Genomic DNA, 142,447 nt, shown 5'->3' with positions numbered 1-142,447 from the left:
AAGAATAAATTTTAAACGTTACACTTAAACGTACATAGTTTAAAATATGTCCCAGACCTCTCACCTTCCATGCAGATTTCAGTACGTGACTATTTGGACCCAGAGTCAGGCAACACGGAGAATATTAACCATTAGGATAAGCCAGCAGAGGATAAACTCTTTCGTTTTGCATATTCCAGTTATGTAAGAAATCTAGTTGCTTAATCCTACAGGCTGTATCAGGCCGGTGGAAAGACGGGGACGTGGGAAAACGCCGCCCGCAGAGCTGACGCCAAGTAGCTCCTGAGGCACAAAATACCCTCTGAGCACGGACAGGTCATTTCAGTTACGGGGGTTTCGCTGCTGGCCAAGCGGCACACTCTTCCTCGGCATTTTCCACGACAGGCATCCATACCTCACCTCTACCTCATTCAGATAAAGCAGAAAAATACCCACAACTATTGGTGAAGACGGACGGCAAGGCTTTGATGGGATTCGTAACCACGGGGTCTCTGGATTTCACATAATGTTTGTGGTAAACAATCTGCCGAGACTCAGAATTAGACGTGAGTGTCCGTAGTTTCGGCTTTCTACTTCTCGTTTGCCAAAAGCTATTGCTTTATCTGTATTTTTTTCTTCAGTCCTTAGATAAACATCTCATTTCAAACTCACTCTACTTACATAATCCCTCTCTTTTGATTATCCTCAACGTACGTTAGAGAAACACTTTCCTCGCATCACCGGCTCCTAAAATGCACACGCATGTAACATTCTGAACAGGCTGTAAGGGGTTTATGTACCTCCTGAAGCCCATCCAGCATGACAATTAGCCAAGGCAGTAACAGCCGTGTCAGAAAGTCAGAGTCTGTTCCGGTTTAGGGTTATAAACAACCACCCGCCCCCCCCCCGCCACCCACACATACTCTCTTCCACCTGAAAGGGTGTCTCTCGCCCTCACCGAAGACCACCAGGCCCCCTTACCGCACAGCCGGTGAAGAGACTGCTCGGAGTAGGTGTCACGGTCACAGCCTTTCCCGATGTGGCCGGTCTCCAGCTCCACCGTCGCCTGCACTGAGGCCACGGGTTCGTCGCACGTCTCCAGGTGGACATTTGGGAAGAGGGCCAAAGAGCCCGTGCCAGGCTCATATTCTATCCTCTTGTTCCATCCTGTGTGGGTCCACAAACCCGGGAAGGAGGGAAGGAGGGAAGGAAGGAGGAAGACTCACACTTTAGGGCCCTCTGGTATGCGACGTGTCAGAACAGGTGTGAGAGCAGAAAGGAGAATGAAACTCACCTTGCCACCCGGGGGTGCAGGTGGGCTTGACGCTGACCTTCACCAAGACATCTTCCGCTGCCCTTCTCTTCCCGCAATCGTAGGCGGTGATGGTCAGCTTGTACTGGTGTTCTTTCCCATAGTTTAGCTTCTCTGTGTTTTTTATGTAACCTTCCAGAGGGGAAACAAACAACAGTGAGAAGGCAAAGTTGTGCTGAAACACAAAGCACACCTGCTCTGGGGCACCTGGGTGGCTCAGTCAGTTAAGCATCCGACTTTGGCTCAGGTCACGATCTCATGGTTCATGAGTTCGAGCCCCGCATCGGGCTCTGTGCTGAAAGCTCAGAGCCTGGAGCCTGCTTGCGATTCTGTGTCTCCCTCTCTCTCTGCCCCTTCCCCAGTCACAGTCTGTCTCTCTCTCTCTCTCAAAAATAAATAAACATTAAAATATTTTTTTTAAATAAAAGCACAAAAAACAAAGTACATGTGTTCTAAGTGTTATAAACACGGACACGGAAATCAACCTGATGCTCGAGATAATTAATGCTCGGTCTTGCTTTCCTGCGCTTGAACGCACACTAAATCCATCTTTAAGGGCTGTTAAAACAGAAGGAATGAATCTACACAATTCAACCTCCATTTATTCTTATAGTTTTTCTTCTTTGGTTTTATATGCGCTTTAAGATTAAGTATTTAACATATGAGAGAATAAAGAAAAGTAATTCCAGTACTTCAAATACTAAATACTAGATGAAGCTGCATTAAATATTTCTTGCTCAAAGATTTACTGTGTGTGTGTGTGTGTGTGTGTGTGTGTGTGTGTGTGTGTGTCACAGAGACAGGAAGAGAGAAAGATTCCCTACCCCCACCTGCTAGAACAGAAGCCTGCTTCTGAATATGGGTACAGACATCTGCAAAGTGTTTGCAATGTCCGTAATTTCATCAAAGATTCTGGACTGTGCATCAACAACAGAGACACTGCATCACCATCAAGAGGCCATAACCTAATAAAAAAAAAAGCTGAGCTCCAGCATGAGTTCATTCTGCTCAATTACAAAGGACTGGAGCACCTGGCAGCAAGGCAGAAACCTTCGTCTTCAAGATGAGACAGAAGATCCAAATCTGATGGAGAGCAGAAGACAGACCAACTAAAGGTCAGTCTTTTCAGATGCACTTCGATAGACAAGTGAGAAAGTACAGATTAAAAACACGTTAGGTGGGGGGTTTTTTATTAGACCTTGGCGGAAGAAGGAAAAATAGGGCGCCCAAAAAAAGAACCCGTGACTTCAGGTGCCAACAAAAAGGCTTTCAGGGGACAGAGTGAAAAAATATTTATCTGAAACTCACACACCATTCGGTCTTCTGCTATGGAATGAATACTTGTCCCCTCCAAATCTGAATGCTGACAACCCCCAATGTGATATTAGGAGGTGGTGCCTAGGGGAGGAACTTAGGGTTAGATGAAGTCGTGAGTGTGCGGCCCCCATACCGGGATCCCAGAGGGCTCTCTCCCCGCTCTGTGAGGACGCAGAAGGAAGATGGCCACCTGGGAACCGGGACTCGGGTCCTCAGCAGACACTCAATCTGCCAGCACCTTGATCCCGGTCTCCCGGCCTCCGGAACAGTGCGAACTGTTGACTGTTTGAGCCCCCAGCTCACGGTACTTTGCTACAGCATCCTGAAGGGATGGATGAAGCCGGTCTCCAATCTGAGTTTCGCCGACGTGCGGAACTGCCAATGGACCGTCACCTTGGCGAGGAAGGCCTGTTCCTCTGACTCACCATCTTTGTCGATAGCAAACGGCACGTCTGGAGTGACGACTTCATAGCTGCATATCTGGCTGAACTGGGGGGAGCAGTCGGCGTCCACGGCCTCCACCCTCAGGATGCTGTCATACTGCTTCCCCTCGATGACGGTCGCTTTGTAGGACTTCTCCTTGAACACAGGTGCATATTCGTTCACATCGTTCACCTGGATATGGACAGTTGCTCTGGAAGAAGAAGAAAAAAAGCTGTGCGTTCGGTTTGTTTTTTTAACCCAAAGTACACCAGTTCTGCCCCGTTTTTATGTTTCCTTTTGCTAATATCTTATTTCATGAAGTTTGTATGATGGAGAAAAAAATTACACTAGTCACTGTTGTTATTTTAGCATGGAGAGGACTTCAGAAAGTTAAAATAGGAATTTAAGTTGATTCTTCCAGGTCCTAGGAGTAAAATGGCTGGTGTAAAAAAAAAAAAAAAAAAAAAAAGGCAGTAAAATAAAAGACTTGGAGACTTGGGGTTTTCTTGACAATACGGGACAGGGCATGCAGAAGGGAGATAAACTAGATCAGACAAAATTAGACCCAAAGGAAGAAGGAGTAAGACATAGATAGAAGATGGGAAATGTGGATGGGGAGTCTGATCAGGAGCATGGAAACCAATCCCGTCCTGCTTCTAGGGAATGGAGACGGCTCGCAGCCCACTGTTGCCCATGACCCACTAACTGATCCAACAAACGAAGGTCCTCCAAGAGACCTCAGTGCTCCCTCCCTGGCCGACCCCGTGCTGCCCTTCCACCTCCCCGTCTTGGGCATGAGAAAACTAAGGCACCATAGACTTGGCTACAAAGAGAGGAAAGGGTCAGTCTCAGGGCTACTGATCCGGGCGTGTTTCTGACTCAGACAGGATCTCTGACCCACAGAAGGCTTTTTCAAGGACAACAGTAATATCGCACGGTGTGAAAAGGATGAGGAGTAGTTCTCTGGCACTCAGCACCCCCAGTGTGCACCAAAACCCTCCACACCCAACGCCGCGCATCCTCCTGACCCTCACGATGGGTCTCGTGGCAGCGTGCCCCTCTCTCCCTAGCCCAGGAGCCAAGTAGAAACCGAGACTCAACAAGACGAAAACTTGCCCCATGCCGAAGGGACAGAAAGTGGCGGAGAAAAGACTGGAATTCTAAATCCAGGTCTAGTTCAGAGTCCTGTCTGTTCCACGAGCAGTTCTCAAAGGATATGGATATGAACACGTCCAGGATGGGGCGCCAAAGTCAGCCCGCTCCCACCAGCATGAACGAATGCTCTGCCCTTTGAATTTGCAGGAAAAAGAAACCTAACAACAAAATATCCTCCTGGAGGAGAAAATGGGCTTTCCCGATTTTCAGTGCAGAGCTCTAGTTTCTGTCATTAGAGTGCTGGGTGGGATAAAACTGCCCATTCATTTGCTTATTCGACAACTAATGCTGCAGGGTAAACAGACAGGATTCCTATCCTCAAGGAGCTTACAATTTCGGCGGAGAGCCAGAAATACCTTCTGGCTCATCTCTAAGAACACAGAAAGTCTCGGGGACACAGAAAGAAAGCAAGGGTCAGTACTGCTTTCTTCGCACGCGCTCTCTCTGATCAGCTTACTTACTTATGAGACTTTTTCGCGTTGGCGCCATCCGGCCCCTGGCCGCAGTCATAGGCCTGGATGGTGAATGTGTAGTCTTTCTGTAGTTCACAGTCCAGTTTCTCTTTTGAGCGAATTATTCCCTCGCCAGTGGACTTATCCACTACCACTGCATCAAAGGGGACATTCTGCCCATGAATTTTAAATCCACAAATCTCACCTAGGGAGTCAAAGCAGCGCAGGTTAGAATTTCTGCCCCCGGGAGTCTGCGTGCTCCCCTCCCCCTTCCCATACCTCCCCCCCCCCCCCCCCCGAAAAGAAATGACAACAGTTCGGCAGCCAGGGGTTTAGAGGGTCTGTGGACAAAGCAAGGGCACTGTGCTTGGACAGGGATAAGTTCTGGGGCTTTAGTAAAAAGAAGCATGGTTCTCGCTTTCCAAGCAACTTGCTTAACTTTGCATCCATTCATGCAGGAATACAAAAGAGAGAAAGAGAAAATATAGACAGGCATTTCACAGGAGTACTTAAGATGGCTCCAGGGTAAAAGCAGTCTCATTAGCAAACGGCCACTGGTAACGCAGAGCAACTGTCCCCAGCTACTGGGGACAGCCGGCAGCGATTTTGATTTGGACCAGAGAGAAGGCTAAAATGCAGTCAAGTGTTGAGAGAGGAAGGAGGGTAACATAAAAGGTTCAGCACCGTAATTACAGAAATTCTGTCAAAAAAAAAAAAAAAAAAAGTCAAAAGAAACAAGTCTTCCTGTGCAATGAGCCTGGCTAAAATTAGGGAATCAAAACAAACTACTAAATGAGAAAGGTAGAAATACCAACTTTTCAGGCATCCATTTCAACAGCTATGGTTTACTATGAAGATCGGTTCCGCCACAGGGAGGGATTTGCTAGACTTGCCTTGGTTTCCAAAGCTAGCCTATCAGACCTGCGAAACAAGCCTGCCTGGGGACATCAGGACATCAGCACCTGGAAGTTGGCTCACAAGCTTAATGAGGGGTGAAATCTAGGCGTCCATTCTTGCCGGTGGGAGAACATTAAGTCTTTTGATGTATACGTATATGTTAAAAAAAAAAAAAATGTATTTCATGTAAAAATAAGGCTGCACTCTTCCAAAATTACAACTCCTAGAAAATGGTTACAAAGTGAATCTCTTAAGTTCAATTAAGAAACAAATGTACAGTATTATCCGTACAGTTCAAATGGATGTCTGATTTCTAGATATTTCTGACCAAGGGTTTGGTTACATACAATTTCCATCAATATATTTAAAAATAGAAACAAAGTAGGAGAATAAATCAGGGTAAAAGAGCATGACAGTTTCTTCTGTTTAAGGGCTGATTCCCAATTTTATAAACAAAGTTAGTGGGTTAATATTCATAGGAGGGATAGAAAGAACCCTTTATCACCTTCTTTGGTGACTGTCACCTCAAAACTCTCTAAAGGGAGAAAAGATAAACCCATGTCAGTAATGCAGGAAAGAATAAAGACGGAACAATAAGGAAAAAAGTCAAAGATGCACATATTACACAGAAAAGCTTGACATAAATTCAACCATCAGCTCCGGGCCACTCGTAGACTCCCAACAGCAAAACCGGACCCTCGGCAGCAGAATGTTTCTGAACGCAACTTACCACAAACCACTATGTAATTTTGAAATTACACCGACCTATAGATGAAATCTGCTATAAAGATTGATTCGTAACGCCCTCAGGTGTCGTTTGGGCTTTTCTTCTAACCAACACTTTCACGATAACGGTTCATAAGTAAACATATTTGTTATTTTACAATTTTCGGATTTTTCATTTTCAAACTAAGTTCTTGCGGCTCGATTCTGGTAACGCTCAACTCAGCATGAGACAAGGGGAAACAAAAAACAAATATTTGGAGCAAAGGGTTTGGCTAAATAACAAGGGCTTAAGGAACCCGACCAAGGCAACTAACGTAAGCCACCCCCTCTTGTAACCGAACACGTGCTTCACCGCGAACTGAAACCAGATTCATTGCTAGCTTTGGTGACGCCGCAATGATCACGGCTTCTAGTGAAAACGCTGTCCTAACAAGTCCACACAAGTGGTGCCTGCTCACCCCAGGGCGGCTGCAGACGAGTTGTGACAACGTGCAGAGGCCAGGAGGTCAGGAGGGGACAGAGCCGGCTCACTGGGGCACCTTCTCTCCACAAAAAGCATCGTAGCCTGAATTCTCTTGCCTTTTAATGGCTTTACCATGTATCTGTATACCCAGGAACAGTGTTTCATTTTGCTTGTTTTTAAGGTTTGAAAAATGCTATCACATGGTAGGCAACTTTTGGGACTTGCTTTTCCCCTCAGCCTTGTGCATCTAGGATTCATTCACCCCTGTTGGCGGAAGGCTATAGTGTGTATTTCTTTCCACTACTATGTTCAGCAAGAATCCAAGGAGTTCTGGCAGGTCAAGTGCTTGAGACACCGCCTGGCTTAAAGAAAGCAAAGAAAGCACCCAACAAATAAATGTTTGCTCTTACTGTAATTATTTTCCATCCTGTGACTATACCGTAATTCCAGTTTCCTGCTACTGAACTTTCTGTGGTAGAGATTTCTAACCACGCTTCCTGCTGTCGCTGTGGGTCTTGTGCTGCCCAGAACAGGAGCCACTAGGCACGTGGGTTAAAATTAAATTTAAATTCATATTAAAATTGAATAATATTAAAAAAAAATCAGTTTCTCGGGGCACGTGGGTGGCTCAGTCGGTTAGGCATCCGACTCCTGATTTCGTTCAGCTCACATCATGGCCTCATAGTTTGTGGGTTTGAGCCCCGCATCGGGCTCCATGCTAACAGCAAAGAGCCTGCTTGGGATTCTCTCTCTGTGTGCCCCTCTTCCACTCACTCTCACTTGTATGCATGCGCTCTTTCAAAATAAATAAACAAACAAACATTGAGAGAGAGAGAGAGAGAGCGAGAAACTGGTGATCCAGATCCGCATAATCTGAGTTGGCATAACTGACTGACTTGAGGGTGCCTTCCTGACAAAGCCCGCTGCACAGATTAGTGCAGATTTAAGACCCCAGGATGAGGTATCTGACTTGGATAAGGCTCCCTACATACTGCACTGCTTAATCAAAGTATAAAGACACTCATTCAAGCAATGTCCTTGGGACTGTTTCTGATCATGAGATTATCATGAGAAGTGGAACTGTTTGCCAAAAGATGTACACTCCCTAAATCTCTCCTTCGAGATACCAGGCTGGGAGGAGGGAGGAGAACTCAGAGAGTAGGAAGGCGATGGGGTGTTTTAATTTTTTTCTTAAAAAAAATTTTTTTTTTTACATTTATTTATTTTTGAGAGACAGAGAGAGACAGAGCACTACTTGGGGAGGGATAGAGAGAGAGGGAGACACAGAATCCGAAGCAGGCTCCAGGCCCCGAGCTGTCAGCACAGAGCTTGACATGGGGCTCAAACCCACGAACTGTGAGATCATGACCTGAGCTTAACCCACTGAGCCACCCAGGAGCCCCTGGGGTGTTTTAATTTTATACTTCAGTTGTCCGGGGGAGGTTTCGCTGATAATGTCTGAGTAGAAACCAGAGGGAGCTAAGGAAGCAAGCCACATGCTTATCTAGGGAAGAATTTCAAACAAAGGGACAGCAAGCGCAAAGGCCCTGAGGCAGCCCTGGGCCTGGCCTGGCTTAGGCACTACTGCAGTGGCTGAGCGAAGGGGAGAGAAGGTGAAGCCAGACGAAGATGAGTAATGTGAAGCCATAGCGGCTGCTACAAGAAGTGAAGTTTGTCCTCCAAGTGAGAAGGAATGACTGGAAAGTTTTATGCAGAGAAAAAAATCAATACGGTTTATATTTTAAAGAACCCAACTGGCTGCCATGGTGAAAATAAATCAAATGTAAGCAGGCAAAGGGGCTGTGCTGGCTGGCTCGGTTAGCAGAGCATGGGCTTTTGATCTCGGCATTGCAAGTTCAAGCCCCATGTTGGGTGTAGAGATTAGTTAAAAATAAAATCTTTAAGAAAAAGATATGTGTATCTATATGGCAAAAATGGTTACTGGAGTAACACAGGCACGAGAAGCTGAAGCCAGAACCAGGGGTGTGCAGGGTGGTGAGAAACAGTCAGATGCAGGGTGTGTTTTGAAAGTACGGACAATACTGTGGGATTATGAGCGAGAAACCCAAGGATTAATAAATTGCCTTCGGCCAACATGGAAGAGAAGGGCCGGATGGGGGGAGTGGGAATCCGAGCTTCGGCTGTGAACATGCATCGGTATTACAATTTGTTACAGAATCGCACCTCAAAGGTAGGAATATCCAGTAAAAGAATTGTTTCGAAACTCACGTGTGTCTGGGCTGCTCTCTGCAAGACTGGATCTATTTATAATGAGCACAACAAAAGTGTGCACTTGTCCTTTCTACAAATCCATGCCCGTCTGGAGTATTAACGAAGCTACCTGAACAACGGGCTATACCAAAAGTACGTGGCGCCTCAAGTCCACGGGTGCTTATTAAATTGCTGGCAGGCTGGGCCCTTCTGCCTAGAATGACTTGAAAAACCATCTGGCCAGAGGGCAGCATGGGCCTCACACTCGGGCGGACATGGGCTTTCTATACCCTGTGACGCTGCACGTTGTGAGCCTGCCACGCTGTCACCTGCAGACCTGGCGGTATACCCACTTGGCGGGCCCACCTCTTTCTTCCACCCACAACCTCGGTTTCAATGAGGGAGACAGGCCCGAGGGCAGCAAGGTGAGGGGCAAGTAAACAAAGGAAAATACTGCAGTCTTTCAGACGACATGTGGTAAGGGCCAAACGCAGGCAGTCTCAGGAGGAAACGTGGGGGATTTTCAGGACCGGCAGGGCCTGGAAACCAGCTGGACAGAGAGAGGGGGCTGGGGTAACTCCCTGGGTTTTGGCTGATGGTACCAGTTAAGGAACTAAGGCCCAGAGGTCTGCCCCACGTATTCTCACCAACTCCCTGCTTGTTTCTTTGCTTGAGTATTTAAAGACATTTTTTTAATGTTTATTTATTTTCGAGACACAGCACGAGCCGGGGAGGGGCAGAGAGAGAGGGGGAGACACAGCATCCGAAGCAGGCTCCAGGCTCCGAGCTGTCAGCACAGAGCCCGACACGGGGTTTGAACCCGTGAACCGTGAGATCATGACCTGAGCTGAAGTCAGATGCTTAACTGACTGAGCCACCCAGGCGCCCTTTGCTGGAATATTTTAAGGCCAGACTTCAATGCATACAATGTTCACTAGACAGACTTTCGTTAACAGAACTACAGCAATGTGGCTCAGCCAACAAAATTAACAATTCCTGAGGTATTTTCATAGTATCCAACTACACTCAGTTTAAGATCTTCCTCTCCCCAGCCAGGGACCAGGTTGTTACTTTCTGTCCCCATTCTTTTAGGAGCTGATGTTTCAAGTTGTCATAACCCATTCTTCCCTCTTTCCTCCGTCCTTGTACCTACAGCCCTATTAGTTACATACACATGACAGCTACCTACGTGTATTACACGTGTCCCATGGCATCACACCCCGGTGACTCTGCCCCTCTGTGTTCCCAGGGCTTCTCCCCTGGACTCAGCCTTCCCTCAGCCTTTGCGAGGAAGGACCTCTCAAAGTCACGTCTCCCACTCTCTTCTTCCTGCCCTGCCCCTTCCCACCCAATTCAGACCACCTACTACCACTGCTCTGCCAGGTAAGCCCGCAGAAACCCTGCTCTCTTCTTGTACGCAGGGCCCCACCAGCATTCCCGATGACGTCTTCAGGTGTGCTGGCCTCTGAATACACAGACCTCTCTTCCCTGTCATTCCCCAAGAGCATGCGAAATAGTCAAAAGAAGTTTACTGAAGCACTTTTTTTTTTTTTTAAAGCAAACCATAAAAACAGAATGACAGATAAACCCAAGAAAGTATACATTTGACTTCTCAATGTCCAAAGTCACGTCCAGGGTTCCTGGCTCACAGTGGTAGCCCTCCCTTTCCCTTTGAGAAACCTCGGTTTCAGGCTGGCCCTGCCTTCTCTCCACATCTTCTTCCAAACTGGAGTATGGCCCCGCGCTACGCATGACACTGGAAGGGTGTCTCTAGCCTATCCTACAGTCTCCCAGATCCCAGGGAACCCTGCCCTCACATACACTCCTTATGTAAGTCACTAGTGCCGGCTCGGACAGTTAGGGTTCCAAGAGAAAGGGGACTCCGGTGAAAAGCCATCAGCAGCAGCTCGTGGAATTGACTGCACACCAGGGAAAAGGACTTGGAAACAGCCAGAAGCCGAGGCGGGGACAGAGACAGGACTCCCAGAGCAAAATAGCCTGGGTGGCTGGGATACGACAGCAAACGGCGTTAGTGTCTTGGACCCTCTGCTCAGTGTTCTCGTCCAAGAGAGAAGCATCTGGTCGGCCCAGCCTGGGCTTGTATGCGCTTGGCTGGCAAAGTCGGGGTCATGGACTGTGGATCCACCAACCTGGACTCGGTGGGAAAGAGGTCAGGGGCCGTTAAGAAGCTGAAAATGGACATGTGCTGAGCAGCAAGCGTCCACCACGATGTCTCTGCTAATCCCACTCTTGTCCCTAACCCACTTCTCTCTATGCGGCCCTGGTGCCCATGCTCCCAGCTGCAGCCCAGCTCCCAGGCTGACCCTGATTTTCAGTGACTTCTGACTTCTTTGCTTACTGGTCCAGGCTACTTTCTGGCACAAGCTCACATGTTGCTCAGATCAGAGCAGTTTTCCAAGACGCCTTAAACGTGCCGCTGAGCAACAACCACCACACCCCCAAGGGTCACCCTGCACAACCCGAGGACACCGCCCTGGCGGCTCCTCACTGGCTACAGTAAGGCTCTCAAACGTCAGCGTGCCAAGAACAGCCTGAGGAGCTTGTTAAAAATGTGGTTTGTCAAGCTCCAGCCCCAGAAACTCTGACTCAGTAGCAGCTCTGGGGTGGAGCCCAATAATCTGCATTTTTAACGAGTGCCATCTGATGGTTCCAACGCAGGCAGGCCGTAGTCTACACTTGAGAGACGGGCCTGTCCATGGCTTCCGAACCTCGCTGTCTGGTTACAGATTTCTCAGGCTCTCCTGGAGGCACAGACTCAGCCACCAGGACACCCGCACTGGACGCACGGCCTGGGCGATCCGGACATGGTGTAAATCCACATGCACAGCACATCCCGTCTACTCAGCCTGGCAGCAGAGATCTCGTGGCCCCAAGCGGACTTCAATCCTCCGCTCCTGTGCCGGGCGCTCACCCCGCCCACTGACTATTCATCCCTCCCTTTGGAAGCCCCTCTGGTTCCCAGCCTTGCTCCTATTTTCCCCCTACCTGCCCCGTGTTCATAAGCTCTACCCACCCTGACGCCGCTTACTTCTGTACCCTCTTTAACCAACCTCCTGTTGCCTTTTTAGGACGCCAGTGCAGACTGGGTGCTGCCTCTCTCACTGGGTATCTCAGCGTTGACTTAACTCCTTAACTCCTAGATTACCGGCCGCTTTGGGAACAAGAACGCACTTTTATGCTTTTTTATATTCTCTAGGAGATCTGGCACGGCTACCTAACATCTACTGATTACTATTCCAAACCTCTCCTGGAGGCATCCAGAATGAATTCACTCTAGTCGGTAACTTAACATGGAGTTTCTGTCCTAATGTCCAGATGCTTAAAACCATTAACTCAACGGGGGCGGCCCGGGTGGCTCAGTCGGTTGAGCGTCCGACTTCGGCTCAGGTCACGATCTCACGGTTCGTGAGTTCAAGCCCCATGTCAAGCTAGCTGCTGTCAGCACAGAGCCTGCTTCGCACCCTCTGCCCCCCTCTCTCTGCTCCTCCCCCACTTGCACTCTTTCAAAAATAAATAAGACACTAAAGAAAAACCGCTAACTCCATGGAGTACTGCCTAATTTTGGGCTGAACCACATGAGATTTCTGGCACTCCATTTTTTCAAATATTTGCTATTTTCAATATACAAAAATGGTGATTTCATTTGGCTGAACTGAATACATCCAACTGACTGCAGCAAAAACGTCTGCCTAGTTGCACATGTTAAAAAAGCTAAAGTGGGTGGTCATGTGCCGCAGTCAACCCCACAGGCCTCATCAGGACACGTGAGTCACACGAACTGCACAGAATACAGAGAAAAGAATCACAGATCTGTGTTGGTTCTAATTAAATATCAACAAAGATAAAGTTCCCATTCTTGCCCTGAAACTTCTTTCGGATTCTCTTCGTATCATAATTGTTTCATCTTATAGGTTACCCGAACTCCGTCTGGGAAGGCAGGAAAAATGCTGACATGGAACCGGCTTGTACAGGGAAGAGCCTGAAAACAAGGGGCAGGGGCAGAGAGGGAAGCCTGGGCTTGTCATACAGGCAGTGAGGCGAGAGGACGGTCAAAACAGCAGCACCAGGGCCTACACGGTATGGGCTCTTAACTCAAATATATCAAATATACAATGTATGTATATTTGTGTGTATATATACAACAAATGTATCAACTACACAATACATTTTCATACCCACATCTACTCAGGATATTAGCAGATTAAGGAAAAGGGGTGAGTAAGGACCTGAGTCATCTTAATTTCCTAAAATAGCTGCCAAGTACCGAGACTTTAGCCTCTTGATTTCCCCCATGAAAACAATCTGGCTAGACAGACGCTGTCATCGTTCAACACGAATGCCTGATTGGTGACAGTTTACAACGCACTCTAGAGACTAAGCTTCCGATGTTACACATGTATTTATTTGGGGGCTTTGACGAGTTACCCCTGGTGGTTTTGTTACTCACACTCACATCCCGTGATGGGACACGACTGTGAACCGGGACGTCTCCAGAGTTTCCAAGGTAACGTCAGGGAAGTGCACACGGCGAATGTGTGAATCCACACTGGAGTCAGACCGTCTGGCTGGAAGGCAGCCCTGTCGCTTACGAGCTGTGCCACCGTGGGCAAAGCCGTTCGTGCCTCCTACGGATTCTGTGGGGCACAACCACCCCACCCCCCATGCTGGCCCGGGGGGTGGGGATTAAATGAAGAACAACGCTGCCATGCCGCTGACGGACATGCTCCGTCCTCCCCTGCCTCATCAGGGAAGCCGGGAGTAGCCAGAGTGCCTCCTGTAGGGGACTGTTGAGAAGAATCCGAAGAAGTAACCCACGTAGACCCCTTAAAACAGGCTCCGCCACACTGTTAAGAGCTCAGCAAGTGTTGGATGCCACCGCCACCCCCCCCCCCCCAGCACCCTCATGGGGGTAAATCAAATTCAATGTCATTACCAAAATCAATCTAAGATCGAAATAAGCCTCCAGATCTGGCCTCTGCCTTACCCAAAAGACTACCTAAGAAAGTTAGTGAGAAAATAGAACACTATGAAGACTATCACAGAAAAACGCAAACATATCTCTCACAGAATGTTAAACACAAATGTATTTTTTTAAGATCCTATTACTAATAACAATAGCAGCAAACACTGTACGTATGGAGCACTTACTATGTACCAGGCATTATTTCAAGCTTTTCACATTCATCAATAAATAAGCTAATAATCCCAGCATCCCATGAGGTACGTGACATTGCTATCCTTGTTTTACAAACGATCAAACTGAGACACAGAGACGGTGAGTAATTTGCCCAAGGCCATCCAGCCAGGAGTGGCAAAGGCAGGACTCAAGTCCGGGCCAGCCGGGTCTGTTCCTGATGCATCTGTCCGCTCCGGCCTCATGGGGGCAGTGTCGCGTGCTGCGGCTGGACAGGTACCAGGGCAACCGAGGAGGCACGGCTGCTCACCCTGGGGCAGAGGGACAAGGGCCACGCTTTAGTGGGAGTAGAGACTCCACGCCCAGGTGCACACCCAAGCGCAAGGAAGACCTACGTCCACGCAAAAACTGGCGCACTAATGCTCAGAGCAGCAAGATTCGTGATGTCCAGAAAGTGGGAACCGTCCTAATGTGCATCGGCTGATGAACGTGTAAGTGGGAAATGTGGTCTGTCCTTACGATGGAATATTATTTGGCAATAAAAGGGAACAAAGGCCGGAGGCGTGCTATTCCTGAAGCACGGGTGAAGCTTCAGACTACCATGCTAAGCTAAGTGAAAGACACTAGGCACAAAAAAATCCAGAATAGGCAAATCCACAGACACAAACTAGATTAGTGGTTGCCAAGAGGGTGGGGAGGTGGGGAGTAGCTGCCACTAGGTGCAAGGGTTTCTTTTCGGGGTGAGGAAAATGTTCTGGAATTAAATAGTGGTCGGGGTGCCTGGGTGACTTAGTTAATCATCCAACTTCGGCTCAGATCATGATCTCACGGTTCGTGGGTTCAAGCCCCATGTTGGGCTCTGTGCTGACAGCTCGGAGCCTGGAGCCTGCTTCAGATTCTGTGTCTCCCTCTCTCTCTGCCCCTCCCCTGCTCGAGCTCTGTCTCTCTCTCTCTTTCTCAAAAATAAATAAACATTAAAAAAATTATTTTAAATAGTGGTTGATGGCCACACACTCCTGTGAATATACTAAACCCCTGGGAACTGTATACTTTAAAAGGGCTGCTTTTTAATATGTGGACTATATTTTTTAAAAAAGAATATAAGAATAACTGCTTCCCCATGAAAACCTCCAGAAGGAAAGAACTGATTTACCTAACTATGGCAAATGCAATCCAATTAGCACTATGACTTGACTCTACCTTGCTTCTCTTTATAGTTTTTTAAAATCTCAATATGTAACTTTTGCACATAAATAAAAAACAGCTGGGAATCCCGTAAAAACATAAAACTTTATAAGTATTATTTCATTCATGATAATACATTAGGTTTTGATAAATGATACAACAGCATTAAATCAAATGAGAAAGTAAAAAATAAATGGCATTTTATTAACAGGACTTTTTCCTTCAAAGTTAGTCCTCAAGGTCTATTTCACTTGCTGCTTCCCTTGCAGCATCCTGCGGTGCCTCCCAGGGCCTCCTTGCAGCAAAGAGCCACTTGCCGGGCTCAGAATCCTGCCTCTCATACGCGCTGACAGATAAGGTCACCACTCGGGGCGCCTGGGTGGCGCAGTCGATTAAGCGTCCGACTTCAGCCAGGTCACGATCTCGTGGTCCGTGGGTTCGAGCCCCGCGTCGGGCTCTGGGCTGATGGCTCGGAGCCTGGAGCCTGTTTCCGATTCTGTGTCTCCCTCTCTCTCTGCTCCTCCCCTGTTCATGCTCTGTCTCTCTCTGTCTCTCTCTGTCTCAAAAATAGATAAGGCCACCGCTCTGTGTCCCAGCTTCCTCTCCTGAAAACGAGGATGGCAGTCAGCACCTGCGTTTGCTTTTGTTCTGTTTGTTGACGACGACTTGTGCAAGAGCACAAAGCAAGTCCTCTCTTGCAAGCCAGAACTCACTGTGCAGTTGCTACAGGGGAGAAGGAACAAGGTACCGAAACAGGTACAGTGATGGTGGGGGTGCCCAACGAACGCGAAGGGTGGCTCCGGGACTGCAGAATCACCGAAGGCAGGGGACATAAGGGAAATCTCAGCTACACTGAATTAGTATTCTAATTTTAATGCTGGCATGAAACAAAGATGCCTTCTTTTCTCAGGTTTTTCACCGGAGAATACAATGTCTGCACTTAAATGTACTGGAACATCCCCAAAATCTGTACAAGTCTAGGGGGTGAGAGTCCAGGGGTGAACATGGTCTGAACGTCTTCGTGTTAAGAGGGTGTCTGAAACTGAGAACAAGGCAAGATCCATCTACTCTGACCCAAAATGTGGGGGGATGTTTGAAGGATCCCCATCTTCAAGCGGAGATCAAAGGAGCCCGACCGGACAAACCGTGGGCAGACGGTGACAACTGTGGAGCGAGCAAAAGTTCTTTTTAAAAGGGCTATTTTGAAGATTATGATTCTGACTTCAGAGGAACTAAGCTGATCGGCAGTGGAAGGAATCACATGTAAAATTCCTTAAATATAAAAACGTATTGACTTTAAGAATAAATCAATAAACAAAACAGGGATGGCAGGAAGCATTCTTACCTCCTAAGCTTGTTGCAGATTAAACAGAAATTTGTAGAGCACTTAAAACAGTGCCTGGAACATCGCAAAGGCTTTATTTATTTATTATTATTATTTTTTATGTTTATTTTTGAGAGAGACACACACACACACACACACACACACACACACAGAGCACTAGCTGGGGAGGGGCAGAGAGAGAGGGAGACACAGAATCTGAAGCAGCTCCAGGCTCCGAGCTGTCAGCACAGAGCCCGACGCGGGGCTCGAACTCACGAACCGTGAGATCATGACCTGAGCCAAAGTCGGGCACTTAACCGACCGAGCCACCGGGGCGCCCCTGCAAAGGCTTTAGAAACGTTCCCTGTTATCAGTAACACGGCAGGAGGGTGCTCTGGACACAACGGGTGAACGGCTGGTACTTCACTGCGAGGCCTAAGGGGGTGAATCTAGCACTCCGGGCTGCAATCCTCTCAACATTTATGAAATGTCAGAAACAGGTAAGTCCACTCAAAAGCATAAGCTAGGGCATCCGATAAGGTTATTCACACAGCACTAAACGTCACACCCCCAAGGAGGCACCGTGCATACTAACTTCGTAGCACACATGGGTCGCCTGTGTATACGTGTTTACACACAGACACCCCCAAACCCAGGCAGTTCCGGGGAAAGCGATATGCGATGCTAACATGGTCTTAAATCTAGGAGCAAACAAAACCAACCACCTCCGTGGACAAACACTGCGTGTGCTCACAGCACAGAGCGCTTCCTCGGAGTCCTGTCCGTCTCACTGGGCTTCTCTGGAAAAACCAATAAACAAGTAAAACCAACTGGCCTCAGGTTACGTCTCTGAAAATGGGACACGGCACTCGAACCGAATGAAGAACAAATTCATTTTAAAAATAGCTCTTCAGAGGGCACCTGGATGGCTCAGTCGGTAGAGCATCCGACTCTTGATCCCAGGGTCGTGAGTTCAAGCCCCATGTTGGGTGTGGAGCCCGGGTAAAAAAAAAAAAAAAAAAAAAAGCTCTTCAGAAATGACCTCACATTCATTTCCCTCAATTTACCACAGAAAAATTAACGTATGAGAGAATGTGTACGAGTTAATTGAATTTTCCTTATCTGTCCGTAGGCAAAGAGAACAAACACCCTCTTTCATGTGAGAAACTGTGTTCTGCAGAAGTATCAGGCAAACACTAGTCTTTAAAAATTAACATCGCAACGTCAGTTTTGATCCTGAGGCAAAGAGAGGGTGAAGTAACACTTTCTTCCACCAGCTAAGGAAGCTACTAAGGTCACTGCGTAAAAGCAAGAGCATTCTGACTCGGAAAGTGCTATTTAATGCTACAAAGCAGACAACCTCCAAAGCAATCCTAGAGATCTCTTATGAACACCCAGGTTACAATCTTACGAGGCGACTCAAATTAAAAATTTACCGAAAGTAAAACCTGAGCCAAAAAGATTCTTCTATGAACACGGCTCCAACTTTTCAGCTTAGCCTCTTCCGGTACCCCAAATCCAAGCAATGCAAGGACAGTCCAGGGCGCAGTTTATCTAGGTCCTTGCCGCTCACGACCCAGAAGCACTAGCGGCCCCAGGTCGGAAAGGCAGATTCTCAGGTCCCCCCCAGACCCACTGTAGCCAAATCCGCATTTTTGTGTGTGTGATGCCAGGAATTACGGGGCTTTTAGGAAGTACAGATGACACTCAATGTTACAGAGATTCAGGCGGACCCGAATCCGCATTTTTAACACAATCCTCAGGTGCTCTGTGCGCACACTAGTGTGAGGTGCATTGGCCTAGGTGTTCCCGTTTCCGGTCACAGCCAGGAATTATACAAGGATGCAATGAACGTTTTGCTTTCCAAGAAGTACAGGCTTTTTTTCCAGCTGCCCCAACTATTAGAATTAAAAGGAGAAAATGCAGCACGCAGGAGCCACAAACACCTCTTAGCTATCAAGACATTTTCAGGGAGGCTCAGAAACGGTCCGAGTGGGGTGTGTGAAATGCTTCGCATCCAGTCGGGACTTTCGGGGAGAGAAAAGCCACGTTCGTACCTGCGAACCGCAGAGGTGCGTCTTTATCCAGGGCGATCAGCGGAGGGTCGAGGAGCACCGCGTTGTCGTTTTCTGTGACGATGCCGTGATAGGTGGGCTCGAGCCACGGCTTGTGCTTGTTAACTGGGTTTAGAAAGAGAAGAAGAAGAAAGGAAATAGACCAGGTCAGAATTATTACTTTAAACTCAACTGCTTTTAAAGACATACATCTACTACTAAAATAATTAAACCTCTCACTAGCCTGGAAGGCAACACTTGTATCTGTTGTTGCAAAGTTTCGTATCAAGACGCTGAAGGGGTCAAACTGTGAATCCAGAGTCAGTGAGGTAGAAACTGAAGCAACCAGAAGTAAGAAATAAATTGCTCTAGGGGCGCCTGGGTGGCTCGGTCGGTTGAGCGTCCGACTTCGGCTCAGGTCATGATCTCACCCTCCGTGAGTTCGAGCCCCGCGTCGGGCTCTGTGCTGACAGCTCAGAGCCTAGAGCCTGCTTCAGATTCTGTGTCTCCCTCTCTCTCTGCCCCTCCCCTGTTCATGCTGTCTCTCTCTGTCTCAAAAATAAATAAACGTTAAAAAAAAGAAAGAAAGAAATTGCTCTAGGGCGCCTGGGTGGCTCAGTCGGTTAGGCGTCCGACTTCAGCTATGGTCATGATCTCATGGTTCGTGGTTCGAGCCCCGCGTCGGGCTCTGTGCTGACAGCTCTGAGCCTGGAGCCTGTTTTGGATTCTGTGTCGCCCTCTCTCTCTGTCCCTCCCCCACTCATGCTCTGTGTGTGTGTGTCTCTCTCTCTCTGTCAAAATAAATAAACTTTAAAAAAACAAAATAAATTGCTCTAGAAATAAAAAGAAAAAAGACTGATAACTATTACACACAATCTACTTCTGTTATCAGCCTGTCACAGGAAAGTTACAAAGAAAGATATACTATCATTTCTTTATAGCAATAGTAATATAAGATTATTTATTTAAAATTAACATTACAGGGGCGCCTGGGTGGCTTGGTTGGTTAAGCGTCCGACTTCGGCTCAGGTCATGATCTCACGGTCCGTGAGTTCGAGCCCCGTGTCAGGCTCTGTGCTGACGGCTCAGAGCCTAGAGCCTGTTGCAGATTCTGTGTCTCCCTCTCTCTCTGCCCCTCCCCTGTTCATTCTCTGTCTCTCTCTGTCTCAAAAATAAATAACTATTAAAAAAAAATTTTTTTAATTAAAAAAATAAATAAATAAAATTAACATTACAAACAAAAACATAAAAGACAAGATTTATGAAAATAAAATTACAGAGCATAAATAAAACTAAATGCAAAACCTCTGAAAAACTTGACTGGAAACAGTGTTTACAAATATGTCACTTTTTTTTTTAATGTTTTAATTTTTGAGAGAGACAGAGTGTGAGTGGGGGAGGGGCATAGAGAGATGGAGACACAGAACTGGAAGCAGGTTCCAGGCTCTGAGCTGTCAGCACAGAGCCCAACGTGGGGTTCAAACTCAGGGACCGTGAGATCGTGACCTGAGCTGAAGTCGGATGCTTAACCGACTAAGCCACCCAGGCGCCCCCTACAAGTAAGCCACTTTGAGGTCAGGCTGACTTGGGCTCAGAGTCCAGCTCCCCTCTATTATTCGCTGCATGACCTTGAGCACCAAACTGACCTCTTACTTTCAATTTCCTCATCTGTGCACCAGGGACATCCTCACAATCCACAAAGCCGGGCAGATCACCGGAGAAGTGACGTCTTTGCTCCTTGGTTGGGCACTAGAGCGGCTACTTTCGTTCTAAGGGTAAGAACTGCCATCCTGGCCGTCAGCTCCCCGGACGAAATCGGAGTGGAATTCCCATCCATCTGTTCTGCCTGGGGCGGGGCTCCCAGGGGGCCTGTGTGAGACCTTCTCCCTGGGGGACCTGGTCCCTCTCTGAATCCCTGTTTCCCCCAGCACGTTCTGGGCATTTCTTTTTACTTCCCCCTCACGCGTGCCCACATTATACCCTCAGTGAATGGATTCACCATGGAGCGCCCCAACTCGGCCCATGTAAGTACAAGGAATGCTATGACACTTTATTCCCAAGTAGGCGGTGCCTGTGTGTTCAGTGAACCACCCCTACGGAGTTCTTTTCCTCCGTGTAAGTCCATCTTCAGAAGGACCTAAAACTAAAACTCGACGTTTAACCGTGATGTGATAGTACTTCTTGGCTGTCGTGTGATGGCCATTACGTGACGTCAGGAGACTGGGGCGATCGGAAGCACCTGGGCTTCCCCTGCCTTCACTCTGACGTGGAGTTTTCGGGGAGCGGTCACGTGTCCCATCCTGAACAAGCAGGCGGAGAAGGAGAAAGAAGCTACCTCCCATCGCGCTCATTAAGGATGCGTTTACCAGACGTTTACACACACCGTATCCAAACCAGGCGCAAACCCCGTGTCTTCGCTTTCAAAGGAATCCAGACCCATGGCAGTTGCCGTTTAATGGGTACAGAGTCTGTTTTGTGACCTGAAAACAGTTCGGGGAACTGGCCGCACAACAGGAGGAATGATACTTAACGCTACTAGGCAGACACTTAGAAATGGTTACGATGGGAGGTTTTACGTGTGTGGCTATCAGTCTTCAAAAATACACACCCAAGGGGCGCCTGCGGGGCTCAGTCGGTCAGGCATCCGGCTCTTGATTTCAGCTCACGTCAGGATCTCAACAGTTCGTGAGTTCAAGTCCCGCATCTGGCTCTACACTGACAGCACTGAGCCTGCTTGGGATTCTCGCTCGCGCTCTCTCTCTCGCTCTCTCTCTCTCCTCTCCCTGCCCCTCCCATGCTCATGTGTGGCCACTCTCTCTCTCTCAAAAATAAACTGAAAACACACACACACACACACACACACACACACACACAAAATCAGTGTAGACAGAGCCATTTCTCATCATCTCTGCTGCTCGCCTGGATATTTACAGAATCCAAGTGACCAGCCTCACCCTTACCCTCCTGCACCTGCTCTGCACACAGCAGCCAGAAGGACGCTTCTAAACCGGCGGCTGGTTCTCCACCTCTGCTCCCAGAGCCCACTGACACCAAATGTTACTGAGGACCCTAAGCAGCTTTTGTTTACGTGGGATCTATCCTCTCGATCCCTATCGGCATTTACTGCACTGGAAATTAAAATCAAGAAAAATTTGATTACTGGGGCATCTGGGTGGCTGAGTCAGTTAAGCGTCCGACTTCGGCTCAGGTCGCGATCCCAGAGCTTGTTGGTTCGAGCCCCATATCAGGCTCTGTGCTGACAGTGCAGGGCCTACTTGGGGTTCTTGCTCTCTCTGCCCCTCCCCCACTCGCACTTTCTCAAAATAAGCTTTCAAAAAGAGAAAAATTTTATCGATTCATTTTTAAAAACAAACCTATTATATGTTAACATAAATAACATTTTTATGAAAACAACTATTTTTGAAAACAGAGTTAAAAGAGTGGTAACATTTTATAGTTTTGCAAATCTTTCTACCATCTGGCTTCACAGAAGACGGCTGGGTTCTCACTTCTACCGCGACCAGTATGCCACGCTGTCACATGTCACCCAGCCCCTAGAGAGCACCCACCGTGCAAGTGGGAGAGAAGGAGGAGGAAGGGAGGTAACATCGTGATGTTATTAAAACCACTCTGACCTCCAGGGGCGCCTGGGTGGCTCACTCGGTTAAGCGTCCGACTTCAGTCATGATCTCACAGTCTGTGAGTTCAAGCCCCGCGTCGGGCTCAGTGCTGACAGCTCAGAGCCTGAAGCCTGTTTCGGATTCTGTGTGTGTCTCTCTCTCTCTCTGACCCTCCCCTGTTCATGCTCTGCCTCTGTCTCAAAAATAAATAAACGTCAGAAATAAATAAATAAATAAATAAATAAATAAATAAATAACCGCTCTGACCTCTGGAGTCCCCTGGCAGGGTCTCAGGGGACTCATCCCCTCAGGTCTCTGTTAAACATTCCCTCCTCCAGCACTCTGCCCCCCACTTGCTCTCCTCCTTTTCTACTGTTACTCATCGCCACACTGCTGGACAGAGGGCAGGGTGGGGGGTGCAGCCTGGGACGCTGGGGCAGGTTACCTGGCTTCCCCCACGGGTCTCAGTTTCCTCATCTGTACTAGTGGGTACAGCACTGGTACCCACCTGATAGGCTGCTGTGTGATCAAACCAGTCACATGTGAAATGCTCAGGACAGAGCCTGGCACCCAGTAAAATGCCATTGAGGTGTTGCTGTTACTTCTCCTAAACACGTATGTGAACAAAAACACAGATTCTGGGAGAGTGAGACCCCTTGTTCCCTGTTAACCCCCAGCACCCAGCACCGCGCCTTTACTTGGGAACTATTTGGTAAATGGATGCGTATATAAACAATTTCACGTACAGTACAAATAAACCCAGTGTTTGGTTTGTAAATTCTTAGAGAAGACGGTTTTGGTGCCGAGAACAGAAAACCAGGTATGGCTTGGCGTTTTAACGCTGGGAAGGTGCTTCTCGTGTTTTGTTTCTGGCAGGTGGGTGTTCCAATTCCAGGAGGCTAGAGAATCTGGAGCAACAGAACACGCTGAAATACTGCGGCATCTGTCTGGAGAGGTAGGCTGGGATTCGGTTACGGGGAGACGTGACGTGAGATCAAACCCAGATCATGAAGACCCAACATTTAAAGGGCCTTCGGAAAGGATCTCCTCCGCTCACAAAAGCTGCTGCCGGGACAGGAGATTTGGCAAAGAAGAGAATTAGACGGGTAGGCTGCACCTGCCCTTCTTCGGAAATGCCCTCTGGGACAGTGGCGAGTACCTGGGGGCGTGCCTGGCACGGGCCCCAGTTTGCTGCGGCCTCTGGTCTGAGAGGGTCCCACTGAGCACACGAAATAACCTTGCTCTGCCGTCAGGCTGAGTGTTTACCCTGTGGCTGAGACGCCCGTCCTCCCCAGGCGCCCTGTTAACCTGTCCCGGGACACAGGTGGACGGGTGCCTGGAGTCCCAGGTCTAATACCGAGAAACAGCGGCTCTTGAAGGGAGCGGAGCAAAGCCTCCACTGTTTGTCACTGATCTCATTTTAAAACACAGAAGGTGTGAGTTCAGCTTACTATTGACAACGGACCTTTCACAGCGGTATTTGACTCCCACCTGCTTTCATATTAAGGCGGTATTAATGAAGTTACAAGCGCAGCGAATAAAGCTGCAGACTATTCCCACGGGTGAGTCCATGGAAGTGCTGACACTTAAGCCGAGTGAGCGTGTTCAGTCCAGAGGGAATGTGGAAACGCCAGGCGGAGCAAACTGCATAAAACCGGCGACGGTCACAAGAACGACGCGTGTACTCCTGCCCTGGCGGAAAGGCCCGCGGCTGAAAATGGCTGACGGTTCGAGGCAAAAAGAATTGTACAGCTACGGTCCCAGGATCCTCATTTTGTAATCCGCAATTTATAAACTGCTCCTTTCAGCTGGCTGCAGAATGAAGAGATTCGGCCGGTTCCAAGGACTGAACTTTTAAATATTTAATAAATGGTATTTTTAATATTTCATCACATTCAATTGGCCTTATCAAATATTTATAGAAACAAGTGAGTGATATTTCTGCAATCTTCCCCCAAAAAAATCACAGATAAAGGAACACGTCACCCATGTTGACAGCCTTTACCTGATTCACTTTACCACATTCTAGATCATTAAAAAGCCCACTAAATTTTGAGTGGCACAGTCTTAACGGAAGTCCTGGAACAGTAAGGCTGGCAGCCGACCTTCCGTACGTAGGTCACATCTGGGGGACACGCCTATGGTTTGGGGACACGGCTGGTTTTTGAGGCTGTGGCAGATCTTAATCACCAGAACTTGCCACTGATTTAAAAAAGCAAGATGAAAACAATACAACGGCCAACTCCAGGGCTAAGTTTAAATACAAAACGTACGCCTCCCTAGGACAGCCCAGCTCTGTGGGCCAAGGAGGGCTGACCCCTTGTCCAGGGCACACCAGTCACCCACCCCGGTGAGGTGGTTCCCAAGCCTGCGTGCTGTGGCCCTGACACCCACCCAGCACCAAACAGCTCCCTTCTGATTGCTTTCTTCATCTAAAAAGAGAATTACACTGCTTTCAGAAAGATCACTTGATGTGTGTGCCCCTTCTCATTCTAGAAACCTGGGTTGGTCGTACTAGGCCAATAAGGACATAATAAATAACAGCTGAATGTCCTAAGAGATTGCCAGCACGTCATCAGCAAATCCTAGACGATGCTATGTTTTGTTTGCAGGTTCAATTTTTAAGCTTGGGCCATCAAAAGAACCTGCAATTAAGGAATGCTGCCACTAGGTGGCGTCTGGTCCTTGGGATTACAGGCTGCAAACCACCAGACCTGGATGAAAAAAATCCAGCCCTTTCCTCCCCGAAGGAGCGGAACGTGATCTGTTAGCGGGCCCTTTGTTAAAGATGGTCTGCACAGAAAAGTGGCCTAAACTATGTAAGTATAAAATCTCCAGCTGATTCTTCTTTTCCTGAAAGACATTCAGAATAAGCAAAATATTCATAGAGTTCCAAAATCAAAATACAAAAAGGCACAGGTTCTCGCAGACTCTCCGAAGCCCTGCCCTCAGTCATAAATTCTCATTTAAATCAGACTATCCCTGGTCTTTCGAACCAGCCTAGTGTCAGAGGTCCTTTCAGCTTCACAGCCCACTGACTTTGAATTTGTTCCAAGAAATCTTTCCTGAATGTCTACTATATGTAAGCACACACTGCTTACGCACGCTTGGGCGCTGGGCTCTGGGGAATCAAGTCCCAGTCTCTCGGAGAACACAAACATATCAATGACCATCTACATTCCAAAATGGTGTGGCTATAATTAAAGGGTTATACAATGTGGTAAAAACAAAAACAAAGCTATAAAAGGGGACTCACTCAGTCTTGGGAACTTTATGAGTCAGCAGAGACCAATGTGGCCAAGTAGCCACCATCTCAAATGTGGCCATGCCCTGTGCCAGAGGGCAAGGGTGGGCACGTGGGAGGGTCTTCTTGTGGGACCTAACCTTCCACGAAGAGGGGAGACATGGCTCCTAACTCACTGAAACAGAACTAGTCACCTGGCCTCACCCGAACCCTCCAGGGTGGAGGGTGGCCACCCCACCACGTGTCTGGAAAGGGGCTGGAAATGCTAGATGGGCTCTAGGATCCATCGGAGAACAAGCAGAGACCTCCCAAGGACATCTTTGAAGAGATCATCGAGGGCTCTTGGATGGGAGGGAGTATTGTGAGCAGTGTGCGTGTATCAGGTACAAAGGAAGCAGGCACAGGGCACATCCTGGAACTCACAAGACTGGTAAATGCACGGCTCTGAGACTGGAAGGAGGTGCAGCTGGAGAGGGGCCTGAGTTACCATTTACGGTGAGCATCTCCCTTCAGTGCTACACCGAGGAGCGCTCTCGATTCCCTAGGTGCCAAGATGCTGCTAGAAGTTGTAAACGGTGCAGTCTGGTTGAAAAGGCAGGGACCTTGGGACCGGACAGAACTTAGTAAATTAATGAACTCTGTTTCTGACCCACTCTGTAACTAGGTACAGATTAGTTCACCACCCCCTGCCTACTTCCGCATCGTCAAATCAGGAATGGGGACAACCTTCCACAACCTCGCTTTGAGCATTAGAAACAACATCAGCGAAGGGCCCACGCTGTGCCTCCCACACAGACGCTCAACAAATATTTATTGATAGATTAATTATAAGCAAGAGCTGTCAACGCAGAGCCCGACGCGAGGCTCGATCCCACCAACAGTGAGACCATGACCTGAGCCAAAATCGAGAGGTGGTCGCTTAAGCGACTGAGCCACCCGGGCGCCCTGAAGAGGAAACTTTTTACTTACCCAAAGGAACACTGCATGGAATTTATGAACGGTCGCTCCCCTTTTCGGCTGACGGTGTTCCTAGTGATGCTTTTGGCTAATACCGCATCAGTTTTTCTCTGACTTTGTAGAATACATTTTGTAATCACTCTTAACTTTTTTTTTCTAAAATGAGACACTTCTGCCGGAGCATCTCTAGACAAAACCCGTAAGTGCAGGTTTAAGGGCTTCCTCACAATTCCAAATAAATTTAACAATAAGGTGTTTGGAAAATCTCTGTATATTAGATACCGTTTGGCTCAGGGATTCCCAACCTCAGCGGGACTGCCGCTCTGCACCAGAAGATTCTTTGCTGTGGGGCCGTCCTGAGCGTTGCGACACGTTCAGCCGCGTCCCTGGCCTCCGTCCACTAGGTGCCAGTAGCACCCTCCCCAGTGGTGACAGCCCACAAAAGTCTCCAGACATCACCAGGTGTCCCCTGGGGGCAAACGTCCTCCCGGGAACCCTGGAGAACCACTGACATCTCCGTTTCCTTAAGGAAAACCATGGATTTCCACTTTAAAACCATTTGCAGACTTCAAAATAGCCAACTTTATAATTTATGTGCATTACATTACGGTGAAGCTCATTTTTTTTTTGTTTTTTTTTTTTTTTTTTTTTTTTATTTTTGGGACAGAGAGAGACAGAGCATGAACGGGGGAGGGGCAGAGAGAGAGGGAGACACAGAATCGGAAACAGGCTCCAGGCTCCGAGCCATCAGCCCAGAGCCTGACGCGGGGCTCGAACTCACGGACTGCGAGATCGTGACCTGGCTGAAGTCGGACGCTTAACCGACTGCGCCACCCAGGCGCCCCGGTGAAGCTCATTTTTAAAATAAAACCACGTTTCTGCGTGAAATGAAGCCTGAAATTAACCGAACAAGCCATGAATCTCGGGCGCGGTCTGTTCACCCGTCACGTGACAAGCATCCCGCACACTGTGCACTGACACCTGGAGCGCGCGCAGGGAGCACGATCATCTTACAGCAGGTGGGGATGGTGACCTGCCAGGAGACACCGGCCGGTCCCTCAAGTCTGCCCCGGGTGAGGGCGGGCACTGCGGGTCTGCGCTGGGCGCGGGCTCCCCATCAGCCACACTGGAAGACCAAAGGGCTCCCCGTGGTTCCACGTGGCCAGGAACACGGCCCGCGGGAGATGCCACGAGGTAAGACAGAGAGGAAGCGGGAGCGGAATGGGAGGAGCCTTGATGTGGTTTCCCAAGTTCAGATCTCACAGGATGCGCAAAGTGGGGAGGCACCGGAGGAGGCAGCGGGGAGAGACCTGACGCCGCCCCTGAGGAAGGCCGTCTGCCTCAGAGTGGAAGTGACAGGAGGGGCAAGCGTGGAATCACGGAGTCAGACGTCAGCTACAGGGGCAAGACGAGAAACGGTAAGGGGCCGAACCAAGGCTGTGGTTTAGTGTCTAGACATCTGCGACACATGATGATGGGGCGGCTGGTCCCATCTGGGGATGAAAGGTTAAGAGGGACAACAGGACTGGGGAGAATCCAGGGAAAGGGCTTCTTTTTCCTTTCTTTTATCCAGCGGTCCATCCGTCCTTCCTTCCTTCCTTCCTTCCTTCCTTCCTTCCTTCCTTCCTTCCTTCCTTCCATCCATCCATCCACCCATCCACCCACCCACCCACCTGCCCGCCCATCCATCCATCTGTCCACCCACTCATCCATCCCTTCACCCACCCATCTTTACCAAGCCCCAAGTTGTCTCCTAAGTGCTGAGGAGACGATGGTGAATTAATGGGTCCCTGCCCTTATAGCTTAGGTTATGGTTAATTAAAATGGTAATTTTAACCATATTCTGGAAAAGAATTCTTAGGGAGCAAAATCACACTTTCTATAAAACCAACTTTTCAAGGATTAAAGGGGACTTCTAATCATTCTTTCAAAATCCAAACAAAAATTTTTAAATTGTGGAGTAAAATACAACATAAAACTTACCATCTTAACAATTTTTATTTTTTTAATGTTTATTTATTTTTGAGAGAGAGAGAGAGAGAGAAAGAGGGAGGGAGCAAGGGGCAGAGAGAGAAGGGGCAGAGAGAGGGAGACAGAGAATCCCAAGCAGGCTCCCTACTGTCAGCACAGAGCCTGATGCGGGACTCAAACCCACGAATCATGAGATCACGATCTGAGCCAAAACCAAGAGTCAGACGCTTAACCAACTGAACCACCCAGGTGTCCCCATCACCTTTACCATTTTTAGGTGCGCCGTTCAATGGTACAAGGTACATTCACACCGTCGTGTAGCCATTACTACCTTCCATCTTCAGAACTCTTTTCCCGCAAAACTGAAACTCTGTCCCCATTAAACAATAATTCTCCATTCCCCTTTCCCACAGCCCCTGGCCATCATTCTCCTTTCTGTCTCCATGAATTTGACTCTGCTAGGTGTCTCAAATAAGTAGGTATTTGTTTTATGACTGATTTATTTCAGTTAGTGTAATATCCTCAAGGTTCATTCATATTAGAGCACGTGTCAGAATCTCCTTTGCAAGAGGCTGAATCATTCCACTGTGTGGAAAGGCCACACTTTGTCTATCCTCATCCATCAACGGACACTTGGCTTACTGCTCCCTTTGGCTACCATGAGAAATGCTGTCACAAATAGGACAGGTCTTCTTAAGACCCTCCTTTCAATACTTTTGGGTACGTACCCACAAGTGGAACTGCTGGACCATACAGTACTTCTATTCTTAATTTTTTGAAGAGCGGCCGTACTATTTTCCATAGCGGCCACACCATTTTACATTCCCACCGTCAGCACACAAGGGTTCCAATTTCTCTACATCCTCACCAACACCTATTATTTTCTGGTTTTTGATAGTAGCCATTATATGGGCATAAAACCAAACAAGTTTTATGTCAAGTAATTTTATCTTTGTATATTACCTAATATACAGAAGTAGACAGAACAGAGTAACGAACCCACTGCGCCCATGACTCACCCACTACAATTATCAACACAGGGCCAATCTCGTTTGATTTATACACCATGCCGACCACCAATTTCAAATAGTTTGAAACAAATCCCAAACTTCCTATCACTTCACCCCTCAATATTTCAACATACATTTCTAAAAGATAATGACTCTTTTTAAAACCATAATGGCATTATTATCTTAAAAGTTCACAAAATAACATCAAATTTTTTTTTTAATTTTTTTTCAACGTTTTTAATTTATTTTTGGGACAGAGAGAGACAGAGCATGAACGGGGGAGGGGCAGAGAGAGAGGGAGACACAGGATCGGAAACGGGCTCCAGGCTCCGAGCCATCAGCCCAGAGCCTGACGCGGGGCTCAAACTCACGGACCGCGAGATCGTGACCTGGCTGAAGTCGGACGCTTCACCGACTGTGCCACCCAGGCGCCCCTCAAATTTAATAGTATCAAATATCCAGTCAGGATTCATACTTATCTGATTATTTTGCTAGAGCAAGTGATTTAACTCAATACATTTCTCTGCAACATTTCATCGTAAAGTCTACTTGCTATGAAAGAAAAAACTTTAAATAATAATGCGTTCATGGTTTCCACAACTTTCCCAACTTTTTTCACCATTAAGTATGTCTACTAATTAGGTTTTTTTTTTTATCACGAACGCGTATTAGATTTTGTCAAATGTTATTTCTGCTTTAATCGACATGATCAGGTGATTTTTCTTCTTTAACCTGTTGATATGGCAAATTACTGATTTTTTAAACACCGGAACAGCCTTGTGTTCTTGCAACAGATCCCAGTGCAAGAACACCATTGTCTTGGTGTATAATTCTTTTCATACACTGTTGGACTTGCTCTGCTAATGTTTTACTGAGGATTTTTTTTTTTTTTTCTAACAGCTTTCTTGAGACTGTCATTTTTAAACGTCTTTCAGTAATATGTTTCAATTCATTTCTGTGTTGACCTGAAAATTCTACTAGCTTGAGGAGCCCTTGGCTGTCTTGGTCAGTGGGGCGTGTGACTCTTGATCTAAGGGGTTCTAAGTTCAATCCCCAGGTTGGGTGTAAAGATTTAATAAAATCTTAAAAAAAACAAAAACAAAAACCTACTGGCTTGAATATATCCAGTTTTGTATGTTCAACACCAAATACAACATGTATTCATGGATCATCAACTATGTTTCAGGCACTCTGTTTGCTCAATCTTGCTTACCATTAAGGCTAATTGTCTAAAAAAGATCCAGCTACACGATTAGGTACGAGACAGCAACAGTCACGATGCTATTTTTGAGAAATCAGAGTGTGATGACTTCAAATGTGCCTTTAAAAATCAGGATACAAAGAAAAGCCAAGCAGAATGAATGTTTCTGATATTAAGTCTGGCTTAAAGAGAGCACCCCCAAGCTCAAAGGCAAATAACTGGAGAACTGTTAGGGAAGTAGCCTGACCTCCTAAAGCCAAGTTCTAACTTTTTCAGACCACAGACTCTTCTGAGAACCTACCGAAAGCCACAAAACCCCTCCCAAGGAAAAAATGCAAACATACAAAACACTTGGCAGAAGGTTTTCGGGGCTTCAGACTCCTGCTGAAACCAGTCCAGGTTAAGAATCACTATCGTAGGGGAGCCTGGGTGGGTCAGTCAGTTGAGCATCTGACTTCGGCTCAGGTCATCATCATCTCGTGGTTTGTGCGTTTGAGCCCTGCATTGGGCTCTCTGCTCTCACCACGGAGCCAGCTTTGGATCCTGTGTTTCCGTCCCCACCCCCCCACCCCCACCAACCCCCCGGCCACCACCACCACTGCCCCTGCCCCTCCCCTGCTCAGGCATGCTCTTTCTCTCAAAAATAAATAAATAAACATTTTTTAAAGATCACTATTCTAAGACATAGTGAAATCTCTTAATGACCTTCAGAAATCGAGCGTCTTCATCTAGCGCCTCACTGTAACTAGAGATCAAATTGTAACACTATGTCTCTTATGCCCGTGGTTCTCAAGTTGCACTTGTCGTCAGCAGCATTATCTTAACAGTTCAAGGGCGAGGGCGACTTCCCCAAGTGCTACCCAGAGGAAACAGACCAGGGAGGAAATACAAATCAAGTGTTGACACTGGTGTCGTATTTCTAGAGGACTTAAAGGCTAGTGACACAGAAGGGTAGAAAGCAACAAAGAAGTTAATTTGCAGCTGAAATGACAGTATACCTTGAATAATGGTGAGAAGTAATAAAGACAGAAACATGGGGCACCTGGCTGGCTCAGTCAGTTAAGCATCCAACTCTTGATCTCAGCTCAGGGCTTGGGCTGGATATCGGGGTCGGGAGTTCAAGCCTCATGTTAGGCTCCACACTGGGCCTAAAGCCTACGTAAAAATAAATAAATAGGTGGGGTGCCTGGGTGGTTCAGTCGGTTAAGCGTCCGACTTCAGCTCAGATCATGATCTCACGGTCTGTGGGTACGAACCCCGCATTGGGCTCTGTGCTGACAGCTCGGGGCCTGGAGCCTGCTTCGGATTCTGTGTCTCCCTCTCTCTCTGCCCCTCCCCCGCTCATGCTCTGTCTCTCTCACTCTCAAAAATGAATAAAGGTTAAAAAAATTTTTTTAATAAATAAATAGGGACGCCGGGGTCGCTCAGTCAGTTGAGCATCGACTCTTTTGATATCGGCTGCAGTCACCTCATGGTTCCTGGGATTGAGCCCTGCATCGGGCTCTGCATTGACATCGCGGAGCCTGCTTGGGATTCTCTCCCTCTCCCTCCGCCCCTCCCCTGCTTGTGAGTGCACTCTCTCTCTCAAAGTAAATATACATTTTAAAAAATAAATAAAAATAAAGACAGAAACACTCTGTCTGCTTTTATTGAGAATAAAAAAACAAAACAAAACAATAACTTCCAAGAGGGTTGATTCCCTTCTTGTTCCCTAATTAATTGCAGAGATGCACATCTTTGGGACACTAGTCAGCAGGTTACCTAATCAAACACTCTCCCTCCACTGTGATGAGAAAGATGAAACATAAACTAGACAGAGGGGTGGGTAAATGGATGGGCGGAGAGATGGACAGACAGACGATACAAGGATTTCTTTCTTTAAAACAAGTTCTCTGGGTGATGGCTATTGAGGAGGGCACCTTTTGGGATGAGCACTGGGTGTTGTATGGAAACCATTTTGACGATAAATTTCATATTTAAAAAAAAAAGTTCTGTATGTTCCACAGAGGGGTCTGTGAAGCTCTACTCTGTGGACGCAGAGAATAAGTGGTCCTAAGGCATCAAGGATACTTGGTATATTTTACTCACTGTTATCAGCAAAACGCATAGACTTTAAAAAAGTCTTTAACAGATTTTTTTTGAAGACTTTATCTTTAAGTAATCTCTACACCCAACGTGGGGCTTGAACCTACAACCCCGAGATCGAGTCACATGTTTCACCGACTGAGCCAGCCAGGTGCCCCTTCAATAATTTTTTGTTAGTGTTTACATTTAAAGAGGCTACACCTCAGTTACTTATCGTCTCATTTTTCTACCACCCAGACTTTCATAAAAAGTTACATTTCATTTTCCAAAGTAGCTCAGTATCATATTCACAAACTTTTCTGGCAATCAAATCAAAACACTTCACTGGCACAAAGTGCAGAAGTCAATTACTTTTCTCATCAAGTGTTGTTTTACTCAACATGAAGATTTACCACATAAAGTTAACAGGCCAGGCACCAACCCAAAACAAAACCAGCAAGTCGAACAGTAATGTAACGTGTGTGTTCCACTCTTAGTGTCCCGAGCTTCAAGAACAACTATCTCGAGTAATGACTGAGAGCCTCCCTTTAATGTCATAAACGTCACGTGGCAGGCAGCCACTCCACTATGGGAACCTTGTGTCCAGCCACGGCAAGATTTCCAAAGGCAAAAACTCTTGCATAACCCTTCCAGAAGCTCCAAAGATGACGGGCAATGCGGACAGGGAAGATAATCCTTGGACTTTTAGGAAAGAAGGGGTCTCCCTCGGGCTGTGGCTGTGGCTATGACGGCAGGAGGGCACCGGTCACAGGATCCCGCTCAGGCCCCAGTAATTAACACCCTGCGGCCATCCTTGTTGCCCTGGAGCCAGAGGCCCTGCCCTTAGCTACAGTATCCCTGGCAACAGAGGAGGCACTTGGCCTGACTCCCACAATACCCCCGAAGTGACGCATAAAGCTGGGTGCCTGAAAGAAAAGCACCGCTCGGCTGGTCTACATCCCCAGGGAACTTGGGGATCTTCTTTGATCGACACGGGAGGGGGCTGGGTTAGGTCCAGAGGGTCCTGTGAGTGTTTCTCAAGCTCTGTTATCTCAGGTGGTGGATGTTCATGTGGGAATACTGAGTGGCTGAATTTTGGAACTAAGTTTTCCGAGCAGGAGTGAAAAGGGAGGAAGAGCCAGAGGTGGAGAATGTGTCTTCCTCCCCCAGATGTTTCTCTCTGCAGCAAGTAGAGGTAGGAAACTGGAGACACTATGCTGATTAACATGAGGACCCTAATGGAGGAAGGGAATCCAAACCAGAGAGTCAGGAATGTGCCTCAGTTTATCGGCCACAGCGGTGCTCCCTGGCCGGGTGTGAGGCCGAATCCCCTAGACTTCTTGCATCAACTATACCTCCTGGGCCCCCACCCCGGAGTCTGAGTCAGTCAGGCTGACCTGGGGCCAGGCAGGTTTGTAACAGAACATTCTCTAGGAGATCCTGACGCACTCCCCAACAAAGAACAAACGTATCACAGAAGGCTCATGAATAGAGGCATTCAGAGAGTTTCCTCGTTAGAGAAACCGGGTGATTTTCACTTTTGCTCTCTTAAATGCCTGCTCGCCCTGTGCACTCCCCCCCCCCCCACCTCCCCCACTTCCGAACTATTTCGGTACAGACCTGTCTTTGGCTTTGCTTTTCTAGGACACTTACTCATCACTGGTTCCAACTATGGCCACTGGCCCCTTGCTTATTTTAGTGCAAGAGCCCCCCCGCCTGAAGCAAAATCATCTCATGCCTGACTGTTAATTCTCACAAATGTAACGCAGAGCATTTCTCAAAGCAAAGCAACGCAAAATCGTGAAGTTTCTCTCCAGTATCAAGCCACTGCCTTCTTACATGTGCTACTAACAGGTTCCCAGAACCTCCCCTGGCAGGCCAGTTTCCAACGTGTACAGCCGCCCCACCCCCATCAGTATATGCCTCCAGATTTTCCTAACCGCTTTTTTTTTTTTTTTTTTTTTAATTTTTTAAAGTTGGGGCGCCTGGGTGGCTCAGTCAGTTAAGCGTCTGACTTTGGCTCAGATCATGATCTCACGGTTCGTGAGTTCGAGTCCTACATCAGGCTCTTTGCTGACAGCTCGGAGCCTGGAGCCTGCTTCCGATTCTGTGTCTCCCTCTCTCTTCCCCTCCCCTGCTCATGCTCTGTCTCTCTCAAAAAATAAAACATTAAAAAAAAAATTAAAAATAAATAAAGTAAGTGAATAAAATAAGGGGCACCAGGGTGACTCAGGTGGTTAAACGTCTGACTTCAGCTCAGGTCATGACCTCACAGTTCATGGGTTTGAGCTCTGCGTCGGGCTCTGTGCTGACAGCTCAGAGCCTAGAGCCTGGAGCTGCTTTGCATTCAATGTCTCTCTCTCTCTCTCTCTCTCTCTCTGCCCCTCCCCTCCCCTGCTTGCTCTCTCTCTTTCTCAAAAATAAACATTCTTTTAAAAAACCACTTGATTAAATAAAACTTTTAAAAGTTTATATATTTTGAGACAGCGTGAGTGGGGGAGGGGCAAAGAGAGAGGGAGAGAGAATCTCAAACAGGCTCTCTACGCTGTCAGCGTACAGCCTGACTCGGAGCTCGATCTCACGAACCGTGAGATCATGACCTGAACTGAAATCCACAGTTGGACGCTCAATCAACTGAGCCACCCAGGCGCCCCCAGATATTCCTGACCTCCTCATCTGCACCAAATCAAAACTTACCCGCTGCAACTTTCCATGTCTCACAGTCCTGCTAAGACTGGGTGGCCGGTCTGAGAACCGAATAGTCGGGTGCTAATCAATGACAATGACTTAAGGTGCCCACACTTGCGTTTTGCAAAGACCTTCAATGCCTCCATACAAAAGCGGAAATGGAGGCAAACTGCAAGCTGCTGGAGGACGGTATTTTTGGAACAGAGCCCTTTCACGCCTCTCAGTTCATAGCTTATGTGCGTGAAGATGATTCAGAGCACATATATTTTTATGCAGTTTTCGACACAATTAAATATATAACATGACGGCAACAAATTGACTGCCCAGACACGATCAGAACATTTCAAGTTGTTGGTTTGTACTCATCCATTTATCAATTAACCCTCAGACTGCCAGTCAATCAGAAATCTAGTTACACAACCCAGGGGAGGCCACGAGTTCCTTAAATTTCCTATTTTGCAACATTATCAGAACACACAGGCCAAGTGTGCCCTCTGCTTTCTTCTTTATCATTCTCGCATCTGTCTCGAATTCAAATAGGACAGGGCGCTGTCCCGAATCGGAACACAATAGTCTGGTGGTAATTTCCAAGTTCTGTGTGGTGTTTTTAGTCTCCTGACCTTCATCTACAATGGAAAACTTTATCATATATAGTTCAGAAAAGGCCACCTAGTATTAAAGACCTGCTGACATTTGTTATCAATGCAGAGTTAATGGGCAGTTACCCAGCCCCAAAATACCGTCAAGAGTTGGCTCGAATCGCCTAATAAATCCAGGACAACTGGTCAGAAAAGTGAAGATTCTGTCCTTGCTCCCTATTTTTTTTGCTCATTGCTTACGTTCTTACACTACTCACAGCAAGATAAATGTTTTTACACAAAGTTCTTACATTACATAAAAACCAATGTAACATTTTTATGATAAACACAGAAAATAAAACCGCTCGATCTTATCCTGCCACCATGTTTCTCAAGAAGCACGTTTAGAGTAGAAAGAGCAGAGTCGATACAACCATGAGAGAACTCAAGGCAAGACTGGGGAGGACACACAGACAAAGAACAGCACACGCTTCTCCTAAGTTACATGGGGGGTTAAGGGATGCTGAGAAAACTTATGAACAGAACCGCTAACCTACAGTACAGTTTAAGAAATGTGCAAAGCACATCATATCTGAATTTTCAGAATGGGACGAAGCTGGACAGTTTAAAACTCTTTCAGTGAGTTGGATAGTGATCATGAACAAAATTCTAGATTGGTCTGGTAATATTATTCACAAGTACGAGTGACCCACACCTTTTCTCTTGTGAGAAGGTTATTGGGAAAGCCATGGGGATGCCGGAAAGAGTAACATCAGGCACAATTTATGAAGTCCCAAGCACCTCCATACAAACTCTGCTTACCACCACTCAATGGAAACTCTAGAAGAAGTGAATTAAACTGGGACAAGGCATCTGGTGAAGACTTTCATTTCTTTGTGACTAAGAACAAGACAGCAAGATGGAAACTGGATGAAAATAAAGATGGGCGGACTTACAATGGGTTTAATCACACCCCAAAAGGACTGCGTGATGAACCTGAGAAAACCTGGAACGGTCTCTCATAACCTTTCAAAGGTTCATCCTTAGTTGGCTCTTTCCAGCCTTTACATCAAATTTGAGAATGAACAGATGGAATGTGGAGTCAAGATTAAAAAATCACTTGACAGAATGGGGTGGTGAGTCACACACAGCAAAAGGAAATGGAATGGAAAGGAATGGAAAGATGTGCACTAAAACAAAGCCTCAAGTTAGAAGATGAGAAGCATGGTTCAACACCAACATGGGGGAAGAACTCGGTTAAATAAAGTCGGTGTGACAAGGTACGTGAAAAGCACAGACAAGGGGAGCTAACCCCACGCCACCCCAACTCTGGTCCTATGCGCAGAACTCTATTAAACCCTCTGCCTCCTCTGAAAGGTGGTATCTATGCCATGGAGCACTCAAGGAGAAAGAAACCAGACAGACTGGCAGAGATTTTAGAAATAAAGTCACAGGTCCTACAAAGAACAGTTGAAGGACTAGAGGATGCTTCACTTTGAAATGTAAACAGTCGATGTGTGGCGGGGGGGGGGGTGGGGGGGGGGCGGTAACTCTCTGCAGACAAGAACGTAAAATAGTTCAGGCATGTTTGGTGATTCCTCAATAAATCAAAGAATTACCCTATGATCCAATAATTCCACTCCTCAGGATATGCCCCCAAAACTGTTCCAGGTACTCAAATACTCATACATTAATATTCAGGGGGCGCCTGGGTGGCTGGGTGGTTTAAATGTCTGACTTGAGCTCAGGTCATGATCTCGCCGTTCGTAAGTTCAAGCCCCACGTCGGGCTCTGTGCTAACAGCTCAGAGCCTGGTGCCTGCTTTGGATTCTGTGTCTCCCTCTCTCTCTCTGCCCCTCCCAAAAATAAACTTTAAAAAAATGTGGTGGAATATTATTTAGCCATTAAAAAGAGATGGGGTACTAACACACGCTACAATGTGGACGAAGCCTGATGTAATAAAAGGTCACATATGGTACCGTTCTATTTACATGAAATATTCAGAAAAGCTAAATCCAGAGATGGAAAGTAGCTTAGTGGTTACCAAGGACTCAGGGGAGAAGGGAATAGGAAGAAACTGTCTAATAGGTATAAATTTTCTTCTGGGGTAATGAAAACATTTTGGAAGTAGACCGAAGCGGTGGTTACACCACACTGCAAATGTACTAAATGCCACTGGACTGTATACTTTAAATTGTGACACTGAGAACTTCTGGCTTCTGGTCCAGCATGTAATGAGTTTACAAGTCACCATTTTGTCCTAACAAGTAAAAACCTGAGCAAACTGAAGTATCAGCAACTCTTCTTACACCATCAGAGATGTGATGTCCCAGGGCAGACCACTGCCCCCTGAACTGCAGTGACCAGATACAGAGAGAATTAACAACCCATCTGAGCAGAACCCTAGGCAGGAGCCAGCGCCCAGGGAGGAGAACCTGAACTGCTACCTGATGAAGAGCTGGGGGCTCAGCCTGGATGAGTCTAAAAGGTAAAAACTCCAGGAGGGCCCCATCACTGGGGGGCCCCCACGCTTGTGAGTTCTATCTCCAGGAGCCCTAGGAGATACTACACAGTGAATATCAGAGAAAAATCCCCCCATGCTCCCAATGGAGGACAAGGAGAATAACCATTATGAAATATACCAGGGCATTCTTTACAAGGTCTGCCCACAGGAGGAACTATTTTATCAGAGCCTGACCTACCTGGAGGAAAGGAGATACCCAACTCCAACCCACCCTCGCCATCCAGTCCCACTGAAGTGGGGAGAGGGATGACTGAGAGGCACTGGTGAGGCTCACGGTCCCAGGGCGCAGGTTACTAAAAGACTGAGACCTAACGGAGCACTGGGAGGCACCGTTATACACCTCACCACCACCTCACTGAAGGTCTGCTCACTGCAGTTTCTTTCACCCAGCACATCCTGTCCACTGTTCAACGAAAAACTACAAGACATAAACGACAACACAGGTTGAAGAGACTGCACAAACATCAGAAGCGCTCACATACGGCAGGAGTGTTGGGATTATGAGACCAGGAGTTTTTTTAAACTATGATTAATATGCTAAGAGCTTTAATGGAAAAAGTAGACAACATGCAAGAACAGATGGGAACATAAGGAGAGAGATGAAAATTCTATGCAAGAATAAAAAAGAAATGCCAGAGATCAAAACCTACAGTGTAATGGAAATGAAGAATATCCCTCAAGGTCTCAATCAGACCAGATTGGACACAGCCAACGAAATGCTCTTGAACTCGAGGATATAACAACAGAAACTTCCGAAACTGACAGGCAAAGAGAAAAAGACTGAAATAACAAAAGAACAGAATATCCAAGAACTGCAGGATAACTACAAAAGGTGCAGTATGTGCATAATGGAAACACTGAAGGAGACAGGATGGAAGAAATATTTGAAACAATGACAGAATCTTCCCCAAAGACAGCAAACCACAGCAGCTCAGAGAACACCAATCAGGATAAATGAAAACAAAACAAAACAAAACTATACCTAGGCATATCATAATCAAACTGCAGATAATCAAAGATAAAGAAAAAACCTTAAAAGAAGTCAGAGAAGAAAACATTTTTCCTATATGAAAGCTAAAAATAACCTTCAACTTTGCAGAATTCATGCAAACAAGAAGAGAGTAGAGTGAAATATTTACTGCTAAGAGAAAAAAGCCCACCAACCTAGAATCTGAATTATCCTTCAGAAATGAAGGGAAAATGAAGACTTTCTCAGACAAAAATTGAGAGGATTTGTTGCCAGCAGACCTGCCTTGTAAAAAAATGCTAAAAATTCTTCAGAGATAAGGAAAATTATGTAAATCAGAAACTCATATATAAAAGAAAGGAAGAGCAATGGAATATGAATAAATGGAGATAAAATAAAAACTTTTATTTTGGGGGGTGCCTGAGTGGCTCAGTCGGTTAAGCATCGACTTCGGCTCAGGTCATGATCTCGAGGTTTGTGAGTTCGAGCCCCGCGTCGGGCTCTGTGCTGACAGCTCAGAGCCTGGAGCCTGCTTCGGATTCTGTGTCTCCCTCACTCTGCCCCTTTCCTGTTTGTGTTCTCCTTCTCTCTCTCTCTCAAAAATGAATAAACATTTTTATTAAAAAAACAACTTATTTTTCTTACTCTTATTTGATCTAATAACAGTCTTTCAAATAATAGCAACAATGTATTTAATAGTGTGTGTGTGTGTGTGTGTGTGTGAGCTTTTATATGCTTACATGTAAAGTAAAGTGAACGACCATAATAATACAAGTGACAGGAGGGAAGAATCAGGAATACGTTTTTATAAGTACATGCACTATCCACGGAGTGGTATAGTGGTATCTGAAAGTGGACTTGGGTTTTACCTGTAAGAGTACAGTGGAAACTCTAGGACAATCACTTCAAAAAGTGAAAAAGGGAGGCACCTGGCTGGCTCAGTCAGTTAAGCGTCTGACTCTTCACATCGGCTCAGGTCATGACCTCACGGTTCAGGAGTCGGGCTCTGCATTCACACCACGGAGCCTGCTTGGGATTCTCTCTCTCCCTCTCTTTCTGCTCCTCCCCTGCTTGCGTGCACACATGCGCACGCTCTCTCTCTCTCTGTCTCAAAATAAACTTTAAAAAACCAAAAACCTGGTCTGTCATTTAAAAATAAATAAAATAAAAATTTAAAAGTTAAAAATAAAAAGTAAAAGAGGAAGTATAATTGGTGTGCTAACAAAAGGAAGAAAATGGAATCATATAAAATGTTCAATTAGAAGCACAAAGGCAGAAAAAGTATGGAAGACAAAAAGAGGAACAAAGAACAAGACAACAAAAAACAGTAATGAATACAATAGATATTAAACCAACTAAATCAGTCACTGTAAACATTATCGGTTTAAATCCACCAATTAAGAGACAGAGATCGTCAGAATGGATCAAAATTAAGACCTAACTATGTGTTACCTACGAGAAAGCCACTTTAAATGTAAAGAAAATACAGATTAAAAGGGCAGGGGTCGCCTGATGGCTCAGTTGGTTAAGAGTCTGACTTCAGGTCTGGTCATGATCTCACGATTCATGACTTTGAGTCCCGTGTTGGGCTCACTGCTGTCAGAGTGGAGCCGCTTCAGATCCTCTGCCCCCCTCTCTTTCTGCCCCTCCCTGACTCACACGGGCTTGTGCTCTCTCTCTCAAAAATAAACATTAAAAAATAATAGATTAAAAGGGAAGGGATGGAGAAAGATATACCATGCTAACACTATCAAAAGAAAGCAAGTGTAATTTGATTTAATTAATTTCAAGGCCAAGTTCAGAGCAAGGAAAATTATTGGGAATAAAGAGGAATTGATGACAAACAAGTCAATTCTGCAAGAAGACTAAACAATCCTTAAATATTCAATGTTAGGCCCCTCGGACCCACACCTGAGCCAACAGCACATGCCATTTCTCAGGTGCAGATGTTGGGTCGGGAGGGACATCTAGACTAATTCTGCCCAGAGTCATGTAACGTATCCTTTAGTACTGGGGTCTCTACGAAAGCTTCTCACTCTTCTGGAAGAGCCACCAAAAGGACACTCTCCCCTCTATGGGCAGGAAACCTGGGTTTGTGGATTCTTTTTGCCCCTGAGAGAAGTCAGGTTTGAAACAATGCTGACAAGGCTGAAGGCGGGAGCAGAGAAGCAGTAGGGGGTCTTCAACGAGGGAGCAGAGAAGCAGTAGGGGGTCTTCAACGACGAGGCAGAACCGCATCAAACCATCAAACCAACCGGAAGCCTATCTTACCCTGGACTTTCTAGTTCTAACAGCCAATAAGTCACTTGCATTGCTTTAAAAAAAAAAAAAAAAAAAAAAAAAAAAAAAGTCAGGCAGGGAGGGATGCCTGGTGGCTCAGCTTGTTAAGCATCTGACTTCAGCTCAGGTCATGGTCTCAGGGTTTGTGGGTTCAAGCCCCGCACTGGCTGTGCTGACATCTGGAGCCTGGAGCCTGCTTTGGATTCTGTCTCCCTCTCTGCCCCGCCCCCAGTCACGCTCTGTCTCTCTCTCAAAATTAACATTAAAAAGATTAAAAAAAAATAAAATTAACTGAATCAATAATGAATAACCTTTCAAAACAGAAAGTCCCAGGCCCATATGGGTTCACCAGTAAATTCTACCAAACATTTAAGAAAAAAATTCTCAATCCTCCATAATCCCTTCCAGACAACGGGCAAGCAGAAGGAATACTTCCTAATTTCATTCCATGAGGCCAGCATTACTCCAATACCAAAACCAAACAAAGTTATTACAAGAAAACTACAGACCAATATCTCTCATAGAAAAATCCTCAATAGGGGCACCTGGGTGGCTCAGTCGGTTAAGTGTCTGACTCTTGATTTCAGGTCAGGTCATGATCTCACAGTTTTCGTGAGTTCGAGCCCCACTTCGGGCTCTGTGCTGACAGTGATGAGCCTGCTTGAGATTCTGTGTCTCCCTCTCTCTCTGCCCCTTCCCCACGTGTGCTGTCTCTACCTCTCTCAAAATAAATACACTTAAAAAATTAAAAAAAAAAAAAAAAAGACAAATCCTCAACAAAAAACATTAGCAAATCAAAACCAATAAGGTACAAAAAGAATTACACAGCATGACTGATTCAGATTTATCCTAAGTGTGTAAGCCTGGCTCAACATTTAAAAATCAATTAATGTAAAGAAGCCATCACATCAACATGCAAAAGAAGAAAAACTGCATGATCCTATCAAAAACTGCAGAGAAAGCATCTGACAAAATACAATACTCCTTGATTAAAAAAAAACAAAAACAGAAACAAGCACCCGGGTGGCTCATTTGGTTAAGCAGTTAAGCATCCAACTCTTGGCTGCAGCTCAAGTCATGATTTCACGGTTTGTGGGATTGAGCGCTGCGTCCAGCTCTGTGCTGACAGCGCAGAGCTTGCTTGGGATTCTCTCTCACCCTCTCTCGGCCCCTCCTCCACTTATGTGCACGCCACACACTTTCCCTCTCAAAATAAGTAAATATTTAAAAAAAACAAACAAAACAAACAAAAAAACACCTCACAGCAAGCTAGGAACAGAAAGCAACTTCCTGGAGCACCCGGCCGGCTCGGTCAGCAGAGCATGTGATTCTTCACCTCAGGGTCATGAGTTCAAGCCCCATGTTGGGCACAGAGCTTACTTAAAAAATATCATTAAAAATTAAAATTTAAAAAAAAAAAAAAAAAGGAATTTCCTCAACTTGGTAAAGCACACCTACAAAAACCCTACAGCTAATGTCATACTGATATTAGAGAAACCTGAAACTTAAAATATATCCCTTATCACCACAGCTCAACATTGTGCTGGAAATCCTAGCTAATGAAGTGAGAAAAAAAAAACAAAAGGAAATACAAAGGTCTCCAGCTTGGGATGGGAGAAATAAAACTGTCTTCTGTTCTCAGATGATATATGACCATCTATGTGGAAAATCTGAAAGAATTAACCAAAGGAAAAAAAAACTTCTGGAAATAATAAGTGATTATAGCAAGGCTACAGGAATAAAAGGTTTATATGCAAAAATCAGAGCAACTTTCCTACATACTAGCAGTAAACAAACAGGACAACATTTTAAACACATTACCATTTACATTAGCACCCCAAAAAACGAAATGCTTGAGTATAAAGCTAACAAATTTATGCACAAGATCTATGTGAGGAAAACTCCGGTCAAAGATATTAAGAACAACCAAAACATGAAGACAGTCCATGTTCATGGATACGAAGACTCAATATTGTCAAGATGGCAGTTCTTCCCAACATAATTCCAATCTAAATCCCAGCGGGTTGTTTTGTAGATGTCAATAAACTGATTGTAGGGGCGCCTGGGTGGCGCAGTCGGTTAAGCGTCCGACTTCAGCCAGGTCACGATCTCGCGGTCCGTGAGTTCGAGCCCCGCGTCAGGCTCTGGGCTGATGGCTCGGAGCCTGGAGCCTGTTTCCGATTCTGTGTCTCCCTCTCTCTCTGCCCCTCCCCCGTTCATGCTCTGTCTCTCTCTGTCCCAAAAAATTAATAAAAAACGTTGAAAAAAAAAAAAAAATTAAAAAAAAAAAAAAAAAAAAAAACTGATTGTAAAATTCACAGAGAGAGGGAAAAGACCCAAAATAGCCAATTCAGTATTGAAGGAGAACGAAGCTCTATCTAAAGCTACAGTAATCAACACAGCGTGGTAATGGTGAAAAGAACAAATAGATCAATGAACAGAATGGAGAGCTTAGAAACAGACCCATACAAATATAGCAACTGATTTTTGACAAAGGGGCAAAAGCGATACAACGGAACCAAATCTCTTCAACAGATGGTGCAGAAGTAGCTGGACATCCACAAGCAAAAAGACGAATCTAAACACAGACCTTACACCCGTCATAAATGAAATCCAAATGGATGTAGACCCGAAGGTGAAATGCAAAACTATAAAACTCCTGGAAGATAACGTAAGAGAAAAGAGACAACCTCAGGCATGGTCATGACATAATCCATGAAATGACAAACTGGACTACATTAAAATTAAAAACCTCTGCTCTGTAAAAAGTAATGTCAAGAGAACGAGAAGACAAGCCACAAACTGGAGAAGATATCTGCAAATGACACGTCTGATACAGGACTACTGTCCAAAATATACAAAGAACTCAACAATAAGAAAACAATATGATTTTTTTAAATGGGCAAAAGACACGAACAGACACCAAACGGACAGACAACGTATCATCAAAGACACACAGATGGAAAGCAAGCATATAAAAAACATGTTTTTTTTTTTTTTAATTTTTTTTTTCAACGTTTTTTATTTATTTTTGGGACAGAGAGAGACAGAGCATGAACGGGGGAGGGGCAGAGAGAGAGGGAGACACAGAACCGGAAGCAGGCTCCAGGCTCCGAGCCATCAGCCCAGAGCCTGACGCGGGGCTCGAACTCACGGACCGCGAGATCGTGACCTGGCTGAAGTCGGACGCTTAACCGACTGCGCCACCCAGGCGCCCCAGGGGCGCCTGGGTGACTGACTCAGTTGAGCGTCTGACTCATGATTTCGGCTCAGGTCATGATCTCGGGTTCGTGGGATCGAGAACCAGCTGGGCTCTGTGCTGACAGGGCAGAGCCTGCCTGGAATTCTCTCTCTCCCTCTGCTGCTCCCCCACGTGCAGCATGCATGCACGTGCCCTCTCTTGCTCTCTCTCAAAATAAACATAAACAAAAAAATTAAGAACTAAAAATACGTTCAACATCAAATGTCATTAGGGAATTGCAAATGAAAACAACACACCTATTAGAATGGGTAAAGTACAAAATACTGAGAACACCAAATGCTGGGGAGAGTGTGGAGCATAAGGAACTCTCATTCACCGCTGCTGGAAATACAAAATGGTGCAGCCACTTTGAAAGACAGTTTGGCAAGTTTCTTACAAAACTAATCATACTCTTAACATATGATGCAGCAATCACACCCCTTGGTATTTATCCAAACAAGTAGAAAACGTATGTCCACACAAAAACCTGCACATGGATGTTGATAGCAGTTTTATTCGTAATTGGACGCAACCAAGCTGTCCTTCAGTAGGTGAATGGATAAACTGTAGTCCGTCCAGACAAGGGTTATTTAGCACTAAAAAGAAATGAGCTATCGGGGCGCCTGGGTGGCTCACTCGACTGAGCATCTGACTCTGGAGTCCGGCTCAGGTCATGATCTCACGGGTCGTGGATTCGAGCCCCATGTTGGACTCCATGCTGTGACAGTGTGGAGGCTGCTTGGGATTCTCCCTCTCTCTCTCTGCCCCACGTGTGCTCTCTCTCTCCCAAAATAAACAAACTTTTAAAAAAAAAAAAAAAAAAGAGGAGCGCTCGGGTGGCTCAGTCAGTTAGTCCGACTCCGGCTCAGGTCATGATCTCTTGGGCCCCGTGTCGGGCTCTGTGCTGACAGCTCGGAGCCTGCTTTGGATTCTGTGTCTCCCTCTCCCTCTGCCCCTTCCCCACTCATGATCTGTCTCTCAAAACTGAATAAACATTAAAAAAAAAAAAAAAAAAAAAAGGAAAGAAATGAGCTATCAAGCTATGAAAAAGCATGGAGGAACCTTAAATGCATCTAATTGAGAAAAGCCAATCTGAAAAGGCTACATGCTGTAGGATTTCAACTGTATGACATTCTAGAAAATGTAACACTATGGAGATAGTAAAAAAAATCAGTGGCTGGCAGGCTGGGGGGGGGGGGGATGAACAGGTGGGGCACAGAGGATTGGTTAGGGCAGTGAAACTATCCTCTATGATTCTAAGGCGGTAGAGATGTGTCATCGTATGTTTGCCAAAACCTACAGAACGTACAACACCAGGAGTGATCCTTAATGTAAACTATGGACTCTGGGTGACAATAACATGTCAACGTAGGTTCTTTGATTGTAACACATGTGACACTATGGTGCAGGGTGTCAATAGTGAGGGAAGCTGTACATGTGTGGGGAACGGGGTATATAAAAACTCCGTATTTTCCAGGGGCGCCTGGGTAGCTGAGTCGGTTGAACATCTGACTTTGGTTCAGGTTATGATCTCACAGTTCGTGAGTTCGAGTCCTGTTTCAGGCTCTGTGCTGACAGCTCACAGCCTGCAGCCTGCTTCGGATTCTGTGTCTCCCTCTTTCTCTGCCCCTCCCCTGCTCACACTCTGTCCCTGTCTCTCAAAAACGAATAAACGTTAAAAAAAAAACAGTTCACGGGGGCACGTGAGTGGCTGAGTTTATGAGATCAACCTTGCATCGGGCTCTGCACTGACAGCACAGAGCCTGCTTGGGATTCTCTCTTCCTCTCCCTCTCTCTGTGCCTCCGCTGCTCTAGTTCTCGCTCTCCCTCTGTTCTCTGTCATTTTTTGTTATGTGAATTTCACCTCAATTTTTTTAGGGAAGGAGAGTTCTCCGGAATTGAACTAATAAAACAGCAAACACATGCTTACTCAGTAGAATAAATAGTCCTGAAATTTATATAGTCATCCTAACAACTCTGTGATAGGTTATATCCCTTTTATAGATGAAGAAACTGAGGTACAGAGAGATTACATAGTCTGTTCAAGGGCACAAAGCAAGAAAGCTGGATTCGAACCCCAACAGTTGAGCTCCAGAGTCCATGTTCTTAACCATACCGCCACACTCCTGCAGTACCCACGTGTGCTCTGCCAGGATCCAGACGTGGAACTAAGACCAAGGACTTTCTGACAGTGAAGGTTGCCTCCCAACATGAGAGGAGCTCCCTGATAGATGAATTCGAGCAGAGATTAGCTAACTGATGCCAGTCCTTATTGTAGACAAGAATCCCACATAAACAATCGCTGTCAACTCTGACACCGATTTGGGCATAGCGTGCAAACTTCTGGGATGTATGCATCAGCCAAGTGCACAACGTTAACTTTATTAATGTAACTTTAACACAACGTACTCTTCCTCCAGAATTTTTATTTTTAATGTTTTTTAATGTTTATTTATTTTTGAGAGAGGGAGACAGAGCATGAGTTAGGAGGGGCAGAGAGAGAGAGACACAAAATCCAAAGCAGGCTCCAGGCTCCGAGCTGTCAGTACAGAGCCTGACGTGGGGCTCAAACTCACGGACCTTGAGATCATGACCTGAGCTGAAGTCACTCAACTGAGCCACCCAGGCACTCCCTGCCAGAATTTTTTTTTTTTTTTTACTTTTGATAGTTTATTTATTTTTATTTTTATTTTTTTTTAATTTACATCCAAGTTAGTCAGCATATAGTGTGCAACAATGATTTCAGTAGATTCCTTAGTGCCCCTTACCCATTTAGCCCGTCCCCCCCTCCCACACCCCCTCCAGTAACCCTGTTTGTTCTCCATATTTGAGACTTTTCTGTTTTGTCCCCCTCTCTGTTTTTATATTTTTCGCTTCCCTTCCCTTGTGTTCATCTGTTCTGTGTCTTAAAGTCCTTATACGAGTGAACTCATGATATCTGTCCATCTCTTAATTTCACTTAGCATAATACCCTCCAGTTCCATCCACATAGCTGCAAATGGCAAGATTTCATTCTTTTTGATTGCCGAGTAATACTCCATTATACACGCGCGCACACACACACACACACACACACACACACACCCCACATCTTCTTTATCCATTCATCCATCGATGGACATTTGGGCTCTTTCCATCCTTTGGCTATTGTCGACAACACTGCTATAAACATGGGGGTGCATGTGTCCCTTCGAAAGAGCACACCTGTATCCCTTGGATAAATACTTAGTAGTGCGATTGCTGGGTCGTAGGGTAGTTCTATTTTTAATTTTTTGAGGAACCTCCATAGTTTCCCAGAATGGCTGCACCAGTTTGCATTCCCACCAACAATGCAAAAGAGATCCTCTCTCTCTGCATCCTCGCCAACATCGTCGTTGCCTGAGTTGTTAACGTTAGCCCTTCTGACAGGGGTGAGGTGATATCTCACTGTGGCTTTGATTTGTCTTTCCCTGATGATGAGTGCTGTTGAGCATTTTTTCATGTGTCGGTTGGCCATCTGGATGTCTTCTTTGGAGAAGTGTCTATTCACGTCTGTTGCCCATTTCTTCACTGGATGATTTGGTTTTCGGGTGTTGGGTTTGATGAGTTCTGTATAGATTTTGGATACTAACCCTTTATCCGATATGTCATTTGCAAGTATCTTCTCCCGTTCCGTCGGCTGCCTTTTAGTTTTGCCGACTGCTTCCTTTGCTGTGCAGAAGGTTTTTATTTTGATGAGGTCCCAGTAGTTCATTTTTGCTTTTGTTTCCCTTGCCTCTGGAGACGTGTTGAGTAAGAAGTTGCTGCGGCCAAGAGGTTTTTGCCTGCTTTCTCCTCGAGGATTTTGATGGCCTCCTGTCTTACATTTAGGTGTTTCATCCATTTTGAGTTTATTTTGTGTCTGGTGTAAGAAAGCGGTCCAGGTTCATTCTTCTGCATGTCGCTGTCCAGTTTTCCCAGCACCACTTGCTGAAGAGACTGTCCTTATTCCATTGGATATTCTTTCCTGCTTTGTCAAAGATTAGACAGCTATACATTTGTGGGTCCATTTCTGGGTTCTCTATTCTGTTCCATTGATCTGAGTGTCTGTTTTTGTGCCAGTACCATACGTTTTTTTTTTTTAATGTTTTTTTATTTATTTTTGAGACAGAGACAGAGCATGAGCAGGAGAGGGACAGAGAGAGAGGGAGACACAGAATCCGAAGCAGGCTCCGGGCTCTGAGCTGTCAGCACAGAGCCCGACGTGGGGCCTGAACTCACAGACTGTGAGATCATGACCTGAGCTGAAGTTGGACGCTTAACTGACTGAGCCACCCAGGCGCCCCAGTACCATACTGTCTTGATGATTACAGCTTTGTAATACAGCTTGAAGTCCGTCCCCTCCAGAATTTTTAAAACGTACTTCAATTGGGGCACCTGGGTGGCTCAGTCGGTTGAACAGCTGACTTTGGCTCAGGTCATGACCTCACAGTCCAGGAGTTCTAGCCCAACATCAGGCTCTGCACTGTCAGCACAGGTCCTGCTTCAGATCCTCTGTCCTCTCTCTCTGCCCTTCCCCTGCTCATACTCTCTCAAAAATAAATAAACTTAAAAAAAAAAAAAACCCACTCCAGGGCACCTGGGTGGCTCAGTAGGCTTGGGCATCTGACTTCAGCTCAGGTCAAGATCTCACTGTTCACGAGTTCAAGTCCCCCCATCGGGCTCTGTGCTGACGGCTCAGAGGCTGGAGTCTGCTTCGGATTCTGCGCCTCCTTCGCTCTCTGCCCCTCCCCCACTCATGCTCTCTCTCTCTCTCTCTCTCTCTGTCAAAAATAAACATTAAAAAAATTTTTAAATCCACTCCAATTTCATAATCACTCCTGACTCAACTGCACATAAAAGGTTCCTACCAAGTCACTCAAGTTTATGCTTTCGGAATATTCTTTATTACAGAGAGAAAGGGGGTTAAAGACACTCTAGATGGGGCTCCACATATTCCTGCTTTTCATATTCTGAGCTATAAAAATATACTGACAACAATAACCACTTCAGTTGTTTCCTCTTTGGTAAAATGGGCTGAATGGGTCAAATTAATTCTAAAATCCTTTCCATTTAGGAATTCTAGCCATGTAATCCAGAACCTGTTTCCTTTTTTTCAAATCTGCATATTTTTAGGTTTCCAGGTTTAAAAAAGTACTTAATGTCCTAATGCAATAATATACAAGTAACCAGAGATTATTTAAGAGGGAAGAGAAGTTGTCAGGTTTTAAAAATAAGAGGACTGGGCCGCCTGGCTGGCTCTAGTCGGTGGAGCGTGCGAATCTTGATCTCGGGGTTGTGAGTTTGAGCCCTGAGTTGGGTGCAGAGATTACTTAAACATAGTATCTTTTAGAAAAACAAAAAGTAAACTAGAAGTAAAGGACTTACCGTAAAAGGGGAAAAGGAATTAGATGACCTTTCAAGAGGAAGGTGGATTTATGGAATGTAGTCCAACCAAGAACGAGATCAAAAGTATCGCCAACCCAACTGACCAGCCATTCCCACTAGCCATTCCTAACTAGCCATTCCCAACTAACCATGTCCCATTCCCAGACAGGCACTTATGCATAACTTACTCCAGATTCTGAGAGAACTCCAAAACGACTTCCTTTATTTATTGTGATAGTTATAAAAATCACTTTTACAATGAAATCAGCCATTTAAAGATCTCAAAAGGGCCATCTTATGAGGAAACACAAAGATGGTCATCTTTCCTTTTTTTAGTACTGAATTAAAAAAAAAAAAAAAAGTTGATTTTTTTTTTCCAGATCTCATTCTAGAAATACTAATCAAGTGAGTAAGTGCACACTCCCAAAGACACAGCCCAAAAAATCTGACTGTCACATCTTCTTCTACTTTTTCACGTATTCTGGCCTCTTCCCTCATTAAAAACACGTCCTCTGGTAAAATTTAAACAAAAGCCACAGTAATAAACCACAGGCACACAGATCCTGATTCCTCACGCGCAGGATACCGGCTGCCTACCTAGCCGTAAAGGCCCCTCACCGGGCGGCAGCAAAACGTGACGTTACAGGCGAGTCCAGCCGGGGGCCAGACTACACTCGGGTCTTCGACGCTCAAGAAAGCAAGTGACAATGTAACTAGAGAGAGACAGGATTATAGGAACCGGTCGAATCAACTCTAGTTTCTGTCTCTCTCTCTCTTTAAATAAATCCTTTGCAAGCTGTGCCTTCTACTTCGTCTATTATTTAGAAGCAAATTACAGGCAACGTATCCCTCAACTGTATTTTGACCATCAACCACTGTCCTAAAGCAGCAGTTATCAGGATGTGGTCCGAGAACTCCTGGGGGCCCCCAAGACCCTTTTAGGAAGTCCTTCGCAAAGCCCTCCCTTCAGCTACGTATTTGTGCGAGGCGAAATGTTCTTCATCTGCTTCAACCCAACGACAGACAGCAAGGGGTTGACTACAGGGTCCGGCGGACTTCTCTTACCCCCACATTAAAGAAATTGGCACTAATGGAAAACAATGCCAGTCTTCTTACTGAGAAGACCTACTTCTACCGGTTTTTGTTTTGGAAAATACAGTTACGTTTCATTAAAAATATGTTACCCAACTACATTTCAATTTCAATACATGTATATCATGTTATCATTTAACGGGTTTATTGTTGCTCTTTTAAATAAGTTCAGAAATATTTTAATAGGTTCTCAGTTTAATTTCTAAGAGTAAATATGGATAGATAAAATCCACATAAACACAACCTCTTCAAAGTCTTCAATAATTTCTGAGAGCACAGGGTTCCTGTGACCACACAGCCTGGGAGCCCTACAGGATTAGACAGATCCTACTACATCCTTCTAACGAACATACCCACCACGCCCAGGACAAACGTCTAACGAACGACACCGAGAGAGTTACAAAACAACTTGTATAAAATTTTATTTTGTTTCAAACTTTGACTATGATTATACATTTTTACAAGGCAAAAGCATCTGGAGATATACACAAAAGGATTAAGACTACCGATCCCACAGACGCAGTATTTTTAGGTCATGTTAACCTATTCTTTTTTGTACTCAATCGTATTTTTCTTTTTCTACCACGTGGAGGTAACAGCATTTCCCAAACTGCTCTATGGCACAGTGGGGTCATGAAAAGAGCCCACGGTAAAGTGAGTTGGATGAATGTGGGTTATTATCCCCCACCACACGCCCCCGGCAACTCTTCAACACAGTCTGCTAAAGGTTCTGGGAAGTCCAACAGCAAGGAAACCCGCCTGACAGCATTTCCCAAACGTAGGCAACTGATAGACCCCTCTAAGCAAGCAACACCTACCCATGTAACATCCTTAGGCAAACACCGCGTGAGAGATCATCCGATACAACAAAGTGAAGAGGGGCCTGCAGCCATCCTTTACCGTGACGGTTAGAAGTCACCACATCACTGGGGTGCCTGGGTGGCTCAGTTGGTTAAGCGTCCGACTTTGGCTCGGGTCGTGGTCTCGCGGTTCGCGGGTTCGAGCCCCACATCAGGTTCTGTGCTGACAGCTTGGAGCCTGCTTTGGATTATGTGTCTCCCTCTCTCGAGAGCATATGCTCTCTCTCTGCCCCTCCCCTGCTCACACTCTCTCTCTCAAAAATAAATGTAAAAAAAAAAAAAAGTCACATCACCATTATTTAGAATGGATGACCTCTAGGACACAAGACGTACAAATCCAATCAAGAATATTTGAAGGCCATTAAAAAAAAATTTTTTTTTTAAAAAGGGGCTCCCGGGTGCCTCAGTTGGTTGAGCGTCGGACCTCGGCTCAGGTCATGATCTCACGGCTCGCGAGTTCGAGCCCTGTGTCTGGCTCTGCGCCGACAGCTCAGAGCCTGGAGCCTGCTTCGGATTCTGTGTCTCTCTCTGACCCTCCCCCATTCATGTTCTGTCTCTGTCTCAAAAATAAATAAACGTTAAAAAAAATTTTTTTTTAAAAAGAATATTTGAGGGTCAGAGCACCTGGGTGGCTCAGTCCGTTAAGCGTCCAACTCTTGATCTTGGCTCAGGTAATGACCTCACAGTCTTGGGAGTTCGAGCCCTGAGTCAGGCTCTGCGCTGGCTGCTTAGGATTCTCTCCCCCTCTCTCTCTCCCCACCCCCACTCACACTCTGTCTCTGTCAAAATAAATATATAAACTTAAAAAAAAAAGAATATCTGGGGGCTATGGAAACCACCTTTTTTACATTTGCTTCAGCAAAATACCTCTGCAAGGAGTAAATTTAATTTGTATACATTTTAGAACCTGGACAATTCAAGGAACGATTTTATTTTATTTTTTTAAGTTTATTTATTTATTTTGAGAGAGAGAGAGCAAGCATGAGCGGCGGAGGGATAGAGGGAAGCCCAAGCAGGTTCTGCCCCATCCGCACGGAGCCCGACACAGGCTCAAAATCATGGACCGTGAGATCATAACCCGGGACAAAATCAAGAGTTAGACACTCAACCCACTGAGCCGCCCAGACGCCCCCCTAAATGGCAATTCTTAAGTACAATTTTCTTTGATGAAAAACATAAAGCATATTTGATCACAAGTCATTCCTTTAAATGATGCACGTTATCAGTTAGTTTCTCTGAACAGGGTGACTGGCACACACGGGCAGTTCTTGGTGTGGCGGACACACAGCTGCTGGCAGAAGGCTCACCGGGCGGGTCGTGCCTCTCCGCCCCCCCCCCCCCCCGCAACCCCCTCCACCCCCCCAACCCCCGCCCCCGCCCCCCCTGCAGTGCTGACACCCGGCCACCAGGGGGCCTTGCTGGCCCACGTCCCCCCTCTTCTGCTCCCTTCCTTTCCAAGATCACAACGAACAGGCCGCATTCCCTCTCGTCCCTCTCACAGGTCAGATCCCTTCCAAGTCAAGTCACCTCTTCGGTCCAGCTGCGAACCAGGAGTGACTGATCACGGCTGATGCTCCCCACAAAATTGTCTCAAGTTACTGTACTGCTTCAAGACCTACTCACCACGTCTTAAGTAGCACTTCATCAGCGGTTTATAAAATTATTAACACTGTAATGGTGTGTGTGCCGTGTTTTACTCTAAATTTGCCTGGTTTTCACTTGGGTTACGGGTTAGACAGGTTTCTGGCGATCACTTTAAGAGCTTAAACAGTTTAAAACAAAGTTTCTGGGGGAAATGCAATGTGAGTTCTAACTTCAATTCCTAACAGACGGATATGAATTGCCTTTTCAAGTCATCTGGGCATCAGAAACGGGTCCCAGGAAACAATGCGTCAAGTCAAAGCTAGGACAGGGCGCCTGGGCAGCTCGGTCGGTTAAGCATCTTGACTTCGGCTCAAGTCATGATCTCGCAGTTCGTGAGTTCGAGCCCCACGTCAGGCTCTGTGCTGACAGCTCCGAGCCTGGGGCCTGCTTCGGATTCTGTGTCTCCCTCTCTGCCCCTCCCCTGCTCATGCTTTCTCCCTCTCACTCTCAAAAATAAATAAACACTTAAAAAAAAATTTTTTTTTAAGTCAAAGCTAGGTTAATGCAGTTGACAAACGGTCACTAGAAGTCAGTACAGAGCTGAGGTGGTCAAGAAGCTTCAGCTCAGAGGGACTTCACTGTACCCAGGCAATTGAACATGAGAATAAAGAAATACAATGTGCCTGAACATTCAGGAGATAAGATCTCCATCTGACCGGATCTGAACATGGACTAACTTTTGTTAGCCACTGCTGAGGGCTTCTCTGTTGCTGGGGCTCCATCGCTGCCCAGTGCACCAGCCTGCCTCAATTTGCCTGCCTATACTTGGATTTCCAAGAGATAAGAAGGTACAGGCAGGACTGGGGCGCCTGGGTGGCTCCATCAGGTAAGCGTCCAACTTTGGCCCACAGTTCATGAGTTCGAGCCCTGCATCAGGCTCTGTGCTGACAGCTCAGAGCCTGGAGACTGCTTTGGATTCTATGTCTCCCTCTCTCTGCCCCTCCCCCACTCGCTCTCCGTCTCTCAAAAAAAAAAAAGGTACAGTCAGGACTGCTCTGTTCCAAGTCAAGGATTTTACCCCAAATCCCTATCTGCTCTCCTATACCAATGAGCTGAGTTACCAGATAAAAAAAAGAAATTTCAGGAAACCCTTCTAGCCTTCATCCTTCAGTCCTAAATCACCAAAGCCTGGCCAAAGTGGCCCATATTTGCTTTCTCACTGCCCCTGGCTTCATTCTGTCCATCAGCACTGAAAACCATGTAAACACATACTTAATAGGAAAAGAAAAAAATGCAACAAAGATATACTTGCCTTATGCATTACTTTTTCAAAGTAAATATATGCTAATAATCACCTATCTAAAACATGTCCTCAAACAAATATTAATGTTGTGGTTGTTACTAATTAAAGTCACCATCAAGGGGAAAGGGAAGAGGTTGTGATATTATCCACTGGTACATGTTCCTCCAGTGAGAAAAGGTTTAAAAATGACCAAGTTCATAAAAAAAAAAAAGCATCTGAATCACTTTCTATTCTGGGTTTTGTATGTTTAGATGCTTATTAGTCGCACCTCTTAATTAAACAAGAAAATGTTTCTTACGCTTGGGCATGGACTTTTTAAAACTCCTGTCAAATGCAAATGCTTCATTCAAGAACCTTGAGCAGGTATTAAAGGGTATCTTACAAACAACTCAGAAGCAAGATCAAAAACGTTGCCAATTCAGGGCTTTATAACACACACTGGGGATTATTGAGGTACCCTGCCATTATCACAGCGCTAGTGACTGAGGTGTTCCTGTACCGAGAATGGCTGCTGCCCACCTTTTAATCCCCGCCCCGTCCCTTTAATAACTGCAGCCCCAGTGAGTCCAGCCTAGGAAGAAAATTCAATTCAGGCTAGTGCATTTTGCTACTTATTAGCCACTCTGATAAACGTTTGGAAAGCGTAGCAAAAAAAAAAAAAAAAAAAAAGATTAGGGATTATCCAAGAATTTTAATTATTTCTGTAGTCCTCGTTACTGATTGCCTAAGTAATAGGAAACTGGCATGAATTAGTCAAGGCGTTTTAAAAGTAAACGTAGTCTGCCGACGCCAAGGCTTTAATCCCCCAAAACAACGTTGACCCTATTCTTCAATTAGCTTCTACCTGTGATCTGCGGACACTGTTGTAATTCAAGTATACTCGGCTTCTACCAGGCCATCAGGAGAGAAGAGGGTAACCCCCCACGCTGAGGCCACCGGAGAACACAGTCTTGCCTTGAGGAGGGGGGGAGGGCGGTGCTGGGAAGGACAGGGGTTGGGAGTGGGGGGGAGGGGGAGTGCTGCTGAGGAGAGCAGGGCATCAGCTGGTTTCTCTGAGAAAGTCCAGAGGACCAAGGCTCTGGTGAAAACCTCAGGGCCAGGCCCACGTTCTGAATATTAATACCCTGCCCTGTAAGTCTATCAATATTCAAGACAGTGTCCTGGGTTTGCTGGGCCCCATGTTGGTTCAATGCTCTTTGTCGTCTTGAAATTATTAGTAAGTTTTGAGCAAAGGGACCCACACTTTGATTTTGCACTTGGCCCCACGTATCACGCAGCTGGTCCTCTCCGTATTCATCACTAACTACATCCGAAAATACACAACATCAAATGTGACTGGATTCTGCATTTCAGAGGGAATAAATTATGTCCTTTAAAAGTCACTTAAGAGACAACTTCACACAAATCATTCTCGAGTTTTACAGATCTTCAATTTAAGTTTATGACACTTAATTTTTTTCTTGGCGATCCTTAACATCAAACTACTGTATAACCTGAGAAGAAAAACTTCCAGGATTATGAAGAGCTCAGAACAAATGTGTGTGTTACACTCTGGTCTTCAACAGAGATGCCAATCTTATTTACTAAGTTTAAAATTCACTTTGAATCTAAAGACAGATTTCTTTTTTTTTTTTTTCAACGTTTTTTATTTATTTTTGGGACAGAGAGAGACAGAGCATGAACGGGGGAGGGGCAGAGAGAGAGGGAGACACAGAAGCGGAAACAGGCTCCAGGCTCCGAGCCATCAGCCCAGAGCCTGACGCGGGGCTCGAACTCACGGACCGCGAGATCGTGACCTGGCTGAAGTCGGACGCTTAACCGACTGCGCCACCCAGGCGCCCCTAAAGACAGAGATTTCTAAGTGCTTCATACCATTAAAGACTGGATAAATAACAAATAGCTACTTAAATAAAACCAAAGGACCAGACAAAGTAATTTACTTCAACAAAGCCTATTTTTAAGCCAATGAGAAGAACAAAAATGTAATGAATGAAGAAACATCACATTCTTTTTAAGTTTTTTTTTTTTTTTTTTTTTGAGAGAGAGAGAGAGAGAGAGAGAGAGAGCGAGCAAGCGTGCACCAGTGGGGTAGGTAGGGGCAGAGAGGGACAGAGAGAGAGAATCCCAAGCAGGCTCCATGCTGTCAGCACACAGCCCGATGTGGGCTCGAACTCACAAACCGTGAGATCGGGACCTGAGCCAAAAAAACAAGAGTTGGACGCCTAACCGACTGAGCCACCGGGCGCCCCAAGAAGCATCATATCCTAAACTAGTTGGTTAAGAATTCTAGCGTTTCGTCTGGTTGCTTTCAGAGAGTGCAACCCTGCTCCTGGAACCTGGGGGCTCCCCCTGCTTGTCCCCCAGCCGTGGGGTCTGTACCGTAGGAGCTCATTCCTCAGATCACAGCCAGAAATCAGGGCCTGGGGTGGGATGCAGTCTGCAGAAGGGCTCAGCCTTTCTTAAAGTGAGCGGTGGTGAAAACGAAGTTGCGGGGCCAGACGCGACAGAAACCTGCAGGGTTGGTAAACTCCAGACCTAAGGAAAGCCGACTCAAGTCTTTACACCGTAAGGAAAGCATTGCTTTTGTGCTAGCAGGTGCCCACGCTGAGTGATCAAATGTCAGGGAAGTGCGGGAAACGTCTGTGTTTACAGGGAAGGCTGGTGCAGAGGGCACCTTTCAACGCTGGAAATGATATGGGAGACGATGGTGGAGGAAGAACTGGTTGGATGAAATGCCAGTTATCACTAGAGCAGAAAACATCAGCAACTTAAAACTCTGCTAAGAAAACTCAGACAACTGTGAAATATGTATCTGATTAGGAAAAAAAAAAGCTCCCAGGAGTGATTACCGAGGTCAAGAGTGAGTGTAAGACGGTGTGGCCACTTTGGGAACCGTTCCGCGGCTCCCCAAAACGTTAAACGGGGTCACCACACAACCCGGCAATTCCACTCTTCGGCGTACACCCAGGAGAACGGAAAACGTACGTCCACACAAAGCCTGTGCACAAAGGTTCACGGCAGCATTACTCACTGTAGCCACAAAATGGAAAAACCACCCAAATGTCCATCAACTGATGAACAGACAAACAAAACGTGGTATCCATACAAAGAAATATTGTCTTAGTCTGTTTCAGCTGCCAAAACAAAATGCCATAGACGGGGTGGCTTAGAAACCACAGAAATGTCGTTTCTCACAGATCTGGAGGCTGGTAAGTCCGAGGTCCAGGTGCCAGCATGTAAGTTCTGGTGAGATCCCTCTTCCGGTTTGCAGATGGCCATCTTCTCACGGTGTCTTCACTCGGTGGGAACCGCAAGGGGAGCCCTCTGGCTTCTCTGAGGAACTCATCCCACTCACGAGGGCCCTACCCTCATGCCCTAATCACCTCTCGAAAGCCCCATCTCCAAGTACCATGATACCGGGGATTAGGTTTCAACATATGGATCCCAGAGGGACACAAACCTAGGGCAAACGTGATTCAGCCATAAAAAGGAATGAAGTTCTGGTACCTGCTACGACATGGGTGAACCTTGAAAATATCAAGTGAAAGGAGCTCTTTACAAATAGGCCACGTCGTGTATGATTCCAGTGATACGACATGTCCAGAAGAGGCCGATCCACAGAGACAGAAAGTAGATTAGTGGTTACCAGGAGCTGGGGGGAAGGGGAACTCAGAGTGACGGCTGAGGACCATGGGGTTCCTCTTCGGGATGTCAAAAATGTCTGAAAATGGGGTGCCTGGCTGGCTCAGTCTGTAAACATGCAACTTCTGATCTCAGGGTCATGAGTTCGAGCTCCACGTTGGGTATAGAGATTACTTTAAAAAAAAAAAAAAAAAAAAGGTTCCAAAATTAGTGGTGATCTTTACACAGTTTTGTGAATATACCAAAATCACTGAAATGTGTGCTTTAAAAGGGTGAATCTTGGGGTGTCTGGGTGGCTTAGTCAGCTAAACACCAGACTCTTGATTTTGGCTCAGGTCACAATCTCATGGTTGGTGAGTTCGAGCCCCACGCTGGCTCCACACTGACAGCACAGAGCCTGCTTGGGATTCTCTGTCTCCCCCTCTCTCTCTCCTTCTCCCCAACTCGCACTCTCTCTCTCTCTCTCTCTCTCAAAATAAATATACTTTTTTTTTTTTTAAAAAGGGTGAACTTTATGGAATGTGAATTGCTTTTCAATAAAGCCGTTTAAAATTTTAAAAAAGAAGGATGCCCGGCTGGCTCAGTTGGTAGAGGGTCCAACTCCTGGTCTCAGCATTGTGAGTTTGAGCCCCACGTTGAGTGTAGAGATGACTTAAAAATAAAAATCTTAAGGGGCACCTGGGGTGGCTCAGTTGGTTAAGCGTCCAACTTTGGCCCAGGGCATCATCTCTCAGTTCATGAGTTCGAGCTGTGCATCGGGCTCTCTGCTGTCAGGGAGGAGCCTGCTTCGGATCCTCTGTCCCCCTTTCTCTCTGCTCCTCCCCTGCTTGTGTGCCCATGCTCACACACACACACACACACACACACACACACACACGCATGCTCTCTCTCTCTCTTTCTCGCTCTCAAAAATAAATATCTTTAAAAAAAAAAGATTCTTTAAAAAAAAATTTTTTTTAAGGGATGAAGGAAAGAAAAGAAAGTCTTCTTCTGTACTAAACAGTGATTCTAAGAAAATACAGATCTGGGGCGCCTGGGTGGCGCAGTCGGTTGAGCGTCCAACTTCAGCCAGGTCACGATCTCGCGGTCCGTGAGTTCGAGCCCCGCGTCAGGCTCTGGCCTGATGGCTCGGAGCCTGGAGCCTGTTTCCGATTCTGTGTCTCCCTCTCTCTCTGCCCCTCCCCCGTTCATGCTCTGTCTCTCTCTGTCCCAAAAATAAATAAAAAACGTTGAAAAAAAAATTAAAAAAAAAAAAAAGAAAATACAGATCAAGGCAGACTTGAAAAGTAGCAGACTCTGAAGCTGTTGTCACAAGAGACTCAGACGAGTCCAAAACAAACTAGAAGAGAATACTCACGTCTGACCTCAGGTAAAAGAGGCAAACACGATTCCTCCTTTACCAGCTATTTACTGGGGTTCTGGAACAGGAGGTGCGTTTCATAGGGTTTTGTTCTAACTTCAGTTATTGTGAAGTAAATGATTTTGCACCTAAAACTTTAAAAATGAAAAAGCCTTAGCAACACATCTTATGAGAAACTTGAATCTAAAATAATATCATTCTACAGCTAAACACGAGAATGAACAAAAATATGCCTAAAACACAGAGGAGAGAGAACCTACCAAATCAGGGACAAACAGGGGCACCTTGGATGACTCAGTCGGTTAAGTGTCCAACTTTGGCTCATCAGATCATGATCTAGGGGTTCAGGAGTTCAAGCCCCACGTCGGGCTCTATGCTGACAGCTCAGAGCCTGGAGCCTGCTTAAGATTCTGTCTCCCTCGCTCTCTGCCCCTCCCCCACTTGTGCTCTGCCTCAGCCTCTCTCTCTCACAAAAGTAAATAAACATTTTAAAAAATGTATTAAAAAACAAAAATTAGGGATAAACAAATGCAGTATCCCAATTCCTAGGTGGTGGTGGCTCCACGAAAAAACAGGCAAGGTACATCAGCCTGACAGCAAGCAGGTGAAGGTCACAGTCCAAGGGTTCCCATCTCCGGCCTTTGCAAAGTCTCTGCTGGTTATCAAAATACCACTTTTGCTTTGTTTTTCTTGGTCAGTCAGATTCCCCACCCATCCTGAACCCGTATTTCTGAAGCTCTACCACAATATGTATTTTGTAACGAAATCGATTACCTTGAATCCTACTTAGAGAAGACGTAACATATCTTCAAATATCTCTGATCTAACCAAATGAAGACCACAGAAAAAACAAGGTGTATTTTTTTAAAAAGCGTAATGAGGGGCGCCTGGGTGGCGCAGTCGGTTAAGCGTCCGACTTCAGCCAGGTCACGATCTCACGGCCTGTGAGTTCGAGCCCCGCGTCAGGCTCTGTGCTGACAGCTCAGAGCCTGGAGCCTGTTTCCGATTCCGTGTCTCCCTCTCTCTCTGCCCCTCCCCTGTTCATGCTCTGTCTCTCTCTGTCCCAAAGATAAATAAAAAGCGTTGGAAAAAAAAAAAAAAAAAAATTAAAAAAAAAAAAAAAAAAAAAAAAAAAAAAGCGTAATGATCCCAAACCTCAATTAACCGGAATATGGGAGAAATAGACTCTCGCTGATATTCAGACCTATTTCGTTTCAACTTTTAAACAAAAACTTTACCACCGCCCACCCCACCCTGCCGAAATGGTATTTTCCTGCCTCAGAAAGCAATAATAAAAATAATTCAATCTTTTTTAAAAAAATGTCTTAAAACTTTAACATCCTCACTTGAAACACTAAGAGTTGGTCTCAAAGCATTTTGCAGTCAGAAGAAGGACTGTAGTTAACTGAAGGTTCCAGTTAACTGAGTTAAAGCTCTTAAACTGGCATCCTTCCAGAATTATTAATTTTATCATTTCTTTAGCAATTATAGGTCTCCTGTGTGAAATAAATGACCTTTACTCCCGCAAATACAAACGTGAGATTAATAAGCATAATATTGAAGTCTATACTCAAATGACTTTTCCTCAAAGTTGGTTCTGAAAAACAAGGTAATAAAAGAAGAAACCATTTTCCAAAAAAAGCAGAGAATTACAGTATTTTTAAGAAGTAGGCTCAAAGTGGTAGCCACAAAGCTACAGCCTTCAAGAGCTGCTACAGATTTTTACGATCTAATATCTCCAACACTGCAATCAACAGGTCACTGAAAAAATCACCTATTAATCAATTTCTATGCCCACATTGCAGAATTTAAGTTTGTTTTATACTCTGTAATGCCTCTTTCAGCATGTAACATTTATCTGTCAGATGAAAAAAAAAACAGGACATAAAAGTCCTATGCTGTTGGGGCGCCTGGGTGGCTCAGTCGGTTAAGCCTCCGACTTCAGCTCAGGTCACGATCTCGCGGTCCGTGAGTTCGAGCCCCGCGTCGGGCTCTGGGCTGACAGCTCGGAGCCTGGAGCCTGCTTCCGATTCTGTGTCTCCCTCTCTCTCTGCCCCTCCCCCATTCATGCTCTGTCTCTCTCTATCTCAAAAATAAAAAAAAATAAACGTTAAAAAAAAAAAAAAGTCCTATGCTGTCAAAACGGATAGGTGTCCGTCCAATCACTCAACAAATACTGAGTACCTACAGGTACTATGTGGGGGTGACAGGATTCACACACACACAAAACACACCAAACACCTGTCCACCTTGGAAGGGCCAATGTCCTAGTGAGGGGAGCCAGACAATAAACAAAATAGAGGGGTAGAATGGGGTTAAGTGCTACGGAAAGAGAAAAAAAAAAAAAATGAGGCAGGGAAGGGAGGATTCGGGGGTTCACAGAGAGATGTCATTTCACACACGAAGGTGGGGAGAGGCCTCACTGAGAAGTCCGTGTACAAACCGGAAAATAACAATGAATATTATTTCTTTGGCTTTGAAATGCAGTCCACGATAGCATTTTTTAAAAATACTCCTGGGGCGCCTGGGTGGCTCAGTTGGTCAAGCATCTGACTTCAGCTCAGGTCACCATCTCATGGTTCAATGGGTTCCAGCCCCGCACCTGGCTCTGTGCTGACAGCTCAGAGCCGAGAACCTGCTTGGGATTCTGTGTCTCCCTCTCTCTGCCCCTCCCCTGCTCATGCTCTGTCTCTCTCTCTCTCTCTCTGTCTCAAAAATAAATAAACATTAAAAAAAAAAAAAAATACTCCTAAGCTTTCTATAGTCTCTATTTCAACTTATTTCCTGATCATTGACTGACTGCCTGGAGAGAAAGCAAGCAGCCTAGGGCATGCCAAGGATATGCCTGATATTTTGATTTACTCGATGTTTTTTAAGAACTACAGCTACAAACCAAAATCTGGACTTCTCTATTAAACAACTAATTAATAGTCAAAATGCAGTTTCTATTACAAACCCTAACATTCTCTCCAGCAATTTATACTGGTATTTACCCCATTAATAATTATTAGAGTATGACCGGAAGCTCATATCAGCTCTCTTGCAGCAATAAAAAAAGTCAGCTATTTGGGGCGCCTGCGTGGCTCAGTTGGTTGACCATCTGACTTCAGCTCAGGTCATGATCTCAAGGTTTGTGGGTTTGAGCCCTGCGTTGGGCTCTCTGCAGTCGGCATGGAGAGGTCAAGCTTGGGATCCTCTGTCCCCCCCTCTCTCTCTGCCCCTCCATACTCTCTCTCTCTCTCTCAAAAATAAACCTTTAAAAAAACTACAGAAATTGTTTACAAAGTCAAGTATTAGTTGAAATGATCACCTTTAAAATGAACCCACAGAGGGGGCGCCTGGGTGGCTTGGTTGGTTAAGTGTCCGACTTCGGCTCAGGTCATGATCTCACGGTCCGAGAGTTCGAGCCCCGCGTCGGGCTCTGTGCTGACCGCTCAGAGCCTGGAGCCTGTTTCAGATTCTGTGTCTCCCTCTCTCTCTGCCCCTCCCCTGTTCATGCTCTGTCTCTCTCTGTCTCAAAAATAAATAAATGTGGGGCGCCTGGATGGCGCAGTCGGTTAAGCGTCCGACTTCAGCCAGGTCATGATCTTGCGGTCCGTGAGTTCGAGCCCCGCGTCAGGCTCTGGGCTGATGGCTCGGAGCCTGGGGCCTGTTCCCGATTCTGTGTCTCCCTCTCTCTCTGCCCCTCCCCCGTTCATGCTCTGTCTCTCTCTGTCCCAAAAATAAATTAAATAAATAAATAAATAAATAAATAAAAATAAATAAATAAAAGTTAAAAAAAATTAAAAAAAAAAATGAACCCACAGAAAGTGTCTCCACAAACATATGTAACCCCTCAAAATGAGATCATTTTATTAGCATTTCTTGTAGCATTCACAACATTTTTTACCTAGCAGGCTGGGGGAGGGGGGGGAGGCGGGGAGGGAAGCAACAAAATAACTGATGTTCAAAATGTGTTTTTATTTTGAAGACTAATTATTCTTAAGTACTATAAATGCACCAGAAAAGCTTAGAAAGTTAGCAATTTACAAAGGGCTCAGCCCTCAACACATCTTTCACGGAAGATTTCCACCATCATGAATATCTGATAGTTGAAATTTCTGTTAAGTATCCAAGTAATTCAATAATGAACAGCAAATGGAGATGAATGGACAAACGGGAAAATATGGATTTTAACAAGAAATGTTATCACCGACTAAACTAAGTACATTTGAACGGTTCCCAAAATACCCAATCCAAGCACATATTTTTGAAATGTGTGGGTTTTCCCCAAGAGAAGCAGAACTTTGACATTTTCTCTTGGATATATTAGACTTTCAGACCTCCATTCCACATCTGGAAAGAACACTTCAAACAGCTTGATACAACTTTTAAAAATCAAACTGAGGGCCATTAGACAGTGACTAAGACTTGACTATGTCCGTCAACACAATGTTAGAAATGAACTGAAAGAAGTATTCAAAGTTCATTATCATCCTCGATATGAAGAAAGGAACATGGGACAAAAGATGCATTTGCCTCTTCTGCCCTTTAATTTGTGAACACCATACTTCTCTCCATATGTCATGCCAAGAAAGAGAAAATGAGGATTCTTTTTTTTAAAGACTGCTAGTATGAAATACGACCGTTTCATCTAGCCTATCAGCCCTCTCCTCCCCCCCAGAAGATTTTTTATTAAAAATAAAAAAATCGAAAGAATAGATCCAAGGACTCTATAGACGACACCTAGATTACTTTGCTCCAAGGCCACGGAAAATGTTTACGATTCCGAGATCCATTCGGAAGCACGTATCTGCAATGCGTAAGCTTTTCGCTGGCAAGATCAGTCAATATCAGAAAGCGCGTACTGTTTAAAAGGTTAAGTGGATGAAGGTTAAAACAACAACGATCAATTCACTAAGAAATATATATATTTATATATACATTTACATATATTTTTTTTCTTTTTTTTTTTTTTTTTTTTTGCCAAGTAACCATCACGTAATTTCGGCCCTGAGGAATCCGAGAGAGGTTTCCGTTGAGGACATGTAAGCCCTCGCACGATCTAAATTACCGTCAGGAAACCTGCACCCAGGTGTCGGGAGCGGAGGAGACACGGGGTTTCTAACGCCGGGTGCGACGGCGATCGTACACCTCAATCACAATTTTCCCTTTGGGCAAAACGTGGGAGGGAGGCGAGAAGTTTCAGCCTCTGCTCGTCTGAAAACGGACAAGGTTTAAAGGACCCCGGGGGGGGGGGGGGGAGGCGGAAAGGGGCGAGGATGCGGCGTCCGCGGTGCAGCGGCCGGGAAGCGGGATCCGGGAAAGGGATGCGGAGGAGTGGGCTCTTATGTAAGCGCACACCGAAACCTGTGCGTGCGCCCCCAGCCCGGTGCACGTCCGAGCACACGACACACGTCCGCGGCCTCTCGCCGGGCTGCACCCCCGCCTGCGGGCGCCGCGGGGGAAGGGGGGGACCGACCCTCGGGCCCGCCGGCACGTCCCCCCCCCCCCCCCCCGCCCAGACCCGCGCGGCCGCCGCCCGGGGCCCGAGCCCGGCTTCCCCGCCCCGGGCCCGCCGCTTACCTCGCGTGGCCCAGACCCCGCCGCCGCTCAGCAGCCCGGCCAGCAGCAGCCAGGCGGCCGGGGCCGGCGCGAGCGCAGGGCGGCGCAGCATCGCTCGGGCTCCCGGCGCCGCGGCCGGCTCGAGGCGGGAGCGGCAGGCAGGCGTGCGGGGCGCCGAGCGGGGCTCTCGCGGCCCGGGGCCGGCTGCTTCGCGCGGCGGAGAGCTCCGGGATCCGACGAGCCGCCGCCGCGACGCTGGGCCGCGCGCTCGGGCCGCGGGCGCCCTCCCCTCCGCCGAGGCAGCGCTTGGCTGGAGGCGGCGGCAGCAACTAAGATGGCGGCGGCGCGCTCTCACGGGTCCGGCGAGGGTACCGGCGGGGGCGGGGTGGCGGCGGGAGGGGAGCGCGCGCGCGCGCGCGCGGGAGGGAGGGGCGGGGTGGCGGCGGGAGGGGCGCGCGCGCGGGAGAGGCGGGGGCGGGGCGCGCACCTCGAACCGCCGACGGAGCCCCGAGCGCGCGCCCGCGGGGCCGCGCCCGGGGAAGGGGTGGCGGCGGGGGGGGGGGGGGGAGGGTTGTCTCCCGGGCGGCTCCGGAGAGTCTGGGAGGGAGGGCTGCGCCCCCTGCCCCCGCTGCGGCCGAGAGCATCAACCCCTCGCCCCCCCCCACCCGCCACGAGTTCCCTCCCGCCTGCTCCGGAGCCAAGCGAGCCGGCCTTTCAACCCTCCGCACCCCCAGCTCCAGGGAGTGCAGACCCCGCTGGGGGGCGGGGGGGGGGGGTGCAGCCCGCCGCCCCTGTGCGCCAACACGTTGAGTCACTTTGGGCAAAGCGCGTCGCCTCCCAGAGTCCCGGTGTCCTCCTCTTCTGCCCCGTGGAGGTGGTGAGAGGGAGCCTGCGGGGTCGGGAAAGGTTTTCAAGGAGATCGAGGTCAGCGAACCGCACTTTGGAAACAGCCCAAGACTGCGCAGCACGTGCTGCGAAGGTTCAGCCCTAGGAGGGGGCATCACTGCCCCCAGGGAGTCCGCCCTGAATTTGTAACTCGAGATTCCTTTATTTGCCGAAGAAATCTGTGAGGCTGGATGGTCTTCGTGTGACGCCACTGGTCCCTTAGAAATGCAGAGATCCAAATGCATTAAGAAGGGTTCCTCCCAGGGGCTTGAGTCGTCCCCTTTTCCTTCTGCCCTGGCGCCCCCACCTTTCCTCGGCCCCTGCGACCACCCCACACTAGAGGAAAGGACTGGAACGGCCATGGATGGGCTCCTGTGCCAGGCACTGTGCCCATTACTGGCACCATTTTGCAGGTGAGGACACAGACTGAAAGGCAGAATGACATCCGCGATTGCAGGGCAACTACGGTAAAAAGAACAACCGGCCCTCAAGGACAAGGTGGTGACTCTAGGGAGACTCCAAGAGCAAAAAGTTAAATAACAATGAAATGTGAATTAGTCGAGACTGTGCTGGAAGGAGCTTTCAAAGGTGATTCAAACACTGTGATTGCCACAGCCGTGATAGCTGAGCGCAGGCTGGTGGGCTTTGTGGAGGCCAGCGTGGGGTGGGGTACAGGAGGTGGGCCCCTTGGGGGCTAGGAGAAGTAGGAGGAGAGTGGAGGACTTACATAGGAGAGTAGTGGGTCAAGTAGATTCTGGCCAAACCGGGAGGCGCCTTAAGTGACGGGAATACCCTGAACATCAGTGAACAGAGGCACGATGCGACCTGAGGGCAGTTGCAAAGCAATCTGTAATGAGCTACGCTCTTCCCTGTCCTTTGTCCCTCAAAAGCATCCCTCCACCAAGGCCTGCAAATTCCATCTCTCCTTCCCCTGTCACCCCCTTCCCTGGGTCCAAGAAGACCAGACTCCCCTTGCGTGGACCCCTCCCGTGGTACGTGCCCGGCCCCCACCATCTCCAGCCCTCACCTCCCACTCCTTCCAGCCAGCACCGCAGAATCATCCTCTCCAGGCACTGCCTTCAGGGATTCTGTTCCTGCTAGCTCCTTGTTGCCACCTTATCTGGTCCAGACAGCTCTGCCAGGCTTCCCACTCCTCCACCTCAGGCCCCACCCCGCCGACCTCAGGGCCTGCAGACTGCATCAACACTGTCTGTGCTCAAGTTCATTCCTGCCCGGGACCAGCTGTGTGTAGCACGTCCTCCCCCACCTTTGCCCTAAGTCACACGTGGGCTATCTCCTGTAGGAAGTCCTCCTGACCATCAGGCCATCCCTCCCCCATCCGCACCTGCTCTGAACCAGGCAGTCCCGGATTGATAATCTGCTACTTCGTGTGCCATTGACTAACCCACGCGTATCCTTTTCTTCTCCCCGCTGTGTTCTAGTGGAAAGGACCCAGATGGTACCATCAGACAGCACTGGACAGGAACTCTGACTGCTCCTACTACGGATGATCTTGACAAGACGCAGAACTTTGAGTCTCTTTCCTCACCTGTGAAATGGGATAGCAATACTCATTTCCTGGAGTTGTCGGAATCAAATAACGACGCGATTAAAGTGCGTCACAGAGCCTTGCACACAGTAGGTCTAAACGCACAGGAACCTCTTTTGCCCTCAGGCAACTTCTGAGCTGCTTGTATACAGCTGAACATACGGGAGGCACTCCATAAGTACTCGGTGATGAACCAAGTGAATTGCTGCGTTCATTTTTCTATTGTGGAGATCACACCTCGGAGGATAAAAAACATCCCCGGTAGGTTTCCAGGGACCTTTGAGATTTACAAAACATAAAATCAGAAAGGTATAAATCTCAGAACTATGCCTTGAGCCAATAGACTGATGCCAAGAGGGAAAACGTAACGTATTCAGTTCTATTAGAAACACAAACAAAAGCTCTTTGGTGTCTGGAATCCTGATCCCTTTATCTTCTTACCCTCACTGTCCCTTAAAGAAACAAAGAGGTAGATCAAAAGGGTCCAGCGGCAGGTGGGCAGACAGACTGCCGGTGAGCTCAGTGCAACCTTCACATGCTGAGATTTTGCCCATGGGAGAGTTAGTCCAGCCGCAAAGCTCAGCTTGAGTGTCTTGGAAGCCAGGGAAACCGGTGAACTCAGTTTCCGGTCGGCCTGACAATAGCCTCAGCCACATTGGCACTCGTCAAAGGTCTCCGCGCGACAGATTAGGTAATCCTCAAAACGGCCCTGAGATGGGAATCAATCCAGGCTTAACAGTTAGCAGAGAGGGGCCTCTCCTGAGCTGAGCCAGCGGCCGAGAGGGCCCAGAGCTGTGGGAAACGAGGCACCACCCGGGCTTGTCCTTAGTCGGGGTCAGACATGGCAGGATAAGGAGGTTACTTTGAGGGGCGCCTGGGTGGCTCAGTCGGTTGAGCATCCGGCTTCGGCTCAGGTCGTGGTCTCACGGTCTGTGAGTTCAAGCCCCGCATCAGGCTCTGTGCTGATGGCTCGGAGCCTGGAGCCTGCTTCGGATTCTGGGTCTCCCTCTCTCTCTGCCCCTCCCCCACTCATGCCCTGTCTCTCTCTGTCTCAGAAATAAATAAACATTAAAAAAAAATTTTTTTAAAGGAGGTGACTTTGATAACTTAGCAAGGAAGACTAGAGCTTTTGAGCATATAGTCGACCTATCTGTGCATTAGGTAAGAAGGACACAGAATTTCCAGGGAGCTGCATCTTTTGAAATGATTCTTGCTAACGACAACAGTCTCTACTAAGCCCTTTACTGGTGACATCTCATTTATGCCTCCAACAACCTTTCCAGAAGGTGCGTTTATTGTTCTAGATGAGAAAAAAATGTGAAATTTGATGAAGAGCCTATTGCTCGAAAGAAGGACACCCAGGTTTCAATTTTATGTCTGCCTGAACCCAAAACGATGCCTCAGCCCCTATATGAAAGGATACCTCACCTCAGATGCAAAAAAAAGAGAGAGAGAGAGAGTGCCCTGTACAGGATCCTGCAGCTTGGAATTGACCTGGTCCACCATAGAAGTGGGGCTGGGCCACCTTGCAGCTGTTATCAGGCCATGGGAGGCACCCTCAGCTAGACTCTGTTCCTCACCAAGACCGTCATTCCCCGGTCCAGAGTTGCTGAGAGGAGGAAACATGGTCACATTCGGGAAAACTCTTTGCCAGGAAGCTGAACCACTCTCCGGTGGCTTGTTAAGCCATCTGTAAGCACAGTGCGCTCGAGGCCAGTGTTGGTGAGGTTGAGCTGGAGGCAGGTAAGCGGTCATTGTGGCCACTCTGTGGATGATATGCTTGGGAGCCAGCCCACTTGGGGGCTGCAGAAGACGGATGTGGGAATCTTAGAGCCACCAATTACAAAGGCCCCCAGATACTAAAATCACAGCCCCCAGCACCACCACAGGCGAGCCCCTGAGGCCCTGGAAGGTTCCAGGTCTGGCCCCACCTCTGTCTTCTGCTGGCCTGGCCACGCCTCTCCATTGCTGTAAGAAGGGATAGTTAATGGGGGACAAAAGCAGCAGAGACTCCAGTTGGACCCCTGGACTCAAGCCCATCTCTATCTGTTTCCTTTCCTTTTGCAAAATTTCAATTAATTTTGTTTTACGGCTATATTAAATAGTTACACGGTTCCAAAGTCAAATCCAGAAAACAAGGTGCTCAGAAAAGTCTAGTTCCATTCCTGTCTCCTCCTCCCTGTCCCTTCCTGCCCATAAAATTACCATTTTGTCTATTTTTGGCTTATCCTTCCACTGTGGGTTTTTAAAATACAAGCAAGGATTTGAATATATTTCTCTCCCCTTTCTTAGATCAAAAGAGGCATATCACATCCGCATCTTGCTTTCTTTTCACCTAATAAAATATCCTGGAGATGTCTCCATCTCAGTATCCCTTTCATAGCTGCATTGTACTCTTGTATGGTGTGATATTCTGATATAGTAAGAAACAGATAGGGGTGCCTGGGTGCCTCAGTCGGTTAAGCGTCTGACTTCAGCTCAGGTCATGATCTCACAGCTCGTGAGTTCTAGCCCCGTGTTGGGCTCTGTGCTGACAGCTCAGAGCCTGGAGCCTGCTTTGCATTCTGTGTCTCCCTCTCTCTCTCTGACTCTCCCCCACTTGTACTATAACTCTCTCTCTCTCTCTCTCTCTCTCTCAAAAATAAATAAACATTAAAAAAAAAAGAAATAGATAATTGTTCATCATCTTCAATTCCTAGCACAGGGCTGCTAAATCCCTTGGAATTTCCTGGGTGAGAGGAGCATCTTTTACTGTCACGAGGCAACTCTAGGTGGGCTCCTGGATGGCTTCTGAATATGGTCCGGTCACCAGAATAACCAAGGCAAGATGAGAAGCTTGGAACTTTCAGCCCCACCCCCACCAATTTGGGGGAAGGCAGGAGGGCTGGAGATCAAGGTAATGATCAATCATGCCGATGTGATGAAACCTCCACAAAAATGCCCGGACTACAGAGAGCTTCTGGGTTAGTGAACACATCCACATGCTGAGAGGGTGGTGTGCCCTTAACTCTTCAGGGACAGTAGCTCCTGCGCTGGGGACCCTTCCACACCTTGCCCAATGTACTTCTCATTGGGCTGTTCACTTGTATCCTTTATAGTAGCCTTGATAATAAACTGGCAAATGTAAATAAAGCATCTCCCCGAGTTTTGTGAGCCCTTATGGCAAAATACTGAACCTAAGGAGAGGGTCATGGGAACCCCTGGAATTGCAGCCAAGTTGAACAGAAGTGGGGGTCACCTGGGAACCCACTACTTGCAATTGGCATCTGAAGTGGGGGCAGTGTGAGACTGAGCCCTTAACCTGTGGGGTCTGTGCTGACTCTAGGCAGTTCGTGTCAGAACTGAATTGAATCGTAGGACACCTAGTTGCTGTCTGCCGAGAATCAGAGAATTGCCTGGTGTGGAAAACCCACACATTTGGTGTCAGAAGTGTGACATACGTATAAAGTTTCTATGTCTGACCTATAAACACGTGGTGTTTTCCTTCGTGTGGATATACTGGAATTCACTTAATCAGTCCTCTGTTAATGACTACTTCTCCCCACTGATGGTTTGTTCCTAGTCTTTTCTTTTACAAAGAGAGTTGCAGTGAACCTTTTTGTGTCCTGCTAACTGTGTGGATTGCTACCTCTTAGGTAAGGCCCTTCATCTCTCCAATGTCAGTATCTCATCTGTAAAACAGCGATAAGTCAGTGCCTACCTCAGTGGGGGTTGTGAGGAATAGATGAGCCAACACACAACATTAGCTGTCATTATTGTTCATTACCGTCCATGGTCCAGAGCTTCAAGTCTCTCTGGCAGTGGCAGGAGCCCTGACTTAGGAAGGGACGTTCCTGTGGTCTCCAGGGAGTCAGAATGAGGCCTGAGGGTTTGTTTCAGCCTCTCCCTAGTGCTTTCTATGACTCTCTATTTGCAAAGGAAGCAGGAATTCCCATGCATGCAGCATCAGCTATCACTGCCTACTGAGAATTTCCAAAGAAGGAAAACCTCACTTTCCCGTGGAGGCTGAGCAGCTTGCTTTTGCACCCCCAAAAGGCGGGACAAGGTTGGGGTTTCCTACTTATGCTTCCTCCTAAAGGTAACACACAGCATGTTCCCCTTCTCTCTTTGAAGGGGCAGCTGGGGAAGACACAGGACCTACTCATTTCTCTGGGTGATGGAGGGGAGGAGGGTGGCTATTTCATTCTGCAGCATGAATCATACACCCGATGCATCATGCACACACGCAACATATGAACAAACATGGTCCCTCTGTGGATGCACAAGTCAGACGTGATGTGCCCTGTCTGTACATAACCTCTCAACCGACAGGACTGGACCAGCTTTCCTGGGAAGAGCAAGGGAGGAGGGAAAAAACAGAACAGCTCCCCCGGCTGAACAGCACCTCAGAGGAAGTACGCCAGTGCCCGGGCATAGTGGAAGCAGCACCAGACCTGGGTTCCATCCGGAGCTCCGTCATAGTTCCTGGAATTGAGGGAGGGGGTAGGATAAAGGGGCTTCAAAAAACAGGAGGAACAGGGGTGCCTGGGTGGCTCAGCCAGTTGGGCGTCCCACTTCAGCTCAGGTCATGATCTTCTCACCGTTTGTGGGTTCGAGCCCCGCATCGGGCTCTGTGCTGACGGCTCAGAACCTGGAGCCTGCTTCCGATTCTGTGTCTCCGCCTCTCTCTGCCCCTCCCTGCTCAGTCTCTGTCTCCCTCTCTCCAAAATAAATAAACATTTAAAAAGCGTTTTGTTTTTTTTTTTTTAATAGGAGGAATGTCTTACTCACATGGTCTGGATGCAGAAAGACCTGGGTTCCAATTATTAGCAGAAAAGACCAGAAACTGTGAGCTTCAGCTTCCTTATCTGCAAAGTGGGCATAATAATAATGATGATGCCCCCTTTGGATTGTTGGGAAGATTGAACGAAAGGCTGCATAGAAAGGGTTTAGCTCATAGTAGAGCTCAATTAGCGGTAACTGCTCTCACGGCGATGATACACGGGAATCCGCTTTGAACCATCTGAGATGACAATGGATATAACTGCTTTCACACAGCCCTTTACAGTTTTCACTTGCTTGGCATACTCCTTTTTTCAAATGGCATCGATAAACTTTGGGGCCTCACAGCAATCTCCCTGATAGAGGTTTTCATTCTTCCTTATTTCATTGATGGGAAGCAGGAGTTCACAGGGGTTAGTCAGTGTAGAATGAGTAGACCTTGGCCTCAGGTGAGGCTCCCCGGTGTTCTTGTGCTTTTTCCTTCCCCCGAGGCTCCCTGGGCCAGCAAGCACCAACAAAAATCGAGAGCCAGGCTTCAGAAGTCCTGACTCTTTCAAGCCCCCAGCTCATTTACTTGCTCAGAATTACTTCTCGTTTTCTCCTTTCTCATCTGTGTGGCGGGGATTAACCATCCAGAGATCAGAATAGTGTTTGCTGTGTGCCAGCCTGCACGAAGCATTCTTTTTTTTTTTTAATGTTTATTTTTGAGAGAGAGAGAGAGAGAGAGAGATGCAGAGTGCGAGCAGGGAAGGGGGCAGAGAGAGAAGGAGACACAGAATCCGAAGCAGGCTCCAGGCTTTGAGCTGTCAGCACAGAGCCCGACGTGGGGCTCGAATTCACGGACCGCGAGATCGTGACCTGAGCTGAAGTTGAACGCCTAACCGACTGAGCCACCCAAGCGCCCCTGCAGGAAGCATTCTGTGTGCATTGTCTGATTTCGTGCTAGCAACGATCATGAGCAACGAACACAGTTTTATCCTTCTTTTATAGAGGACAACACGGGGGCTGAAAGAGGTGAAGTAATTTGCCCCAGGCCACACGGCTAAGTGGTTGAGTCAGGATTTGAACCTAGATCTTTCTGGCTCCAAAGCAGAAACTGTTACCCAAGACACTATTATCTCCCAGAAGCCGCCTGATGGCGAAAGTTTCTGCAAGGCCCTGGAAAGTCAGAGGACATAAGATGGAGAACTGCTCGGCTGATCCCCGTCTGGCGCGTGATGTGGCGGTTGGTCAGGACTGAGCCAAGAAGTTCGGCGGAGCATGAGGGAAGCAGATGACCTGACCTAGGACCCCCTGCTCCGTCCCAAAGGGCAGCCAAGAAGCCCCCTCTATGTAAGGACAGGCTTGTCCTGATCACCCCAGGCTGGCCCCCACCCTCACACACACGTGCAGACATGGCCTTCTCACCTGCATGCAAACCTCTTCAGGTTACCCGCTCTTTCTGGGACCTTCTCTCATGTAACCCAGAATCTGCCACTTCCTAGCTCTGTGGCCTCTCCCCTGTTTTGTCATCTATAAAATGGGGATCATAATGACACTTGCCTTATAGGGATGCTGTGTGTTTTAAATGTGGTGACGCACGGAAAGCACTCAGCACTGGTCTGGCACACTGCGAGTGCTCGTACATGTGGGTATCATTCCAGTGAGGACACTATCGGTCACAGGTGGACAGGGAGGGGTATGGGGTGGGGGGGAGATTAACCCTCTTCTCTTTGCACACCCCCCCCCCCCCAGTCCTGCTGCTTTAAGACCCCTGAGGCCTGAGTCCTTGTATGTCTGACCAGGAAGGCTGAGCGAGGTCGCTTCCTCCCAGAACCTCCCTTCCCTCTGGTCCTGACCCAGGGCCCCAGCCGTCTTCAGGGCCTGGAACATCAAAGCAGGCCTTGCTGACACAGGCCTGACACTGTCCCACTGTCCTTTCAGCCTATAGGAAAAGCAGGGGAAGGTAATGCTTACCTACAGAGGGACTTCTGCCCCAGCCCCTTTCTGCACGGCTCAGGCCTCCTGTTTCCAGGGCCCCTTGGGCCTCAAGGGGCAGCAGAAAAGTGGGGCGAGTCCTGCCTCTTCCCCCCTCCCCAGCCAACCTCACTGAGTTGCAGCGCTAGGCTTTGATCATCTGAGGACATTGATTTAGAGGATGCAAATGAGGAGGATGTCTGTCGGAGGAAGATTGTCTTCTCGGGAACAGCAGATAGGTCTTCGAGAATTCTCAATGAGCCTTGCGTTGACTGGCTTGGCAGGAGCCACAGGGAGGGGGGCAAATTGCAGGAAAGTGTTGAGCGGGTAGGACCTCTCGCTCTCACAGCCCCGGGCCAGGGAGGCAGGGGAAACCTAGCGGCTGGAGGGGCGGGGAAGGAACCAGCCGAGGAGTCTGTTAATCCTACTCCCACCTCACCTCCGCCCCTGGCTTCACAGGCCCCGCTAGGTGCAGTGATAGGCGACAAGGGAAGGGGACTTGACCTGCAGGCTGACTCCCTCCCTGCGTCCGTCCGTCCGCTGCAGCCAGCTGGAAGCTGGAAGAAGAGGGGAGAGGCAGATGGGGAGGCCAAGGCCAAGGAGCCCCGGACACGCGACGAGGGGCGGGGTGGCTCTGCCTGACATTAGCTGGGCAGGCGAGGCTGCGAGTTGGGACTAAAGCTCACGCCAGCCGCCTCCAGGCCTGAGCAGGGCGCCTTCCTGCCGAAGGAGGCAAGCACCGGCGTGGAGGGGGAGACGGCTTGTCCCTGGAGTCACAGAGGCACAAGGCACTCAGGCCTGCGTGCTGAGAGGGCAGAAGGAAGAGAGGCCAAAGAGCACTTATCCGCCCTTCTGAGGGGGGTTTGCCCCTGTCGCTGGCCTCGACCGCCACCCCAGGCATGGAGGAGGAGAGGTTGCCCCATTTAGCCTTAAGCCTCCAAATTGACTCCAACCTGCCCCAGGGCCCCAGATAGTGGCAGTGCTATGTGAGTCACCCCCCACGCCCCAATTACAAGAATTCCTGCCACCCCGGGGTGGGCATCTGCCAAGGTGGAAAGGTCTGGATTCCTCTCTCCTTCGACGCCCTCACTTGCCTATGGCTCCAAAGATCAGGCCTGGGTGCTTGACTCTGGACAGGATCCGACCAGGGCGCCCCGCCATCCATCCCCATCCCCAAGGCTCCCCCCATAACTCCCCTCTGAGCAGGGCGAAGGAGAAACATGTTAATTTGCTCATCTTTGCTAATTTGAAAAGGAGCATAAACAGTAGAGCTCAGTTGCACTGCACTGCCGAGGGTGTAGTTTAAGTCCAATTATGTGCTATTAGTGTATTTGCTCTTTGTTCCCGTGGCATATTAATTGCAGGTCTAGTATTGTGGCAATTAACACAATTATGGGCCCTCTCTTCCGGCAGGCCACAATCCACATGCTTTCGGCCAAGGAACTGGGCCGGTAAGATGGAGGGAGGGGCCCGCCGGGGGAAATGCCCACCGTTATGGGTTGGATCGCGTCCCTCCGAAAACCAGACACTGAAGTCTTAACCCCTAGAACCTCGGAATGCGCCCTTGTCCGGAGACAGGGTCTCTACAGAAGTGATCTGAGTTAAAATGAGGTCACCGGGGCGGACCTAATCCAATAGGATAGGGGTCCTCGCGAAAAGGGACAATGTAGCTACACAGAAGGACAGAAGGACGCTACTATGAAGAGACCAGGGAGAAGCCCAGGGGAGAGGCCTGGAGCACGTCCTCCCGCACTGCCCTCAGAAGGAGCCGACCCTCCTCGCGCCTTGATTTTAGATTTCTGGCCTCCGGAGCTGTGAGGCAGTCTGTTTCTGTTGTTTCAGCCGCCTACAGTGTTTCAAAAGGTAGCCCGAGCGAACTCACAGACCCACCTCTGTCCCAGGCAGAGTCTCCCCCACCCCAGGTGCAGGGGGACAAGGAAGGCCGGTGAGAGAGAACACCAGCATTGCTCTCTGCTCGGAAGTCTCAAGGGCATCAGCAGGGATAGTCAGCGCCTCCCTCCCACAAGACACCTCTTCCCAGGGCTTGTCTATCAATGTCACCTCTGTTCTCCTGGCCCCTGGGCCTTCGTTCTTCATGGAACTCCCACTGGGGCTCCTTCTCCTCTCTGTACCCATCTCTAATTAGTCACCTGGCTTGGCCAATCCCGGGTGAGTCACCTCCTTTGCCTTTGGCGTCCCTTTACCCTGGAAGGTAAACAGTGTATTTTCCTGGTCAGGGCAGTTACAATGATCAGGTATCTGCACAGAGCTTTACAGCTTAAAAGGTACTTAGCAAAGACCTGTTCTCCTTCCCCACGTACAACAATCCTGTGGGGATTGATATTATTTCTTAGTTTACAGATGGGGAAACTGAGGCTCGGAGAAGTCACATGCAACCCATAAGTGACAAGTAACAGGACTCGGAACCTGAGCTCTGCTCTTATACCTCGCGCTCTTCCTCCACAGCAGCAGTTCTTATGGAATGTTCTACGGAATATTTAAGAAACTTAAGAGTTCTGGGGTGCCTGGGCGGCTCGGTCGGTTGAGCGTCCGACTTCAGCTCAGGTCATGATCTCACGGTTCATGGGTTTGAAGCCCCTCATCAGGCTCACTGCTGTCAGCGCAGAACTCGCTTTGGACCCTTTGTTCCCCCCCGCTCTCTGGCCCTCCCCCACTCTCATTTTCTCTCTCTCCCCCCCCCCAAAATAAATACACATTCAAAAAATAAATAAATAACAAAAAAAACCCTTAAGAGTTCTGTGGTCAGATAGATGAGGGAGAAGCAAAATGAAATGAAATGCATCATCGCAGGACTTTTCAGAACCTTCAGACCGTCCAAAAGAATGGGTACAGCATGCAACATTTTCGAGCCTTCTTTGACTTTTGTGGGACACCTGCTGTTCCAGATGGGGCTTCGTGACATCGCGGGAGTGCTCTGGGATGGCAAAACCAGGTCCAAACGGGGGAGAAGAAAACTCTGGTCTCCAGCTCAGTGGGAGGGTCCCCTTCCTACCCCTGCTCCTCCTTCCCCCCGGGGCAGGCTGGCTGAGCACCAGGGCTGGAGTCACTGTGGGATTTCCTCACTCAGAGGTTCAGCCGGCACCAGAGGCTAGTCGTGGACAGTTGGTCCCTGCCCACACGGCATTCTCCCCTTTAGGTACCACCACCGCCCCCTGCATGTGGTTCTGGTGGTGATCTCGATACCCCACTCCAGCCACAGCAGCTGTGGGTAGGCCCAGTGGGTTGGCACACTACCCAAGGAGGGCCAACCAAAGACTGCCCTGGGTTGGGGGCACTGAGAGAAAGCATCTTTCCTCTCACTGAAGCTGCCAGGAGCTGGGTTCTGCTATCAGGGGAGCTCAGTCCGAAAGGAGATGACGGGGCCAAATGCAGTAAAGCAGAAACCAGCAGACACGGATTTAGAGGGAGAGAAGGTTCTGGAAGCATCGAGTCCCCAGTTCCCACCCCTGAGGCCCTGGTTCCCACAGCAATTGCCTTAATCCTATGAACTACCTCCCCCCCAAAGTGAGCCAGTTGGAGCTGGGTTTTGGTTACTTGCAAACCAAAAAGTCCTGACCACGGCCAGCCGCCCTGCCCCGTGAGTAGCCCAGAATTGTGGGTGCCGGGGCCCAGCCCCGCCGAAAGGTGCCCTGAGGCCTCAGCCAGAGAAACAGAGAGGATGCCCTCCTCTCCACAGGTCCTTTCGGACAGTTGTCGGGACAACTTTCGTTCAGAAAATGGCATCACTGTCCCTGTGGGTCACAGAAGGCTCTGCAGAGGAGCCATCTCAAGGTCAAGATTATTCATTCATTTAAAAATCAAACGTTCATTGAGAGCCCACGATATATCAGGTACATGTCACTGGGGACACAGCAGAAGTTGTTGGACAAGGGCCCCGCTCCCATGAGCTTCCCTTCTAGCAGAGCAGATATTTCAGATAAAGAAAAGAGAGCACGTCAGAGACTAGAAAGCAAAACAAGGTGGTCAGTTAAGAACCTCTGAGGGAGTGGGGCACCTGGGTGGGTCAGCCGGCTAAGCATCTGACTCTTGATTTCGGCTCAGGTCACGACCTCCTGGTTCATGGGATCAAGCCCCGCGTCAGGCTCTGCACTGACAGTGGGGAGCCTGCTTGGGATTTTCTCTCTCCTCTCTCTATGTCTCCCTCCCTGCTGGTGCTCTCTCTCTCTCTCTCTCTCTCTCTGAAAATAAACAAATAAATAAACATTAAAAAAAAAAACAAAAAAACAGGGCGCCTGGGTGGCTCGGTCGGTTAAGCGGCCGACTTCGGCTCAGGTCATGATCTTGCAGTTTGTGAGCTCGAGACCCGTGTCGGGCTCTGGGCTGACGGCTTGGGGCCTGGAGCCTGCTTCGGATTCTGTGTCTCCCTCTCTCTGCCCCTCCCCAGCTCATGCTCTGTCTCCCTCTCTCAAAAATAAATAAACATTAAAGAATTAAAAAAAAAAAAAAAGACCCTCCGAGGGGGTGTTACGATCTGAACGTTTGTGCTCCCCCCAGAATTGTATGTTGACATCCTAACACCTGATGTGGTGATGTTAGGAGGTGGGGTCGTGGGGAGGGGATTAGGTCATGAGGACAGAGCTGTCATGAATGGGGTTAGTGCCCTCTAAAAGACAGCCCACAGACCTCCCTCGGCCTCCCCATCGTGGGAGGACACAGAAGGCAGAAGCGGGAAAGAGGCCCTCACCAGAACCCGAGCACGCTGGCCCCCTAACCTTGGGCTGCGAGAAATGAATTTCTGTTGTTTGTAAGCCACCCAGCGTGTGGGATTTTGTTACAGCAGCCAGAGGAGACTGAGACAGGGGGTGACATTTAAGCCGACAACTGAAAGTTGAGGATTCAGTCGTGTGGGAAGAACGCCACGGGAGGAAACAAGTGGGGCGGGCTTGGCATGGCTGGGGGACTGAAGGCTGGGCTTCAAGAGCGGGGGACAGCGTGGGGAGATGAGATCAGAGATCACCTGGGGCCAGGTCCCTGCCCGGAGTGCCCGCAACAGGGAGGGGAGATTTTTATCCTGAGTGCAAAGGGCAGCCACTGCCCTGTAGAGTCCGGGGTGGGGACCCGGGCGGTCACTGGTGTTTTCTCAGGCCCCAGAGAAACGAGCAGCTCCCAGACACGACCTTTCAGCGGAGCCCTCGAGCTGGGAGTGGGACAGAGTGTTCTCAGCTACGGCAGGAGTCAGAAGCCACACAGCTTCGAAGGCTCAAGATCACTGAGGCAACGCAGTGGTCCGGGGAGGCCAGCCGACGGTGCAGAAACAGACTCAAGACCCCCAGGGCAGCAAACCGCGCACTTCCTTCCTCGCGTGTGGCCTGGCTGGGGCCTTGCCAGGACACAGGCTGACGGGGCAGCCACCTCCAGAACGTTCCCGGGAGGCCCTCAAAGCCTCCACCTGCAGGGGTGCCTGGGAGGCTCAGTCAGTTAAGCCTCTGACTCTTGATTTCGGCCCAGGTGGCGATCTCACGGTTCACGAGATCAAGTCCCGCCTGAGGCTCTGGGCGTCGAGCCTGCTTAAGATCCTCTCTCTCCTCATGCCCCCCACTCGCACGCTCTCTCTTTTCTTTGAAGATAAACAAAAGGCTTCGGCCTGCAGGGACCCGTCACTTCTACCCATACTTCACGGGCTAAAGCAAGCCAGGGCCACCATTACTGAAAAGGAGGAGAGGAGGACACAACGCTCCCACCCGTCTGGAGGGTAGAGGCCAAGAGGATCTGAGGAGCAGTGCTGGCTCCCACAACCCTGTTTTACAGATGGGAAACTGAGGCTCGGACACACGGAATAGAATCAGCCAGAGCTAGTGGACTGGTGGTGGTCGTCTGGTGCTCTCTCCGAGGTGCCCCATCCCCTCCTCACCCTCCCGGCCTCCTCTCCTGCCTAATGACCTTTAAGAGCTTAATCCCCTAAGCCTGAGCTTGTCCTGGCTCTCGGAGGGCGGGACAGGGTACTGGGACACCCCCTTTCCTCTTTCCTCTCCCCAGAGACAAATACTCGGGGCCCTGAGTGGGTCACACAGCCTGGGGAGCGGGTGGCAAGAACAGGGCCATCCAGCGCCAGCAGGAACCCACTAGGCCGGGTAGGTAATGGGGGCCTCCTGGGTTTCCAGCCCGAACCCTGGGGCTTGCCCTGACACATCTCTCCATATGTTTCCTCCTTCTGAAGCAGCTTCCTGGGCTTCTCGGCTGCCCTCTCTTGGTCTGGTTACTGGGGAGGAACCAGGGACCAGCCAGGCACCCACGGGCCTCTGCTATCACCTTGGCCTCACCCCAGCATGAGCTGCACAGCATGGCAGGGAGAAGGATGACCCCCAGGCAGGTGCAGGAGCTCTAGGGACCCTCCTGACCGCCTCAGCTCCTTGAGGACAAGCCTGGGTGTGCCAGCCCTGTTCTGCCTCCTCAGTGACCAGGGAGAGGCCGGCGGGGGGGGGGGGGGGGGGCGGGGGAGCTTCCTTAACTGCCGGACGCTGCTCGGTTGCAGCCTATTTCCAGGTCGGTCTGCCCCAGCAGCCTCGGAGACTACAGGGCAAGGCTCCGTCTCTCATCTCTGCCTCCTCGGCTCGTGCCCAGCAGGTCCTGGGTCAGCAGATCCTGACTGGCTAGATGCCCGGCAGGGGCTCAGTGGTGCAGCTGGGCTGGGTTAACTCTCCGGGAGTCTGGAGAAGCCTGGGGGTCATCCAGGTGGCTCAGGGTTCACCCCTCTCTGGAGCAAGCTGTGAGAGCTATGAAGGAAGGTTCTGGATAAAAACCTTGAGGGACCAGAGTCCAGGCTGCCCCCTGCCCCCCCCCCCCCCCACACACACGGTTTGGCTTTTCTGAAGTCTAGGCAGTTCCACGTGGAGTGTGGGGATGATTCAGCCAGAGAAACGTTCCCAGACCACCTTCTCCTGGGAGGCTGGACCACCCCACCCCCAGACAGATTTCCAAGGGGCGGCCAGCAGGAGCAGGGCTGAGCAGGGTGGGTGGGTCAGGCTATTTCTGAGGGAGCACGGAGCCAGCTGCGCCAGGAGTCGCCCACTGAGGCCAGCGAGGCTGCTTGGGGCGCTATGGCGGTGGGTAGGGGTGTAGGAGCGGCCGAGGGGGAAGCAGGCCCCACCTGGGGCTGTCCCCCCTATCCCCTCAGCCAGGCCCCCCTTCTCCACTCACAGCTGAGCCCCCAGCACGCCCGGGGCCGGGCTGTGCTGACTCTGGCTCCCCAGGGTGGTCGGTGTTTTGCTTTCACACAAGGGCTCATGAGGATGTGCGGTGGAGGGTAAACAAAGAGCTATTTTTATCGCCTCATTGTTTCCTCTCTCAGCATCCTAGCTCCCAGGCCAAGGGACACCTCAGTCCTCCCTCCTCACACCCGCCCCCCCGCCCGCCACAGGCTCTGGCCTGCCAGGTGCCCACAACCAGGCCACCGCGCTCTCCCTCAGGGGCAGCCTCAGAGCCAGTCCACAGATGGTGGCCGAGAGTCTGGGAAGGGACACAGAGGGCGCCAGAGCCAGGCCTGGGAGCCCCATGGCCGCCCCGGGTGTCCCAGCCTGTCTCCCCCCACCCCCGACACCTGGCTGTATCGACCCATGGCCTGTTCAGAAGAAACCCCTAGAGCTGCCCCAGCCCCTGCCTCAGAGGAGGTTGAAGTTGGGGGCACCTACCGCCTGACCGGGGGGACCCTACTGCCTGACCAGGGGGGACCTACCCCCGACCGGGGGGACCTACGGCCTGACCAGGGAGGACCTACCGCTTGACCGGGGGGACCCCGCTGCTGCAGCTCACACACTCACTCCAGGCAGCAACCCTGAGATAGAGCCATTACTACTCCCATGTTCCACATTGGGAAGCAGGCTTGACAACATCACGTGACATGTCCCCATCAAACAGCTTGTAACGGGCAGAGCCTGGACTGGAACCCAGGTCTGTGCAGCTGAGCCCAGAGCCCAGGAGGGCCTCCCCGACAGCAGCTACTGCCTGAGGCCTACAGGGGCATCATCCCACTGCTCGGGCTTCAGTGCTGGGAGGGAACCCTCGGGGCCCCGGGGAGGCCCCGGGGAGGCTGAGGTCTGTGACCGGATCTGAGATCTGGGAGGGCCCAAAGGAGGGCGGGGGAGGGGGTGCCGGGGGCTCGGGGCTCCGCAGCTCCCCGTCCTCCTCCTCCTCCTGTTTGCTCCGAAGCAGAGCCCGTCTGCAGTGGGAAGGAGCCTCTGGCTGTGATGGGTTTTTTTTAACCACTTGTTCATGATCAAGGATTTAATTTTATCCCCTTCTCTGGCTGGCTCTGATTCTTTTTGGAGTTCAAGCACGAGCTAGTGAGCAGGAGGGCTCCCTGGAAGACAGGACGCCCGCCCCCAGACTCGGCAAGGCCCCTCCTTGCCTGTCCAGCCTCCACAAGGTCCCTCCGGGGGTCCCCCTCGGCTCTGCAGGTTCCGGAAGGCTGAGGGACGTTCCAATTAACGCCCTTCTCCCCGCCTCCTCCCCCTGCCCTGCAAAGCTGCTTAGCGGAGGAAGAGGCCTGGGGTGGGCCAGGGAGCAGGAGGCAGCTCTGTCCCTATGAAGGGATCGTCTTAGCCTTTTCCTCCTCATCAAAAAAGCATTTAACAAGCACTGACTGGACCTGGGGCCACACTGCTCCCCTCCAGGAGCTGCACACAGGCCTCGTGCCGAATGACTTCTAAGCAGAGGCGATCGGGGTGTGAGCCAGTGACGACCGTATGTTCTGACCACCCACTGTGGGCAGGTCTCTGCTAAACTAGTCATTTGCATCATCTCATAATTCTCAGCCACAGCCTCATCCCCATGAGGGATAGATGCTCTTGTTTTTTGGTGGGTTTTTTTCCATTTTTTGGCAGATCTCGTTCTCAATCCCACCAGCCGGCCTCCAGGGCCCTCACTGTCTTCCCGGCTCCCGGCTATGGGGACATAAAGGTTTATACTGTGGCGGTAAACAGTACAAACCCGGGTCAAAAGAGGATTCTGTCTGTCAGGGGTCGGATTCAAAGCATTCTTGCGTAGAATCTGTCGAAGGTGCAATTGTTTTTATTATCATTCCCATTTTACCGATGAGCAAGTGAAGGCCGGGGCTGGTGCCAGAGCACAGAGGTCACAGTAGGGAGGCAGGGCTCCCATCCGAGCCTGCGGTCCCTCATCTCTGAGCTCTGTCGCTGACCTCACGTGGGGACAGGCGTCGCCGAGGCTAGGCTGCCAGACGCTGGCCAGGGGCTGCGGAGAAGGGAGAAGCAGGGAAAAGTGAAAGAGGAACCCGCTCCGGAAAAACCAGCACGGCCTGGAGGAGAACCGCCAGGTCCCCTCATGAGGCATCAGAGTGGGTGAAGGGCGGAGAGCAGGAGTCGGAAAGGCCGGGGCACCGTGAGTGGGTGGGGGGCCAGCTTCACCCCAGAGGGGACAGCTGGCCTGAGGACCCAGCACGTGACAAACGTGGAACGGCCTGCTACAGCTGGACACGACGGGACTTGGAGAGCAAGGGCGAACCCCAGGTTCGGCCAGGACTCACAGAGAGGGCTCTGGGCATCTCAGTGATGCGGGACTTGGTCTCCCCACCCCCCACCCCCACCGCCCTGCCAAAGGAGTGTGGCGGCGAGCATGGAGTCTGGGGTCAGACAACCTGGCTCCAGGTTCCGACTGTACCGCGCTGACCTTGAAGCAAATTATGTTATTCCCTCATCTGTAAAATGGGGACAATAACATCCTTACCTCGCACGCGACTGAAGATGGCGGAAATACGGGGCTGTGCACCCGCACACGGGCAGCAGCCGACACACGTTCCCTGCGTTATTGAGACCAGGACGAGGGAGTTACCTGCATAAAAGACGGGTGTGGAAAACCTCCCTCCCTCAAGGGCCGAGGCCAAAGGCCAGGAGGGGGAAACTCTCACAAGTTCTGGGTCTGAAGTCGCCTCCTGGGACTGTGCGTGTGGGGCCAGCCTCCCCCGCAGGTGTGCAAACAAGGCAGCCCAGGCAGGGCAGGATGGGCCTTAGGCCCTGTCAGCGGCTCTCCCGACCTCCTTGCCGGGCAGGACCGCCCCGTCCCTCTGGGAAACCGGTCTCCAACGTCAAGGAGAGAAGTGAAGGCCGGGCACCTGCTGATATTCAAAAAGCATCTCACTGCCTTTATCCTTTAAGGAGGCCTTTGTTTAAATGAGGACCAGCAGTTGTCGTCCCCACAAGCCTCCCAAATCTCCTAAACACCCGGTTGTTGCCCAAGGAAAGGGAGTTCCTTCAGTAGAGAGAGAGAAGCGTTTTTTTCTAAACGCGGCCTCAGGTCAGTCTTTTTCCGGGAAAGGGGTGGGTGCGGAGGGCAACAGGGACGTTGAGAGAGTGATGACTGGCCCCTGCGGGTGTGGCACGTGGGTACTGGTAGAGCTCCCGGCTCCGGGAGCTGGCTCCTGCCCCCCCCCCACTGAACCAGGTGCCCCAGAGGGATCGGTTTCCCTGCTACAAAGGGCCCTGTTCAAAGGCTGGAACAGCCTGGATTCTCGAAGCTGCCAGTCACCTGCAGGGACAGGGAAAAGCACTTCATAACGCAACCGCCCTCCCCCCCAGGGCTGGGAAACACCAACAAAAGGCAGGGTACCCTGCCCCCCCCCTCTTCTCAGCCCACCCGGCCTCCCCCAGACTCAGCCGGGCCTCCGGCTGCCTCAGGCCTCAGCAGACCCGATCCCAGTGGTTGTCGTCATTTCTGGCTGCATGCACCTGTACCCAGGAAGGTGAACCCAGAAGGCCACCTGCTGTGTGGGCCGAGGGACCCTGAAAGACGCCGCGCGGCCCCCAGTGTTTTTCCTGGGCCTGCTGTGGTGTCCCAACTCCTCTTTCTTGCTGGCCCAATTCCCGCAAGAGACACAACCGAGTTAGACAACTCTCGGAGGGCGCCTCCCTCCAGGGTCGGCTTCCAGGGTCTCTGCTGGGGGCTGGGCAGTGGCACCAGGGCCAGTCAGCGCCTCCCCCTGCTCAACTGCTCAGTGTAGAAGAGCAGATTAACGCCGAGGTTCACTCCCGACGGTGCAAATCAGAACACAAGTAATTTACCTAACGTGAGCCCTTGGAGATTGTGTCTCTGTAATGTCTGGCTAACACAGCTGTCTTTTTAAAAATTTTTTCCTCGGGGCACCTGGGTGGCTCAGTCGGTTAAGTGTCTGACTTCGGCTCGGGTCATGATCATGCGGTTCGTGAGTTTGAGCCCCACATTGGGCTCTGTGCTGACAGCTCGGAGCCTGGAGCCTGCTTCGGATTCTGTGTCGCCCTCTCTCTCTGCCCCTCCCCCCCTCATCCTCTGTCTCTCTCTCTCTCTCTCTCTCAAAAATAAATAAACATTCAAATAAATAAAAACCTACAGAGAAAGGCAGGCCAACTCCATGTAAAATACCCTGGATGGTATCCAAGCAAAGCCTAGACAAGCCCTTTTTAGAGATCTTTCAGAGGTGACGCACATCTGGTCACCGTGTGGCCTGTTAGGCGGCCTTCGACATCTCTCCCAACGCTAAGAGTGAATGATGTCGATTGGGCCGTCCGTCCTCAGAGTCTATAAACCCCACAGCGTTTAGCTCCCAGTGAAACTCTTTGAAAAGGAAATAGAAGCAGGGAGTCCATGTAAGCGGAAAAAAAAAAAAAAAAGACCTAAAATGGGATGATGAAGGGTGGAAATGAAACATTCTAGAAAATGCTTCCAAAGCAAAAATTCCTAAAGCAGAAATGATTTCAGCTTCTAAACTTGAATATACAGCTGAACACCAATAAATCTCCCATTTCTGGGATGACGGAGGGGCCGGATATTCTGTTTGGACTTTTGTTACAAGTAGCCCAAGACCACTGCCATCACACAGGGGGCTGGGGTGTCTAGGATGGAAGGGCCCCCGCACTCTTGCAGGTGCCCAGTGTCTGCTCAAGAGCACAGAGGGGCAAGGTCACCTCTGAAGGCTGACCTCAGTCCAATCGAAGACGGTATCAGAATCTCCAGGTCAAAAAGGGGGCTCAGCCTTCCAGGGACCTGTCAGCTGGGCAGATCTCGGAATTCTTCCAAGCCCCGAGTCATCCTCCAGGTCACAGACAATCAAACTAGCAAACATGGTGTTTTCGACCCTCCCTGTGGTGCCTCCTTGGGGAGAGAGGGCCCAGCAGCGGAGCCCATGCGACATGGGGCAATCAGCGAACGCACCCAACTCCGAGGGAGGTAACTCAGCTCACACACCAAGCTATTAAAAATCTTTATTGTTAATTTTTTTTTCTCCAACAGATATATTTTCAGTTGAAATATGGAGCCACAGAAACACCTTCACTTTTCGTGTTCAGATGGCAAGACAGACCGGGGCCATTGCTGTTACAAGAGGGAGGCCCCATGACCTTGACAAGGACAGGCTGGGGCACAGACACACCACTGGCCTGGACACGGACCCTTTATGGGAGCTGCAGGTACACAGAGAGGGGGAAAATGGCAACCTGGTACTGGCACCTGGTGACAGATGTCATAACCTGGGGGGAGGGGGCTCGCAAAAGCTGACCTTTCCCCAGGGGCTCAGCTGGAGGCAGGACACTGAGAGTCAAAGTGTGTGTGCTCACACATACGCCAACTGCCTCTCCTGGAGGAGGGTGCTCTCGGGCCCCTGTTGGTGTCTCCATAGTCCCCGCTCCCTGGGGATCGACGCTCTTTGAAGGTTAACCTAACCAGGTCAGCTAACCAGGCCCACGTGCGGAGGAGGTCAGGGCCATCTAAGCTGTGACACGCGAGTCCTTCTGGGGCAAGGCTCACAGCACAGCACGGGCCGTCCACATGGCCCCAGGGCAGCTCCTGTGATCCGTACAGCCCCAGCCCTGAGAAGGGGGAATCTGGCTCTGAGAATCTTCTCCTGGCTCTGGGTACCTGGGGCAAAACGGGGGCCTCAGCCATTTACTGTCTCGGGGGAGGGTCCAGGCTCCCGGTCCCTGAGGTCCCCATCTTCCTCCACCCCCCCACCCAGACTCCACTCTGGTGAGAGACACAGGGTGAAGGCCAGGCTCCCCCCGAGGGAAGGAGGAGGGCAGGTGGGAAGACCTGGGGCTCTCACCGCCTCAAATCCGGCTGCTCTGCTGTCTGTCTCTGGGGACCCGGGCCGAGGGCCGGCCTGGTGGAACCTGCTCAGCGAAGGCCCAGCCAGCTGTCTCAGTCGGCACTTCAGAAGCAAACAATGTCTGTTCCAGGCTGACATGGAGAGGGACGCTTCCGTCGGATATGAGGACTCCAAGCCCGGGCCAGGGCCTACTGCCCAGCGGCAGGTACCCTGGGAGCCTGGCTGGCGGAGGTCAGGGCCGGGTGTGGAGACCTAAAGGCCTCCCGGGCCTTGTGAGCCAAGCTGGGGCCTTTGTGAGGGTTCCGGGCTCCCGGGCAGAGACCTCTACTCCACTGTGGGGTCTCACAGCCAGGAGCAGCTCCTGCCCTTTACAGGAGGAGCCCCAGATGAGGCCTCAGGAAGTAGATATGGAGGGATCGGCTGAAAGGTCAGAGCCACCCGCTGCTCTACTCAACAGGGACAGGCCAGAGAGGCCCAGCCCCATGCGGAGGGGAGCCCCGCAGCTCCCCCCAGAAGGGGGCCTGGCCGGGTGCCAACGCATGGAAGTGATGAACATAAATCCTGGCTAATGGTCACCTCTAAGCTCTGGTCTGCTCCTGCAGGACAGCACAAACCTCCTCAGGGGCCCTCTTTTCCAGCTGTAGACCCTGCATGGGGCCTCGGAGGTCCCCTTGCCAGTGGAGCCCGGTGTGGGCATTAGAGCAAATGCACTCTCCACGTGGACCCCCGGACTGGAGAGACACTGCCTGTGCGGCCGAGCCGGGGGCGCCCCTGGAAACGGGAGTCGCGGATGAGCCAATGAGAAACCAAACACACATATCAAAATCAAATCAAATGCAAACACAAACAAAACACGGGAAAGCAGCAGCAAGCTCTTTGTGTAATAAATATTGCAAAGCGCACTTGGTTTCTTTTTTTTTTTTCTTTTCAAGTCAAATATAACAACCAATGTCCCAAACCCTGTTTTCAGCATTGAAAAGAGAGAAGCTGTTGCTATCAGCAGAACACCTGCAGCCAATCAAAGAAAAAAAAAAAAAAACCACCGTTTCCCACTAGCTGGCCAATCAGAATCCTTTTCCAGTTTAAGCAGCCAATTGGGCCTCTTCACATTCCTAAAAAGTGACCTAAATAAAGCACCAGATCTCGGAGAGCTTCCTGGGAAGCCATATACCGAGGAGCAAATTAAAAAAAAAAAAAAAAAAAAAAAGTCAGAAATAAAAATAAAAGGTTTCTGTTGGTCAAGATTTAAAAATAAAAGGGTTTCTTCCTGCAGCCAATCATGAGTCCGTCCCTTTAAGCCAATTGTAACTGCACCACCGGTGCCTCCTTCGGTGCCAGCCCTGCTGAGTGACCCTGGAGTGGGGTAGGGTAGGGTAGGGTGTAGGGGCAGGGGGAATCGGGAAGGTGATCTGCTGCCACTCGGCTGGCCGAGGTCCACACAGATCTCTTGGCCCTTGCCAGCTTCCAGGGTGTTCCAAGGGGTTCACAGCTACTGCCTCCGGTCCTCCGTCTCCGACCTGGAAAATGCCATCACCACGTCCTCCGCACCTGCACACCAGGAGGAAAGAGCTGTTGGTTGGCCTCGGGCGTCAGGCTGCAATTGGGGAGGGGCAAGGCGGCTCGGGCACCCGTGACAGCGTTAGTCCAGCACAGTGCCAACTGCTTCCAAAGCAGCCAACCACCTCCTCTCTGGGCCTTTCCTACAGCCTGGCCAGGGGACACGCCACCATAGGGTGGCAGGGCTGCGGGGGCGAGCCTCAGAGGCTTGCTCAAGGCTATGCCACTGAGAAGCCTGTGTGACACGCACCCAGGGCTGCAGGTCCCAGAGTAGGGCTCTGCTCACATCGCTTCCTCCCAGGTCACCAAAGCCAGAGGCCTTCGGGAACCTTCCTTTTTCTTCTGAAGACTCGTGTCTTGATCCTTTGGAGGTTCATTAGGATTTCTAATAGCCATTCCTCTTTGCCCACACCTAGCACCTGCTCAAAAGAGCACAGCTGGCCCCTTTTCTGGCCTGCAGCTGGCCTGGCTCCTACAGAGATAGATAATAGCCATAATCTTTATTATTGTTATTTTTAAACATGGATTTGAGATTCTGGTCCAGGCACTCATGAAATCACTTCCTTTGTCTTGTTTTCCATAAGACAGGCTCTGACATGCAGCCAGAAAAGGCAAGAGGGAGGAGGGAAAGAGTTCAAAACACTGACCTGCCGTGGCTACCCAGAGCTGCTCAGGCAGAAGGAGGAGGCCGCAGGGCAAGTGAGCTGACCAGCAGGTCCTGACCCCTGCTGGACCTGGCCCTCCCTGGGGCCTACTGCTTTCTCCCCTTTTCCTTCCTTCCTTCCTTCCTTCCTTCCTTCCTTCCTTCCTTCCTTCCTTCCTTCCTTCCTTCCTTCCTTCCTTCCTCGTATCTGTTTTTAGTTTTATTAAAGCTTATTTATTTATTTGGGGGGGGGAGGCAGAGAGAGGGGGGAGAGAGAGAGAATCCCAAGCAGGCTCTGTGCAGAGCCTGACGTGGGGTTCGAACACACGAACCTCGAGATCATGACCTGAGCCAAAGTTGGACGCTTAACCAACTGAGCCACCCAGGCGCCCCTTAAGATTAAAAAAAAAAAAAAAATCTCTACACTCAACTTGGGGCTCGAACTTACGACCCCAAGATCAGGAGTCAGTACGTTTACCGACTGAACCAGCCAGGCCCCCCTCCCCTTTTACTAAAGGGCAATTCGTGGTCAGGCCCTGAACAATAATCAGCTGTCGTGGCCTTTCTGACAGACTTCTCTTCTGTCCTGCCGGAGGGGATCTCCCCAGGAGGGGACGATGAGAAGAACAGACACAGGAAAGGCCACGGAAGAGGGGGCGGGTGCGGGTGGTTCGTGGCTGAGCTTCCGGCCTGTGAAACGGTGTCCGCCTTGCCCCCCACCCCCCGCATGGTGCTGGCCGTCTTCCTCCACACCGCCTCCTCCTTCTTGCTGCCCCTGGAAACTGAGGGGTGGGGGAGCCCCCCAGCTGTGGTGCTGCAGGAAGAGGCACAAGGAGGCAACATCACAGACGTGTGCCTTTGGCCACCAGGTCGCCACGGTGCTGTCAGGGGAGCCAACCCTGCCGCTCGCACCCCAACCTGCCTTGACGCGTTTCTGCCGTGACCCGCACAACTTCTATTCCTGAGAAGGGGAGCAAGCTCCTGGGAAGAAGCTCAAATCCTCTGACTTCCTGGGATGGGGAGCTCCTTTGCTTGGGAAGCCCTACGAATCCTTCCCCTGTCTTCTCGGGAACATTCTGTTCTCGCCTCAGTCCTAGGACCACGAAATATCACTGCAGGCAGAATTTTCCTAGCAACCACAGAATCCAAGATGACATCATACCCTGCATGGCAGCTGAGCTGGTCACCTAGCAGATGCCGGCTCTTCCCCGGGCAATGGGGAGGGGCAGGTGGGGGCTGAGAGAGGGGAGGAGAGAGCTGCCTGGGCTGCGGCAAGGAGAGGCAGCCACTTGCTTCTTTCCTTGCCTGCCTCGTGGGCTTTCTCACGGGGACCTTAGGCCTCTGGACTGAGCTGCAGGCACAAAAATAGCCCTGGCCACCCCAGGAGGGAACGACCACGGGCTCCCGACCCCGCAGGCTGCCTGGTGTGCGCACCTGGGCTAGGCTCCGAGTTGGGGAAGGAAGTGACCTCCTCAAGGTCACACAGGGACCCCGGTGACTATTTAGCATGACACCTGAAGGTGGAAGAGGATCTGCCAGAGTCCCGCTGGTGCCACAGTGCCAGCTGGTCGCCCGTCCCTGGCTGGGGTGGGGAAATCAGCAGCTTGCATTTTTAGAGCCTCCCACTCTGCTGCGGGAGCTGGGTGTGGAGAGGGCCCGCAGAGCTGCCGCCCAGCCCGTGCCTTGTTCTGTTCCCAAAGGACCGGCTGTCTTCCGGGCCTCGCCAAGCGGGGCAGGCCCTTCCAGAGCATCGTCTGACCTCTCCTTATCAGTGGCTGGCCTGCACTACGAGGGCCTGGCCAGGAAGCACACCGGCCTCCGGGCAAGGATGCTGCTCCCCTCCCTCCTCTTCTCGGGGAAATCTGGGCCAGCCACCTACCAGGGAGGACGCGCTGCTCGCTTAGCTGGCAGAATGGAGCTCTTAGAGCTTCAGAGCCAGGAAGGGCCTCAGGATGGTCCCTGCTGTCCTTCCTCCTTTAAGGTCCAGTATGTGGCAGCTCCCTTGGGTGCAACTGTGGCCGGCAATCACAAGGCTCAGAACAGGAAGGCCCATCCTGCCGCCTCCAGGCTGTCCGCTAGGTTTCCTATGCCATTTTACAGATGAGGCTGTGTCCACCCCATTGTTACCTCTGCTGACACTGTCTCGACTCGGGCCCGAGCTTTTGTACACCCCTTTCTGCTGGATGCAGGTGAGCACAGGAGGGGAGAAGCTGGAGAGCCTCCTGCTCACGCTCTCGGACACACTGAAAGATAAAGATGGCCAAAACCAGGGGTGTCTGGGTGGCTCAGTCAGTTAAGTGTCCGACTCTTGATTTCGGCTCGGGTCACGATCTCACGGTTCATGGGATCGAGCCCCGCACTGGGCTCTGTGCTGATAGGGTGGAGCCTGCTTGGGACTCATTCTCTCTCTCTCTCCACCCTGCCTCCCCCCCGGCTCGCACTCTCTCTCTCAAAATAAATAAATAAACATTAAAAAAACAAAAACAAAACAGATGGCCAAAACCAGATGAAGGCATCATGGGAAAAGAGAACCACACCAGTATCTCTTATGAATATAGCTATTCGTTATACCTGTGTTATGCAAAAACACTCAACAAAGTACTAGCAAACCACACAGCAATATATAAAAAGGATTATATACTCTGAACAAGTGAGATTTATCCCAAGATATGCAAGGGTGTTCTAACCCCTGAAAATCAACTCATGTATTACAGCCTACCAATACAAAAACAGGGACGAAAACCATACAATGGTCTGAATAACACAGAAAATACATCTGACAAAATTCAACACCCCTTCATGGGCACACCCTCCCTCAACACATCTGGTACAGAAGGGAGCTTTCTCAATCTGATAAAGGGCATTTATTAAAATCCCACAGCTGTGATCACCCTTAATGGTGAAAAACTGGAAGCTGCCCCCCATTTCAAGGATGTCTGCTCCTGTTGCTTTTTTTTTTTTTTTAATTTATTTCAATGTTCATTTACTTTTGAGAGAGAGGGAGAGAGAGAGAGAGAGATGCAGAGTGTGAGCAGGGCAGGGGCAGAGAGAGAGGGAGACATAGAATCCGAAGAAGGCTCCAGGCTGTCAGCACAGAGCCCGATGCGGGGCTCAAACTCACGAGCCGTGAGAACATGACCAGAGCTGAAGTCGGACGCTTAACCAACTGAGCCACCCAGGCGCCCCAAATTCCTATCACTTCTATTCAGTGTTGAGTTGAAGGTTCTATCCAGGGCAACTAGGCAAGGAAACAAAAGATATCCAAATTGGAAAGGAAGAAGTAAAACCATATTTGTAGATGACATGGTTCTTGTATATAGAAAATCCTAAGGAATCCACTGAAAACTATTAAGACTAATAAATAATTTGAAGTTGCAGGATACAAAATCAATATATAAACATTGTTTGTATTTCTTCTTTTTTATTTTAATGTGTATTAATTTTTTGAGAGAGAGAGAGACAGAGAGCGAGTGGGGGAGGGGCAGAGAGCGAGGGGGACACAGAATTCCAAGCAGGCTCCAGGCTCTGAGCTGTCAGCACAGACCCTGATGCAGGACTTGAACTCACAAACTACGAGATCATGACCTGAGTCAAGTCGGACGCTTAACCGACTGAGCCACCCAGGCGCCCCTCATTGTTTGTATTTCTATACACTAGCAATGAAGAATCTGAAGATGAAATTAAGAAAATTTCATTTATGGGGTACCTGGGTCACTCAGTTGGTTAAGCATCCGACTTTGGCTCAGGTCATGATCTCATGGTTGGTAAGTTCGAGCCCCACGTCGGGCTCTGTGCGGACAGCTCAGAGCCTGGAGCCTGTTTCAGATTCTGTGTCTCCTCTCTACCCTCCCTTGCTCATGTTCTGTCTCTTTCTCTCTCTCAAAAATAAACATTAAAAATGTTTTTAAAAAAGAAAACTTTATTTACAATAGCATCAAAAATAATAAAATACTTAGGAATAAGTTGGACAAATGGACTGTAGAATTTGTGCTGAGAAAAGTACAAAACATCACTGTTGACAACATCCTGGAAAGGCAGTCGACACAACTCCTATCAAAATCCCAGCTGGCCTTTTTTGCAGAAATTGACAAGCTGCTCCTAAAATTCACATGGAAAATGCAGAGGATCCAGAACGGCCAAAGTTGTCTTGAGAAAGAAGAACAAAGTTGGACTCACGCTTTGGGATTGTATCATGTACTCCAAGGCCACAATAGACAAGACAGGGTGGTACTAGTGTAAGGGTAGACAGGCTGATCAACAGAACCGACCTGAGAGTTCAAAAATAAATCCCCCCACTTAGGGTCAGTTAGGTTTCGACAAGGGTGTCAAGACATCTCAGTTGGAGAGAAGGGAACTGGATGTTCATATGCCAGGGATGAACTTGGACCCTTACCCTGCACCACGTACAGAAATTAACCCAAAATGGACCAACGACCTAAATATAACTGCCAAAATTATAAAATTATAAGACTATAAAACTCTTAGAAGAAAACACCGGAGTAAATCTTCATGGCCTTGGGTTAGGAACTGATTTCTTAGATAGGACAACCAAAGCACACCCAAAGAAAAGAAAAGATAGATAAATTGGGCTTTATTGAACTCAGAAATGTTTATATTTCAAAGGATGCTACCAAAAAAGTGAACTGCTGGGGCGCCTGGCTGGCTCAGTTGAGAGAGCATGTGACCCTTGATTTTCAAGTCGTGAGTTCAAGCCCCGTGTTTGGTGTAGATTACTTAAAAAAAAAAAAAAAGAAAGAAAAGAAAAACTTAAAAAAAAGAGAGAGAGAGAGAAGCTTTAAAGAAAATGACAATGAGAAGACTTACATTAAAAAAAAAAGTGGAGGGGGGCGCCTGGGTGGCTCAGTCGGTTAAGCGTCCGACTTCGGCTCAGGTCATGATCTCACGGTTCATGGGTTCGAGCCCCACGACGGGCTCTGCACTGACAGCTCAGAGCCTGGAGCCTGCTTCAGATTCTGTGTCTCCCTCTCTCTCTGCCCCTCCCTGGCTCAGACTCTGTCTCTCTCTCTCTCTCTCTCAAAAATAAACATTAAAAAAAAAATTAAAAAAAAAAAGTGGAGGGGCATCTAGGTGGCTCAGTCAGTTAAGTGTCCAGCTCTTGGTTTCAATTCAGGTCATGATCTCATGGGTGGGATCGAGCCCCACGTTGGGCTCTGCGCTGACAGCAGGGAGCCTGCTTGGATTTCTCTCTCTCTCTGCCCCTCCCTCCACCCCCGCCTACACTCATGCATGTGTGCACTCCGTCTCGCTCTCTCAAAATACATAAATAAACATTAAAAAAAAAAAAAAACCAAATGGGAGAGCATATTTGCGAGTCATATATCTGGTAAGGGACCGGTACCTGGAATATATAAACACAATTCGATAATAATTAAAAGTCCACTCAATTTTTAAAATGGGCAAAGATCTTGAATAGAGATTTAGAGATTTTTCCCAAAGAAGATAGAAGAATGGTCAACAACCATGTCAAAAGATGCTCAATTCAGCATCATTAGTCACTATGGAAACGCAAGTCAAAGATACAATGAGACACCACTTCACAGCCACTAGGAGGGCCAGAATCAAAAAGTGACCATAGGAGTTAGCAAGGAGGTGGAGACATTGGAACCCTCACAGCTGGCGGAACATCAAACGGGCTCTCCGGCCCACTCCACCCTCAGCCGCCCCCCTTAGCAAGGGCCCGGCCATCCTCTGGTCCCTCAAAAATCCTGCAAGGGATCCTCCCGATCCCCCCACTCCCATCCCATGCAAGCGCGTGCACACACACACACACACACACACACACACACACACATTCCATGACACCAGCAAATCTGATTGGCTCTACTTTTATTATTCTTCAGTTTGTTTTTTTTTTAATTTAATATTATTTTTTTAACGTTTATTCATTTTTGAGAGACAGAGAGAGACAGAGAATGAACGGGGAAGGGGCAGACAGAGGGAGACACAGAATCCAAAGCGGGCTCCAGGCTCCGAGCTGTCGGCTCAGAGCCCGATGCAGGGCTCGAAATCACAAACTGCGAGATCATGACCTGAGCCGAAGTCGGACACCCAACTGACTGAGCCCCCCAGGTGCCCCATTTTTTGTTTTTTTTTAAAGGAACCTCTACACCCGACGTGGGGCTCAAACTCACAACCCCAAGATGAAGAGTCACAGGCTGGGGGGCACCTGGGTGGCTTAGTTGGTTGAGCATCATCTGACTTCAGCTCAGGTCACGATCTCATGGTTTGTGAGTTCAAGCCCCGCACCAGGCTCTGTACTGGCAGTGAGGAGCCTGCTTGGGATTCTCTCTCTCTCTCCCCTTCTCTCTGCCCCTCCTCCTGCTCTCTCTCTCTCTCTCTCTCTCTCTCTCTCTCTCTCTCTCTCTTAAAAATGAATAAACATTTATTTAAAAACAGAAAAAAGAGTCACACGCTCTTCCAACTAAGCCAGCGAGGTGCCTCATGTCGGCTCTACTTTTAAACTATATCGTGGCTACGTCACTATTTCCCCAACCACCACCCAGTCCAGGCTACCACTGCCCATCAAGCCTCCTGGGCCCGTTTTCCTGGATCTCGGCACTCTGGCCCCCAAATTGCCCACTGTCACACAGCATCGAGGAGGAAATTCTTAAAAACATAAGTCAGACCCTGCCACTCCTTTGCTCAAAACTCTCCAAAGGCTTCTTATTGCAAGATTTCTCATCATACTCAAAAGTAAACTCCAAATTCCACACGGCCCGCAAGAGCCAACACGTCTGGCCTCTGGCTGTCTCTTCACCTCCTTTGATACACACCCATCACCTCACTCCACTCCAGCCCTGTGGGCCTTCTGGGCTGTCCTTCAGGAACGAGTAACTTGTACCTCAGGACCTTTGCACTTGCTGTTTCCTTTGCCTCAGTGCTCTTCCCCAAGTTCATGTCACACACCGCTCTTGCACTTCATGCCAGTGTCTGGGCAAAATCGTCTCCCCAGACCCTCCCTGACCACAGCTTCTAAAACAGTGCCCTGTGAGGGGCGCCTGGGTGGCTCAGTCAGCTGAGCGTCCGACTTCGGCTCGGGTCGCGATCTCACGGTCCGTGAGTTCGAGCCCCGCGTCGGGCTCTGTGCTGACAGCCCAGAGCCTGGAGCCTGCTTCCGATTCTGTGTCTCCCTCTCTCTCTGCCCCTAACCCACTCGCATTCTGTCTCTGTCTCTGTCTCTCTCAAAAATAAATAAACATTAAAAAATAAAAAAATAGTGCCCTGTGTCAGTCCCTCAGGGTGGTGCAGCCTGCTTCAGGACCCTCAGCACCAACCACAGCGTTATATATTGATGGGATCTTTGATTCCCCCGTGGGAGGCACATTCCACGTAATCAGGGACTTTATCTTGTTCACTCACAGATGCAGAGCACCTGGGAGAGCTCGTGGGACAGGACGAATCCTTATTGTACAGACGAGGAGAGAACCCCTATAGCAACTCAGGGAATCAGAAGCACAGGGAGGACCCAGACCTAGACCCTGAAGCCCATGCTTCCCCACCAGGACACACTGCCATTGCCTCTCCGGGGAAGGGAATAACTGACTCGCCCCAGTCACCCAGAGCACTGTGACTGTCCAGGCTTCCCGGCAGAGACTGGGCCCGTCCATCAGAATGGAACCAAGACCCGGGATTTAAAAAACACCACCGAAAGAACTCTGGCACAGTGGGACAGGATTCAACATGGGACCAAAAACGCCAACTCAGGAGGAGGCCCGAGCCCAGACCCGTGCCTCCCGCCCCCCCAATGCCCCACCCTGGCCTACGGCTTGGCCCTGATGTCTCCCCGGTCCCATGGCTCACCTGCTAAGGAAAGCAGGGCCAAGGCGCTGGTGAGGACACAGCTCCCTGAACCAGGGCAGGGCACTCAACCCACGTCCAATGCCAGCTTTGCCCCTTTAACAGAGTCTAGTCAAGTGACTGGGCAGAGAAAAATGACAACTATGCAGGAGCTTAGAAAAGGGAAGCTGGCCCCTCGCTGGGGGCGGGAGACAGACAATGGGCTCACTAGTCTGTTTGCAAACTCAGGATGAATTCGCACCAGCAGAGTCAAAAGCCCAGAACAGGCTCCACACCAGCACCAGCACCGGCCTCAGCCATGTGCCGGCTCACTGAAGGCATCTGCACCTTGCCATCAAGACAGGGGACAGGGGGCAGGGGGCAGGGGGCAGGGTGTATGGAGAAAGCCCCAGGGGCACACAGACAACCCCCAGTGGCTGGACAATCATTCTTGCTAATTGAGGCTTTCACATCGAGTCTCTGGAAAGGTCTTTTCAGCAATACCTAAGCGCCTCCGCCTGCTTCCTGAATTGCCGGCACACACTCCCATCAGCCGTGTGTGTCCAGCCCGGTGGGTGATAACGGGTGACTAAGAACAGGAAACAGGCGGCCACGGCCCTGAGGTGCAGAGTGGATGTGGACTGTTCCACAAACACGCCTGGGGTTCTCCTGCTCGTGCCCCTCACTCTTTTCCAGGGAAGGGGGAGCTCAGTCTTGGAAAGGCACGGACCCTGGGGCTCAAGCTTTGGGACGGACGAGGACTGCTCTGGAAACCACCCGCCCTCTCCAGGAGGGACCTTGCCCAGAGAGACAGGCACTGGGGAAGGAAGGGACGGGCCTCGGCCGCTGCGACGCGCTGACCGTGTAGTCCCTGCCTGGATTCTGCCAGAGCACCCGGCTGCAAGGGGGCCAGAGCTCTCCTAGCCCTGGATCCTGCAAAGTCCACCTCAGAACCAGTACTCAAAGGTGGACGGGGAGGAAAAACCACTCTTAGGGCAGACCCGGCCTAGAAACCGGCACATGGCATGAAAAGCCTCGCCCAGCTCCCAAAGGCGGCCGGCCCTGGGCCCTACAGTGCAGGCACGGCCCTGCACAGACATCACCGGATAAAACGGGGGACTCCCAGAAGCAGCATCCGTCCCTGGCAGGGGCATCCGCATCGCCCAACTCAGAGCCATGAGCTCTCGCAAGCCCAGCCTCCCCCCGTCATGGGGCGGGGCTCCCCTGCACCCCTCTCTGGGCAGAGCTTCCTAGGACTACTCGGGTTCAGATGTTCTGGGGTCAGGGAGCTCCTGACCTCTTGAGGGGCCCAAACACCTTCCTAATAAGAGTGAACAACCAGGGACCGAAAAACTCAGAAACGCAATCCTGGAACCCCGGAGGCTCCCAACTGCCGTGGCTCCCGGAAGCGAGAGACAGCGCAGGAAACTCACTTGGGCTGAGGGCTTCACGACAGTCCGGGGCGTCCGACCTGCCAAGCCCCGGCCACACGGCTGACGGGCTAGAGAGGAAACACGAGCGCACGCTCTGGAGTGTCGGAGTGTCGGGGCAACTCCCACCTCCCCTGTCTGCCTCTGGGGTTGGGGCCGCAGTACTTCCTCCTTAGCCCGTGAGCCTGCCGTCAGCACTAACTACCTGCTAACTAGCTAGCTAACTAACTAGATAACTAGCTGCTACCGAGCTACCCGAAACTGCAGCGGCTCAGCTACCAGCTGCGAGCCAGGCAGCAAAGCTCCTGGGGAAACAGGTCCCAGAGCCTCCTCCAAGAGGGAGCGTTTCCACACGACGAGGCTCCCACACCACCTCCTCTCCTCCCAGACAAACCCGCTGGGTGGCAGGCGCTGTTTTTAGCAGTGGCAGCCTAGGAACCCCGGGGGTTCTATGCATCTCAGCTCTGATGCCTCAAGTTCCCAGGGCATGGCTTTTACCGAGAGACAGCATGATACTGGTTGCCATGGGGACAGCGGCCACAGATCCACTAAGGTCTCAGCAGCCAAAGCAGGCTCCGGGCTTGGTGGCACCTACTGGGCTCCCGGCTGACGACCACGGCACCAGGCATTCAGGCTGCCAGAAGGTGAGCACACGGCACCAGACGTGGGACTGGCTCCTAGCAGAGGCGCTGGGCCTCCCGCCCAGCCAGGGAGGGCCTCTCGGGGCTTGGGCTCCCTCAGTGGACCCCAGCACCCCGGGACCTGGGCCTGGGTCTGACCCGGCCCACCTGGGCAACGTATCTGCACATCTACCTTGGTTTTCTCATCTGCGAATTGTGATAAACCGCACCCATCCCACCCATCTGACCGGCCAGGATAATGTCTGCGGCAGATAGCATCACAAACAGCATCTCGTGGGGTCACTACTTGGAGTTCTAGCTCCCTCAAACCCACCTCTGCCCCTCCCGCCCTTCCACACCCCCCCGCTGAGCCCAACACACACACACACACACACACACACACACACACACACACACACGCACACGCCCTACCTCTGGGGCTGTTTGCCAGGTGAGGTACTTGTTGGTCAAATTCTTTGGTCTCCCAGAATGTAAGCTCTCCCGGACCGGAGAGCTTGGCTATGCGCAGGAGGGACAAAATCTGGGAGGAGCGGGTGCGAGGGGTCAGGACCGACCAGGTCTTTGTCTAAGGCCCTGGTATATTCTCAAATCCTAGTGGGCATCACAATCACCTTGGGGGCTTATTTCAAATGCAGGCTCCCAGGCTCCCCTGGCAGGCATTCTGATTCAGGAGGGCTTGGGTGGGGCCCAGGGGCCTGCATTTTTAATAAGCACCCTCGGCGCTCCAGGTGTGGTGGTCCCGGCCGGCACTCCAAGAACTCATTGCTACAGACTGTCCCTGGAGCCCCACCCAACCCCAAGCTGACATCCCCGCTCCGCCAGCATCTGAAAGAGACCTCTGTGCCCCCACTTCCGTTTCCTCACGGAGCCCAGGCCTGCGGCAATCTAGCTTCCAGCCAGGGCTCCACAGAAACTGTTCAGGGGAAAGTCGCACTGACTTCTCAATTATAAGCCCCAGGGACCCTGACAGTGACCCTGCTGACGGCCCCCTCCTTTCAGAGCTGGCCGGTATCCCCCTCCCGCTGTCCTCAGTGCTGTGCTCACCAGGCTCCCTCCTCCCCTCACTCTGCCTGCCCTCCCTGCATAACCTCCCCTGATCCCACGCCTCACCCTGGTCCACTCTCAGTCCTGTACCTGATCTCACCTTGCACCTGAGCTCGGACCTGGCTCCCACCCTTCCAGGACCCCCACCCCCCAGGCACCTCCTACTCAGAGCTCTCCCAGCAGCTGTGTGTCCCGAACTTGGCCCTGGGGCTCAAACCCCATCCCCACCTGTTCAGCCTGCCTGCAGGTTCTCGGTCCTCAGTGTTCCGCCTCTGAAAAACATCTGCATCTCACAGGTGGGTGTCACTGTGACCTTCCAGCCATCTCCCTGCCTTACCCTTTGTCTTGTGACGTCTCCCCAGTGCTCACCGTAAGTGGCTCACCAGTCTCTTAGGGGGACACGAAGTCACCCAATACTCACGCTGGGCAGGCTCCAGAGGCTTCCTCCAATTTCCACGCCCTACACACACTCCCACACATCCATCAAGGCCCAGGCAAATAGCACCTTTTCTCTGTGGCTTTCTGGGTGGGTTTGCCTTCCCTCGGGATTAGTCATACTTATTTATTTTTGAGAGAGACAGAGAGAGAGAGACAGCGTACGCGTGCCCAAGTGGGGAAGGGGCAGGGAGAGAGAGGGAGACAGAGGGAGACAGAGGATCCAAAATGGGCTCTGCATGAACCATGAGATCATGACCTGAGCTCGAGTCGGACGCTCAACCAACTGAGCCACCCAGGAGCCCCCCTGTCCTGGTTCTAAACAATAGAACCCATTAGGCTGGTTAAAGAAGGGTCAAAGCAGCCCTTCACAGGCCAGGACTAGAACGCTGAATGGAGCAGCTGGTCCTGCACCTCAGCACATTCCTTACCCTTTCTTGGGATGCTTTTTTCTTTTTTCTGCGACACGGATTATCACATGCAAAATCCTTCTGATTGATTTTTCAGTTTGATTCTATGTATATGGGATCTTCTTTGTTCAATTTCATTATTACCAGGTTACAGACAATTCTCATGTAAGTGTTGATTAAAGTTAAAAAAAAAAAAAAAAGAATTAGCTTCCCATCCCATAGGCTGGAATTCTCCTGGGGCCTGACTATAATTTCAGTCCACACCTTGTTATCACAGAGAGCCTCTGGGAGAAGCCTTGGAGCCCCACGTGGGAAAGGAAAGAACACAGAATCCCCTGCAGACAGTCCACACTCTTGCAGGAGTCGCCTCCCAGAGGCTCGGTCTACACAAGGATCCAGCAAACCCCAGCTCTGTGCCAGAAGCTGGACCAAGGGCTGAACGTGTGACTGGGAACATAGCGCAGATCCTGGTCCCAAAGGGCTCCTGCCAATGTGACAGCAGCTACACAGCAGGAAAGGTCACAGGGAGCTCCGGAGGGAGAAGAGGGGCTCAGACGGACCCTGGAAGGAGTCAGAGAGGGCTGTATGGAGGAAGCAAAAGAGCAGAAGCCGGAGGCGGTGGGAGAGGACTCCAGGAAGAAGGCTGGCTGTAGAATGGGGCCGATCGTGCCGGCACCTTGCCGGGGCGTGGAGAGTGCCAAGTAGGGGGAATGAGCGGAGGAGGGCACTCGCTTGGTCCACCGTGAGGCCCTTGTGAGGGGTGGGCCCTCCCCTGGGGCCACTGGCTCCCTGCTGGTCTGCCTGTGACCACAACTATTTTAACAAGGTTCCCAGTGCAACCCTGAGACCAAATGACCTATTTTAGGCTCTCTGGCAGTGTGCCCTGAGCAGCAGCCTTGGCTTCCAAGGGGGAAAGTCAGAAGAGCCCTGGGACAGCCCAGCTGGCTGCAGGCTAGGAACCTTCCCTGGAAAGTCTCTTGGAGAAACAGTGCCATCAGACGGAGGCTGGAACGGGCCTGAGCAGTGACTGTGCCAGCCCTGTAGCTCCCAGGGCCAACAAGAGGGGCAGTGGCAGACCAGGGGATGTCCTGGCAGGCCCCTGGGAGGAGAAGGGACAAAAGCTTCCTTAACAAAGTGGGCCATTTCCAGACCAGTGCCCCGGGACTCCCGGATGACAGCCTGTCCAAGGCACCACGTGAGGATGAGAGTTCTTACAGTCAGCTTATCACAAGCAGGCTTTGCAAAGTGCCGGTGGGGGCCTGGGATTGGCGCTCGCTGGGTGCCCCATCCCCTAGGCAGCACCGAGGCAGGAAGAGACCAGGCGCTCTCAGAGAACCAGCACATTCATAGGCACCTTCGGGTGAAGGGCCCAGAATAAAGAGGCAGCAGAAAAGTCCAATGCTCCCCCCACACCCCGCACCTTCCTGAAATATGTTGATTGCCTAAATCACACCCATTCCTCAGATAAGATGCAGTCCTGCTGAAGAATGCGCATGGCCTTAAAGCCACTCCTAGAATTTATCTTAAAGTCACTGATGAAGATGAAGATTTACAGGCGAGGATGGACGTTTGACACCTGCCACGCCCACACTGGTGGCTCCCTAAGGCCTTGAGCAGCTTACTAAACCTCTCCAGGCCGGTTTCTCCTCTCGAAAGCTCGAAAGCGAAAGCACCGAGACAGCACCTGCCTTGCAGGACTGTGGCGGGAATTCACCGGGATAACCCCTTGTGTGCTTCTTGACGCAGAAGCTAGCATACAGGAAGGGCTCAATAAATGTTTGCTGCTATTGTAATTAATAGCAAAAATGAGAAACAGATGTCCCACGGGGAAGGTCTGGGCAGTGAATTCTGGGCCGCCACGTGGCTGCTTATTATGCAATTGCTAAAATCTTTTCTTGCAAATTGTTGGAAAATACTTTAAAATTACCATAAGTCGGGGTGCCTTGGTGGCCCAGGTCAAGATCTCACGGTCTGTGGATTTAAGCCCCACGTCAGGCTCTGCGCTGACATCCCAGAGCCTGCTTGGGATTCTCTCTCTCTCTCCCTCTCTCTGTGCCCCTCCCCCACTTGCACAAACGCGCGCGAATGCGCTCTCACTCTCTTTCAAAATAAATAAACTTTAAAAAATTACCATAAGTAAAACATGGATGTTAAAATGGATATTAAGATGTTTATATATACCATTTGGTCCCCAATTTGTGATTGTGAATACAAGTACATTTTAATTTTTTTTAATGTTTATTTATTTGAGAGAGAGAGAGAGAGAGACGGAGTGGGGGCAGGGCAGAGATAGAAGGAGAGAGAGAATCCCAAGCAGGCTCCCTGTAGTCAGCGCAGAGCCCGATGCAGGGCTGGAACTTATGAACCATGAGATCATGACCTGAGCCGAAATCAAGAGTCGAATGCTTAACTGACGGAGCCACCCAGGCAACCCGACAAACATAGTTTTAAAAGGCTGACGGGGAACTGAGCAGAAGGTAACAGTGACCGTAGCTTGCGGTAGGATTCAATCGTTCAGGTTTCTCTGCTGCTCCTGCCTTTCCCCAGTTTTCCTCAATGACTATGTATTATTCCATAACCAGGAAAAGGGATCGGTACGTGTTATGGAGACAGTAGCACCGGTGATAAGAAGGGAATGAGCTCAGCATTCTGTCCAGCCCGCTCTTCGGAAGCTACAGCTCCCGACCCCCACACCTACAGCTGGGCTTCCTCAGCAAGGTGACCTTTCCCGAGGGGTATTGATCTCTGGCTCAGAGTCAGTCCTGCCTGGCTGTAGGGTCTGCTCGGTCACCCTCGGGGAGCAGGAGACAGCACTCAGATTGGCTCCATGTTCTTGCCTTTCTGGGGGATGGTGGGCTCTCCGACCCAAAGAGAGCCTGGCCCATTCATTTGTCCAAGCATGCACTGGGCCTCGGTTGGGGGGGGGGGGGAACGCAGCCCCAGAAATACAAGGTGGGAAGCCATAGTCCCAAGCTCAAGGGTCTCGGGGTTGCTCAAGAGACGACCAGGAGACCGTGGGAGTAGCTCAGCCAGGGTGCATGTGCAGGATGGGAATGACAAGAGGGCCTGGCCCGGCCGGCAACAGGCAGAGGAAGGCTGGGGGTCAGCGCTGGGCTCCTGGAAGCCTGGAGGCAAATGCAGAGGCGCCAAGGCCAGCCTGAGACAGAAGCTGAAAGCCACTGGCTCTGGCTGTTTCCGGTGCGTGAGGTCAAGTGTCAGGGAGTCCCGCTCATCATGCTAGCGGGGCTGGACGTCATCCACAAGGCAGCATTTTAAGTCGGGACAAGACCTGCTGAGCCAGGGGTGGGAAGTGCACTGGAGGGACAAGGTGAGGAGTCAAGATGCCAGGAACTGTTTGCAGCGATCAAGACAAAAATGAATATGTGCTCTGAACAAAACGAGGGTTCAAACCAAGACGGAGAAGACAGAGCAGATTTGAGGAGCCTTAAGGCAAGAGAATCACAAGGATCTGATAATTTGCTAGATACTTGGGTCTTCGAAGAGGAGTCCCCAGGGCCATGGAGTTTTGGTGATACATCCATCACGACCGAGAATACAGGTAGAAGAATAGATTCGGTGGGTCGAGTGTGAATCTGGATCTGAGCGTGGGTTGTCTGTGGCCAGACGGTCAGTAGGGAGTTGCACGTAAAGTTCTGGGGGGGGGGAGTCAGGAGAGGGTCTGGGCTGAGGGTGTGTGTTTGGAGGGCGATGACCAGAGCATGTGAGACCCCCAGGGGGAGGTGTGACAGAGAGGAGGGCAGAATATCAAGGGCACCAGGGTGGTGTGAGAAAAGGAGCGCTCAGGGGCGGTGAGCAGAGGGGGCAGAAGGTAGGGCCTGGGGGGACGGAGAGACAGAAAGACAGACGGGTGTATCACAGAGGATGGGGGAAGGGAAGGAGGGTTTCCAGGAGGAGGCTGTCGTGGGTGGTCTCAGACCAGCAGAGGCCAGCCAGGCCCACACAGCACGGTCTCTGGCACCAGTGAGGGCCCGGCAGATCCTGCACACATTGTTCACCAGGGGAAGACCAGGGAGGCGGGAGGCCCGGGCGTGGGGCTAGGGATGCCCAGCCCATTCTTGTCTCTGGGGCCAGGGAGGGCAAGCAGTGCCCCCAGTACCAGACCCCTCCAACCCCAGAGGGGAAGCGTGTGCGAGTCTAAAGATAGTAGCCCAATGCAGAGCTCTGTCCCTTTGGTCCGAGGCCCCCAGAGGGGAGCTGAAGGAGACTTTGCTCTCTGCGGAGGAGAGTGCTGGGCATCTGCTGAGACACAGCGCCACCTCGTGGCAGGAGGGGCTCACACCAGACTTCTGTCCGATTGTCTCCCCCACCACCCTGACTGCTCCCAGGCCTTTGAGGGGTCTTTTATGCTGGGATCCCAGGCACTGGAAGCAGTGATCCGGGGCTTTTACCACTTGGACAGCACCTGGGCCCCTGACAGAGGCATCCCTGCGGCACCAGCTGAGGTTGGCCATGCCAACAGATGAGGTGGGCAGGCTAGAATTTTAGCCAAGACCCGTTTGGCCCCACGGTGTGGGCAGACATGCAGGGTCCTGCTCTCAGGGTTGTGCCCCCACAGAGGGAGAGACCGTGCCGAGAACTGTTTTGTTGTGCATTTGTGTGCGGGGTCCTTAGGGGCACAAAATACACGATGCTCTTCCGGCACTGCCGCCCACCCTCCTCTTACACAGGCCACGGGGATCCTCAGGACTTTCTGCAGCATGTGTTTCCCTGTTTGGTTCAGCTCGGAGGTAACCGCGGGGCCCCGGGGCAGTATGCAGGGAACCCCAACAGCAGAGAGCCACCCCAGCCACTAGCATCCCCAGAGACCCTCCTCTGGGTCCCGCTGCAGCTTCAGCAGCCTGTTCCCTGGGAGATGTATCTGAGGCCCGCCTGGCTGTCCCGTGGACACCCCTCACCGAGGAGGGCCCAGATTCTGGGGTCACCCTCACAGGCCACAGTTCGCTCCTGATGGCCCAGATGCTTTAGAGCACGTGAGGTCACCCTGGGCTTAACTCCACAGAGTTCATTTTTATTCTCAACTGCTGGCTTAGCTAGGCAAGATGGAGGGTTCTCTTAAGGCTTTTTAGAAACTTCCCCATTTTGGGGCGCCTGGGTGGCTCAGTCGGTGAAGCGTCCGACTTCGGCTCAGGTCACGATCTCACGGTTCATGAGTTCGAGCCCCATGTTGGGCTCTGTGCTGACAGCTTACAGCCTGGAGCCTGCTTCGAATTCTCTGTCTCCCCCTCTCTCTGCTCCTCCCTCGCTCATGCTCTGTCTCTCTCTCCTTCAAAAATAAAAATAAAAACATTTTTAAAAAATCAAAAAAAAACACAAAAAAACTTCCCCGTTCTACAGAAGAAACGTATGTGCAATGTTAAAAAATTAGTCTTACGAAAACGTGTGACTTGGAAAGTTAAAGTCCTTTATATAGACAGTTCTACCCACATCAAAATTCTCTATTAACAGCCTGGTATATGTTCTTTCAGCTTTTTTTCCTACACATGTACACGTGTGAGTGTGTGTGTGTCAGGGGGTTGTTTTCTACATTGACATACAGTTCTATAACTTATTATGATTCTTTCCATTAACAGCATTTTACTAGAGGCTTTCTTATCACCAGCCCAAATTCTGGTTGATTCAGTGACCTAAAACCGGGGTGGGAGAAAATGTGATGTCCTAGGAACCCAGAAGCCTGAGGGTTTCAGGGAGATATGGTTCAAGAGCCTGGGGGGGAAGGGGGAACCGTGCTAGAAACCCAGATCAGCTGTGGATAAGAAAGGATGTCTCCCTTCCGGCCTAGTCGGAAGAGCGTGTGACTCTCGACCCCGGTGTCATGAGTTCAAGCCCCATGGTGGGTGTAGAGATTACAGATTACTTAAATAAATTATATATATATATATATATATATATTTGTATATTTATATGATAAAAGAAAAGAAAAAAAAGAAAGGATCCCTCCCAGAAGCCAAACCCCTGGAAGGGCAGACCCCGCCCCTAACCGTCAGTATACAGCAGGCTGTGGCACGAATGTGGCCCAGGCAGGTTGTGCTCAGCGAGTGGCTGTCCCAATTTGCTGCCCGAGCTTCTGGGACACCCTGTACGTTTCTGCTGAGTTGGGTGCACAGGCCAGGTGACACCCGGCGTCAGAGCTGGAGAACTGGGCCCTGCGCCAGAGCTGAGGCCTATGATATCCAGGAGAGCAGGGACTGCTTCGAGACAGGCGGCCTTGCGTGCTACACCTGCTCTCCTCCTCGGCCCCACGGGTCAGCACACGCCCCTCGTCGCCCTGCTGCTGGGAGCCAGCTCACATCTGACACCCCACAGGCCACACAATTTTATGGCAAATATTTCCAACTAAGCGAAAAGATAAAAGGAAAGGACGAGATGGAAATGCTGGTCAGGATGCCGTGAGCCACCGGGTCGGGCAAGCCTTCCAGATGACAGAGCCCACAAGCACTCCAGGACGGGCAGTGACAAGTTTGCATCCTGAGCCCTCTGGCGACTGGCTGTAAGACCAGGGCGACCACTTATGGGCTTCCGAACCCATTTCCTTGCCCGTTAAGTGCAAGTAATACAACCAGTAGCTGCCCACGATAAAACGAAACTACGTGGATCCAGCATTCACCATGTGCCTGCTGGACAATAAATACTTAAATGTTTCTCACTCCCATTATTACGATCGGGTGAGGGCACCCAGAAAAGAAAGAGCTCCCTCAGGCAGATGGACACCTCGGGCACTCGGAGCCATCGGGGCCTCCCGCCTGGGTGCAGCCAGGAACACACCAGCTCCCTGCATAACCGGTGCCGAGGGCAGGTCCTAGCAGGTGAGGCTGGTTTCACGCTCTCCCTGGACAGGGTGCTGGGTGGGCAGGGGTCAAGCCAAAGGCTGAGGAAATGCAAAAACCAGAGGCCCCGGACATCTCCATTTCTTGCCTCCCCCAGGCCTAGAAAGGGCTCCCACCATTATCTGATTGGGTCCTCGGCTCCCACCCCGGGAAAGAGATGGGCCCAGGCCTGGGCCTCAGCTCTGGGGACGGGAGGCAGCCGCCCTCCCTTGTCTGCCCCAGGAGCTAAGTTTTCTCCAGAAAACCCAACTAGGCGTCTCTGGGAAGGGCATGGCGGGGCGCCCTGGCCGGGACTCACCCTGGTCGATGGAGTGCTGGGGCAGCTGGCTGAGCTGGCTGTTGACCACCCCCGCGTAGGTGCGCAGAAACTCCTCCTCGCTGGCCGTCAGCTGCAAGGGTGAGACAGCCACTGTGAGGGGCAGTGCACACCGGCTCCCAGAAGGTACCTGCTCCTGTAATCCCTGGGCCCCTGTTCCTGACTCTTGACCCTTCAGTTCCAGAGCGAGCACCCTCTGACCCCACCCCAAACTTGGTCCATGGGCCCACAGGCCTTGCCACTCGGATCAGATCTGAGACTGGGTTCCAGTGCAGCACAGGGCCAGGAGGAAGCCCAGGCCCTGCCCGGGGAGCTCATCCCTTTCTTTCTGAACAGTGCTGCCCTCTCAGTGCCCGTCCTGCCCAGCACCCCTTGGAAACCTCCCAGGGAGGCGGGAGGGCGGGAAGGTCAGGGCCTTTAGGGCTCACACCCACCTGGCCCAGGCTCAGCACGGGGATGGGAAGACTGTCCCAGCGGTACCCCTGGAGCTGGACAGGAAGGGCTCTCAGTGGCATGAATCAGCCACAGAGCCAAACCACAAGCCCAGCATCCCCCTCTGCAGACCACAGCTGCCACAGGACATGGCTATAGGCCCTCTGCTCTGCCCACGGCAGCACCCTCCCTGCAGGACCCGTTGCTTGGCACCCCAAAGGCACTCACATTTGATCCCATCTTCCTCAGCATGAGCAGCACTCGGACCTTCTGCTGAATGTACATGTCCTCCGGACTCTTCCCGGGAGCCCCCTCGCGGTTCATTCCCTGGCCAGCCCTGGGGACTCCTGCGGAGCGAGGAGAGGCACTGAAGCGGGCTTCGGGACGAGACCCACCAGACACAGACTGGGTGCTGGGCAGGAGTGGTCAGGCAGCCCACAGTGCTGCAGGGTCTCGCTTCTGAGAGCCCAGAGCAGGTGGCGAGTTGCCTGTTCCTCCCTCACCCCCACCGGCCCCAGGCAGCCAGACTGAGCAGCTAGATCCCGGAGCGGGCGCTGGCGGCCAGCACCCTCTGCGAGGAGCTGTCAGGCTCAGGGAGTCTAAGCTGACCCAGACTTCTGGCCAGCTCGACCTTCCAGCCACCCCCTCAGCAAGAGCCCTGCTATCAGCCACAGGGGATGTGCTGAATGAAGCCCTAAGTGTCCCAGGTTTTCCAAGCATGCAACTTCCAGAAGGAGCAAAAGTGACACGACCAGAAGCAGCCAGCTGGCGCCTCTGGCTGGAGAAACCACGAGATCAGTACTGAGCCCCAAGGCCTGGGCAGCCCCCTCAGCAGAAGCCCCTGACGAATTCAAGAGGCCAGCTCCTGGGCCGGGCTCCGAGGAGTCCCTCGATGGGGACAGGCAGGCCTGGGCTGTGGGATACAGACGCCCACCTGAGCTCACTGCCGTCACGCGCGCACGCCCACCCCACCTGTCAGAGGGCAGCTCCTGAGGGCAGTAGCTGTGTCTGGGTACAGCAGGGACCCAACCTGCAGAGAGGTCCCAGGAGAGCCGTCCCAGGGTCTCCCCACTCTAGGAGGAGCCGGCAGAGAGGAAGCCGGGCGTGGAGGGGTTTGGGTTACAGGCTTGTAACTCCTGGATGAGTCAGAAATAACGCAGCAGCTGGTGGGGGTGGAGCCTCAGCAGCCCCGCTGCCAAGGAGCTGCTCTCGGGGGACCCAGGGAGCCTGGCTTGCGAGCCAAGGACACTCCTCACGCCGCCCATCCTCGGGGGCCAGCAAGCCCTGGACCAGCAGGCTCTCCCAGGCAGGCCTGCTCTCTGGGCAAAGGGCAGACTCAGAAACGTGCCAGAGTCCTGGGCAGCAGCCTCCCTGGAGGTCCCTGTCAAGTGTCCAGTCCCCATAAGCTACCGGGGCTCTGGTCCTAAAAGTCCACACAACAGGCTCAAAAGCTGGCAGGCTGGGGCTAAAGGAGTGGCTGTATACTTGATGCAGCAGGTCTCCTTCTGGGACCTTCCTCTCCCCACTGAAGCCCCAGACAACCCATTGTACTGTCTACCCACGTGCCGCCCTCTCTGGGCTCAGAAAAGAGCCCAGTGAGCGCTGGTAACCAGGAAAGAGGGGTAAGCCATGTCAAGTGGGTCTCTGATGGGAGCCCGGGTCTGGGACATCGCTGCTTCTCACACTGACCCCTTTTCACTTCCTCCCACTGCACTACCCCAGAGTGCTCATGAGGCCTGCTTCTCCCCATGCCTCCCCTCACGCTCGGCCTTCCTGACCCCAGGCTATTTCTAGAACATGCCAAGAAGCTCTTTCCCCCAGCAGGCTTTGCACTGGGTGTCCCCTGAGCCTGGACTGGCTTATTTTCACCCTTCAACTTGCTTAAAGACGCCTTCCCCGGGAACCTTTCCTGACAGCATAGCTGAAGCAGGTTCTGTGTCCCACACCCCCTACACCCACTCGGTCACATAGCCCGGGCTCGTCCCCATTTTCTGGAAGTGCCCTGCTGGAGTACTTGCTTATTGTCTCTCCCCTGCCAGACTTGAAGGCCAGGGCCCGCCTAGCTCACCCCGTCCTCCACAGCTCAGCACCGTGCCTAGCATGCACTTAGTAGACACCACCCAGTTGGCTGAATGGAAAAATCGAGACAGCCCGTGGTGTGCAAGTTTCCCTCTCTCTCTAATACCCACGCTGATTTAGGGCCAAATGTCACCGTGTTGAAACAGACCAAAGTACCCAATCCAGTCTGCACAACCAAACTGAGCCTTGACAAAGGACTCCCATTCAAGCAAGTGGAGTGCCTTGGGCCATGGTGCTCCCCAGAGGACTTCTGAAACACTCCACAGAGCTTTCAAACGGGGAGTCAGGGCTTCGGGGAGTGAAAGTCTCCCACCTCCGTCCTGTGTCCAAGGACTAGTGGTCAGTTTGCTCTCTCCTTGTGAAAGACAGCATTGAAGTACAGGGACCAGCCACTAGGTGTCACCGTATACAAAAGAACCAGAATTCCAGTGAGTTTCCGCACCTACCCCCACCCCAACTCCCCAACAGGCCCATTTGGTTCCAGCTCTTACTGCGATCCTAGGTCACAAACCACACCCCAGTCCCAGGTCCCAGAGCAAGATCTATCCATCACTCCGGGGCCAGCTCTGCCGAGGCAAGGATATGTATCTGGTTTTGCTGAGCATCCCAGGACGTAGGGGTCCTGGCTGCCCAGTGACTGGGAACCCCTTCCTCACTGTCCTTTCCTGACGGGCCAAGCTTCCACCAACAGAGATGCAGCCTCAGAACCCACAGGAGTGTATCAGTGTGAGCGTGACCATGAGCTTGAGTGAATCAATTTACACCGTCTGTTTTTACAGAATTTTGCTCTGTCCAACAGACATCTTGCATCTTGTACAGATCAATCTCATTCCGCGGTCTTCTGCCATGGTAGCCCCACTGTCTGGGGGACCTCCCACATTCATATTATGATTACTTGGGGGGGGGGTTTACACCACCCAGTCGTGGGCCCGGGGTGCCGGTGGGGCCTGAATGGGTCTCTGGGGCCAGGCTACTCCCAATTCAGCACGCTTCCCTGGCAAAGCCTCTTCTTGCTTTGGGGAAGACCGTTGTCGTTTCCCCAAATTCTGGTTTTCTGGTATTCTTTGAGCTCTACTTTGAGCTGATTCTGCCGGGCCGCTGCACAAGCGGAATGCGCCCAGGGCTGGATCTAGGGCAGAATGTAGCCACGAGCACCCTGCAATCCTAACAGACTCGAACATCACGACTGGTTTACGTGGTTCCGTCCTAAACAGAAACTGCATCAGGGGTGTCAATGTGGAGAAAATTAATAATTGAAGAGAGAAAATCAGGGCCGCCTGGGGGGCTCAGTCAGTTAAGCGTCTGGCTTCGGCTCAGGTCGTGATCTCGCAGTTTGTGAGTTCGAGCCCCGCGTCGGGCTCTGTGCTGGAGGCTCGGAGCCTGGAGCCTGCTTCGGATTCTGTGTCTCCTTCTCACTCTGCCCCTCCCCCACTCATACTCTGTCTGTCTCTCTCTCTCTCTCTCTCAAAAATAAATAAACATTTTTTAAAAATTAAAAAAAAAAAAAAGAAGAGAGTAAATCATAATCAGTCCCAAAACACATCCATCTCAGTCACTGATACGCTACAAGTATATTAAAGGGTGTTTGGGTCTGGTGCCTATCCAAGCAAACACGCTCTTAAATTTTCATCACAAATCTGACAAGCATCAGATTAATTTCATTTGAAAATTCTTATGCTCCCCTGTAGGGATGAAGAACTGGTCTCCGTTAAAGTGTGTTTGAGTCACGTGAGTCTAAACCGCGACTAATTTAGACACAGTAGTTATTCAGTCCTCAGCGGTGAGAGGCAAAAGGAATGATGCTTCTCACTAATGGTCTCCCCGCTAGCTCTGTAGGCGTCCCATTGTCTACAGTGCTGATACTTCCACTCTAAATCCTGAGAAAATGTCTCAGTGTCAACCGCCCAAGGCAGAGACAGACCTGCTCCCTCCCCTAAGACACTACCATTATGGAAGCTGACTAGGGAGAAGCAGAGAGGGGCCAGAAAATGGAAAATGGAAAGAAACAGGAGACCATCAACTCCCCAAATGAATGGTGAGGGTGCAGGCCTGTGGCCATAGATTATGCTGCAGGTATCCACGGTGATGTAAAAAGTGGGTACGATTCCAGAAAATCACAGCTGATGGGCACAAATGCAATTCAGACACCAAGGTGCAGACGCACAGACGCATTCCCCACCACACCCTGCACGGTCCTGTTGGTGCGGAGCCCGCATCTCGGTTGAAAGGAGTCCGACAGGGAGAGGACAGTGGGGCAGGGGCTCCCAGCCACTGGGAGGGATCCATATGAAGTGACAAATGTGGCCCGTGGCTTAGGCAACACTGCGTTCCGTGGGAGACATGGAGGTCACACGTAAGACAGCACGCTCCTGCCCTGCTCTGCAAGGACCTGACCTCTGGCTGCACACGGTCTCCAGCCGTGAAGCGGCTGCCGGCACTTGAGATGGGTCGTGGTGCAGGAGGAGTCCCAGAGCAGGAGGGCTGAGGGTTCCGTGCAGCAGTCAGACCCGTTCTGATAAACAGCTTTGAGAGCGGGCCTCCCTTTGACAGGCATGTGTGGCCCTCGATACAAACACAGCCACCTGCACTCATTTTTATTTATAAACTTGCAGCTCGTGCTGTTTGAACACCCACATTTATAAAACTGGAATATACATTTATATCTGGGGTGGTCTTACACCTGCCTGGAGAATAGTGGGTAACCTCAGGCTGGCCAGACAGCAAGAGAGTCCCTGACCCACACAAGCCACCTCTGCTCCATGGGTCCCAGCACTTGCTTTTCGTTCAACCCTTTTTTTTTTTTTTTTTAGGTTGTGGTACGTTTTGGGGCGCCTGGGCGGCTCAGTTGGTTAAGCATCCGACTCTTGCTTTCAGCTCAGGTCACGATCTCACCATTTTGTGAGTTCAAGCCCCGCATCGGCTCTGCGCTGACAGGGCGGAACCTGCTTGAGAGTCTCTGTCTCCCTCTCTCTGCCCCTCCCCGACTCGTGCTCCCTCTGTCTCTCTCAAAATAAATAAACTTTTAAAAAAAGCTGTGATATATTTTAAGTGCTTGCATTTAAAAAATGTACATATACATTTATACAATGTTCACGTTGCATAAAATTACAATGTATCATTGTGATTCCCAGAACTTAACACGCGATATTAATTCAGAGACTGTACACATCTTAGCCTAAGCGACAGAGCGGTAGCACAGCCCTGACGGGAAGAACCCACGCGGGCTGCAGACATGAGCCAGGATCAGGCACTGCGGGGAAGGAAGCGAGATGAGCTCCCACAGCCCGGCCCCGAGGCCTGCTCCCCAGCCAGCACTGCTCTAAGGCCCGTTACCAGAAGCCCCTCCCCTGGGGTCCTTACCTGCCTCTGGAAATTAACTTCAGGCAAACAGCAGCTCAACTGTGCGGGGCGGGCTGTGGCCGGGAGAAATAGGCAGGTGCGGCCCTGTGGAAACACAGAACACGGGTCACGGGAGGAGCCGGGAGGGCCCGAAGTGGGAGCCCACGCCCCACGCTGATGGGGACCCGGCACTGGCAGGAAGCGCATGGCAACGGGTTCTGTCGCGGTCCAGAAATACCTGTGTGTCTGGCCGGCCCAGGGAACCCGCACCAACGGCTCTGGGATAAGGTGCTGAGCGCAGCTAATGCCCGCCTGTCATTTCTGGCTGAAGCAGGTCACCACGCACCCTCCTTCCTTGGGTTAGTCACCAAGTCCAACTGAGAGCTGTGCTCAGAGACGTTGTCACCGGGGTGAGTCACTCCAGGGCAGCTGATGGGCAAGTCCTGAACCTGCACGAGAAGGCGTCCCACCCACCAAACAGCCCGGGCTCCACCTGCTCTGTGCTCGGACACGCATTTACGTCTGTCCTGTGCTCGGCGAGCACCTGTAGCTGCATGTGTGAACATAAACTCACCCCCCCACAAAACATAAAACACAGTTGCGGGTCATTTACAACCTAGCGCCTGGCCACAGGTCTACTGGCCCCAAACACACCTCTTGCAGGAATCAAAGAACGCTGCCTTCTCCTTCTCCTCTTTTGCCCCCTGGCACACAACCTCACCGTTCGGGCCCTTTGCAGGTTCCCCTGGCAGGAGCACGGCCAGAGGCAGGTGGGGGCACTGGGGAGTGGTGCCCGGCCGCTCTGGCCCGGTCACCTCCTGTGCTGTGCGCACTGACCTCGGAGTCCCTGGTTACAGGCGGACCCCCAGCTTTCAGCCCCGCTGTGAGGACACAGATCTGAGGCCAACACTTGGAGCAACCTGTTGTAAGGGAGGTGCAGGACCTCGGGGAGCAGCCACACCCCTCTTCCACTGTCTTTCAGCAAAGAGAGAGGCTCACTAACCCAAGGGGCTGAAGAAAACGTGTTTTCCAGAGAAAGTGAGATTTCCAAAGCCTCCCCTACAGGTAGATGCTGCTCAAACCTCTGGCCTCTAGTCTGGGTCTCTCTTCAACCAGCAATAGCCCTCGGATGGAGGACCTGTCACCCACTCCTGCCACTCCCTCCACCCTCAGACTACCCCTGTGGGAACGGGCATCTATAGCGATTAATTCTCTTTCGTCCCTCTAGATATCAAAGCATCAAAATACCAAGGCTCCCTGGGGAAACTTCCACCCAAGTGCCCACATTCCTTCAAAAAGAGATGAGAAGACAGCCTTCTTCCACTCCTGAGGGCTTTAATTTCTTCAACTACCACAAAAGCCAATTAGCCTCCTACTGTCTGTAGGACTCGGGCCCTTCCCAGAAGCAGAGAAGAACTTTGTATTTGTGACTTTAGGGGGAAGGCATCCACAAGCTGAGGTGATGTTCCCGACGGGACCGTCCAGGGATTCACCTCCAGCTGTTGTAGCTGCCATTTTAGGATCAGGTCGATGCCCCCATTTTACAGAGGAGGAAATTGAGGCTCAAAGTTGTGGGGGCCCCTGAGCCAGGATAAGACAGTCAGCGTGCTCCAGGAGCAGAACTGTTTCCGATCAGCTGCACAACTGAGGTTGGTCCCTGCCCTTTGGGCCCTTCATTTTGCCATCTGTAAAAAGGAAATCATGGGCTCTATCTACCGTATCTTCCCTCGTTGGGTACAATGAGATCAGGGCCGGCTTCATGAGCTGAGGCCTAGAAGCCCCACCCTTGGTCTAAACCTCTGCTATCACAGTCTTGAAATGCTCACTACTTTTTGAAATTTTTTTTTTTTTTTCAACATTTTTTATTTTTATTTTTGGGACAGAGAGAGACAGAGCATGAACGGGGGAGGGGCAGAGAGAGAGGGAGACACAGAATCGGAAACAGGCTCCAGGCTCCGAGCCATCGGCCCAGAGCCTGACGCGGGGCTCGAACTCACGGACCGCGAGATCGTGACCTGGCTGAAGTCGGACGCCTAACCGACTGCGCCACCCAGGCGCCCCTCACTACTTTTTGAACAAGGGCCCCTGCACTGGGTCCCACAAATTATAAAGATGTTCCAGAATGAGAAAAAAGATGCCAAGGTGCCTCCCAAAACTGCCAAGGCCCCTACAAACTTAAGTAGACACGACATTTAAAAATAATAGTAAATAAATAAATGTAGATATGACATAGACTCAAGAAGGATTCACTGGGGTGCCTGGGTAGCTCAGTCTGTCGAGTGTCCAACTCTTGATTTTGGTTCAGGTCACAATCCCAGGGTCGTGGGATTGAGCCCCGTGTCGGGTGGGCTCCATGCTCTGCCTAAGATTCTCTCTCCCTCTCCCTCTGCCCCCTCCCCTGCTTTCTCTCTCTAAAACAAAAAATAAGGGGCGCCTGGGTGGTTCAGTCGGTTAAGCTTCCGACTTCGGCTCAGGTCATGATCTCGCGGTTCGTGGGTTAAGCCCCACGTCAGGGTCTGTGCTGACAGCTCAGAGCCTGGAGCCTGCTTCGGATTCTGTGTCTCCCTCCCTCTCTCCCCGGCTCGCACTCTCTCTCTCTCTTTCTCAAAAATAAATATTAAAAAATTTTTTCAATAAATAAGATAATTAAATTAAATAAAAAGGAGGGTTTACTAAAACCCTTCTAGGTGTGCACAGCCCCGTGTCAGGCTCCTGGAATAGGAGACGCAAAAAGTGGGGCCGTGACACTGAGCCTGCCTTCCAGGAAGTGACCGAGTGGCTGAGGAACTCACACTACACAAAGCAGACGGAAAACGACTGCAACCGTAAGCGACGAGCCAAAGAGGTGCGTCAGGCCAAGACCCAAACACGTCCAGAGTGCCAACTGCCGGTGATATACCGTGCCCAGCACTGTCGCCCGCGCAGCTCAGGAGCGCCAGGAAAAGACCCAGGGCTCTGACCCGGGGTAGTAAGTGCAGAGTAAGGGAGGTGCAAAGCTCTGCGACAACACACAGGACGGGGGACCGGCTGCCAAGAGCACCAGGGAGAGGAAACTGGAGCTGGGTCTCGAAGGATGAACAGGAGTTTGCTGGTGGAGAGGAAGGAGAAGGGCACTGAAGGCGCCGGGATGGTCTCTGGGCAATTATTGAGCATCTACTATATGCCAGGCCCTGTGCTAGGCGCTGAAGACACACAGGTGAGCACAAGAGCTGTGATCTGCTTGTGGCAAGTGAGGAGGAGGTGGATCTTAAGCCATACCCGGGTAAACGGCACGACAGGCGAGCGCAAGGGGCCTCGAGGACGTGCATCTGGGAGCCTGACCTAGGCGGGAGGGGAGGCAGCCGAGGAAGTGACCCCTGAGCTGGCACCTGAACGGCGAGGAGGAGCTGGGTGGGGGGGCACGCACACATAAAGGTCCCGAAGCAGGAAAAGATTTGGTCTTTAAAAAACCCTGAGAGAGAAGGTGTCGGGTGAGAGGTGTCAAGGTGGGCTGGGACTGGACCACGTGGGTGGGTCCCGCAAGGGGTGAGGAGAGGCGGTCAAGCAGAGGGGGCTCAGGTAAGAGTCTGAGCTTCACGAGACAGTGCAGCTGCCGCGGGAAGAGAGGCCGGGGCCGAGCTGGACCAGGAGAGAGCGGGGGCTTGGGCCGGGGGGTGACAGAAGGGACAGCGAGGATGGGCGGCGTGGGCACAGGGGGAACTGCAGGATGGGAGCCGTGCGAGAGCACGGACGCCCCTGTGGCTGCAGGAAGGGGCGTGGGAGGCGAGCTGGCCAAGGTCCCCGAGGCCTGGCCTCCACGGGCCGCGGAGAAGCCCCCGGGCCCTGCGGAGTAGAGCAGGCCGTCCTGTAGATAAAGCTGCTACCAAAGTGACCATCTGCAGTGTTCTGGAGAAACAGCCACAACGTGGTGACCGATTGCTCTGGGAGACACTGTGCCCTGGACGGAGGGGCATCATGCCCGGAGGTGAAGAATTAGCATCCTGCCGACTGAGCTTCCTGCCAAGTGGCCAGGGCGGTGGGGGGGGGGGGGGGGAGTCATTCAATCAACAAGTGTATGGAGCACGTAGTACGCATTGGGATAGATCAGTGAAAATACAGTCAAAAATCCCTACGTAGTCTGGTGAGAGAGGAGAGCAGGCAAAACAAAATAAAAATCAAATCAATGGGAAATAATACAGTGCGAACGGAAGAAGGTGACCGACAGGTGCTAAAATAGATTAAAAAAAAAAAAATGGAGCTGGGGGAGGGGACCAGGAGCGTGGGGTGGCCAGGTGGGCCTTCCTGAGCAGAGCCTGGACAAGGTGACGGAGTGAGCCGTGGGAGCCCAGAGCAGAGCTGGACGGAGGCCCCGGGGTAGGGTGTGCTGCAGGAACAGCGAGGAGGGCCACGGGAAAGGAACCACGCAAGGGGCGCAGCGCAGCGGATTACTAGGACAGAGGAGGCCTCTGGAAAACCTGCCCTTGACCTGTAAGTAAAGGCAGTGAGTTAGAGGCATGGCCCCATCTGACTTGGGTCCGACTCAGACACGGAGAAGAGGCCGTGAAGGTGGAAGCAGGGCGAGGCCGTGGCGGGGATCCAGGCAACAGGAGTGGGCAGGACATCAGGAGGGCCGGCGGGTGAGGCACGCAGTGGGGGCAGGCACCGGGTGGGGACTCCCAGGCCTGGGGGCCCCTGTCCAGTAAGATGGGGAGACACAGGTGGAGGAGTTTTGGGAAAGGACCAGGGGCTGAATTTCAGACAGTTTAGAGCCTTCCCATCAATAAGCCTCAGTTTCTTTATCTGTACAATGGGGATGGTAATGGTACCTGCCTCACAGGCTGGCTGTGAAAATGAGAGGACACACAGAGAGAGCGCAAGGCACCAGACCCGGTGCACGGCAGATACTCAATAAACACGTAAGGTGATATACACGACGTAAGTGATTTTTGTCAAGCTTATTTATTTATTTTGAGAGACAGAGAGAAAGAGAGCGAGCCAGGGAGCAGCGGACAGGGAGAGAGAGAGAGAAGGGGCTCGATCCCCTGAACCGTGAGATCGTGACCTGAGCCAAAATCCAGAGTCACACCCTCAACCAACAGAGCCACCGGGCATCCTAGTGAGTGATATCTTTGTCAGAGAACGGGGGGGTGGGAAGAAGACTAAACAGCAAGAATTCAAAAGTTTAAAATACCCGGCTTCCTTTCCTCCCCCTTCCCTCCCAGTTCACCCATCGGCCTCCAGCGGGCTCAAAGGAATGACGATGCAAAGAGCTACGGGGTGGGGGGGTGGTGGTGCAAGACCCCACCTCCATGTCCCACATGCTGCCCTGAATCACCAGGGATGCTTTAGAGCAGAGCCTCCCAACCTTGGCGCTATCGAGATTCTGGAATTCTTTGTTGTGAGGGCTGCCCGGTGCATCGTGGGATACCTAGCAGCATCCCTGGGCCCTATCCACCAGATGCCGGCCGCACCTCCCCCTTGGCTGTGGCAACCAAAAATGTGTCCAGACACTGCCATGTGTTCCTTGGGAGGCAAAACACACCCCTGGTTGAGAGTTCCTTTAAAGAAAGAGTTGACGCACATTTCAACTATGGGCCAAGTGCTGTGTTCACCCCATCCTGTACACGAGACCTTCAGTCTTCACAACAGACATCCCTATAAGGTTTTACAAATGAGGACACGGGGCTGCAGGGATCACCCAGTGATCACTCAGCCAGTCCTACTCGGTACTGGGACAGGATTCGAACCCAGATCGCCCGAGCTCTGAACCACTATGCTCCATTGCTATGCAGGATACAAGTGAGTGGGTAAAAAGCACTCAGGGCCAAGGAGAGGGAGGGAGCACTGAGCCTGGTCTCCACACCGGGCGGCGGCTCAGACCCTCAGCGACATCAAAACTGGGGCACCAGAGAGGATTTCCACAAGCTCTGCTCTCGGTAATTAAACTGCAACCTCCCGGACTCTGGGGCCTCATTAGCAACTGCCTTAATTAATAAATTCCACATTTCAGCTTCCTCCATCCAGAGCCAGCCTCGGCGTTCTTGAACCCTGTTCCACCAGCCTGAGCAAAACAGGTCTAATGGCAGCTCTGGCCAGTCAGGGAGTTTGTGGGACGAGGCATCCTTCTTAGGGGATGATCCTGGGATGAGGAATTCGTCCTGAGGTCGCCAACCCAAGTTCAAACCTGACCCAAAGCTCCTTCCTGCTCTGTGAAGCCAGGCTATGTGGCAGAACAATAATGGTACCTATTGCTGTCGCTGGAACATTCTCTAAGGGCCAGGCACAATGTCAGTCACATTCATCACATTGTCTTGTTCAATTTTAGTCCTTGCAACAAGCCTGGGAGGTAAGAATTATTCCCATTTCATAGATAAGACAACTGTGGCTCAGGGATGGTAAGTACCCTGCTCAAGGCCGCGAAGCTAGTAAGTGACAGGGCCTGGATTTGAATGCATGAGTTCCTTCCAGCCTGTCAGCCCCTTCTGGCTCAGGAGTTGGGAGAAACATCAGCCATTTTAACTGAAATGAAAATGAAAATCCACTTTGCAGAGAAAAAGACAGGCAGTCACCACCCCTCCCCCAACTCCTGCTGATCAGAAAATAAGATAATGCAGCATAACAACTAAACACAGTGAATAGTCCTCGATGGGATCCTGGGGGGGGGGGGGGAATGGATTCATCAAGGCCATTATTGGGCAATTAGGGAAAATTTACTAGGGGGTATTGATTAGATAATGGTATTGCATCAATGGTGTGTGTGTTGAATGTGATTTTATCTCGGTTACGCTGGAAAATATCCTGGTCCTTAAGGGATACAGGCTGAGGTGTTTAAGGATGAGATGTCTCAATGTTTGCCGCTTACTCCGAAATGGTTCAGGAGAAAGATGTGTGTGTGTGTGTGTGTGTGTGTGAGTGAGTGTGCACAGAGACAGTGCGTGAGCAAATATGGCAAAAAGTTAACACTGGTGAAACTAGGTAAAGGGCATAGTTCACTACTATTTCAACTTCTCTGCAGATTGGAAATCAAGATTACAAGGTTGGGAAAACGCTGGAAAGCCACGAGGAAACGGTAAGGCAAGGCGGTCGGAGGGCCCCCCCCCAGTGCCCAGGGAAGGCCCCCTGATGTGCCGAGAGCTGCGTGTGGCCCCACCCGCTGCTGTGGGGACCGGCTCTGAGGCCCCAGTACAGGTGAGCCTGCTCCTCTCTGGCCGCAGGCCCGTGGGCGCAGAAGTGATTCTGAATTCTTGAAGTTCACCCTCCAAACACCTCCAAACACCCGCCCTTCAGCCAACGCGGCTGCCGCATCCTGTTCCAGGTGCAGACCGCTCTGATGAAGGCCCTTCGTGAAGGTTCCTGCGGCATTAAAATCGAATGCACGTAACTCGATTCAAAACAACCCAACAACAAACAGAGCACAGACACCCCGCCCAGCTGTCCTGAGGACCATGGTGAAGGCATCAAACTGCATCAAAGCCCAGTTAGGCTGGGAAGGCAGCCCAGGAGGGCCTCGGAAGCACCAGGAGGGCCTCAGGGGTGTGGGGGTGCTTCCTCCCTCCATGATGACTCCCCCTCAGAGCTCGGCCTGCGGGCCACTCACACGTGGCACCTGCGGGCATGTCGTATAAACCAAAAGGACTTTGGGACAGGCCCAGACCTGTCCCAAGAGAGCTCCCCGGAGACCTGCATGCTGGACAGGAGGTGAGAAGCAAGGGCCCCCTCCACTCCACCCTTGGGCCGCGGCAGGTGGTTGACGGGGGGGGGGGGGGGGGGGGGCAGCGGGGGTCCTCGTCGGGGGGCATCTGGCCATGTCTGGAGATGGTTCTGATCGTCATGTCATAACTGGGAGGATCCTGGTGGGTAGGGGCCAGGGATGATGCCGAACACCCTAGGATGCCCGTGGCAGCCCTCCACAAGGCACTCTCGAGCCCCCACGTCCACTCAGGGCCACCCAGGAGTTATCAGCCGCACCGGGCCCCTTCGACACCTCTGGGCCTCAGCAGCCGCCGGTCCCTTGGCCCGGAATGCCCTTTCCGGAAGAGTGCTGTTCTCTGCTCTGGGCTGCCCTGAGGCCTGTGTTTGCACACCTGCCCAGGTTTCTCAGCTCACAGCGCCGCCTGTCGCCGCCCCCAGCACAGCCCCCGCTGTCCCCACCTCCAGACTGGAAGCGGCCTTCTACAGAGAGGTTAAAATGAACCCACACGTCTCACCACACATAATTCTTCTGCAACTCACAGAAGGGGCTGATGCTTTTTCTTCAGTCTCCAGTATTTCTGTGGACCCTCGAAGAGCCTGCAGGCTGAGGGCTGTGTGCTGAAGAGTCTGGATGGATTCAACGGTGCCGCCCGGGATTCACTTGGGAACCGCAAAGGAGGCCCCAGCCTCAAGACCCTCACCTCGGGGAATCTGAGACATGGAGGGATGGAAGGGGCCTGTGTGTTCATGCCATAGAATGTTGGTGTGACTGCACCGATACAAGGCATCTGTTTAGAAATTCTGGCTTAAAAACGTCTCCTATATTTCGGCCTGATTGATTAAAAAAAAAAAGTTACTCAGAGACTGCGGTCTCTTCAAGTCCTGCGCCTAGTGAAACCCCCCTTTTTATGGCTAAGAAAGAGTACCTGGCAGGCCTGCTCTGACAGCCTCTTGAGGTTCAGCTGAGAACAATGCAAACAGGAAGGGAATGCGGGGCCACAACCCCAGGAAGTTTCTGCAGCTGCAGGGGGGACACTCCCCAGCCACTAGGCTGTGGTTCTGACCCAGGGATATGCAGGTGGTGGTGGTGGTTTTCTCTTCGCACAATAGGGGACTGAGGACAGAAGGAAAAAGGCATCTTTTGACCTAATTTTAAAAGATTATTTTTTCTTCCCAGAGAACAGCTGGAGCCCTGAAACCTGGCCAAGCTGGAGCCGGAGACCTTAAGTCAGGAACCAGAGCGCCTATAAAACCTGGCTCCGGATCTTCCTCTGATTCAGTCAGATTCGTGACCCTCGGCCTCCGGCAGGTTCCAGGGGGTGGGTAATGTCTATTTATAAGTGAACGTAGGAGCTGGAAGCTTCAGTTCTCACACGGGTGCGGGCGCACTCGCCCCGCTCCCGGGCACCAGGTCTCCCAGGTCGGATGACCCTCACTGCGTGCCGAGCACCTGGCAGTGTTGGAAGCCGCCCCCTGCAAGCTGCCGACGGAAGGCAGGACCCTTCTTCTCTCCTGTGACCTTGGTCAACATCTCAGGTGCCCCCCGCCCCCGCTTGCTGTCCACGCTGCCCCCCTTCACCCGGGGAAAGGGGAAAGCTCACTTTGCATGGCCGGTCAGTCTTCTGAGGGACAGAACTGGGGCCTGGCAGGGAGGTTTCACGGCCCTCGTGTCAACCGCCAGAGAAGGAGGCCAGGATTTCAACCCATGGAAGCCTCGTCAACCTCACGGCCCACAGCTATGTCGATTTTTGCAGAGTCACCATTTTAAATATTTAATTAAGTTGGGAAATTTTCAACTTTAAAATTTAAAAAAAAAAAATTTTTTTTAAGTTTATTTTTGACACAGAGAGAGAGAGAGACAGACAGAGCATGAGAGGGGGAGGGGCAGAGAGAGAGGGAGACACAGAATCCAAGCAGGCTCCAGGCCCCGAGCTGTCAGCACAGAGCCCGACGTGGGGCTCAAACCCACGGACTGTGAGATCATGACCTGAGCCGAAGCCCGACGCCCAACCGACTGAGCCACCCAGGCGCCCCAATGTTTATTTATTTTTGAGAGAGAGGCAGAGACAGAGTGCAAGCAGGGGAGGGGCAGAGAGAGAGGGAGACACAGAATCCAAAGCAGGCTCCAGGCTCCGAGCTGCCAGCACAGAGCCCGGCGCGGGGCTCGAACTCACAGACCGTGAGATCATGACCTGAGCCGAAGTCAGACACTCAACCGACTGAGCCACCCAGGCGACCCCCCCCCCCAAATTTTTTTAAATAGAAAGGGAAAAACTGACAGTGCTGTTTATTTATCAAGAGCTGCACAGGGTCCCCTCGCGCAGAAACATATGGACACGTTTATGCCCCCCTCGTTAGGGTAGGGACAAGCCTTGTTCTAAGAGGCAGACCCAAGCATGGCCCCGGCTGCCCTCTCCCTCCCCGGGGCGCCACCCTCTCCCACTCTGCTCCCTTTGCCTCCGCTCTCCATCCCTTCCCTCCATTAAAGTCTCTTATAATTGGTTCAAATAAATCAGCTTCCTGAATGAGTTCACTGCATCCCCTCAGAATCCCAGGGCCAGGAAGGCCTCCAACTTCCTGTTGGGAGAATTAGGTCATTAAATCAATAGGGTTGGCCTGCAGGGCGAGGGCTCAGTCCCCCTAGTTGTGCCCCCAGAGGCGGCAGGCTGGCAGCCTCCTGGCTTCCAGAGCCGGCCCCCTCCTCACCATCCAGCTCTGGAGATGACTATCCTCGGGATCTAGCTGGCAGGATCCGGGCATGGCCTCCTGGGTGGAAATTCTTCCTATAAACTCTCTAGAAAATAAGGTTGAGGATCACTGCCTCCTCTTTCCTGTAGGTTTTCCACATAGGTGTGTGCTCATTTGCATAAAGTATAGGTATGTTTGTTTGCCTCAAAACCATGCACATACCATTGCTACAAATTGCAAGGGTTCATGATACCCACACATCCCGGGAGCCACTCTGTTTGGATAACTGCTGCTCTATTCCGCAGGCAGTGACCTTCCCTCTCCTTTCCCCCCGGCTACCTCTGAACAATGAAATAATCCAAGGAAGGAGGAAGCCTCCCCACAAAAGGCTGCTGAGACTCAGTTTCCTCCCTCTCTAAATGTTGGACAAGCTGATACTCAAAAAAACAAAAATATTTTAAACAAAGACAACTCCAGAATCCACATGCGTTTATTCCATCAACTCGCCGGGGAGTGTGTGTGTGTGTGTGTGTGTGGGGGGGTGCAATATGAAGATAAGGACTTCAAGTGGGCCACAGAACTCCAGCCTGAGGGCAACCACGGAGAGGCAAGGCATTTCCAGGGAAAATACACGCGCTCCCAGGAGGTGGGAAGACAAACCACCTAACGCAACAGGAATCCACCCACAGTCACCTAGAGGGTTTGCTCAGGGCCAAGGCCACCATGGAGAAGCTCAGAAGAGTGGACCGAAATGGATCGGAGGCTGCTGGGGTCCACGTGAGGGCTCTGAAAAAGAAACTGTCCCCATTCCCAACGGGTGTAGGCATCGACGCCCAGACCAGGCACACCCAGATAATCCGGTTTAGCAGCCAAATCCCCATCATCCGTTTGTAATGACACCCTTCATTCCCAAAGCCACAAAACCATTAGTCACCAAGCCACGGACGAGGAGCAGAAGCTCCCAGCAAAACTGGCTCGTTACCACTCCCCTGGCAAAAAGGCTCCTGGTTTTACAGGCCAGCTTACTCACCTAAGACCGTCACGTTTCGTAAAATGAGACACAAGACTCTTTTACAAGCCCACAGCCACATAACGCAAGCAGAAGCTGACCTCTTGAAAAACTCTCGGCTGAGAAGAAAAAGCTTCTCTCAAGTTTCGCTGAGAGAAAGGTTAATGATGCTACGTACTCATTTGATGGTATCCCCGAGGATTAAGGCTTTCAGTCTCAGAGAACTAAACTTCCTCGCAAATTTACTTGGAGCAATGTAGAAACAAGAATACAGTGCACACCGCTGCCCACCTGCTTCTAGAATCACGTAAGCCTGCCAGAAAGATCCTAGGTCATAAAAATTTCCAAGTGCAGAAAAGAATAACTCACCTAAAAGGGAGGTTCCTAAGAGAAAGAGAAACAGACAACTGTGCATCCTGGAAAAGAAGGGCAAAGAAGCCAGAAATCCAGGATGATAACCCAGGAGAGCCAGGCAAAGCCAAGGGAACCGAACCAAAATAGATTCCAGATGGAACAAAGATGGGGGGTTTTTCTCCTCACCCTTTTCTGGTGAAAAGTTTCAAAAAAGCTGAAAGAAATAGTACAGGGAACATCCCAAAACCTGCCCCGAGAGGCACTGCTCGTTACCATTCGCCACGTTTGTTTCATGCTTCTCCGTGTTGTGGGTATACAGGGATGGTCTTCTTCCCGAGCCATTTGAAAGTGAGTTGCAGATATCACGACACTTTGCTAAATGTCTCATGGCTGTCTCCTAAGGCCATCCTCCTACATATAACCAGGACCCCCAAGGAACATTATTTGCACCCCCAAGGAACATAATATCGACCCAGTAGTATTCTCTCATGCACACCCATGTTCCAGTTTCCTCAGCTCCCCTGACCCTCACTTTGGCCATCACTGTTTTTCTTCCTTCCTTCCCGCTTTCTTTCCTCCTTCTTTCCTTCCAAGATTTTATTTTATTATTTATTTATTTTAAATAAATTTATTTGTTTTGAGAAAGAGAGAGAGAGAACATGAGCAAGGGAGGGACAGAGAGACACAGAGAAAGAGAGAGAGAGAGAGAGAGAGAGAGAGAGAGAGAGAGAGAATCCCAAGCAGGCTCCTCGCTGCCAGTGCAGAGCCCAATGAGGGGCTCGAACTCACGAACCGCAAGATCATGACCTGAGCTGAAATCAAGAATCGGACGCTCAACCGACTGAGCCACCCAGCCATGCCCTCAAGATTTTATTTTTAAGTCATCTCTACACCCAGGGTGGGGATCAAACTCACAACTTCAAGATCAAGAGCTGTGCGCTCCACCAGCTGAGCCGGCCAGGTGCCCTGGCTGGCACTGGTTTTCCATCCAGGATCCAATGGAGGAATCACAGGTGCATCTGATGCCCTGCTCTTTCAACTCCCTTCGCCTGGAATGGTTCACCAGCTTCTCCTTGTCTGTCGTGCCATGATCATTGTTTAGAGTCCAGGAAATGTTGTCTTTAGGACATCCCACAATCTGGATTCGCCCAACTGTTCCCTAGAATTAGAATAAGGCTAACTGTTTGGCAAGAAGCTATCAGAGCCGATGTTGCCAGTGCTCTACTGGAGGCACACAATGCCGGCTTGCCCCGTTTCTGGTGCCTCTGGGTTTGATCCACTGGTCATGGAGCAAAGCTTTAAATATCTAAAATAGAGAGTAGGTGGGGCACCTGGGTGGCTCAGTCGGTTAAGCGTCCGACTTCGGCTCAGGTCACGATCTCGCGGTCCGCGAGTTCGAGCCCCGCGTCGGGCTCTGGGCCGATGGCTCAGAGCCTGGAGCCTGCTTCCGATTCTGTGTTTCCCTCTCTCTCTGCCCCTCCCCCGTTCATGCTGTGTCTCTCTCTGTCTCAAAAATAAATAAACGTTAAGAAAAAAATTTAAAAAAATAAAATAAAATAGAGAGTAGGCATATTGTGTGAAAACACGGGAAAAGAAAACGGTGAGAGAAGAAAATAATATTAAATGAAACCTAAACATTATAAAAGATTTGAAAATTTGATCATACAAAAATCAAAACTCTGCATAGAAAGATATAATCAAGAGAATAATGACAGATTGTTGAAATATGTGTAATTATTCTTTTGATTATTTAGTCCAGCCACAGGACAAACTTTTTTAATATATAAAGAACACCTGTAGATCAATAATAAAAGACTGCCAACCCAAGAAAGAAATGGGCAAGCAATATAACACGTTGTTCATAAATGGCTCTTAAAGCTATGAAATGAAAAAGTCCCTTCTTTCCTCATAAGGAAAATGCAAATTAAAATTATAATGATATACCACCTCTTGGGGCGCCGGGGTGGCTCAGTTGGTTAAGCATCCGACTTCGGCTCAGGTCATGATCTCACGGTTCGTGAGTTCGAGCCCCGCGTTGGGCTCTGTGCTGACAGCTCAGAGCCTGGAGCCTGCTTCGGATTCTGTGTCTCCTCTCTCTCTGCCCCTCCCCTGCTCATGCTCTGTCTTTCTCTGTCTCTCAATAATAAATAAATGTTTAAAAAAAAATTTTTTTTAATGATCTACCACCTCTAACTTATCAGGTTAGGAATAATCAAAAAAATTTGACAACTTCTGCCATGGGATGGGGGAAATAGGTATTCTTGTACAATTTTAATGGGCATATAAAATGTTACCGTCTCCATGGAGGGCATCTGTCAATACTGAAAATCTGATCAGATGCACCCTTTGCTCTAGCAACTCAGCTAGAATTTGTCCTCTGCACACCCTTAGACAAACCCATAAAAATATGTGTATAAGAATATTCCCTGGGGCGCCTGGGGGGCTCGGTTAGTTAAGCATTGACTTTAGCTCAGGTCATGAACTTGTGGTTCATGGGTTCGAGCCCTGCATCAGGCTCTGTGCTGACAGCTCAGAGCCTGGAGCCTGCTTCAGATTCTGTGTTTCCCTCTCTCTCTGCCCCTCCGCTGCTAGTGCGCGCTCTCTCTCTCTCAAAAATAAACAAGGATTAAAAACAACTTAAAAAAAAAAAAGAATATTCCTTGTTGGGGCACCTGGGTGGCTCAGCCGGTTGAACATGACTTTGGCTCAGGTCATGATCTCGCAGTTCGTGAGTTTGAGCCCCCCATCGGGCTCTCTGCTGTCAGTCTGTCAATGCAGAGCCCGCTTTGGATCCTCTGTCCTCCTCTCTTCGCCCCTTCCCCCACTTGCACTCTCCCAGAAATAAGTAAATATTAAAAAAAAAAAAAAAAAAAAAAAGATATTCCTTGTTAATAGTAACAAAAGACAGAAAACGTAAATGCTCACCAATAGGAGACTGCTTTTAAGAAATTAAAATACAACCAATCAGAAGAATGCCACGGAACCATTAAAATGGGTGATAGTTCTCAATGACCTTAGACAAGTAATTTAACTTCTCTGTGCCTCAGTTTACTCGTCTGCAAAACTGTGGACAATAACAGTACTTAGTTCACAGGATTTCTGTGAGGAGTGAATGAGTAATATGAGTAAAGCCCTTTTAACAATACGTAGCACACATGGGGCGCCTGGCTGGCTCCGCTGGTAGAGCATGAGACTCTGGATCTTAGGGTTGGGCAGACAGAGCAATATTCAGCACACAGGTAGTGCTCGAGAGGTAGTAGCTTGATGTAACGATGATGGTGTTGGTATAGAATGAGTTCCAGTATTTTTTTTTGAAGTTTTTATTTATTTATTCCTTTAAGTAACCTCTACACCCAGTGCGGGGCTCGAACTCACGACCGAGAGATCAAGACTTGCACGCTCTTCCGACTGAGCCGGCCAGGTGCCCCAGTTGCAGGATTTAGTGTGGGGTAAGGTGCAGAATGCTGTGCATCACAGTGGGAAAAACCAGGGCCTGTCAGGCATGTGTGTGATCACGCGTGTGCATGGTACGTTTGTACACGTGTAGAGTGTCTCTGGTTAAGACGCACAGGACACTGGCTGACACTGGTCTCTTCTGGGGCTGGGACTCCAGGCAGGAAGGCGGACTAGGCTTTCACCACAGAGGCTTCTGAATTCTGTACTCTGTCTAAATTACCCAGTCCAAAAGAAGTGAGTGATATTCTGTTAAAGGAAGTGAAATGGGGTCGAAAGAGGACAATAGAAGACAGCTCTTCCTCTAGGTGGTCCGGCTGGCCCGGGAAGTACCTGGTGTTGAGCATCCGCGCTCCCCTGTCCCAGCTGTCAGGCCTCACAAACCTCTTCTCTCCCTCGGAGACCGGAGGCGGGGGCCACCACCTCCGCGAACGTGAGGCGAGGGGCACGAGGGATAAAGGACTTCTGCCAGACTCTGCTCTACCGTAAGCTCCAGAAGGCTGCTCCGTGCAGGAGAGCAGAGCCAGGCCCCTGGAGAGACACCCCACAGCCGGCCTCCGGGCTTAGAGGCCCCACCGTGTCCTCCTAAAAACCACTGCTCCCCATCTTCCTGCAACTCCAGTGGTCGGCCAGAGGAATGCCACGTGCCTGAAGAGGCCACCGGGCAGTGCCCACAGCAGGGACGGACTGGGGGGGGGGGGAGGGGGTAACACACCCTCTGACCCTCTGCCTCAGTCAGGAAGCTGAACGCACGCTCAGCGATGGCACTCACATGGGTCTGAGACCACTGCCTCCCCGAGCTGACCTTGGCAGTTTCCCTTCCACCTTTTGCTCCGACCTTTGTAAATAAGATTGCAGGGGCGCCTGGGGGGCTCAGTCGGTTAAGCGTCCAACTTGGGCTCAGGTCATGCTCTCACGATGTGTGAGTTCAAGCCTCACATTGGGCTCTCTGCAGTCGGTGCAGAGCCTGCTTTGGATCCTCTGTCCCCCTCTCTCTGCCCCTCCCCTGCTCTCTCTCTCAAAATAAATAAATAAATTAAAAAAAAAAAAAAGATTGGATCATTCAGGGGCTCGGAACTACCACTTTACCGACTTAAAATCCCCCAGTCATCTTGGTAGTATTCACATCTTCATGGCTATAAATCAGCCTTCTTCCACTCCCCATCCCTACCCCCGACCTGAGAAACAAAATTACAAAGCGAAAATCATTCAAATGTTTTCTACCTGAAGAAAAGAGAAGAAACCTAGAAGGTCCAAAACATGTTTCAGTTCGTATTCCCGCAGCAGAAGAACATCCTGTGAGGGATGATGGCGGGGAGGAGTCTGTGGGAAGCGGGGGCAGCCCGGGGCAGGGGGCCGTGGGGCCCTGGTCTGGGCAGGGGTTGGGGGTGGGGGTGTCAGGGCATGTAACCCATGTCCTCGGAAATGGGGTCTCTGGTTTGCCTGATGATTTAGCAGGAAGAACCAGGGTGGGGCCCCCATCACGAAAGGTGTCTGAACCCACGGGGATCCTGATCCCCACAGGAAGCCCTGCCTGCAGAATCCAGGACTGCGGGATGACGAGGCGGTGACTTCATCTGTCTTGGAGCTGTTATTCAGCTCAGGGGCATGGACCACAGGGTTCCAGCAGCAGGAAACATGTGGGTGGGACACTCAGGAGATACTCAGGCCTGAAAAAACCTTAATTGGAGCTGGTCTCCAAAAGCCTCCCACCCAGCTCTCCACGTGGGAGGGGACATGGAAGTGGGTCACATTCCCCAGCTGAACCAGTGTCACTGTGGGCTCCAAGCACGCTTAAAGAGGTCGGGGCGGGGAGGGGGGCGGGGGTGGTTTGAGCGACCAGGCCTCCTCACCGGCCATTTCCTCCTGATCCGACAGCGAGTGATTAGGAGCCCGGGGGACTGAACGGGCAGCTGATTAGCTCCAGGAAGGCAGGGACAGGTCAGGGTCTGGGTGAAAGTAACATCACCCAGGAGTATGCTGTCCTGGGTCCTCCTCCCACTCTGGATACGGGCAGATGCCTCTGTCAGCCCTTTGCCCTCTCCACCCCAGCCCTGCCGGAGGGACAGAGGAAGAACACTGTGTGCTTTCCCGTGACCTGCGGGGCCTCCCTGACCTCGCTCTTTGAAGGGATCCTGAGGCCTGAAGCTGGCAAGACTTAGGGAAGAAAGAAGCCTCCGCCCCACTCTGCATATACTGACCCCACACAGGTGACCGCAGGTATCAGTTCCCTCAGGAGCCCTGCGGGCCTGCTGGAGAGCTCCAAAACCCGGGCCCCGTAGCCCACCGGCCGTCAGAAGCCTGCTTTCCAAAGTTGGCAGAAGGACACCTACAGGCAGGGAGAGAATTCTGGAGAGACAAGGTCTGGTGGTCTTTCTTAAGAAACGCACCAGATTGGTGGCATAAATTCAAAACCTTTGGGAGGAACCTACGATCCTTCCTCCCTGACTTGAACTCAAGTAACAAAGGGTTATGGCTTTAAGTGGAAATGAGTTCATACTGCCACATCAAGTGCGGCTTTTGTGAAGTATGACACAGAAGGGCTCTGTTCTATTAACTCTTTTTTTTTTTTTTTTCCTGTTAATTCTTCTCTTGCTCTTCTGGGAAGCCAAACACAGTCCTCTGTCTTAATGCCCACTAGGGCAGGTGCCTATGGGAGCTAACACGTACACCTGGAAATTATATCCTGACTCTTCCCCCGAGCGTTCAAAACACTCACCAACACGTTCTTCTTCTTCTTCTTTTTAAGTGTTTATTTATATTTGAAAAAGAGAGAGACAGAGCACGAGCAGGGTAGGGGAAGAGAGAGGGAGACACAGAATCCGAAGCAGGCTCCAGGCTCTGAGCTGTCGGCACAGAGCCAGACACGAGGCTCAAACCCATGAGCTGTGGGATCATGACCTGAAGTCAGACGCTCAACCGACTGAGCTACCCAGGCGCCCCCAACACGTTCTTTCTTGATTCACAGGACTCCAACTAGATAATAAGCCTCTTGGCCCTACACTATAAGCTTTGATGCGGAAGAACTATTTTTACCCTGCCCACCACAGTATTCCCAGTGCCTACCATGGGACCCAGATCATAATAAAAGCTCAATAAATATTTATTAATTGAATCAGTGAATCATCAGAAGGAAAGAGGGTAGGAAGGAAGGACGAATGGAAGACAGCCATCACTTCTTGGTATCTCTGTGTTCTTGGCTCATCTCATAAAGACATCATAGCCAGGATTAGAAACCAAGCCCTTTAACCCCCTTCTCTGCCTTGCCATCAGCAGCCCTCGATTGTGCCGCGATGCACCGTGTACAGACCTGCTTACAGAAGCTTATACGATACAACACAACCAGGAAAAATGGAGAAACATTCATGACCCTCAGTCCCTAAGAAACCAGGACCGATCCTTTGGTCCAGCTGTGCCCACCATTGGAAGGACACCTCTCCCTCTGTGGACTGTTGTCTTCCCCTTTTAACGAGGCTTCCTGGAGGATCAGGAACTAATAGGTCTTTAATAACCAAGTGTAACAGCAATTGGTGCTCGGTGCCCTTTCATAAAAGAAGTTCAAAAGCACTTTGGCTCAAACATCACAATGCCCCTGGGAGCTATGAAGGTGTAAGTATCATTATCCCCATTTACAGTTGGGGAAAGTAAGGCAAAGGGAGGTTAATTAGCTTGCCCAAGGTCAGATGAGACAGGGAAAGGGCGTAGGATTCAAACTCTTTGCAGCAGCCAGTGAGCTAACTCTGGCCACCCTAACAGTCACCCACGCTGGGCTGAAGAGATTTTTTTTTTTTTTTCCCTTCTCTGTTGTTTCTGTTGAGAAGCAGTATCTCACATGGGGCTCTGAGCTTGTGCTCAGAAGACACACTGCCTGGGTTTGAATCCCGACTCTGTTCCCGATTAGCTTGATCTCTAGCAAGTTACTTAACCCTTCCGGGCCCCAGCTCCCGAGTATGTAAAATGGTACTAAGCGCGTTATCTCAGAAAGTAGGCCGAGGGTTAAGTGAGACAGTGGACGTCAGACGGCACTTCTATCCGTTTCCTAAATGAGCACGTGTCACTCTCGTTGAAAGAAAAAAAAAAAAAAAAAAGTGACTTGGGAAAAGGGTTGTACCCACTCTGGGTTTAGTTTTTACAAGGCTACAGATGACGTATGACTAACAGGCATTTTGGATTCTGCCAATAAAATGTCCCAGGAGCCTGAAAGTGACCTGCAACACCAAGTTTGGATTCCCCCTACTAACTCGTGTTGACCTCTCAAGGTTAGCGGAGCTAGTGGCACTGTGAACACCACCTGACAAGGGGGGAGGCCCGAGTGAGGGTCTGAAAAGCTGCCACAGCACCCAGGCTAAAGAGGCCAGCTCCGGATTCCTGGTGAGCTGGACCCCTGCGTTTTAAATGCCATTTCGGAGTGCTCTGCTAAGCTTCCCAACCCCACTCAGCCCAGACCAAAGACGGCCGAGGCTTTCTAGGTACCACCGCGTTCCCGATCAAGTGATCAAACAGGAGGCGTCAGAGGTGACAGCGTGGCCTGCCCCTCTACAGAGGGCCTGGTGATCCTCAGCGGGGACTGGAAGAGAAGGGTGGAGGGGTGGGGGGCGAGGGAGGAAAGCTACCCGGTCAATGCCCGTATACCCCCAACAAAGACGCTGTGACACATATGTGTGTGGCAAAGCTCCAATGTTACTTTAGTGACACTACCAACATAAGAAGCTCTAACTCATGCAGACAGGAGCAGAGGACACAGGCCATGCCGCTATATAGGGCAAGATGCTAAGGGCTGGCGATGCTCATTCATTCAATTCAAGAAACTGAGAACCCTCAATCTCAGGGGGAAAAGAAGGCTCACCGGAATGTGCAGGACACAGAGACACACATCTGGGCCTTTGTTAATCTAGGCGATGGCTCCCACGTCCCCTGGGGACCTAGGCCAGAGACATGAGGAACCTGATGGGAATAAACTCAACACTACGAGCCTGCTGGCCTCCAAAAGCCTTCCCAGGACGAGGAGAGCCGATTCACTGGTCTCCTGGCATCCTGCTCTTTCTCCTAGCACAGATGGATTCCCACTGTGCAGAATCGAGGAGTAAAATCCAAACTCCTCACCGTGGCCGCAGATCCGGCCCCTATCAACTCCTCTCTCACCACATTCCAGTCCCACTGGGCTTGTGGCTCCTGCTGTCCTCTCTGCCCGTCATCTGGGTCCCCATTCAAAGTCACCTCCTGAGAGCTAGCTAGAGCCCCTGACCCTTATCCCGGTTATCTCCATCTTAGTGCCCTGTTTCATTCGCCCTGTATCTCTTTTCACCATCCTGCGTTATCTGGTCCACCTCTGCCCGTCTCTCCCGCCAGAATACAAACTCCGTTGGACCATGCATCTTGGCCGTCTTGTTCTTGGCTGTATCCCCAGCACCCACGACAGTGCCTGGCACATAATAGCTGTTCGATAAGTCATTCAGTTTAACAAATGTTTACTGAGTGCCTATAAAGTTTAGGCACTGGACTACAACAGTAAACCAAAAAAAAAAAAAAAAAGGCAAAATCTCTACCCGAAAAGAGCTTAAATTCTGGTGGCAGGTAGGAAACAGATAAATAAATAACAGTGAACTAGTAACCACTACTTCAAGCACATACAAGTGCTCAGTGCTGTTCTAAGCATCATACAGGTATTACACCCTGGGGCGTCTGGGTGGCTCAGTTGGTTAAGTGTCTGACTCTTGATTTCAGCTCAGGTCGTAATCTCATGGTTCATGGGTTCGAGTCCCACATCTGGCCCTGCACTAACGGTGTGGAGCCTGCTTGGGATCCTCTCTCTCCCTCTCTCTCTGCCTCTCCCCCACTCGTGCTCTCTCTCTCAAAAAATAAATAAATAAACTCTAAAAAAACCCACAGCGTGGGGAGCGGGGGCGGAGGGGCACTTGGGTGGCTCAGTCGGTTAAGCGTCTGACTTCAGCTCAGGTCATGATCTCACAGTTTGTGAGTTCAAACCCGACCTTGGGCCCTGCGCTGACGGCTCAGAGCATGGGCCTGCTTCAGATTCGGTGTCTCCCTCTCTCTCTGCCCCTCGCCGCTCGCACTCTGTCTCTCTCTCTCTAAAAAATAAACATTAAAAGAAAGTTTTTAATAAAATTAAATTAAAAATTAAAAAAAAAAACAAAACACCACAATAGGTATTACCTGATTTAATGCTCCCAACAACTCCCTGAAGTATTATTATTTTACAGATGGGGAAACTGAGGCACAGAGAGGTTACATTACTTGCTGAAGATCGCGCAGCTTATGATGAAAGAAACAAAGATCCAAACCCAGATAGTCTCGGTACAAAGTCCATGGTCTAATTAAGAGGTACACTTCATATTTGCTGGATGGCAAATAACTACTCGGTCAGCACCCTCCACAGCTGTTCTCTGTAGGCAGGGCTGGAGAGAGAGCGGATCCATCAGGGAAGGGCTGCCCTGTTCTGTGAGCTCAGTGACATGGACACTGCTGGCTATACCCCTTGCCTGCACCCTGGATGAGGAGGGATCTGCAAGGAAGTGTGGTCTGATGTCAAGACAGGGACAGGGTTCCCGGGTCCCGGTTTTAGGTGCTGGGACACCCAGGCAAGTCAACCGATACTGCATGAGTTTATTTTTTGTACTGATCTTGACGTGGTGAGGGATCCAAAGATGAATCCCCCGGAGATCCTGGCCTCAGAAAGCTTAGAGTCACGCAGGTACCCTTGGAACCGAAACAGGTAGGAAGTGACGGGTACCATTAAAAAATGTACAAACTGCTATGGGATTTCAAGAGTTACTTAGCCTCTAGGGGCCATAGATACCCAACCAGGAAAGGCGGGGGGAGGGGGCAAGGGGGGGTGGCGCTGGCCTACACAACTCCCAAGGTCCTCTAGCTCAGACGTGTTCTGACAGCACAGATTTGGACGGGCAAAGAGATCAAGTTTTATTCTGGTTAACAGTTCAAGTGCACGGCCACTGAGTTGTTCTCGCAACTGAGACTGAGAACAGTCCCAGTCTCCCTGAGCAACATTTTACAGCACCGGCAAGGTAATAATAATGCTCCCATTTAAATAGTGCAGCCCGAGACGGGAATGAAGCCCACTGGTAGAGCCCCCTCCACCTCTGTTGTTTTATTTTTTAATTAAAAAAAATTTTCTTTTCACGTTTATTTATTTTTGAGAGAGAGAGAGAGACAGAGTGTGAGCACGGGAGGGGCAGAGAAAGAGGGAGACACAGAATCCAAAGCAGGCTCCAGGCTCTGAGCCGTTGGCACAGGGCCCGATGTGGGATTCAAACTCACGGACCGTGAGATCATGACCTGAGCCGAAGTCGGCCGCTCAACCGACTGAGCCCCCCAGGCGCCCCTCTAACTGGTTTTGAAACCCACAAATCCTCTTCCGTCAAGAAGGGGGTGATCCCTCTGTGAGCATGTCGCTGTAATGTGGAGAACACTCCCTCTCCACCCGGTTCATGTCTGTATCCCTGGAGTCTAGCGCAGTACCTGGCTCACGACAGGTGCTGAGTAAGGTTCGCTGAGCCAGACCTGAGTATAATCCAAAACTTATCTGCTAGGCATGGGAATCTGAATCGGTGTTCTCCGAAGTTTTGCTTTTTAGCTCTCAGCTCTCCTGCGGGAGGGGGAGGGAGGAGACTGATTTCACCCCTTCACTTTTACTGCTACCATTCTGCTCCTCCAAGCCACCATCATCTCTCGCCCGGAAGCTGCAGGAGTCTGACCAGTATCCCTGCTTCTGCCTTTGCACCTCACAATCCGATCTCTACACAGCAGCCAGAGCAATCTTGGAAAACTTAGACCTTATCAGCTCTCTGCTTAAAATCCTCTAATAGCTTCTAACTGCACTTGGAATAAAATCCAAACTGGTTCTTCATAGCACTCAGCACCACTGAAATGATTTTGTCTGCTTATTTGTTTACTCCTCCCTCTTTAGAACGTCAGCTATGGGAGGGCGGGGGCTATGTCTACGTGCACTCCTGTAGCCCCACCGTTTGTCATGGTGCCTGTCACATAGGGAGCACTCACTGCTGAACAGACGAATCTCCATCCTACAGAGGCAGCTTGTATTTACAAGGCCCACTAACTCCATCAGGAAACCATGAAACTCACACTGACAATCAACAGCTTGCACCTTTTTTTTTTTTTTTTTAATGATTCAAAGTGCTGCTTGAAGTCAGAGAAAACACTTCAATGGCCCCAAAGATGAGTATCACTCAGGGTCTAAAGTCAGGAACAAGAAAGAGCTCAGTCCTTGTCCCAGGGAGCTAAGACACAAGGCACTTGGGAACAAAACCTCAGGACAAACTCTGACTTGCCTCCAGGTCCCTTCCTGACACACCCTGTGCCTCAATTTACCCAGCAGTCGGCCAGGCACACTTCCCTAAGTTGTGTGAGTGACAGGAGACAAAATAATTAACAGCCAGAGCATGCTTAGATTCTCAGATAGGAGGTGCTGCAAGCCACAGATCTCATTATTCATAAAACTCTTGATTTGCTGCCAGCACAAGCCTCCTCGGCCTTCCCAGGGGCTAACTGCACAGCAGATACCTGCTCAGACGAGGTCAGCACACAAGAGAGAGGGAGGCGTGTGGGGCCTCACCGAGGTTGGGTGTCCAGACCTATCTATGTGCCCTGGTTACCAGGTCCAAGAATAAGGAAGGTGGCTGGGTGGGGATGATGAAAAGGAGGTGACAAGTGCAGTTTGGGGCTCCCAGTGGTTCATTTTGCAGGCTCACGTATGCATAGACACCCGCCAGACAGGTGAAACGTGTGCCTACACTGTGCACCGTCCAGGAACACTCCCCGGGAGAGGTGGAACGAGGAAACAGCTCAGTCACACGCGCGCGAGAGAGACAGAGACAGAGAGAGGAAGGGCGGTCCAGGGGCCAGACCTCAGCAGCATTTAGTTTGGGAAAATATGGAGGGGCTCTATACAGGGGGTCGGGATGCTGAGCGTGGGGAGCAGGTGAGGGGAGGGTCAGGAGGGCGCGGGACCCGAGTGCTGACAGCCGGTGACAACCACGCCGACGCGGTGGGGTGAACAACAGAGTGGGTGGCTCGGACACCTGTGGAGGCGACCCCTGGGCGGAGGTGAGGACGGCTGCAGGGTGGTCTGCGGCGGGGTCGCGGGCGGCGAGCGGCGGGGAGGCAGCGGCGACCCGGCGGGGCGAGGAGGCCCGGCCCAGACCAGGGCGCCGCGCCGGGGGCCAGCCGGGGGGTCCGAGAGGGGTCGGGGGCGCCCTCCGCGGCCCCTCCCCGGGAGACAAAGGGCCGGAGGCTCCCCCGAGCCCCGGCGCGGCGCGGGCCCGGGCGCTGCGGGCGCGGGCCGGCCTCGGCGCTTACCTGGGCCGCCCGACCCGGCCGGGCCGGCGGGGGCTGCGGGTCCGTGCACGGCGCGCGGCGGCCTGTTCCGGGGCGCGCTCAGCCGGAGCAGCCGCGGCGGCAGCAGCAGCAGCGGCAGCGGCAGCGGCAGCGGCAGCGGCAGCGGCAGCAGCAGCAGCAGCGGGAGCGGCCGCCAGAGCCTCCGCCTCCCGCTCCGTGAGTCACCGCGGCGGGGAGGGAGGGAGGCGCCAGGCCGCCGGGGGAGGGACCGGCGGAGGGGGCGGCATCTGGCTCCTCACGGGCGGCGGAGGCGCGGCCACCGCAAGGCCTCGGGGGTGGGGGGGAGGGGAGGAGGGCCGGCGCCGGGGGCGGGGCCTGGAGGCGGGGCGGGGCCCCGGCGTGTGCGGGCACGCTCAGTGGTTAAACCGGCCCGTGGGGCGGGACCTCCCGCGTACGGGGATGGTCCTGGGGCGCGCGCGGGGACGCTCATTGGGCTGCTCGGGAGGAGGGTGGGGCCAGGGGTTCTGGGGCGGGGCCACGAAATGGGCGGGTGGAACTGGGTCGTGAGTGGTGGCCCAGCCCCGCTCAGAGCAAAGGGGTGGAGCGGAGCGGGGGCGGGGAGGGTGGGCAAGGATAGGGGGGCGGGGGCTCCGAGGAGGAGGTGGTCTGAGGGCGGAGCCCGGGTTAAGGACGAAGCTGGCTCTGCGGTAAAGCCACAGTGTCTGTCCCTGGCTGCTCCGGGAGCATAGTGATCCCGTAAAAATAATGGCCTCTCCCACACACGAGTCTGTGTTTAAAAATGGGAGCGGTCGGACGGGGCGGAATCCTCGGGGAGGCTGGTTTCCCCAGGACCCCTGAAAAATCTGAAACGGACGAGGTTGCAAAACATTCAGAGGCGTGGTCTTCCGGCGCGGTGGAACTGGGAACGGTGCTACCTTTGAAGAAACTAGGCCCACTCTCGAATTGGAGGCCTGTCTAACCTGGGATCCACGGAGCCTAGAAGGCCCAGGAATGGACCTCCGTGGGTCCGTTAAACTTAAAATATCATGTGTCTTGGTAGGGAGTACATTTTTCTGGGGAGAAAGGGTCCATGATTAAAATGTTTCTGTTAGAAAGTCTGACTCTAGCTGCTAGATGGCTGTCTGGAGAAGAGTACAGGGAAAAACAGCCCATTTTAGGCAAAATGCAAATCGCTTTGAACACCCACTTTCCTTTTAAAGGGACGTGTGTCTTTAAGAGTGTTCTAATTTTCAACAGTTTCTTTTTTTTTTTTATGGTTTACTTTGGGGGGGGGGGCGCAGAGAGAGAGGAGGACACAGAATCGGAAGCAGGCTCCTGGCTCTGAGCTGTGCCGTCAGCACAGAGCCCGAGGCAGGGCTCCAACTCACAAACCCTGAGATTAATTCCTGAGCCCAAATCAGGTACTTAACCAACTGAGCCACCGAGGCGCCCCTCATTTTCAACATTTTAACGGTTACATAGTGTGGCACTAACCGCACTTTAGAAGCCCTCCTGCCTCGCTTTCCCTGCCTTTCCTTTAGCCTGTTAGAAAACAGAATCCCATCTTCTTCCACACCCCATACATTTCCTTCCCTTCCCTGTGCAAGAGGGACATGAGATGATATTTTGTTTACTTTGTTGTGTTCATATTCTGTAATGTCCATATTACTCTTTTGATTTAATAACTATTTTAGTTACAGTTGAGGAATATTTTAATTTTATCAAAACTCATGAGATTATGAACTCAAAGGCCAGAAATAGGTCTTAGTCATGTCTGTATGCTCATTAGTGTCCCAGCTACCATGCTGTTGCAAGGGCTCAACCAATATTTGCCAATACGTTGTACTAGCTGATCCTTCGTTTCCCAGAGCACACCAATGCAGAAAAATGTGCACATTCAAATTATTTTTATTGTAAATATTGATGTTTCAACAAATGAATTAAAACTGAACAAACTGCTTGGTATTCAAGACACAATCTATAAATGTTACATTTTTTAAGAGACATGCTTAAGGGGGCACTTGGGTGGCTCAGTTGGTTAAGCATCTGACTCCTGATTTTGGGTCAGGTGGTGATCTCACAGCTCATGAGTTCGAGCCCGGCATCAGGCTTCAAGCTGACAGAGCAGAGCCTGCTTGGGATTCTCTCTCCTCTCTCTGCCCCTCCCTCTCTCTCTCAAGATAAATTATAAAACTTAAAAAAAAAAAAAGAAAGAAAGACATGCTTAAGGATGAAGGTGGAAAGGAATGCATAAAACAAAAATGTATCCCTGTGAAATAATGGACGCTTTTTCCCTTTTTTCAAATTTTTCATAAATCTATTGTGTTTTTTGGGTTTTGTTTGTTTATTTGTTTTTAAGTAGGCTTCCTGCCCAGTGCCGAGCCCACTGCAGGGCTTGAACTCACGACTCTATGATCAAGACCTGAGCTGAGATCAAGAGCCAGACTCCTAACCGACTGAGCTGCCTAGGCACCCCAAACCGATTGTTTTTATAGTTCAAAATTACAATAAGTTCATCAGCACAGTCCCTCAACTACTCTGTCAGCGGAGAGTTAGAAAATCCTGCCTTTCTAGATAAGAGTATTACTTCAGGATTAACTCGGGCAGGCTTCACCCATCTGTAGTGTCTTAGAATGAAACATGGAAAGTTTAGGATGTAGGGGAACATCTATTGGTTCTGACAGCCCGGGACTATCTCTTCCCCTTGGGGAACTGCTCTTCCCTACCCTGTACCCCCTTGAGGTGCTGATGAGGCTATCAATCACAGTATTCTACCCTCTCCTCTCCACAAAAACCAAAAACAAACAAAACAAAACAGGGGAATCCAAGCTGGAACAGTCAAGTGCTACATTCTCTTGACTACTGGCTAAGAAGCGGGATGTGTCCCAAGCTGAGCCAATTGGAGTCCTTCCCCGAAACTTTCTGAATTGGTAATGAAGGGAAGCTCTTTCCTATTGGATCAAGAGCTATAAGGATATGGCCTCAACAATGTTAGTAGCATCTT

At 50.5% G+C, this 142,447-nt stretch overlaps 2 protein-coding genes and 1 long non-coding RNA gene across 7 annotated transcripts in view; all 3 read right to left on the bottom strand.

Annotated features, from left to right (window-relative positions):
• CLSTN1 (calsyntenin 1) overlaps positions 1-66,110 on the bottom strand; it is a 91,275-nt gene extending 25,165 nt beyond the window's left edge. For 2 of the 4 annotated variants that reach the window (XM_058719179.1, XM_058719182.1), the window contains exons 1-7: positions 65,790-66,110; positions 18,657-18,779; positions 6,041-6,070; positions 4,648-4,843; positions 3,034-3,242; positions 1,274-1,423; positions 961-1,146 (exon numbers count right to left, since the gene is read on the bottom strand). In XM_058719179.1, coding sequence (XP_058575162.1) covers positions 961-1,146; positions 1,274-1,423; positions 3,034-3,242; positions 4,648-4,843; positions 6,041-6,070; positions 18,657-18,779; positions 65,790-65,880 — 985 coding nt within the window. In that variant the 5' untranslated portion in view covers positions 65,881-66,110. The remainder of the gene's footprint in view (positions 1-960; positions 1,147-1,273; positions 1,424-3,033; positions 3,243-4,647; positions 4,844-6,040; positions 6,071-18,656; positions 18,780-65,789) is intronic. The other 2 variants (XM_058719180.1, XM_058719183.1) reach the window with 1 other exon arrangement.
• Positions 51,881-53,657, bottom strand: LOC131505520 (uncharacterized). Its single transcript, XR_009258437.1, has 2 exons — positions 53,015-53,657; positions 51,881-52,777 (listed from the first exon to the last, which is right to left on the bottom strand). It is a non-coding gene; the product is annotated as an uncharacterized LOC131505520 (long non-coding RNA).
• A 21,004-nt stretch (positions 66,111-87,114) lies between the features above and the next one.
• On the bottom strand, positions 87,115-139,669 carry CTNNBIP1 (catenin beta interacting protein 1). 2 transcript variants are annotated; one of them, XM_058719169.1, is made up of 5 exons: positions 139,465-139,669; positions 114,957-115,040; positions 109,746-109,864; positions 109,068-109,158; positions 87,115-89,515 (listed from the first exon to the last, which is right to left on the bottom strand). In XM_058719169.1, exons 3-5 carry the CDS (start codon positions 109,839-109,841, stop codon positions 89,457-89,459), a joined length of 246 nt encoding a protein of 81 aa, XP_058575152.1. In that variant the 5' UTR covers positions 109,842-109,864; positions 114,957-115,040; positions 139,465-139,669; the 3' UTR covers positions 87,115-89,456. The 2 variants fall into 2 exon arrangements, with proteins under 2 accessions (XP_058575152.1, XP_058575151.1); XM_058719168.1 differs by lacking the exon at positions 139,465-139,669 and adding an exon at positions 115,174-116,759.
• Between the last annotated feature and the right edge of the window lie 2,778 nt (positions 139,670-142,447).

The sequence above is a fragment of the Neofelis nebulosa genome, chromosome 2 (genome assembly GCF_028018385.1).
Source record: "Neofelis nebulosa isolate mNeoNeb1 chromosome 2, mNeoNeb1.pri, whole genome shotgun sequence".
NCBI classification, from domain to species: Eukaryota; Metazoa; Chordata; class Mammalia; order Carnivora; family Felidae; genus Neofelis; species Neofelis nebulosa.
Note: the sequence above shows the minus strand (reverse complement) of the source record. Positions and strands in the feature narration are given on the sequence as shown.

Bases quoted from the DNA above. Each gene is read 5' to 3' on its own strand.
- CTNNBIP1 (XM_058719169.1), bottom strand. From the start codon at position 109,841: ATGAACCGCGAGGGGGCTCCCGGGAAGAGTCCGGAGGACATGTACATT. The intron at 109,159-109,745 runs GTGAGTGCCTTT...TCACCCTTGCAG, and splicing joins TGAGGAAGATGGGATCAAAT to CTGACGGCCAGCGAGGAGGA. The intron at 89,516-109,067 runs GTGAGTCCCGGC...CCTGGTGTGCAG, and splicing joins CCAGCACTCCATCGACCAGG to GTGCGGAGGACGTGGTGATG.